Source organism: Pongo pygmaeus, chromosome 5, assembly GCF_028885625.2.
Source record: "Pongo pygmaeus isolate AG05252 chromosome 5, NHGRI_mPonPyg2-v2.0_pri, whole genome shotgun sequence".
NCBI classification, from domain to species: Eukaryota; Metazoa; Chordata; class Mammalia; order Primates; family Hominidae; genus Pongo; species Pongo pygmaeus.
This window is the reverse complement of record NC_072378.2, coordinates 141202808-141346986: the sequence shown is the minus strand read 5'-3', so window position 1 is coordinate 141346986 and position 144179 is coordinate 141202808. Positions and strand designations below refer to the sequence as shown.

The following is a 144179-nucleotide window of genomic DNA, read 5'->3' as shown; positions in this document are numbered from 1 at the left end:
GAGACTAAATGATGGTACTTCATGATATATTTATTTGGTACAGTTTCTTGCACTTTCAAATTTAATTTAAACCATAATGCTGACATATTTTGCATTCTATATTTAATAACTGGAATCCTGGGAGCTGTGAAAAATTAATCTGTCTCAGAAGTTAAGAATAACCACGGTTGAAATGATGTCCTTCTGTTCCCAGCAGTATCATGACCTGACTAAACATTTCACAATATAAGGTACATTTGATAATTTATTTTCACTGGTTCAATGAAGATGAATAGTAAAGGATGTTTCTTGAAGTTGGACATGATTTTGAATCACTATTCCTTCTTTATTAATTGAATAGTTTTAGTTAACTGATAGATGAAGAATTGACCTCTTACATATGTAAGACTCAATTCCTCATCTATAAATTACAGGTATAAAAATTAAAAAAATAGGCCAGGTGCGGTGGCTCACGCCTGTAATCCCAGCACTTTGGGAGGCCAAGGTGGGTGGATCACCTGAAGTCAGGAGCTTGAGACCAGCCTGGCCAACAGGGTGACACCCCGTCTCTACTAAAAATAATGTAAATGGACTAAATGCTCCAATTAAAAGACACAGACTGGCAAATTGGATAAAGACTCAAGACCCATCAGTGTGCTGTATTCAGGAAACCCATCTCATGTGCAGAGACACACATAGGCTCAAAATAAAAGGATGGAGGAAGATCTACCAAGCAAATGGAAAACAAAAAAAGGCAGGGGTTGCAATCCTAGTCTCTGACAAAACAGACTTTAAACCAACAAAGATCAAAAGAGACAAAGAAGGCCATTACATAATGGTAAAGGGATTAATTCAACAAGAAGATCTAACTATCCTAAATATGTATGCACCCAATACAGGAGCACCCAGATTCATAAAGCAAGTCCTGAGTGACCTACAAAGAGACTTAGACTCCCACACATTAATAATGGGAGACTTTAACACCCCACTGTCAACATTAGACAGATCAACGAAACAGAAAATCAACAAGGATACCCAGGAATTGAACTCAGCTCTGCACCAAGCAGACCGAATAGACATCTACAGAACTCTCCACCCCAAATCAACAGAATATACATTTTTTTCAGCACCACACCACACCTGTTCCAAAATTGACCATATACTTGGAAGTAAAGCTCTCCTCAATAAATGTAAAAGAACAGAAATTATAACAAACTATCTCTCAGATCACAGTGCAATCAAGCTAGAACTCAGGATTAGGAATCTCACTCAAAACCGCTCAACTACATGGAAACTGAACAACCTGCTCCTGAATGACTACTGGGTACATAACGAAATGAAGGCAGAAATAAAGATGTTCTTTGAAACCAACGAGAACCAAGACACAACATACCAGAATCTCTGGGATGCATTCAAAGCAGTGTGTAGAGGGAAATTTATAGCACTAAATGCCCACAAGAGAAAGCAGCAAAGATCCAAAATTGACACCCTAACATCACAATTAAAAGAACTAGAAAAGCAAGAGCAAACACATTCAAAAGCTAGCAGAAGGCAAGAAATAACTGAAATCAGAGCAGAACTGAAGGAAATAGAGACACAAAAAACCCTTCAAAAAATTAATGAATCCAGGAGCTGGTTTTTTGAAAGGATCAACAAAATTGATAGACCGCTAGCAAGATTAAAAAGAAAAAAAGAGAGAAGAATCAAATAGATGCAATAAAAAATGATAAAGGGGATATCACCACCAATCCCACAGAAATACAAACTACCATCAGAGAATATTACAAACACCTCTACACAAATAAACTAGAAAATCTAGAAGAAATGGATAAATTCCTCAACACATACACCCTCCCAAGACTAAACCAGGAAGAAGTTGAATCTCTGAATAGACCAATAACAGGCTCTGAAATTGTGGCAATAATCAATAGCTTACCAACCAAAAAAAGTCCAGGACCAGATGGGTTCACAGCCGAATTCTACCAGAGGTACAAGGAGGAGCTGGTACCATTCCTTCTGAAACTATTCCAATCAATAGAAAAAGAGGGAATCCTCCCTAACTCATTTTATGAGGCCAGCATCATCCTGATACCAAAGGCTGGCAGAGACACAACCAAAAAAGAGAATTTTAGACCAATATCCTTGATGAACATTGATGCAAAAATCCTCAATAAAATACTGGCAAACAGAATCCAGCAGCACATCAGAAAGCTTATCCACCATGATCAAGTGGGCTTCATCCCTGGGATGCAAGCCTGGTTCAATATACGCAAATCAATAAATGTAATCCAGCATATAAACAGAACCAAAGTCAAAAACCACATGATTATCTCAATAGATGCAGAAAAGGCCTTTGACAAAATTCAACAACCCTTCATGCTAAAAACTCTCAATAAATTAGGTATTGATGGGAAGTATCTCAAAATAATAAGAGCTATTTATGACAAACCTACAGCCAATATCATACTGAATGGGCAAAAACTGGAAGCATTCCCTTTGAAAACTGGCACAAGACAGGGATGCCCTCTCTCACCACTTCTATTCAACATAGTGTTGGAAGTTCTGGCCAGGGCAATTAGGCAAGAGAAGGAAATCAAGGGTATTCAATTAGGAAAAAAAGAAGTCAAATTGTCCCTGTTTGCAGATGACATGATAGTATATCTAGAAAACCCCATTGTCTCAGCCCAAAATCTCCTTAAGCTGATAAGCAACTTCAGCAAAGTCTCAGGATACAAAATCAATGTACAAAAATCACAAGCATTCTTATACATCAATAACAGACAAACAGAGAGCCAAATCATGAGTGAACACCCATTCACAATTGCTTCAAAGAGAATAAAATACCTAGGAATCCAACTTAGAAGGGATGTGAAGGACCTCTTCAAGGAGAACTACAAACCACTGCTCAAGGAAATAAAAGAGGATACAAACAAATGGAAGAACATTCCATGCTCATGGGTAGGAAGAATCAATATCGTGAAAATGGCCATCCTTCCCAAGGTAATTTACAGATTCAATGCCATCCCCATCAAGATACCAATGACTTTCTTCACAGAATTGGAAAAAACTACTTTAAAGTTCATATGGAACCAAAAAAGAGCCCGCATCACCAAGTCAATCCTAAGCCAAAAGAACAAAGCTGGAGGCATCATGCTACCTGACTTCAAACTATACTACAAGACTACAGTAACCAAAACAGCATGGTACTGGTACCAAAACAGAGATATAGATCAACGGAACAGAACAGAGCCATCAGAGATAATGCCACATATCTACAACCATCTGATCTTTGACAAACCTGATAAAAACAAGAAATGGGGAAAGGATTCCCTATTTAATAAATGGTGCTGGGAAAACTGGCTAGCCATATGTAGAAAGCTGAAACTGGATCCCTTCCTTACACCTTATACAAAAATCAATTCAAGATGGATTAAAGACTTAAATGTTAGACCTAAAACCATAAAAACCCTAGAAGAAAACCTAGGCAATACCATTCAGGACATAGGCATGGGCAAGGACTTCATGTCTAAAACACCAAAAGCAATGGCAACAAAAGCCAAAATTGACAAATGGGATCTAATTAAACTCAAGAGCTTCTGCACAGCAAAGGAAACTACCATCAGAGTGAACAGGCAACCTACAAAATGGGAGAAAATTTTCGCAACCTACTCATCTGACAAAGGGCTAATATCCAGAATCTACAATGAACTCCAACAAATTTACAAGAAAAAAACAAACAACCCCATCAAAAAGTGGGCGAAGGACATGAACAGACACTTCTCAAAAGAAGATATTTATGCAGCCAAAAAACACATGAAAAAATGCTCACCATCACTGGCCATCAGAGAAATGCAAATCAAAACCACAATGAGATGCCATCTCACACCAGTTAGAATGGCAATCATTAAAAAGTCAGGAAACAACAGGTGCTGGAGAGGATGTGGAGAAATAGGAACACTTTTACACTGTTGGTGGGACTGTAAACTAGTTCAACCCTTGTGGAAGTCAGTGTGGCGATTCCTCAGGGATCTAGAACTAGAAATTCCATTTGACCCAGCCATCCCATTACTGGGTATATACCCAAAGGACTATAAATCATGCTGCTATAAAGACACATGCACACGTATGTTTATCGCGGCATTATTCACAATAGCAAAGACTTGGAACCAACCCAAATGTCCAACAATGATAGACTGGATTAAGAAAATGTGGCACATATACACCATGGAATACTATGCAGCCATAAAAAATGATGAGTTCACGTCCTTTGTAGGGACATGGATGAAATTGGAAATCATCATTCTCAGTAAACTATCGCAAGAACAAAAAACCAAACACCGCATATTCTCACTCATAGGTGGCAATTGAACAATGAGAACACATGGACACAGGAAGGGGAATATCACACTTCGGGGACTGTTGTGGGGTGGGGGGAGGGGGGAGGGATAGCATTGGGAGATATACCTAATGCTAGATGATGAGTTGGTGGGTGCAGCGCACCAGCATGGCACATGTATACATATGTAACTAACCTGCACGTTGCGCCCATGTACCATAGAGTCTAAAGTATAATAATAATAATAATAATAATAATAATAATAATACAAAAATCAGCTGGGCATGGCAGCGGGTGCCTGTAATCTCAGCTACTCAGAAGGCTGAGGCAGGAGAATTGCTAGAACCCGGGAGGCAGGGGTTGCAGTGAGCCAAGATCACGCCATGGCACTCCAGCCCGGGCTACAACAGCGAGACTCCATCTCAAAAAATAATAATAATAAATAAATAAATAAACAAAAACCCTTATAGGGTAATTGTGTAAAACACTTATCCATAGAAACTTTATTCATAAAAGCTCCAAACTGGAGACAACGCAAAATGACTATCTATGAATTTAAGACAAAACCAAACCGAATTGTAGTATATCCTCACATTTAGGACACTACTCAGCAATAGAATTAAATAACTGTTGATACAGGCTACGACATGGATGACTATCAGAATAATGATCCAGAATTGAAGTTAGACCCCCAAAAGAATACTTACTGCGTAATTCTATTTACTTAAAATTCCATGAAATACAAACAAATCTGTATTGACAGAAAACAGATCAATACTTGCAGAAAGAATCTAGGAAAGAGATGCAAGAAAGAATTACAAAATGACAGCAGAAACTTGTGGTGAGATAAATTTGCTCAATATCTTGATTATAGTGACTATTTCAGGGTATAAACAAATGTCACAATTTATTAAATTGTATGATTTAAGCCGTTGTGGTTTATTGCATGTCACTTCAATAAGGTTGTTAAAAATGATAAGGGGGAATTTCTCTTCGTGTTCTCTGAAGCATCTTGTGTACAATTCAGAAGAAATATCTTAAAGGTCTAGTAATGCTAACCTGAAACACATCTATCTTGTTCAGAAATCTTTGAGGTAAGGAGAAGAAGGAAGTGGGCATTTGGATTAGCAATTCATTTATTTTCAGGGATGTTGATTTATTATTCTATTTCAGCATTGGTTCAATTTTGCATACAATATTTTTATAGATAAATACTAATTTCCTATGTGTTGAAATTATTGCCTTAAATTTTTCAAACAGATGGACTAATATTTTAAGTAATATATTTTTGAAAAAATTACTTATGTAATATTACTTAGAAGACAGCTTTAACTCTGAGTCATTCTTTTATGGAAAGCATGGGACATCTTTCTTCCTTTCTTTTGGAGTTATGCGTCAAAAGGAAATAAAATATACAGAATTCAGTTGAGTGCTCTGTAAATGTAAAGAGAAAATGTTTTTCCTTGGTTTGAAGGAGAATTAAGCCTACAGTATTTCAGATCTTAGTCTTAATAAGGACTATCGTGGGTGGAAGAGCTATTATAAGAAAGCTGTAGCGGAACAGCTCAAGTTAATATATATACTCTAAGAAGAAGAAATCTCTAGGGTTATGATTTTTATGTTGTACAAGTATTCTAGAAAATTTCAAGAGCTGAATTGAGTTATAATTGATTTTACTCTGTTTACTACATTCTTTCTTTCTCCTGGTAAAATCTTAATGAATACAATCCATGATACAAAAAAAGAGAGAAAAAAAATCTTGTGATCAAAATGTCATCCTAGCTAATCAAGAGATAAAACACTCTACTTTAAATAGATGTACTTCTGAACTTGGAAATAAGATAAATCTGGCATATAACATGTTAGGACATACCAAGTAATAAGAATTGACATATACACTACAAAAATATAGAGTACATTTCTCTTCAGTGAACATTTGAGCAAATGTAAATTTTGATTAACATGCTTCAAATAAACTTACTTTATCTACTGGTACTTAGAGAAACATTACACAGTGAATCACCTTGACATTAAAGCTGATCCACAGTATGATCCTACCCTACAATTTTAACTTTATTCCTTACTCCTTTCCAACCAATGCTCCAGCCAAACTCTAAATATTTCACAAATGTATTGTGCTTTCCTACTTCTGAAATTTTTCTTATCATATTCTTTACTTTGTTGTCTTTTCTCACATTAACACTCTGAAATCTTTCTTTCAACATTCAGATAACATACCATCTCCTTTATCACTTTGACTAAAAAATGTTATCATGTTTTTCATAACATTTATCATATTCTTCCTAGTATTACAATCACTGTGGACTAAGTTTGTCTCTCAATTAGAAAGTAAGCTGGTTGGGATAATGGCTATCAATGCTATTTCTGTTCCCTATTTGCTGTCACAATGCCTTCTCTTGATCAAAATACAATTAAATATGTATGGAACTGGAATTAATACCTATGAACTTGTGTAAGATAATGTATGCAAGCTGTAAAATGCCTCTTAAGATTTAGAGTTGATATAATCAGCAATGTAATTGTATGTTGTATAATAGGATTAAAATTATATACTTATATATATGTGTGTATATGTATTTATATCAAATATATACCTTGATCCCTCAGTTTTTATGGGAGATTGATTTTAGGACTCCTTGTAGGTACCCAGATTCTCAGATGCTGAAGTCCCTGATATGAAAATGGTGTGATATTTGCATATAACCTATGGACAATCTCATGTACACTTTAAGTCTTCTATAGATTACATGTAACTAATACAATGCTAATGCCATGTTTAGTTGTTGAATCCAAGATGCAGAACTCATGAATACAGAAGATCAACTATATATATATATGTGTGTGTGTGTGTATGTGTATATACATATATATATATGTGATACATAATTATCTAAGAAAGCATGTTAAAATATGGTAGGAGGCAGTGTAAACATTGTAGGCGAGTCTTGAAGTCCTGTAGTAATGCCATCAAAGTTTGAATCTTCTGTAAATATAGCATATATCACACAGAATCCTACATTTTTGGTGTGATCTACTGATCCCCAGATTGTCTCATTTCTTAGAGATTTTTCTTCCTTTCTTTTTCTTTTGCTGTAGCTCACTATCACCTGGTGCCACAACACTCCTCCTTTAGATTTTTGTTAGTTACAACATACCAGTAAGTGATACTCCTAATAATTCAGTTTATCATTTTCTGGAATTCTTCTTTTCTAGTGAGCTCTTCCCACACCCTACCTCAAACACTCACGCTGTAATCATATGTGAGACAGGTACTCAAAGCTAGAATCCATCTAACCTCCTAGAAGACTTCTGGAATTTCTAGACTTTCAGATTACATTTTCTGGTACCCTGACCTGAACAATAATTTAATTCCACTGGGAAGGCAACTTCAAAGTTGCGCAAGCACAGTAGTGTATCAGTCCATTCTCATGCTGATATAAAGACAACTGAGACTGGGTAATTTAAAAAGAAAAGTAATTTAATTGATTCACAATTCTGCATGGCTGGGGAGGCCTCAGGAGACTTATAATCTTGGCAGAAGGTGAAGAGTCATGGCTTACATGATAGCAGGTAAGAGGGAGTGAGCAAGAACCCTATAAAACCATCAGATCTTGTGAGAACTTATTGTTATGAAAACAGTAAGGCAGAAAACGCCCCAATGATCCAATCACTTCCCACCTGCTCCCTCCCTTGAAAAGTGGGGATTATGAAAATTACATTGTAGATGAGATTTGGATGGAGACACAGAGTCAAACTGTAGAATTATGCATCTGGCCCCTGCCAAATCTCATGTCCTCACATTTTGAAACAAAATCATGCATTCCCAACAGTCCCCTAAAGTCTTAACTCATTTCAGCATTAACTCAAAAGTCTGACGTCCAAAGTCTCATCTGAGACAAGACAAGTCCCTTCTGGCTATGAGCCTGTAAAATCAAAAGCCAGTTAGTTACTTGCAAGATATAACAGAGGTATAGGTATCAGATAAATACACCCATTCCAAATAAGAGAGATTGGCCAAAACAAAGAGGATTCAGACCCCATGCAAGTCCAAAATCCAGTGGGGCAATCAAATCTTAAAGCTCCAAAATGATCTCCTTTGACTCTATGTCTCACATCCACATCACAATGATGTAAGAAGTGGTTTCTTATGGTCTTGGGCAGCTCCACCCCTGTGACTTTACAGGATACAGCTTTCTTCCTGCTGCTTTCACAGGCTAATGTTGAGTGTCTGTAGCTTTTCTAGGGACACAGTTCGAGCTGTTGGTGGATCTACAATTCTGCGGTCTGGAAGACAGTGGACCTCTTCTTACAGCTCCACTAAGCAGTGCCCCACTGGGAACTCTTGGTGGGAGCTCTGACCCCACATATCCCTTCTGCACTGCCTTAGCAGATGTATTCAATGAGGGCTCTGCTCTGGCAGCAGAATTTTGCCTGGACATCCAGGCATTTCCATTCAACCTCTGAAATCTAGGCTGAGCCTTCCAAACCTCAATTCTTGACTTCTGGGCACCCACAGGCCCAACACTATGTGTAAGCCACCAAGGCTTGGGTCCTGCACCCCCTGAAGCAATGTTTAGATAAAAAAGAAAATAAAAATACTTTTTATTATAAATAGTTTTTCTAAAATTATTTACTTTTATTTGAGCAAAGTCAATTATGATGTTGATTCAATCAAGACTTTTTACATAGTTTTTCTCCTGACAGTGGTGTAAAAAACTAAAATGTAAAATGCACTTGCACTTAAAGTACATAAAATTGGAGGGCTGGGTACAGTGTTTCATGCCTGTAATCCTGGTATTTTGGGAGTCCAAGAGAGAAGGATAACTTTAGCCCAGGATTTCAAGACCAACCAGAGCAACACAGTGAGATCCCATATCTACAAAAAATTAAAAATTAGCTGAGCCTGGTGGTGCACAACTATAGTCCCAAATACTTGGGAGGGTGCGGTAGTAGGATCACTTGAGCCCAGAAGGTCAAGGCTGCAATGAGCCATGATTGTTCTGCTCAGACCCTAGCCTGGGCAACATAGAGAGACCCTGCCTCAAAGTATAAAATAAAATAAAGTATATAAAATTGGAAATATTTTACTAAAAATATAAACAATATAAAAATTAAAAATCACCATAGCTTTTAACATAGTATTTTTCTAATACATTTTAAATTATTAATTTATTTAGAAAAACAAAGTTTTTTCATCCTGCCTTTTCCATACACTGACCAATTATTCTGTAGTATCTTACAAGAAAAATTCCAGCGTCTTGCCCGTACTTAACTATATCCTATTCATCCCTCTTTGTCCATTCTCTCATAACTTTTCTCTATTATGGTTTTCAAATCTACCCTACAACTGAAACTGTCAGAGTCACCAATGAGCTCCATGTAGCTCAATACAATGGCTCTTCCTTGGTCTTTATATTATTCACTATGTTGATGACATTTGAAATATTGACCACATCTCACTCTTTGATCTATTTTTCTCTTGGCTTCCAGGACACCCTACTATCTTGTTTTGCTGTAAGCTTCTTGCTGGTTCCTTTTGGTGGAAAAACAAATTTTAAGTTACACTGCTAACTCTAGATGTGGAAATATTTTATATATTAATATAATTCATTACTTAATTATATTTTATTTCTAGCATATCAACAACTGGTTCATAAGGTTTTACACACACATAAGAAATCTACACAGATTTTTTAAAAGGTTCATTAAGTTCATTAAGAATAAGTGTTTACACTTTTATCTTAATACATATAAAAGTAATAAACTGAATTGATGAGAATATTTGTTATGTACACTCATTAATGTTTATTTATTGAGAGCTTGTAATGTCTTAATTGAAATTATACAAAATGGATTTATATCACTGGGATTTAAAATGCCTTAAACACACTAATGAGATTATTTTATTTTTCAGGATTTTAGGAAATGCATCATAACTTGTTTACCATGAATGACACCAGGTAATGTTTTCTCTATACTTTGCTAATCAGTTGATTAGAATTGATTGCATAAAACAGCTTGCTTTACTATAAAAACTTTAGGATTTTATTGGAAAAGGATAATTTAATTTGCTTATTTAAGACTCTCCTATGAGACATATACCTACTCATAGATGAAAAGGCATATATTCTGAAATAAGATGATTCTGGATTCAAATATGAGTTCCACCACTGATTAATTAAGGGTCTTTGACAAATTTCTAAATTTTACAAAACTTTTCTTTTATCTGAAGGAAAGAGGGCTGTAACAACTATTATACAATACTGTTATGAGCACAAAACCTAGCAGAATGAAAAGAGCACAGTACTTGACTTGTGGTGATCAACTACATGAGAAAAGAACATGGAAACACTCACACAATACACGGTGCAATCCCCTACTTTAATATACATGGATAGGATTGAAGGATCTGAAATATTCAATAGATGATATAACTTATCCAATATTTTCTTTAAACCTCATCTAGAATAGAATGAGACAGGAAATGAAAAGAAAATTGTCTTACTCCATGATCTACGATTTTTTTTCTGCAGGAAATAAACTGATTTATCAATTTCAGTTTAATGCCTATTTTTTCCACGTATGTGTAAAGTTTTTTTGACACAATTCTGAAGAAAAATAAAACACAAATGGAGTGGATTGTGTGTTGCATGTGTTTGTGAGGAGCAGAAAGAGACAGATAAATAAACACCTATCTTTGGAAATTCAGGAGGTATATACATTTTAGCCACATGTATTCTAAAATAGAATGATTTTGTCAATAAATTTGTTTTAATATTTAGTTAGTCTGGATTCACATTTCCCATTATTTTCAAATATCTTTTAACTAAACTATTTTCTTCTATCTGATATCATTTGATTATAATGTCTGTAACTACTACTGACAGTATTGATATGGAGTTATATCATTATAAGGTCTCTAGACATTAACCTCATAGCATGCTAAGTAAAATTAACTTATGATTGTCTTTCCTTTTTATCTGTCATTGAGTTTCTTTATGAGATTTTTTTATGGTGAATATTTCTGTTCTCATTTGTAGAAACAGAATCAATACAGGGTCACGGTGAAAAACTATATACCTTGGGTACCACAGTCTGAAGAACAAGTAATTTTTCTGGCCTTATTGAATATTCCACACAGTTTAAGTAACCACATCACTGAAATGTGACTGTCTTTAAAAAAAAATGTAAATGTGTAATGGCTTATATTTGTTTTGCTGCTATGACAGATTACCACACATTTAGTGACTTAAGACAATCTGCATTCATTTTTCTCATAGCTCTGTAGGTCAGAAGTTGAGATGTGTTCAGCTAGTTTCTCTATTTTGGGTCTCATAAGGCCAAAATCAGTGTCAGCGGGGCGGGGCTCTTATCTAAAGGCTCTGGGAGAGTCTGCTTCCAAGCTGCTTAGGTTGTTGGCAGTATTCATTTTCTTCGAGTTGCAGGGCTGAGGTCCCGCTGTCCACCAGGAGCCTTTGTCAGCAAATTAATGCCACTTGTGTTCTTCATCATGCTGTCCCTGCATCTTCAAAATAGCAAGTCTTTCTCATGGTTTGAATCTCTCTGAATTCTAATGCCATTCCTCTCTTATAACAGCCAGGGAATGTTCTCTCCTTTTTAGGGCTTATGTGGTTATATGGTGCCCCCAGAACAATCCAGGATCATCTCCCTATTTAAGGTTCATAAACTTAATTATATTTGCACATCCCTTTTGTCATGTAACCTAATATATTCACAGATTCAAGGGATCATGGTGCGGACAGTTTGGGGAAGGCATTCAGTTTACCACATGACTTGTTAAACATCCTTCAAAATGGACAGAAGTGTCCATATATTCCTGATATTTTAAATAATGTTCCATAAAACATATATATATTTAATGATAGAATGTATTTTAATGAAAGTGAATAAATGGTCTAGTGAATGAGTCTAGACCATTCTCCAGCATCATTCTTTTTGTCAAGTTATGTTCTTTCTTCTTGATCTTTAAATGCCGAAACAAAAGTAAAAAGCATTGAACATGAAACATATAGGAACTTTTCTTAGTTCCTATCATGAGAGACATAAGAACTGAATGCAAGTCAAAAACAACATCCCCATATACTTAGATTCTCATAGCACATTTGACTCAAAAAATATATGATTCTCAAGAATTAGAGGAATATGTAAGCTATTTAATTCAAATTTGGAGATTTATATGTCATTTTCCTGGAAATATCAAATTTTTCTAAAATTTTCTACATGACGAGTTAGAGTTATTAAGGTAATTTATTTCTGCTTGATTACAAGGTAAGATGTTAATGTATGCTATGGCAGAGTGTGAAATTATTTCCTTAAATTTTAAATTACAAATGTTGCTGTGCATTTGTAATTCTGTATCAGTGCTTTTTCTTTGTTCTCATCCTTCATGTCTGTTTTTCAGTTATGGCTCTTCATTGCTGGCTGTTGTTAGAACGCATGCTTCTAGCGAAAAGCCAGCTACCTCTACTTTTCTAAGTTGTTTCATCTGTTGCAATTATAAACTCAATCCTGAAAAAGAAAAAGAAGTATGAGGTCGATGTTTTAAATGTAAGTCAGTAAAATTCATATACTAAGGACTCTTCTAAAAGTCAAGGTCTTTGTGCCAGACATTTCAGTTCAGAGTTCATTGGTGTGTTAAAAGCTGAGGCTTCTGGAGTATTTATAATATGGAGAACTCTTTCAGTATAATTTTCACTAAAACTTCAGCAGAGAAAGCTTATGATAACTCATTTTCATTTTGTATTTCTGTTATTTCAAAAACTGAATACCAACATTACTACATGATGAAAAATATTGTCTATTTCCCATAATTTTTAGCATTATTCAAAAATACCGATAGGTTCTATGCGCCAAATATTCTGTTTTCTGTTAATATTTTGGCAGCAGTACCAAGTTTGACACTAGAACATTTTAACTTGGAATCATAATTGTGTTTATGTATTCATGGGCTTAAAATTATGCAGAATACTTTAGATAAACCATATCTTAGCACAATTTCATTAAATTTTGTTCTAAAAACATAATTCACATGATTTTCTCTAAATTACTAGCAGGAACCACTTTCTCTGTCTACTCTTTTTTTATATATAAACTTCTTCATGAACCTGTACTCAATTACTTTTTAAATCTTTGCTGAAGGTAAATTATATAAAATGCATGAAAACATGTGTCTTTTTTTCCAAAAAGCTGCAGGCAGTGTCTGAAACAGACTGAATTCACTGAGTTTAATAAAAGACATGAAAAAAATAGTGCAACAGTTCTATCCATGATGCCAATTTACTGTTTCTAACAAGCCTTTTTTGTAACATTATATGAATATCAAGTGAGTCTTGCTTTATTTAAATAAAATTAGGAAAAGACAAATGAATATATAACATCTTTGAAAAAAAAAATTTATTAGAAGACCAAATAGAAGACCATGATTCAGCAAAATAAACATAATTCTAAGTATACACACATAATTCTAGGTGCACATACTCACGTGTGCAAGAAGTGATACATTTTCTTTCTTTCTCCCTCTCTCTTATTTCTTTCGAGACAGGGTCTCACTCTATCCCCAGGTATGAGCAGCTCACTTTAACCTCAAGCTCCTGGGTTCAAGGGATCCTCCTGTCTACAGCCTCCCAAGTAGCTGGGACTATAACTTGTGTTAGCATGCTTGGCTTATTTTTAAATTTTTTATAGAGACAGGGTCTCTCTTTGTTGTCCAGGCTGGTTTGAAACCCTGGCCTCAAGTGATCCTCCCCACTCTACCTCCAAAAGTGTTGAGATTACAGGAGTAAGCCACTGTGCCCAGCCCATTATATTTCAAAAATAGTATTCAACTTGAATTAAAGACACTATTTTCCCATTAGTTTGGCAGGAATGTCGATTTTACTCCCACACTACCCAAGAGTTTGATGTACAGAGTGGGCAAGGCTCCAAATCAAAGGAGGGTATTCCAGGAGGCTTGGTCTTTGGCCCAGGTGGGTAACTGCAAATAGGCATGCTAACCTAACTCAGCTTGGCCCAGGAAGGCAGGAAAAGCTTAGCCTTTGTAATCTTTTCCCTGATTGGAAGTCTTGGTGCCCAAGAGCCTGTTTTCCTATTTGATAGTGTTATCTAATCATTCTCATCTGAAATCTTGTCTCCAATTCCAGTGATCAGGCAGGGGATGGAGCATGGATCACAGTCTTTATTTAATTTGAAACCAAAACTTCCTTGCTGGTTTTGTGGAAATCTCAATTACTGCTTTAAAACCCCAACACCAAAGTCACTAATCTACGTGTACCTCTATTTCTTAGCCAACTCTGCCCCATAAATCTCATGTATCTAAAACAAAAGCCAGAAGGGGGGTTGTCCTCTGGAAACTTCTACTTTCAACTAACTTAATGGGGAGGGGGTGGTTAAATATTTAAAAAAAACACAAATTAATTGCTTGGAATATTATCGTGACACAAGTTTTTGATTTGGCTCTTTACATGCAGCCTGTATAAGTTTAGTTTCTGTGATTTATGTATTTATATTTTGCTCTCTCTGAAAGGAATTATGAAAGCATACATTGTTTCTAAAAGATATTCTTACACTAAAACACAGTCTGGAAAGCTTTCACATTTTCAAATGTGCAAACTAATAAAGAAGCACACAGGAGAATTTAAATTTATGAGAGTAAAATTGAATCTAAAATTTGAATACCAATCATAATTTTTGTTACATTACCTTTTTCTTTTACTAAAATAGAAACAATAATTCGAATAAAAGCTTTACCAAATGAAATAGAAACATAATACAGGGGATAAAGAAATAAAGACTACTATGAGGGAACAAAAAGCATTGTGTTTCTGTCTGGCTCTTACATAACACAGAACCAAAAGAAAAGTTCACAAACCAGAAGCTTATGAATAAACATTTTTCATAATCTAATTCTAATTATATTACTCACTTTCTAGATATCTCTGATTAGAGAAAAGGTTTCTCAGTGTCAAACTCAGCTTTCCTCGGTGTCAAATTATAACCTCATCCTGGAAAATGAGTATTCCCGTCTCACCCTCCTAGAACTTGAGATAACTAGTTGTCCCTTTCTCTGTGGTAGTAATAAATGAGCATACTAAACATGTTTACTCTGTTAGAAATGATAGCAAAAATGATGTGCAGCTTCCATTCAAAATATTATTTCTTCTGTAGTATATAGAAAAAAACGTAAAATCACAAATGTTATTATGGTGTCCAAATCGTACCTTCAGTTTTACTCCCCAAAATCCCCATTACTTCCTTATAAGCTTTTTATGCTTTGTAACAAAACATCTTGCTTCATTCTTAAAAACAAAGTTTTGTTCTAAAATATTTAATACTATGCATAATACTCATGTATTCTTCTAATAATCATAATCATTTTCGTCATCATCATACACCAGTGGATGTACCAGCGAGCTTATGAAATGTAATTTCAAAGACTTGTGTGTCCCTTTCTTCAGTGGTAGCCATCTGCCTTGCTGTGATGAGTAACAACTATCTCAGGTGTCGTGTTTGTTATCCCTTTGCATTATCTTTCTTGTATTAATTGTGAAGAATAAAGCATACATATAACAATATAAAGCATAAATGCAAATTTTATCAATGTTGGAAAAGAAGCATTCGTGTACCCCAATTAGAGTCCAGTGTGCTCTTGCCTGATAGCATTCTCCTCCCCAGCTCCCAGAGATAACCATTATAAAGGCAATTTGAGGGCTACACCACGTAAGAGTGTGCAGTAGGAGCAAACCTCCAACCAATATATGGTTCAGATTTTGAGACTGATGATCCCACATGGTAAAAAGAGGGGTTTGTTACTCATAGTGAGGCTTTCCTGGGAGAGCAGAGGAGGCTCTCAAACAGGTCTGTAAAGTTAGAGAGAGTAAGGACAAGTACTGCTTTGTCTTTTATTGTAGTTAGGTGATGGGGCTAGGATGAGAGTCCTCACACTGTACAGAGCTTCAGCCTTGTGTGGTTGGAACTTCCCTGGCACTAAGGGAGTGAGCATGTGAATTTTATTATTGGCTTGCTCAGATACAGGGCAAGATGGAAAGACAGAGAGGCGGGAGTTTCAATGCTCTCAGCAATCAAACCTGAAAAATGGAATCAGGATTTATTACAAAGGTTTGTGTTATCATTACTTTCTTGTATTTCTTTGTAGTTTTATTAAATGATTATCCCTTGTTAAAAATTAAGTGTGCACATTTATGTAGATTGGCTTCTTTTGCTCAATGTTATCATTGAAAAATATATTAGACATCTTGCCTGTTTTTCATTTTAGTGACTGTATGATAATCTATATTTGAATATGCCATGCTTTTTCACTTTTTTCAGTTTTGACTCTTTCAAACAATGCAGCCATTTAAAAATATTGTAAATTTTATCCTCTATACAAATATATGATTTTTTTTCTGTGTGTATATATATACATACAGGGTGGACACACATATATATCCTGTGTGTATATACATATACACAGAGTAGATGCTACATGTATAGCTTTCTTCTTATGTGTTGTTTAATAAATCCTTACTATGTGCTCATTAACATTTGGTCTTATTTTAATGTGTATATTGTATTAGGGTTCTTTGGAGGGGCAAAACTAATAGGATAGATGTATATATGAAAGGGAGTTTATTAAGGAGTATTGATTCACATGATCACAAAGTGAAGTCCCACAATAAGCTGTCTGCAAGTTGTGCAGCAAGAAAGCCAGCACGAGTCCCAAAACCTCAAAAGTAGGGAAGCTGACAGTGCAGCCTTCAGTCTGTGGTTGAAGGCCCGAAAGCCCCTGGCAAATCACTGGTGTATGTCCAAGAGTCCAGAAGCTGAAGAAGTTGGAGTTCCATATTCAGGGGCAGGAAGCATCCAGCACAAGAGAAAGATGATGATCGGAAGACTCAGCAAGTTGGCTTTAACCTAGCCACACTGGCTGTCGATTCGAGGGTGCCCACCCACACTGAGGGTGGGTCTGCCTCTCCCAGTCCACTGACTCCAATATTTATCTCCTTTGGCAACACCTCACAGACACACCCAGGAAAAATACTTTGCATCCTTCAATCCAATCAGGTTGATACTTAATATTAATCATCACATATAACATTGATTGCTTTGCCTTTTACATTTGAATCTGTACTTCATCTGTGATTTTGTGTGTAATGTATGGTAAAGGACTTGGTCTTTTCTTTTTCCAATATGTAGCCATTTTTTTTTCCACATTAGTAGCCATTTTCTTCCCAGCAACATTTATTGAAAGCACTGTCTTTCTCTCCATTCATATTCAGTCTCATTTTGTGTTCTTATATCTCTTTTTATATTCCATTCATGTATTTGTCTATTCCTGTACCTGTATAAACCATCTTAATTATTATAGATATTTAGTAAATATTGGCATCCAGTAGAGTAAATTTTTCCATTTTCTTTTTATTATTATTATTATTATACTTTAAGTTTTAGGGTACACGTGCACAACATGCAGGTTTGTTACATATGTATACATGTGCCATGTTGGTGTGCTGTGCCCATTAACTCATCATTTAGCATCAGGTATATCTCCTAATGCTATCCTTCCCCACTCCTCCCACCCCATGACAGGCCCTGGTGTGTGATGTTCCCCTTCCTGTGTCCGTGTGTTCTCATTGTTCAGTTCCCACCTATGAGTGAGAACATGTGGTGTTTGATTTTTTGTCCTTGCGACAGTTTGCTGAGAATGATGGTTTCCAGCTTCATCCATGTCCCTACAAAGGACATGAACTCATCATTTTTTACGGCTGCATAGTATTCCATGGTGTATATGTGCTACATTTTCTTAATCCAGTCTATCATTGTTGGACATTTGGATTGGTTCCAAGTCTTTGCTATTGTGAATAGTGCCGCAATAAACATACGTGTGCATGTGTCTTTACAGCAGCATGATTTATAATCCTTTGGGCATATACCCAGTAATGGGATGGCTGGGTCAAATGGTATTTCTAGTTCTAGATTCCTGAAGAATCGCATTCAGGACATAGGCATGGGCAAGGACTTCATGTCTAAAACACCAAAAGCAATGGCAACAAAAGCCAAAATTGACAAATGGGATCTAATTAAACTAAAGAGCTCTGCACAGCAAAAGAAACCACCATCAGAGTGAACAGGCAACCTACAGAATGGGAGAACAGTTTTGCAACCTACGCATCTGACAAAGGGCTAATACCCAGAATCTACAATGAACTCAAACAAATTTACAAGAAAAAAACAAACAACCCCATCAAAAAATGGGCAAAGGATATGAACAGACACTTCTCAAAAGAAGACATTTATGCAGCCAACAGACACATGAAAAAATGTTCATCATCACTGGCCATCAGAGAAATGCAAATCAAAACCACAATGAGATACCATCTCACACCGGTTAGAATGGTGATCATTAACAAGTCAGGAAACAACAGGTGCTGGAGAGGATGTGGAGAACTGGGAACACTTTTACACTGTTGGTGGGACTGTAAACTAATTTTTCCATTTTCTTCTCCTTTGAGTCTGTTGGCAATTCTTGGAGATTTGCATTTCTTAACTTTCAAAGCAGCTTTATAAAAATGACATCAGACATACCTATTTGTTAGAATTTTAACTGGATTTATATTGACTCTACAAAGGCCTTGGAGAGAATTCACGTACATAAACACACACACACTCACACACACAAAACTGGTTCTTCAATACAAACACACACACACACACACATATATATATATATGCATTATGGTCTAAATGTTTTTGTTACCTCAAAATTCATATGTTGAAATTCTAATCCCCAAGGTGATGGTAGTAGAATGTAAGGCTTTGGGGCAGTGATTAGACTATGAGGCCACAACACTCCTGAGTGAGATTAACGTTTTTATGAAAGAAGACCCAGAGAGACCCTCATCCCTACCACCATGAGGACATGTCCACGAAGTCACCGTGTATGAGGAACTAAGCCCTCAGCAGACACTGAATCCACTGGTGCCTTGAGCTTGGACTTCTTAGCCTCCAGATCTGTTAAGAAGCAAATTTCTGCCAGGCGCGGTGGCTCACGCCTGTAATCCCAGCAGTTTGGGAGGTCGAGGTGGGCGGATCACCTGAGGTCAGGAGTCTGAGACCAGCCTGGCCAACATGGTGAAACCCCATCTCTACTAAAAATACACACAGACACACACACACACACACACACACACACACACACAATTAGCCAGGCATGGTGGTGCACGTCTGTAATCCAAGCTACTCAGGAGGCTGAGGGAGGAGAATTGCTTGGACCTGGGAGGTGGAGGTTGCACTGAGTCAAGATGGCGCCCACTACACTCCAGCCTGGGTGACAGAGCCAGACCTCATCTCATGAAAAACAAACAAACAAAAAAAAAGAAGTACATTTCTGTTGTTTACAAGCCATCTAGTTTATGGTGTTTTGTTAGACAAACTACATTTATTTTAATCTTTTATTCCCTATATGTATTGTTGTTGATTTATTAGAATGTCTAATATTCTCAGTACAATACTGAACAAGCATAGTTTGTCTGTCTTCTGCTCAGCTCAATGCTCATGATATCTGTCCATATCATTGCGTATATCACTAAGTAATAGGCATCTTTGTTTTGTTTCTGTTTTAAGAATTTATCAATTGGGGTAAATTAGTAACACTACTAATTGTTGCTTTTAACATTCTATAACCTTTCTGATTTTTTATGTTTTTCAGTTCCTGTGGTATTTTTCTTAATTTTTCCATTATTGTAGCAAACTTGTTCTCTTTTTAGGTCCTTCAGCTTGTGCTTTATCTAGTTTGAGGTTATGTTATTAAGAGTATGTGGGCCAGGAACAGTGGCTAATGGCTGTAATCCCAGCACTTTGGGAGGCCAAGCTGGGAGGATCACTTGAGCCCAGGAGTTCATGACCAAGTCTGGCAACATAGCAAGACTCCATCTCTACAAAAAGTCAAAAAATTAGCCAGGCGAGATTGCACATGCCTGTGGTTCCAGCTACTTGGGAGGCTAAGGTGGGGAGGATCACTTGAGCCTGGGAAGTCAAAGCTGCAGTCAACCGTGGTCATGCCACTGACTTCAATCTGGGCAACAGAGCAAGACCCTATCTGAAAACAAAAAGGAGTTTATAAGTCTACATTTCTCCTTGATGGACTGAAAAAAAATCTTATTACAAAGGGTTTTTTAAATTAATAATGATTTGTGATTTTAAGTATAATTACAATAGATTTATTTAGATGACTATTTACTTACATATCTTCCTCCATCATCTACTTTAATGTTATTGCTAATCTTATATTTTATATTGTCTCTTGCTGAAAGAATATCATTGTCATTTGTTCTGCTTTCTTTTGCCTTTTAATTGGATTAGTTAATAACTTCATATTTGTTGAACTTATTGATAATCTTTGAATTTGTTTCAAAAATTATTCTGCTTTTTCTATTTGCTTCTGTATTCTTTTTTCATTTTACTCTTTTTTGTTGTAATATTTTGAATTAAGTGTATACTATTTAATCATTCCACTTTTTTCTATCAGTTATATACTCTATTTTAGTTATTTTATTGGTTAGCCTAGAACTTATAACTTCTGACATCAAGTGATAAAAAAGCTATTGTTCAGTCACTGTACCAAAGAAGGCATATGGGGTAAATAAGCACGTGAAGATACTCAACATCATTGTCACTAGAAAATTTAAAATTAAAACAATGAGATATCACTACCTACCTATTAGAATGGCCAAAATTCAAAACACTCAAAAGATCAAATGCTGCTGAAGATGTGAAGCAACAGGATATCTCCTTCATTGCTAGTGGGATTGAAAAATGGCACAGCTACTTTGGAAAACAGTTTGCAGTTTCTTACAAAACTAAACATACTTTTATTATATAATCAAGCAATCGTTCTCCTCAATATTAACCCAAATGAATTGAATATTATGTCTTCACAAAAACCTGCACATAACAGGGAATAGCAGTTTCATTCATAATTGTCAAAATTTGAAGCCATCAAGATATCTTCCAACAGGTGAGTGAATAAAAAAAAGTGGCACACCAACGCAATGGAATATAGTTTAGCACTAAAAAGAAATGAGTTAATAAGCTATAAAGTCATGAAGATATATGGAGAAGCTTCTAATGCATATTTTTAAATACAAGAAGCCAATCTGAAAAGTACCTGCTGTATAATTCTAACTTTGTGACATTCTGGAGAAGGCCAAATTTTAGAGACCTGTGGTTGCCAGAGATTTGCAGGAAGGGACAGAGGAAAACATTAGCAGAGTACAGGTAAATTTTAGGGTAGTGAAACTATCCTGTATACTACTGTAACCATAGACACATGACATTGTATGTTTGTCAAAACCCTTCGAACTGTACAACACAAAGAGTGAAACTCTCATGCAAACTATGACCTTTAGTTAATGTAATGGATCAACATTTGTTCACTGATTATACAAACACCCGCTAATGAGAGATATTAATAATCAGGAAAATTGTGGGGAAGGTGTAAGGAGAACTCCATACTTTCTATTCAATTTTTCTGTAAATTTAAAACTGCTCTAAAAATAAAATCCATTAATCAAAACCAAATAAAAACTACTGTGAAGCAATAACTTTCTTCCAGAATAATAAGGACCTTAGCACACGTCTACCCTATGACAACCCTTACAGAATTTTAAAGTCAACTATACTGAGGTAGAATTTACATGCAATACATGTTTCCATTTTACACGTACACTTCAATGAATTTTGCCCAATGTTATGTCCATGAAACCACCAAAAGAGTAAAGATATCAAAAACTTCCTTCACCCTACATGTTTTCTTGTTCCTCTTCCTAGTAAATCCTCACCTTCCACTCCTAGTTCCAGGTAATTGCTGATCTGTTTCTCACTGCAGATTAGATTTAAAAAAAAAAAAAAAAAAAAGCTTTACATAAAAATAGTTACCCAGAACGTACTCTATAGTATCTGTCTTCTGCTCAGCTCAATGTTCATGATATCTATCCATACCATTGTGTATATCACTGATTTATTGCTTTTTATTTCTGGGTATTCCATCATACAGATATGTCATAATTTGCTTATACATTCACCTGTGTTGGCATTTGGTTTGTTAGAAGTTTTTGGCCATTTTGAACATAGCTGCTGTGAACATTTATTCAGAAGTCCTTGTAGAACACAAGTGTTCATTTATTTTGGAAAAACAGCTATGAATAGAATTCTTGAGTTATATGATTATTGGGTTTTTAACACTCATCTTTATTAATTTCATCCTCAATGGGCACACAAAGTGTTCTGAATCAGAAAAACATCTCTTATTAATTTCTTCACAGTGATTAATAAGTATATTGTCCTTCCTTGCCTTTCTATAGGCTTATCCCTGAGGCAACACAAGAGCCCATGGAAATTTTTCCTACACAAGTGGCTAGATGCTTCATAGGTGTGGAATAAGAATAAAATGACTTTTCTCTGTTTACACAGGAGAAGGTTATCCCTCTGGTCTCTGCAAAAGTCTTCTCATTACTCCAGTGCTTTAGTATGTAAATGCAGTCTCTCTTAGGGCCAGATAGACCAAAACATCTTAACTTTCAAGAACTAGAAATGTGTTCAATGTCTGAAGCCAAATTCCTTCTTGAAATACAAATATCTAGGAAGATTACTTACCAGTCTCTGTGGTGTGCTAACAGTTAAGCTAGGGGCCTATCCCTGGATGTAAACATTTGACTTTAAGGAAAATATGTCTTTATCTTTTTGAATCAGACAAACTATCTCTGTCATAAGGGGAACAAATAAATCTAATCCTTACAGTATGTAAAAAATGTTTCTAGGGGAAGCCAAAGCAAACGATCTTAACTTTCTACCATGTAAGTTTCTGTTTCTATGTCTCAGGAGGCTAGGTTTCTTTTCAGAAACACTGAGAAATCCAAGTAAGTTTTATGTACAAGAAATTATATATAAGTTTAACTTTACAAGAAACTGTTAAACTGTTTTCTAAGTACCATTTTACATTCCCATGAACTGTGTATGAGAGTTCTAGTTCCTTTATATCCTCACTGATATTTGATTCCTTCTGTCTTTTAAAATTTAGTTATGTAATGGATAGGTAGTGATATCTCATTATGTTTTGTGATTATTTTCTGCCCCAGTTGAAAACATTATTTCCCGGTCTTTGGCTTCCATTGTTGCTGTCAAGAAGTTAACTATTGGACTAACTGCTCTTTACAAAATATGTTTTTCTTTCACTATAGCTACATTAAGATTTTTTGTGTGTGTCTGCTATGCAGTGTAGTAGTGTACAATAATTTTTGTCCTATTTTGGATTTGACAGCTTCCTTGAATCTGATGTCCTATTGGTTTTAGAAAAATCTTAGCTACTATTCCTAATATAGTGTCTTTGGTTTCCTCTCTCCTTTCACTCCTACTGTGATTTGTATTAAATTGTATGCCAGTCTTTCTCCCTGTATCTTAAAGATATTATATACTTTCTTCTGTATTTTCATCTATTTTTTCATTTAATATTTCATTTTAGATAATTCTTTCTGTCTGTCCTTCCAGGTACCAATTACTTATTTAATTTTGTTTAATCTACTCTTAAATATGTTCATTGTGTTCTAAATTATTTTTCAGTTCTAACATGTTTTTCCAAATATATTGTCTCCCTTTTCATTATAAAATTTTTACATTGGGCTTTTGTGTGTTTAAAAATAGTAAGCGTATTTGTTCTCAGGTATCCCTGTAGATATGCTTTTGCAGTCTTTTTATTTTTCAAACTAGTTCTCATTTATCCCCTACTGCACCTTGTCTTTGTATTTACAAAGTTATTTGTTGCAGTAATGTCAGATATAGAATTATGTTTTCTTCTACCAGAGAGAATGTTGTGTGTCTCTATTTGGTTCCTGGGTTATAATGGTTTGAGACACTTCCATGCTAGTGCTACTGTGGCATCCAGAGGGTGCAACCCAGATGTAGTGCTTGCAGGGTTATTCTTGGTTTTATTCTTTCTTACCTTATGTGAGGGCACCTTTTGGGAGCCTCAACCCAAGGCAGAGGATGATTTCCAAAATCTCCATCACCAGTGGATCCCTAGCCCTAGGAAGCTGTTGAAAGTACTCAGTATTTTGCCCCCAAAACAGCCAACTTCTTCAGTAAAAAGATGCTCCCAAATAATAGCCTATCTCTCTGGAATTTCTCTTTGTCCTATATTTCAAACCAAAGAAAATTCACCATTTTGGTATGTCTTAGATGCTAAGGCAATAGCTATTTAAAACAATAATATCTAGCTTTATAATTATGATTATCAAGAAGTCTTGCACCGGGTATTGGGCAAGCAATTAACAAATATGAAATTCACCTCAATTCTAGTAAAAATAACATACATATTTTCTTTACATACTACATATTTTTACAAAGATTAAAAATAGCAAGAAAACATACATATTACCTGTCCATCTATATTATCTCTAAAAAATATATGAATAACCTTTTTTAAATTATACATATGAAATCACAGCATGAATACTTCTCTGGACATGTTTTTTCACCCATTCTTTTTTTGAAGTGTTATCTATGGTGATATATGTAACCGAAGTTCATTTATTTTCATATATAATATACCACTGTATATATATCAACACGTTTGTCTATTATACTGTGGATATTCAGATTGTCTTAAGTACGCAGTTAAAAATAAAATTATTTTGTCTTACTATATACATGTATTCCACTTTATTATATATTGTCAAATGGTTTTACAGAGTATTTATAATAATTTTTAAAATCACCAGCAATTTATTAAAGTTCCTGCTATTTTGTATCCATGACAATATTTGTATTATTAGTTTATTTTAATTTTTGCCAGCCCAGTCCTTTACAATGACATCTCATTATAGGTTTAATTTATATTTTCCTATGAAGAAATAAGATAAAAATATGTCCGTGTTTCCTCTTTCCATTTACATATTTGCCAATTGTTTTTTCTATGTGGTTTCTATATGTTTTTTCTTATTGGCATGAAGGAATTATTTATGTAGTTTGAATAATAATTCTTTTCCTGTGCTATATGTTGCAAACATCTTCTGCTAGGGTGTAGCTTGTCTTTTACTTTGTAGTTATTTTGATGACTATGTCTTATTTTTGTTATACTTGAAAAATTCATTAAACTTCTCCTTTGAAGACATGATTTTTGTGCTTTGTTTAAGAAATTAATTCCTATCTTAGAGAATAAGAATTTTGTTCTAAAATTCTTCTGGGTTTGATTTTAGGCATAGGTATAATATTTCATTTTTTTCATGTGGATAACTAATATTCAGAGCTTATTTGTTGAGGTGTTCCAAATATTCTGACTAATAAACATTATCACATCAGTAATCTATCAGAATTCTGTATGAGGGTGAATAGACAACCTACAGAATGGGAGAAAATATTTGCAAACTATGCATCTGACAAAGATCTAATATCCAGCAATTATGAAGAACTTAAACACATTTATAAGAAAAAAAATTAAACAAACAATCCCCTGAAAAAGTGATCAAAGGACATGAACAGACATTTTCCTAAAGAAGATATATATGCAATCAAAAAGCTCAATATCACTGATAATTAGAGAAATGCAAATCAAAATCACAATGACATACCATCTCACACCAGTCAGGATAACTATTAATAAGAAGTCAAAAAATAACAGATCCTGGCGATGTTGGGGAGAAAAGGAAACACTTATACACTGTTGGTGGGAGTGTAAATTAGTTCAACCATTGTGGAAAGCAGTGTGACAATTCCTCAAAGAGCTAAAAACAGAAATACCATTTAACCCAGCAATCCCATTACTGGGTATATACCCAAAGGAATAGAAATCATTCTACCTTGAAGACACATGCACAGGCATGTTTATTGCAGCACTATTCTCAATAACAAAGACATGGAATCTACCTAAATGTCCATCAACGGCAGCTTGAATAATGCAAATGTGGTACGTATACACCATGGAATACTATGCAGCCATTACAAAGAATAAGATCATGTCCTTTACAGAAACATGGATGGAGCTGGACTTCATTTTCCTTAACAAACTAATTCAGGAACAGAAAACCACATGTTCTCACCTCTAAGTGGGAGATAAGTGATGAGAAAATATGGACACATAGAGGGGAACAACACACACTGGGGCCGATCAGAGGTTGGAGGGTGGGAGGAGAGAGAGCATCAGAAAAAAAAGAACTGTTAGGTGCTACACTTAGTACCTACTTGATGAAATAATCGGTACAACAAACCCCTGTAACACAAGTTTACCTATATGACAAAACCACACATGTCCCCCTGAATCTAAAAGTTTTAGTTTTCAATCTCTGTATGGTTAGGTCTGTTTCTCCTCTCTCCATCCTTTTCATTGCTGTGTTTGTTTATTGCTGAGGCAAAACAGATACTCTTAACTATTAAGATTTTGTAATATATCTTCCCACATAGAAAATGCTCCCCTCCCCAGCCAATCTTATTCTTTTTAAGTATGCCTTAACTATTCTTGTAGCTTCTCTCCTCCATTTTGTAATGTGTGTCCTTGTTTGTACAAGTTTTTTGCTTTTTTTATTGGAATTCCGTTGACTCTGTAAAGTAGTTTAGGACAATATATACCTTTATGGGAGATGACTGTCTATGAGCATAGCATTTTCTTTCACATATTTGGAACTTTCTAAATATCTTTCAACATTTTTAAATATTTTTCATAAAACTTACATGTATCATTTTTTCTTTTTTTCTTTCTTTCTTACTTTTACTCATAACTATCTCATAATATTATTTCCATCATAAATGAAACTTCCAAAAATAGATGTTCTTGTTGTTGAACAGAAATCCTGGTGACTATTTGTATTGAACTTAATAATCACATTACATATTATTTGTGAATAATAATAGCTGTTTTGCTTCCTTTCCAACTCTTACACCTCTTTTTTCTTGTTCTTTATTCCCTTCTTCTTTTTGTACAGATGGGGTCCCACTATGTGCCCAGGCTGGTCTTGAACTCTTGGCCTCAAGTGATCCTCCCACCTCACCCTCCCAAACTGCTAGGATTATAGGCATGAGCCATTATGCCCTGCCTGCGCCTCTCTCTTTTCTTTGTGAAAATAAAAATGCTAAGACCTCTCATAATACGTAGAGCAAATGTTATAAAACTGAACATTAGGGCTGGGCATGGTGGCTCACACCTGCAATCCCAGCACTTTGGGAGGCCAAGGTGGGCAGATCACAAGGTCAGGAGATAAGAGACCATCCTGGCTAACACAGTGAAACCCCATCTCTACTAAAAATACAAAAAATTAGCCAGGCATGGTGGTGAGCGCCTGTAGTCCCAGCTACTTGGGAGGCTGAGGCAGGAGAATGGCATGAACCTGGGAGGCAGAGCTTTCAGTGAGCCGAGATTGGGCCACTGCACTCCAGCCTGGGCGACAGAGCGAGACTCCGTCTCAAAAAAAAAAAAAAAAACCTGAACAATAATGTATTGTTTCTGATTTAACATCAAATAAGTTATTTACTGGGAGATTTTTGTAGCTACTTTTATCTGATGATTGAAGAAGTTCCTTTTTATTCAAAGTTTGGTATAGCTTTCTATCACTAATAGTGTTAAATTTTTCTCATCAATATATTTTTGTTCTCTCTAATCTCTAACGTAGTATTACATGTTAAATTTTTTTATTCTCTGACACAGTGGTAAGCCTTTCCACTTCATTAACATTTCACCTAAAATATATTTAAATGGTAATATAACATGATCATAACTTAGAAATATGTATGCGTAACAATTATTTCACTAAAATTTGAGTGCAGATATAGACCTTTTTGATGAACCAAAGACAGAAGATGATAACTAAAAAGCAATCAAAATCCAATTAGCCAGAGGCAGAAGTTTGATATATTTTGTTCAATAATATTTAACTAAATTAAAATTCTATCTCTTGAAATAAATATTGTATGAATTATGTTTTCCTTGAAAGTCAAATTTGAATCCTAATATGGCAAAAGTTTAGTCTTCAGTATTATTTGATTTGTTACTATAACATTCTTTCTTACAATAAATATTCATCAATCTAAATATGATTAATATTCATTAATCATCCAGAGCTCTTTCATAGCATCTGTAAACATTTTCTGTAATTCAAACCACAGCAGAAGTAGCAAAGACTATCATTAATATACTACCTCTCCCTTCTTGTAAAGGGATTTAAAAAAGAAAAATGAAGAAATTCTAAACTGTGCCCTTAATGACTGCTGAAGAACAACAAATTCACCTTCTTCTTTCAACTAAGAAAAATTAATCATCTCTTGAGAACTATGATATTTATGAGGCACATAAAGAGATCTATATAATGCTCTAAAAAGACACTCAGAAATATTTTTGTTCCTCTTGAATTTGAAATTATTGGGAGCACCTATCCTTATCCTGCATTACTTTTCTAGTCCAACCAAAAGAACTTTCTGTGATGATGGAAAGTTTCTGTAATCCATACTGTGCAATATAGTAGACTTCTGGGCTCTTGAAAGTTGGCTAGTGTGCCTGAGGAACTGAAGTTTTTAAATTGAATTTACAACTAAATTTTATTTAAATTTAAATAGCTATATGTGTCCAGTGGCTACCATAAAGGACCAAATGGCCAGACATATCACTTACATATTTGTTGTTTGTTTATATGTACATTTTCTCTTTCTCACCACTAAAAGTAAAATTTGATGAGAGCAGGATCTTTGCCCTTTTTTGCTCACTATTATAACTCAAGTGGTTAGAAAAGTAGTTGGCACATGGTAATTTTTTGTGTATTTTAATACTCTGAAAACAATAGAAATATGAAAACTTTTTTTTCAAATTTAAATATGCTATGTACTCTGTAAAGCAAGTGTTAAATAAATGATAAAAGTTCTAAAATTTTTTTTTTAATGGCCCCTTCGGTCAAGTTGCCATAATAAAAATCAAAATTTTCTATCCCAAATGCATCAGTGGTTGTCTCTACTTAACTCACAGTTAGACTTCTGGGATCAAGAGGTCAGTTTACATGTACAAGAGTCAGCCTTTGGCATATACAGAAAGTGTAAAACATAACACAAATTTTAAGTCTGGGTTTAACCTGGAATGAATAATTAAGCAGATACTCTAAGCAAAGTATCCATTGAAAGAGATCAGCCAGGCATTACAAACCATGTATGAGCCAACTGAAGGAACTCCAAAATTTGAAGGGTGGATAGAAAACAGTTAATAGGGAGATTTCCCCCAAGTTGTTTAAGAATGAAGGTGTACACTTTGAGTATGCAGTTATTAATGACTGCTGTAAAATATAACACACTGAAATCTAAGTTTTGTATGGAACAGCAATCGTTTTCTTATTTTTTCAATTTTTGGCTCAGAAATTTGAGTTGGGCTCAGCAAAGATATTTCATCTCTGATCCACAAAAACATCCCAACCGGGATACTGCAATGACTTGCATGTCTGGAGTAAACAGAAAGAGCTGAGAGCTAGCAAGGTATCTCTCTCTGTCTCTCTCTCTCTCTCTCTCTCTCCCTCCCTCCTCCCCACCCCCCTCCCTCTCTCTGTCTCTCTCCCTCTCTCTTCCCCTTGTTCTATATGACCTTAATATTAGCTAGGGCTTCCTCGCAGCATGGAGGACTCAGGTCAGTCAGACCTTGACATGGTTGGTCAATGCACCAAAAGGAATGAAGCTGCTCATCCTCTTAAAATCTGCAGTCAAAACCGCTATAGCATCATTTTCACTATACTACATTATTTAAAACAGTCAGAGCCTAGCCCCAACTCAAGGGAGGACTCACAGACCTCATCTCTCATTAGAAGAAGCGTCAAAATATTTGTGGCTATTTTTATGCTATCACAGATTAAAGCAGCCTTCAGCTATGGATGAATAAATATCTAACCATGAAGGATACAGAATTATTTTTATCTAAAATGTGCATGGAAATAATTGAGTTACACTTATTAGAAATGTCCTTGGCAATGTGCTAGAAATCAACGACTAGTTTTAAAAGTCATATGTTTAGAAGGATTCCATTTTACTGTATTACTTGTTTGTCCACTACCACTGTCTGCACTGCCACATCTACAGGCAACTCTTTCTCTGTTTAGTCACTCCAAACAAATTCACCAAGCTGTCTTTAAGCAATGACTCTATGAAGTTGTCTAATTTATTAGGATGTCACAGAATGAGTAAGGCAGAAAACCAATAACGTAATATTGAGACCTTGAAACTCTCAAGAAACTCTGTTTGGAAATTTTATGATTTTGCCACATAAACTCACCTGCTTTTGCTTGGTCCATATTGCAATGTTAGGAGAGGGGGGTGTAGCTAATAAACAAACGCAGTCATAAATTTATGCTATTTGCCTTCTCACAGCATTTTATCACCAAAAGTTATCGTACATTATTAGAATTTATCTTTTTATATCTGAACAGCAAATGAATGATAAAAATTCATGGAGGGGTAGTGAGTTACATTTAAATGCATTCTCAGAGTTAAGTCTCATACCCAAAACCCACATGCTTCATGGCTCAAAACTGATTTTTTTTAACTTTTTACTTGCTCTTTGTTACTACAGTGTATGGTAATCAGAATAATGATACTCCAAAGATTTCCACACCCTGATACCTCAAACCTGTAAATATCTTACCTTGCATGAGTGCCACAGCCAATAGAAGGGAGAAAATGCAAGCGAATGGGTTCTCCACAGAGTCTCCTGATGTCCTGCATATATCAGGATTTCAGCCTGTTAAACCTGACTTTTACCTTCTGATCTCCAAACTGTACAATAAAAAAAAAACTGTGTTCTGTCATTGTGTTTGTGACAATTTGTTACAGCAGCAGTAGGAAATGAATCCATGATGAAACGTAGTATATAACCTACAACATTTTTAAGTTAAGAGCAGAGGCTATTAAAAATGACAATGGGACAACAGCTAGAATTTGAAAATGTCCCTGTCAAATTGGGTTGAATGTGCATCCTATCAGTAAAGCCACTTTATCTTTGTAGGGTATTGGGTTAACTTTCTTGGTGATTGTCCTTCCATATACATATTATTAAATAGCCTCCTAGGAACTAGGAACAAATACAATATTTATGTGGGTCCAGAAACTTCCTGAAAATGTACATGTTCTAAAGCACGCTTGAGCACTTAGAAACTCTGAACTTCCTGATCACCTTTTGCTAAACATATTCTACTTGAAGACCATCGCTTGGGAAACTTGGCCATGAGCCAGGAACTCTGACGTGATTACTATGCTGAGGCCAAATAAAACTCTATAGTACTGCCCAGAACATCTAGTGTATTCTAACCACAAGAGAGCGTTCAGACAAATCTCTGCTAAGGGATATTCTACCAAATATCCAAATATCTGAGCAGTAACCCTGAAAACTGTTAGTCATCAAAAACAAGGAACATCTGAGAAACTATCACAAACAAGACATAGGACACAGGACAACTAATTGTAATGTGGTATGCTAGATGGGATTTTAGGACAGAAACAGGACGTTAAGGAAAATTTAGCTATTCCACAGGTGGCCTCCACACCTCCACTTGTGTTTCTGCCATATCCATAGTGATCCTTGAGAAGTTCCAGCATATTTTGCGAGTACTCAACACTAACATCAATGGGCGGTGGAAAATAGCCTTTGTCATCACTGCCATTAAGGGTGTGGGTTGAAGATATGCTCACATGGTGTTGAGGAAAGCAGACATTGACATCACCAAGAGGGCAGGAGAACTCACTGAGGATGAGGTGGAACCTGTGATCACCATTATACAAAATCTACACCAGTACAAGATCCCAGACTGGTCCTTAAACAGACAGATGTAAAGGATGGAAAATATAGCCAGGTCCTGGCCAATGGTCTGGAAAACAAGGTCCGTGAAGATCTGGAGTGACTGAAGAAGATTCAGTCCCATAGAGGGCTGTGCCACTTCTGGGGCCTTCATGTCTGAGGCAAGCACGCCAAGACCACTGGCTGCGGTGGCCCTGCTGTGGGTGTGTCCAAGAAGAAATTGGCATGTGGGCCTTGTCTGTTAATAAATAATTTATATGAAAAAAAAACCAGGAAAACCAAGGGAATCTAAAAAAGTAATCTAAAATGAACTTTAGTTAATAACATTGTATCAATATTGGTTCAATAACTATGACAAATGTACTATTTTAATTTCAGTTGTTAATAGGAGAAACTGAGCATGAGATATACTGGAACTCTCTATACTGTCTTTGTAAGAATTCTTTAAATCTTAATTTATTTATTAAATATCTCTGTCATAAGTTCTAGTTAAGAAACTTCAATTTAAAATTTTTCGCCACTGAAAATGCAAAGGTGGAACATTGTGCTTGGGGGATATATGTCCAAGATTTCAAAAATTCTGATAGCCAATAGATTTCAAATGATTGTTATTATTTTTCTTACTTATAAAGTGGCACAGTTGATCAAGATGACTTTTATTTACTGTGACTTTCTTACAGACCCCAAATGTTTGAAGACACAACTTCTGAAGACAAAATTTTTACACACATAGAAAAAAAATTTGGTTTCCTATATAGACATCTATACTAACAGAGCATATGCACACTTGACATTGTATTTAGCTTCTTAAAACAATTGTAACTTCATATACTGGGAGATGCATTCCCTAACCTCTAGGAGGAGCTCCTTGCCAGCAATCTCCCTATAAAACACACACACAAACACTCACTCACTCACTCACTTACTCATTCTCTCCAGCCTTCACTCAAAGGTAGATGGTCACAGAGTTAACATGAGTCAAAGCTAAGGAAACAAATCACCTTTTTTACTATGGGAAGAAGCTTCCAGTGAGGGAGTAGATAGGTTCATAGTTGTTAGGTACTCTTCAAAAAGAAGTGGCAAGTTTTGTAAGTGAAACACATGTAAAGGAGCCAGAACCATCTAATTTATGAACGTATGTCTGAGTAGAGGCCACAAAGAGTTTGCAACACAGGTCCTGTTGTAATGCATAGCGTGTATGTGCTTGTGATGGGACAACTTTATATTTCTCTCAGAACGTTTTGATGACAACAGGTAGTTCATCAAATATTTGGAGTCTTAGTCATCTCTATTTTCTTTCCATAATAGTCAAGGCTGATGTTTTCTATCCAGGTATAATTGTAATACAGAATACACCTTTACATTTAAAAAAAAAAGTTAATGTAGGTGTATGAACAGAAAAGGAGTTGTTATTCATCTGTCATTTTTATAAAACTTTCCATAGCCACATTCAACACCTGTGTATAGCATATAGTCTTATTATGCATTAATTTACTTAATATTTTTCAAAATGTAGTATGTTTACATGTAATACATTTATTATTTTTGTTTTAAATGTGAACAAATATTTTCAAAGTTTCTTAGTTTTCATATCTAATATGATCAATATTCAGAGATATTGCCCACAAAAATAAAAGTATTTTGGTCCTGAATAACAAGAATATAAAGGGATTTGAAGCAAATGTTTGAGAAACACTGTTTGAGAAATACAAGATCTTGGTAACCTGGAGGCTTTAGGGGACAATCTGGAAAGCCTTGGAGCAGAGTCTGAATTGAGTCTGCTGATTGTTTACTCTTCAGAGATCCTAGGGTTAATGGACACCTTGGAGAAAGATTTATATTGGCCCCATAAATGTGTTCCATCTTGGTATGGCCCCAAGGATCTGAGGAGAAGCTGTATATTTGAACTGAGTCTTTTCAATCATCATTCGAAGACTTACTGTTGATTTTTTTAAAGGTAATATGCAGAAAAGAGTGTTTCGAGTTATCAATTGCTCTATTTTATACACTTATGCAGGTGTGTGAGTGAAAGAGGGAAAAAAACGTATGGAAGATTATGTGAAAAAAGAAAAGATTTATATACCTGAGGGTTTTGTTTTGTTTTGTTTGGCACAAGCTGCCTGAGAGAAGAGAGGGAAGGAAACGGGTGCACCCATGAAAAAAAACCTAATTTAAATAAAATTGTATTTGTCTATATGTATCTGTATTTATAGACAATTGTTTTGGAAAGCTGTTAAATCTTTCTCTTCCAACTGATGGGGAGTCACTTTTTCAGGGGAAAAGAAAGTTGCAAAAGTGTGTGTATATCATATGATTCTACTTTAATAACAAAGAAAATGGTGGACATAATATATGTAAATATATATGCTTGTATATATATATATATTCATGAACAACAAAAAAGGATTGAAAGTGAGCATTTTAGGCTATTAGCATTGGTTATCTCAATGAGATGAGAAAGAGAAGTAGAGAACAATAACTAGCATGGCTTTTATGCATTTTGCAATACAGATGGTCCCTGACTTACTATGGTTCGACATACAATTGTTTAACTTTATGATGATGTGAAAGCAGTACGTATTTAGTAGAAATCACACTTTGAATGCTGCTCTCTTCTCTCACTATCTGCAGGATACAGTCCCAGGATGCCGGGCAGCAGCAGTGAGCTACAGCTCCCAGTCAGCTGTGCAATCACAAGGGTAAACAACTGAAACGACCATTCTGTTTATAACTTCCAGTACAGTATTCAATAAATTACAAGAGATATTATAAAAGGGATTTTGTGTTAGATGACTTTGCCCACCTGTAGGCTAATGTAAGTGTTCTGGGCACATTTAAGGTAGGCTAGGCTGCCCTATGATGTTTTAAAGGTTAGGTGCATTAAATGCATTTTTGACTTAACAATATTTTCAACATACAACCGGTTTATCTAGATATAACCTCATTGTAAATCAAGGAATATTTGTATGTCATTTCAATTGTTAAGAGAAGTATGTGTTATCATTGTAATGTAGAAAAGATGAAAGTTTTATTAATGTTGCTCAATATAGAACAATGTTATGATATAATACATGTTAAAAATAGTTACAAAGAATTTGTATAGTAAGTCCCATTTTTATAAAAAATTAAGGCTGTGTTTGTGTATGTACAGCTTTGCAAAACTTGTCCTATTGTTTCAGAATTGTGCCTGAAGCACACAGCTAGGTTCAAAAATTGCTAAGTACCATGTATTCTAAATCCACATAGCCAACAATGAACTGACATTTGGGACCTGACACCTTTATCACTCCATGGTGACAAACCCTGAGGAACAAATAGAAAAGGAAAAATTAAGAAGCTTTTCAGTACAAGACTGACCTTTCTCTACACTAAGGGACTGGAGTCATTGATCTGCCTATGTTGAAAGACAAATACCAAAGCTTTGGATCAATATTGAATTCAAATAATTATTTCTCAGTTATAACAGTCTAGTAACTAAAGGTACCTGAAAAGTATAAAATCAGTCCAAAATGCTAATGTTGGAAGTGCTATTCAGCAAGAAAGAAGTATGTGAGTTGTGTGTAAGTAGGGATGAGAGTTGGGTTTGTTTAAATTATCTACTTATTGCATTATTGCGGAAAAATATAAAATGTTATGGATCCCAATAATTTGAGATTCCAGCAACATATGTTCAGAAAAAAGACTGGAAGGATATATGCTACTGTGATAATAAGGGTTATATCTGGTTGGTAGAATCATGGAAGGTTCTTATAATTCTTATTTTTGTATGACTATGTTACATTAGCTACTAGAATAAAATTTATAATGTAAAAACATTTTTAAACATTTCTGCACACAACGTAAGCATCACTTCTAAAAACATACAGTATCTGTTATCAATTTGCTACCTAATGTTATCTAATTCTGAGCTTAATCTTTCACAGCATTTCTGGAAGTTTGAAAGCAATATAAACATTGACTTCACATGCTAATTATTGGCTTAGCAGAGGGAGGTGTTACTTTTTTATTTTCTAAAAATGTGGTACATAGCTTCTTCGTTCTGTGTTCATTTAAGAGATTCACTGGGGACTACTTTGTACTAAGTCATTAAAAAAGGTTTCTCCCTACAGTACATAACTGCCATCTATTATCTCCACCTTCTTGGGCTCATCTTGTTAGGACAGAAAAGTATTCAATATTGGAAACACTTTCCTCATGACACCTTGTATTGTCTTCCAGGAAGGATATAATAAATAAGTCAATAGCTTTCTAGCACAAACCACACTATCCACTCTGGTAATAGGTAGTCCTTCACAATGAAGAATTTGTTTCTTTGCTTTAGAGGGCTTGCCAATCCTTTCCCAAGCTACTTATTGACACAGACATTTAATTTGTAGGATGAATTGAACTTATCTCTTTCACCTCAAAACTTTAAGTTTCTTCATAACCCAGATATACTTTATTGTCTATGAAGTAATATATACAAGCTATAATTACTCAATGTGTTTAAAGTCCAGCTTCTTCTATAACCCACATAAATGATACAACATATTTTTCCATTACAAAAAAGGTGAACTGATAAACATTAACAAAGTAGAGATTAGAACTATTGATTCCTTACTGTATTCTTTTATGACATTTAAAGGAAATGTGAGTGAAAAATAAAAACTCGGGGCCCCAATTCCTTCTGCCAAAAGAAAATAATTAAGCTGAAAGCTGAGTCATGCAAGAAACTGCCTTTTCTTTTGTTTCTAGGCAGATAGGTACAAATAAAAGGTTAAACATCTCCAAAGGTAGCTACTCTATGTTCACCTTATCTTATCTAAAATGTGTGAGATGAATACATAACTGACTATTCCCCTACCTGCTCCTTTTCCCTTGAAATATGTGGATTACCATATCCTCCCTCTGTAACCTCCCAACTGGTTTTCCTTGCCGGCTGCCTAGACAGAGTAGATTTATCAAGACAGGGGGATTGCAATAGAGAAAGAGTTTAATTCATGCAGAGCTGGCTGTACAGCAGACTAGAATTTTATTATTACTCAAATCAGTTGCCCCAAAAACTCAGGGATGCAGATTTTTAAGGATAATTTGGTGGGGAGGGGGTTGGAAAGTGGTGAGTGCTGATAGGTTGGGTCTAAGATGAACTTCCAGGATGTCAAAGATGTCTTGCATTGAGTCAGTTCCCCGGGTGGAGAAGGGGGCACAACACCAGCTGACCCAGTTTATCCATCTGGGTGGTGCCAGCTGATTCATCAAGTACAGTGTCTACAAAACATCTCAAGCTCTGATCTCAAGTTTTACAATAATGAGTTTATCCCCAGGAACAATTTGGGGACGTTCAGAATCTTGTAGCCTCCAGTTGCATGACTTCTAAACCATAATTTCTCAACTTGTGGCTAATTTATTACTTCTGCAAAGGCAGTCTAGTCCCCAAGCAGGAAGGGGGTTCATTTTGGGAACAGGTTGTTATTGTCTTTGTTTCAAAGTTAAACTGTAAACTATTAGGTTGGTGCAAAGGTAATTGCAGTTTTTGCCAATACTTTCAATGGCAAAATAAGTTCCTCCCACAGTTAGTTTGGCCTACTCTCAGGAATGAACCAGGACAGCCTGGAAGTTAGAATCAACAGGGAGTCAGGTAGGTCAGGTCTCTTTTCCTGTCATAATTTTCTCTTATAATTTTTGCAAAGATAGTTTCACCTCTTTCCCTCCAGTCCACTTTTCATCTTTAAATATTCAAACCCTGAAGTTCTTCTTTGGAGAAAAGCACAGACCACAGACTGTTTCTGTGATTCTGTGTTCTTTTCTTCCAGGCATATCCTAAAGCTTGGCAAAATAAACTTCTAAATTGACAGAGACCTATCTTAGATACTTTCTGGTTTACAATAACTAAGTAATGAACATACGTAGAAAGGAAAATACTGTTTCGTGTACATCAACATGGTTTTGTTTATGTATATTTGTGCATAAAATATGTACAATATGTGGGGGTCATGGGCTCTTGGCCCCTTAAAGGTTTTCTGAAAATCACTGACACAAGGCAGATTGATTAATAGGAAAAAAAGGCATACAAATTTATTTAACAAGCATACACAGGAGCCGTCAGAATGAAAACCCAACTTCCCAATGAATTACAGGAACTTATGTATCATCCTGAGGCCACAGTAAAAAATGCAGACTCAGAGTATGGCCAGAAAAAGGTAAATCGGGTTTAGTGGCAAGACAGGTTGAGAGAGAAAGAGAGAAGCTTGGCTAGCAAAGGTGGCTTTGTTACTTGGATGAAACCTCCCTCAGAGAGACTAGATGGTAAATGTTTCTTTTCAGACTTTAAAAAGTGTGATACTCTCAATCTCTCCTGGGTCTGAGGAAAGAGATAGAAAGGGGAGGGGGTATGGATGGATTAATGGAGAATCTTTATAGGTACACAATTTTCCCACTTAAGACACCTTTCCAAAGCTACTTCTGTCAGGATGACTAAGAGGGAGCCATTTTAAAATATTTCAAAAAAATATATTTTGGTGTAAAATATTTTTATTTCCTTCAAAGATAATGAAAAATATGCTGAATATTCTATGTCAGATAATTTAAAATATCTATTAAAAATGGTAAATATTATGGTATCACCTGCTCTTTTATAGACTCTCATCTCTAAAGTAAACTACTGGATAGCCCAATTGGTTCTGTGTTTTTTATACATCATTTCCTACTCTATCTTCATTAGAAAACAAATATGAAATACGCCTTTTTCATTTTAAAATTGAATGTCGGCCAAAAGCCCTTTTTATTGACTATTAAATAGGTTTCTGTTTGGGAGCAAAAATGTTTTGAGCCATTGTAGCGGTAATGAAAATGTTTGTTATGGTATTGCTTAGTAAAGCATATAACCAAATCATCAGCTAAATATAGCCTCATAAGCTCAGAAATTATCTTAAGTATAACATAAGTGTTTGTCTTTCTGTCGGGGAAGAAGTAGAATAGCAGTAGGACCACACAAACTAATTATGTTTCCCTTAGTGTTGATTCTAAAGAAGGCAAAGTGTTACTCCTACTTAAATTATTGAAATCTTTGTTTATATTTTACTGTTTCTTCTTCAAATGCCATTAATAATTTGATTGTATTGCCTTTAGTTGTTAATTCTCTAAAATATATAATATGGTTTCACTAAATACAATGTGATAAATTCCTCTAAATTTTGTTTTTCACAGTGGTTCTGCCCTTTCCTCAGCTCAGAGGGCATGTTTTCTGCAAGATAGGGAATGATGTCATTTTATACAGAGAATAATCTACCACCTGCTGGAAGGAGGAGGCATATTGTGGCAGCTGCATCACTGATTTGAAAAAGCAGCAAAATATAAATGTATAGATGAGTATGTCAGTGTAATGGGTGGGGAAGTATAACATGCTTTCCTCAACAACAGCTGGAAAATTATACTAAGCCTAAAATAGTATCTTTTGGCTTCAAACCAAGTGTTTCTATCACTAGTACTACACAGAACAAAAACACTACTCACAAAAGAATTCCATATTCTGTTTACAGAAGTAGCATCTTCACTTCAAGGCATATTAGATATTGAGGGAGAAATGCTAAAAAGTGAGGACAAAGATATGGTTTATGACTCCATTCATTTTCAAAAAAGTCCTGGAGTCTTTAGACAAACAAGAGAGAAATAATAACTCTTGAACCCTTACTGTTTTCCTCTAAAGACTGAACTGGCATAAAGAAGTATAGATTTTTTTTTAAAGAAATGTGAAAGCTCATATAGAGCTTTATGAAACGCCAGTAATAATTTCAGAAATAATCTGTCTCTACATAACAAATTTAATCAATTATGAATGAAAAGAAAGCTCTGTGTGTTCATAGAGCATTTAATAAACAGATGAACTTGTATGGCAAATACAATGAAATTACATGAATCTGTAAGTAATTTTTTTCTTTTATAGTTTGTAAACAATGACTAATAGAAATTGTCACCTAGAATCAATCCAAGGTGTTTTCCTTTTTTTATTTTTTCAGAATAGAGGAAATAACAGCACTAAAGAGCATGCTGTCCTCTTTTGCAATGCATCGGGTAGCAGGGAGGTATCCCTCGGCATTTCCTTTGGGATAGCAGATATTTTACGTCAACCTCTATTATTTAACTAATAACATTCTAAATGTCACATTTAAAAAGTAACACATATTGAATTTTTATTTAATATGTAGTATTTCTTCCATTGTTTATCATTGCCTTGGATATAAAAACTTTCCATAATTACTACTATAATTGAAGATATTTTCATACGGATAATTGATTTTTACACACTGACTAATTAGATTTATTTTCCTATTGGGGTACGTTGACCTTTTAAGCAAAAATTAACAATCATTTAAAGCTGAGTCTACATAGCAGGTAATTACATGATTAATTTTCTATAAATGTTTAAACTTCATATTTTAGGTAGGAAAACATGAAACTTTAGTATAGACATTTTTTCTGGTGTTCCCTGAATCAAATAAAAATTTCTCTTGATTTCATACCTATTTTATAGTGTGGCAAAAAGTATAATTAAAAGCAAATGTGGTCTTTGGCTATTAGACATTTTCATATTAATAGTGGAATATTCACTCATTTAACACCTCTATATTTCATTTTAAGAATTAAGTCTGTAGACATTGCATTTAGAATAATCTTTATTGCCAAATAAGGTATTAGTCATGTTGAAAGTTTTAAAACATGTCTAAAAATCAAATATCTACACATCTCCTACCATTAAGAAGTGGGTTTTTTTGTTTGTTTGTTTTCCTCCTTGAATCTGGTGGACCTGTGACTGCTTTGACCCATAAATGATGATGGAAGTGACACTATGTGACTTCTGAAAGTAGGTTATAAAGAGTGATGCAGCGTTCTCCTGGTTCTCTGGGACACCTATTTTTGGTGAGGCCACCACCATGTAACAATTCTTACTGTTCTGGTACTACCACCCTGAAGAAGCCACATGTAGAAATATCAGCCAACACACCTAGCCAATAACCAGCATCAACTGCCAACCCTGAGAATAGGCCCAATTGGATACAAAACCAAATCACCCTTTAGATAATTTGATCATAATCAACATCAGACTGAAACTCCATGAAAGAATTCAAGAATACTTAGCTGAACTGTTTCAAAATCCCTGACCCAGAAAATTCTGAGCAAAATAAAATTGTTGTCTTAAACTGCTAATTTTGGGGTTAAGTTGTTATGTGGCTGTAATAATTGGCACAGTTATTACTTCTTTACTCATTACCTCTCTAGGAAAAAAGGTCTTATTTCTTTAATAACTATTTAGTGAATACTACACTTTATTTTGCATGGTGCCTTACAACGTAGATACTCTTACTGAAAATTCTTATTTCCTTTATCCTTTAATGCTGGAGCCACCAATTGAAAAGTGAAAAAGGTACTTTTGCCTGACACCAGTGGAGATCTAAGAACAAGAGCCTCTCCGCACATATGCTGCAGGACTGCTGCACCTTTGGCTTGCACTAAATCAAGAAGGAGTTATTTCATTGATTGCCATGAAACTTGAAAGCACAGCAAAATTGTAGGGCAAATTAATAATAGATAAAAATGTTCGTTGAATTTAGTGTTCTCCTTTTTTTCTCTTTGCTATTGCTTATAAAGAAGAGTGAATATGCCTCAGTGCGCACTGATTCTTTCTTCTTCCTTGTGTAAATCTACCTTTTGTGACTGCAGGATAGATATTGCATCACTGATGTAGCCTTGGCCTTTGCTTTTCCTCACTTGTCACATGTGAGTCTACTGAGGGTTTTGCACTATGAGGAATACTCTGATTCCCAGATCAATTCAGAGGACACATTTTCACTCTTTGAAATTTGATACCTGTTGACTCCTGTTCTCTAGCAAGTCTCCACAAGTGATTTTGCAGCTAATGAGACCCAGGATTCAGAGCCTCTCGAGAACAGAAGGGTCTGGAATACTGAGATTACCATGTGGCTGTGATTCCCGGAACCCGCTTTCTTATGTGGGAACCAGTGTGCAAGGTTTATCCTATGCCTAGATTCTGTAACATGATTTTTGATCATTTCTTGTGTTTCCTTCACCCAAGACAGAGATTTTGCCCTAAACAGAAGCCCATTTACGAGGGACTGGTATTCTCCTTATAACTTGCCATTGTCCAAAAACGGAGTCTGACTCTCATCGCTCTCTTCCATGGGTTAACCCCTCTTTTACCTATTTCTCATGTATTCAGTGTTATGTTTTGTAGTTTTTCGATAGAGTTTTTAGTAGTAGTTTGATTATTAATTTCTGAGTTCCCATATGTGGTTAGAAAACATGAAATTGATTCTTTGGAACTTACTGATGATTCTCTTGGAAGCTAGAATATGATGTGTTTTAGGGGGCAAATATTACACATATGCTTAAAAATAATGTAGATTCTATGATGTATAAAGTTGTATATATCAAGATTGTTAATTACTTTATTCATATCTCATTTTGTTTTCTGTAAATTTAATTTATCAATTTTCAATGACATAAAAATTTATAACTTCAATTGTTGATTTATCTATTTCTTCCTTTTTTACTTCTTGTCTTTGTCTATTTCAAGGCTGTATTAAGCTTTTCTTATAATGTCATTGTTATAAGAATTGATCTACTGTTACATTTGCAGTATGCAAATTCAATTTGTATTGATAGTTTTTACTTTAAATTGATTTTATCTCATGTTATTTTGCTATTCTAGTACTTGCCAGTTAATACATACATGGTATAACTTTTTCCATTATTTTATTTTCAACATTCCTGCCTCATTATTTTTAAGTATGCCATATAGAAAATATATTGCTGAATTTTTTCAGGGAGGGGCTGCCAATTTGCACATATCTGTCTTTCGACTAATGAGGCTAACCCATTTAAAATAACTGCAATCAGCTTGATATTAAGACATAGTTCTCCTAACTTAAAACTATTGTCTTTCACTTTTTTCTTGAGTTTATCCTTTGCTAATTTCCAGTGGCAGATCAAATTTTCTCCTGTTGATTTAAAAGTTATTCTGTACTTTTTTAAAAAAAAGTTGTGATCTCTACTTATCCTTAATATTCTTATTGTTTTCTAAAACTGAACAATAGCTTATTTTATGACCAGGCCAGTGTGTACCTTCACAAAATTTCAAATAACAGTTTATTTTTCTTCATCCTCTTTCATTCTAATCTATATTGATGTAAACTAGAATTTCATTTCCAAATTGGGTGTCTGTGGATTGGGGATGATAATAATGCTGATCTCATAGGGTTGTGGTGAGGTTTAAATATGTAATATATATGAAAGTGTTCTGCCTGTCCTTTGCACATAATAAATAATAAATGTTAGGAAAATATCATTATGGATATGTTTATGTATTGTTTTTTGCATAATTGTATGAGAAATCTCACTGTTTAATGCTCTATGTAATAGAGTCAAACATTCAAACCTTTTCATGAAATTTTCCATGTGTGGTATCACAACTAAAAATATTTCTATTTTACACTTAAATGTTATTCTTTCTGGATACAAAATTTATAATTTACTCCATGCAATATAAAATTGGTAAATCTATGCTTTCTTGCAGTTATTGTTGCAACTGAGAATTCTGATTTTTAAATCACATTTCCCATTGAAGTTATTCTGTTTTGATCTCTCTAGAAATTTAGAAATTTCTCTTTGTCTTTGATGTTCTTACATTTCACTATGCTGTCTATATGTGTCAACCCTTGCACAATCTTCTCTATTTAGTATGTTATGGGTCTTTACAATTTGAAGATTAATAGGTTTATTCAATTTTTATAAATTCTCCGTCATTATTTCTTTGAGTATTCTCTACCTTCCATTTCTCCTCTTCTCTTCTTCTTGAACTTTATATATATATATATATATATAATACTTAATATTATGTGTGTGTGTGTTTGTGTGTATGCAGTAATCATAGCAAATATATTAACAGAGCAACAAAAGATTTTCAGGGAGTAATGTTTAGTCACTGACAATATTTGGAATTGTCAGTGCATGAGGTTAATATAATGCAGACCAATTTTAGTCAGTTTTATTGCTGTTTTAAATTTTGTTCCTAAAACACACTCCCTTATTTCCCACGAGCAGAGTAAAACTGTTCTGTTGGTCCTGCCCCTCCACCCTTGGTTTGACACTGCTTAGGACAATTTGTTTCTGAAAATCTGTGGTGTCATTTTCAGTTAATTTAACAAGCCTCTTCACTATATGTAAAATAGAATTTCACAAATAATATTCACAATAACATTTGAATTTAAAGTAAAATAGAACCTAGGATTGTTTAAGAATAGTGAATGTAACTTCCAAATAAGTGTTATAATTTCTTGAAATTTTAAATATAACAGCATCCCTTGTTAAAAAGGAGATTGTTTATATTATAAATGCATTTTATTTTTAATAAGCAGCAGCTCATCGAAATGAATGAGACCTTTGCACCATTTTACCCAAAGCAATTTTGTGTAATAAGACTAATTCCTTTGAGGTCATCTGTTATGGAATTTAACTTCAGCTCAGTAAATTGTTTCCCCATTTCTTCGAAATGAGAATTTAAAGAAAGTGAACAAATGAAGGAATAATAAGTAAAAAATGGGAGCCTATTGTTAATGATCAGTAATTTTTAAAGAGCAAGAAAACTGTAGTTATGTTCACATCGAGTCATTTGCAAAAATATACCAAACTCTCTGACTCAATTATTTTAAAGCTATGGCTAATGTTTATTTTTCAACCATACCAGTTATAAGAATTAAAAGAGAAAACGTATTTTTGTAGGAGGTCACAATCTGTGTCTGCAACGTCATCTCTCATTGGTGCTGTTACCACTCCCTGCCTCTAAACTTTCATTCCATCTACTCCAGATGCCTTGATACTTCTGAAAGGTGCCATCTGTATCATATCTCTTGGCATTGATTCATCATTTTCCCTATGATATATTCTTCTCAATTTCTAACCCTTTTTCAAGGCCTAGATGGAATTTTTGAAACATGTCTCTTAGGAAGAGTTCATTTTTCTCTCCTCTGTGATGGAAAGAACATTTTTCCTTGCTTTTACAGCACTGCATTATACAATTAATATATGTAAATTGTATGGCCTAAAAATAAAGATAAGCTTGACTTTTAATTTTTCTATTGCTCCAAGTTATGGAGTAATCTTCCAGGTATGCGTGGCTTTCCAGTGGGTCCACAATAAGACCAAGAACTGAATGTGAAACATAAGAGGTCATCCATGAATAGCTCTGCTGTGCATGATGATGTAATGCTCTCCCCTCCCTGGCCAAGGCAACTGTGCTGACTTTGAGATTTTGATTAAATTAGACCAAATTTCTCTTCCATCCAATAGATTTAGATTTCATTAGTTTTGGGTTTTGTTTTGTTTTGTTTTGTCAATGTTCTCAGAGGGTCTGTGTGTCTAAGTGAATGTGTGTGCATATTTGTGTCTGCTTGTATGTGGATAGTTATTGTTATTGTCGCTGTTGTGGTAGATGCAAATGTCACTTCTCAGCCAACCAACAATAATACTTAAATTTATCTTCTCACTCCTTACAGAAAATATTGGAAGGAACCAGGACTTAGAGCAGCAAAGCACACTTTTGATTAGGCCATACTATTATTGTAGACTAAATAACACAGAGATAGCCTCTCACACAAGAAGGTCTGTTGTCCAAAAGAATGCAAAAGTAATGATATATCCCTCCCTTGAACAAAGCTGAGAGATAATATGAAGAGTAATTGTGATATTGATGGCAGCAGTGGCCCACTGCAACTGCTGCAATGACACCGGCTGCAGCAGGGAAGGGGTGGCCAGGGCTCCAGGGAGTCCAGGGGACCTGGGAACAGGCAGGAGCCCCACCCCATTTCAAGTTGGCAGGGCAGGAGCCACACAGTCCCAGGCACAGCTGCACCCACTCAGCCATGGCTATGGACCAGGGCAACCCACACTCTTGGGGACCCAGGAGGCCCCCCCGCCCCTTCAGCCTCAGAAGTGCTTGCTCCTGCTGCTTGGCCTCTCCCTGCTCCCAGTGCCTGCTCTGATTTTGGAGCAAAGTTGAGGTTAAACCCATGCTTGTCATCACCTGGCTGGGTATGTGAGCACTCAGTGCAGTACTGACAAGCCAGCCCCCTGTCACTTCTCCCCCCTCCAGACTTTGGGCACTGAGCACAAGAGGGAGGCTGAGTGGTGGCTGATGGCAGCTCAGCATGGGCCTGCAGGAGTCCTTCAAAATGAATAGCCTGGGCACCATGGACTACCTGCTGATGGGCATGAGGCAGACAGACTCCTGGGCAGGAAGGGGCAGGTGTCTGGTGAAGCCTCACCTTCAAGCCAGGGATGGCCTGAAGCCTGGGGCTTGGGCTATCAGTTTCCAGTGGAGTCCACAGCAGGAGTGAGAACTTATGATGCTTTTTCTGGTCCCACTCATGGCCACCCACAGACCAATGAGCATGGAGTTCCTCCCCTCTGAGCCCATAAAAACCCCAGACCTAGCCAGACTAACACAGATGTAGGGATGATCTGCCTGGAGAAAGGAGTTACCCACTGTGGGTCTCCTCTCCACTGAGAGCTGGCCACTCCTTGGAATGACCTGCCTACGGAAAGGAGCTACCCATTGCAGGCCTCCTCTCCACTGAGAACTGGACAGACGTCAGAATGACCTGCCTGTGGTAGGAAGTTAGTTACTGTGAGTATCCTCTCCACTGAGGGCTGAACACTTGTCAGGATGACCTGCCTGAGGAAAGGAGCTACCCACTTTGGGTCTCCTGAGAGCTGTTCTGTCACTCAGTGAGGCTCCTCTCCACCTTGCTCACCCTCCAGTTGTCCGCATACCTCATTCTTCTTGGATATGGGATGAGAACTTGGGACCTGCCAAATGGCGGGACTGAAAGAGCTGTAACACAAACAGGGCTGAAACATGTCCTTCTTCTACTCAGTTGTTATGGGTGATGAGAAGGAGAGAAGAGCTGCGGCCCTTCAGGGATCCCAGACCTAGGGGATCCTCGAGCCAGGGCTGTGACACCCTCTTTGGGACTCTGTGGTTACTGTCATCTCCAAGCTTCTGGGTGCCACCATGGTCCTTGGTGCCTGCAGTGGAAGCCACTTGTGGTATGCCTGGCCCAGCCACAGCCTCGCATGGAGCCAGCTCCTGTGCTGGCGCCTGGAACTGTCTGCCCCGCTGCAGCTCGCACACCAGGCTGAGCACTGGGGTTGGGCCTCGTGGTCACTCACACACCCCTCACTGCTCTGTGCCTGGCTCACCTTTGGCAGGCATGGGATTCAGGCTGGTGGTGCTCCTCACCACAATGCCAGGCCAAGTTGGCAGAACAAGCCCAGCAGGCCCAAGCAAAACTCAGGTAAATGTGCCATCGGCCGCAGAGGTTTCCAGCTGGAAAAGTGACAGCCTACGGATCCTGTGACAATATGGATGACTGAAGAGCACACATATGATAACTCCCTCTTTCCAAAGTACATTAAAGAAAATTGACTCTTAGATTTCAAAGTATGTAAAAGCTCAGGCTTAGAATAAATGAAGAAGAGTGGACATAGAAAATTATCTATATTTTTCTGCTCTTCAGGAGTTCCAAACCTGCCTAGGAAACATAGGGAGGCCCCATCTCCACGATAGATTTTTTTTTCCTTTTTTTTTTTTTTTTTTTTTGAGATGGAGTCTGGCTCTGTCGCCCAGACTGGAGTGCAGTGGCACGATCTCCACTCACTGCAAGGTCCGCCTCCCGGGTTCACACCATTCTCCTGCCTCAGCCTCCCAAGTAGCTGGGACCACAGGTGCCCGCCACCACGCCTGGTTAATTTTTTGTATTTTTAGTAGAGACGGGGTTTCACCAAGTTAGACCAGGATGGTCTTGATCTCCTGACCTTGTGATCCGCTCGCCTCGACCTCCCAAAGTGCTGGGATTACAGGCGTGAGCCACGGCGCCCGGCCGATAGATTTTTTTTAATCAGCCAGGCACAGTGATACATGTCTGTAGTCCCAGCTGAGTGAGAAGGGCAGTAGAGCCTGGGAGGTCTAGGCTGTGGTAGCCGTGATTGTGCCATTGCCCTCCAGCCTGGCAGACAGAGTGAATCTGTTGAGAAAAAAAGAATGGTATTGATACAGCTTATTTCCTGCACTCTAAAGGACAAGTAGGCTTGTCTTTTTGTTTCTTTTGCATGGAAATGATGTTTCACTACTTTAGATTTCCCAAGTATCTTTGTTTACAACAGTTACAAGTGATTATTAATATTTCTCCTTGAAACCTAGTTAACTAATTTCCTATTTGCAGCATTGTCAATCCTATTAAAGATGGCTAATATTTTCCCCTGCTATTTTAAGCAGATGTAACTATGATATATTGCAGTGAAAACAATAATAACATTAATAACAATGCTGCATTTCTTCAACTCCCACTGTTTAGTTGTCAGGGTAGTTAGCTATAGACCAACAGAACTGATTCAATCTATATTTTAATTGCTGATCAATGAGTTGGATGATGTGTTGGAATCTGTTATTCTAGTCCTGGAAGTTCAGGGGAAAAAAAACTATGACCCAAATCTGAAGTATCTGCTCAGCACTCCCTGGAGGCTTTCTCATCAGCACTACATATTTTAGGAAATCATAACATTTGGGAAAGGGCCATAGTAGCTGCTTGTCACAGACATGCATGCTAAAGAGATATCCATACATTGCTTACATGCATTTGTTTCAATGTTTACTATTGAAAAATCTATTCAAATAATTTATAAAAATTTATATTTATTTGTACCAAAATAAATGCTTTGCATGTAGCATTATATTGAGATTTTTTAAAGTACAAAGATTTTCCTTGTATTCCATTCGCATAATTGAGACAAATCCTCTCTTTCTCTCTTTCAGATTCAGCTGTCTGTATTTTCTTTTTATCCAGAGATAGATTTTCAATAATTCTCTGTGATTTCCCAATTACCCAAACTCCAGCCATGATATTGCCACCCACATATTTTACTCATCTGAAAACTCTACTATCATTTCTATGGAAAATGCCATTGAAATTACATCCCCTCACTATATGTAGGCTAGAAATAGCAGTTAATATTTTTTGTGTCACTTAGTGAAGTATATCCTGCAGATGCATGTTCACTCTCCATGAAGTAAGAAACCTGACTGGATTCAGGAGAAGAAAAAGATTCTTTGTGCCTCCTTCTCAATTTTATTCAACATTCATTTACCTTTATCTCCATTTAGGAGTTTCAAGAAAAAATCAGCACTGTGTTGGCAAGAAAAATAATTAATATTGAATTTTCATCTGAAAAAATACAATGAGAGCCTGAAGCACCAATGTATCACCATTAACAAATCCAGAAATGTTGGGATCTAGCAGTAATGGAGGAGGTATATTCAGGGACATGGTAACATACATGGATTATTTTGTAAATTGAAACTGCGTCTTCACTTCAGACAAAGATGCCGTATGCAGGAATTTTTACATTCCTCCTTAAAAGTTATTGTTTTGTACTTTTTGTGTTTTCTTTTTTAAAGCAAGAGTGTAGGTTAAAAAATAAGTTTAATTTCCTTGGAGACAAAATGTTATATACATAAATGTATTACAACTATAATAATATTAATGTACTTGGATTTCTGTTTGTGATTGAAAAATATCAATAGTTAAGATGAAGGCTGAATGTATTCTTGAAGTAGAGGAAAAGATGAATAAATTTGATGTTAAATATTATTTACTTTTTTTTTTTTTGAGACAGAGTCTCTCTCTGTCACCCAGGCCGGAGTGCAGTGGCACAGTCATAACTCACTGAAGCCTCAAACTCCTGGGTTCAACTGATCCCCTTAACTCAGCCTCCTAAGTATTAACAGTTGGGATTATAAGGGGCTCTATATGTTGCCCAGGCTGGCCTGAATTCCTGGGCTCAAGAGATCCTCCTGTCTTGGCCTACTAAAGTGCTGGATACAGGTGTTAGCTACCGCATCCAGCTCTTATTTACTTTCATAATGTAGAAAAACCTTGTTCCCCTTTCCTTATTTTTTTTATCTAATAACAGTTATACTTTCTTTACTTTTTCTTTTTTCTTTTTTTTTGAGACGGAGTCTTGCTCTGTCACCAGGCTGGAGTACAGAGGCGCGATCTCGGCTTACTGTACCCTCTGCCTCCCGGGTTCAAGCAATTCTCCTGCCTCAGCCTCCCAAGTAGCTGGGACTGCAGGTGTGTGCCTCCATGCCCAGCTAATTTTTGTATTTTTAGTACAGAAGGGGTTTCACCATGTTGGCCAGGATGGTCTCCAAGTCTTGACCTCGTGATCTGCCTGCCTTGGCCTTCCAAAGTGTTGGGATTATAGGCATGAGCCACAGCGCCCAACCAATTATACTTTCAATGGACCATAAATGCTCATTAATGTCCAGAGCACTCATGCAACTAACTGATCTAATGAGTTTTCCCTAGAGAATTCTCAATCTCTGATGAGAAATAAGGTCAGAAATAGATTACTTATTATATTGAAAATTGTCATGTAGTCATTTTTTTACATACTATGCCTGCTAATCTTGTATAATACAATGTGGTAATTTAATGTGATTTTCTTATCATTAGAAATGACATATTATTAAAATAAATATTTTTCCAATTGCCTGCAAGTTAACGTTCTACATCTACATATTTTTGTCAACTGCTAAGCAAAATATGCTCTTTAAAGAATTAATTGTAATAACTTTATTCCCTTCTGAACAATTCTCTAATAATTAAAAATAAAAGCTTAAACTTTAAAAAAAAACCATTGAAATGTAACATTTCCACAGATTTTACTGTTGTGATTTTCATGCAAAACATTTCACCTCAAAAAGATAGTCAATTCTTATCTCATTTTTGGGTATATACTATGTAATTCTGATGTTAATTTAAGTCAGTTGACATTGCATAAAAACAATTACCAACTGCAAACTTGGATTTAAAATGCTCTGCCATTAAACAACAACAGTTGAGTACAATTAACATTTTTGTTTACATAAGCTATATCTCGACATTATTTTTATAGGATCATATTAAAACAAAAATGCCATTTCTCCTACTTTGTGACTTCTTTATATGTTTTGTCAGTGTCCAAATACTAAAAATGTATATAAAAAGAATATTTTATCCTGAGATTTTAAAACTTTCTCTTATTTCTGATAAATATTATATAGTGTGTGTGTGTTTTCACTGTAAGACTAATGTCTACCTTAGAATGACTTAAAAGTTGTTGTGATAGAAAACAATGTGAAAAATTTAGAAAATTGTTGTAATTGTAAAGTTTTATCAGTTATTTTTTAAAACCCTTTGATAAATGTTTCACTTATTTGGAATATATTCTTTGAGATACTTTGATACATCCATAATGAATGATGTGATTGAAATCCAGTTTGTTTTATGTATGAGAGATGATTTTCTGGAATTTAAATTGCTGTAGCTTTTATCCTATATCTGTTATATTATTATTTTTCATGTGTTTTATTCTTAAACATTTTATTTGAAAGCTCATACATCAAAGAATATTTACTCTATATACATTTCAGAGAATTGTAATGAAATGAAGACTCACTTGGTCACCACTTGAGAACTAGAACATTATCAACTCTCTGTGCTCACCTTCAATTACATTCCTTTCCTTCTCACTAGAGATATCAATATTCTGAATTTTATCTTACTCTATCCATTGCTTTTTCTGATGGTTTTATCTCCTAGGTGTCTATTAGTAAATAATATATTACTTAGTGTTGCCTGCTTTAACATTTATATAAATGGCCCTATACTACAGGGATTCTTTTGGAAAAAAAATTGTTCAAAATTGTTTCTTTATTCATATATGTTGATATCTGTACCTATGATTTATTTATTTTATTTCCATTGCGTTTCAGTTTTGTGTTATCACACAATTCATTTATCCAACACAATTCATTTATACATTTTATAATTGATATACATTTGAGTCACTTTCCATTCCCCCTTTTGGTTTTTGGCTCTTGTTTGTTTGTTCGTTTTTTGTTTGTTTTTGTTTTTTGAGACTGAGTCTCACTCTGTCGACCAGGCTGGAGTGTAGTGGCGCAATCTCAGCTCACTACAAGTTCCGCCTCCCAGGTTCACGCCATTCTCCTGCCTCAGCCTCCTGAATAGCTGGGACTACAGGTGCCTGCCACCATGCCTGGCTAATTTTTTGTATTTTTAGTACAGACAGGGTTTCACCGTGTTAGCCAGGATGGTCTCGATCTCCTGACCTCGTGATCTGCCCACTTCGGCCTCCGAAAGTGCTGGGATTACAGGTGTCAGCCACCATGCCCAGCCTGTTTTGGTTTTTATTTTCACTTTTTGCCATGAACATTCTTCTGATTTCTCTAAAGAAATAACACAATATGAGACTGACAAGTCATAGGATGGTATACATTCATTTAACATTAATAAACAATGATATCTATTTTCCAGTATGGGTTAACTAATTCATAGTGGTATGCAGTAGTTTATAGAAAGTTGTTAATTTGGGGGGACACCCAAGATGGTCGAATAGGAAGAGCTCCGGTCTACTGCACTCAGTGTGAGTGACGCAGAAGATAGGTGATTTCTGCATTTCCATCTGAGGTACCGGGTTCATCTCACTAGGGAGTGCCAGACAGTGGGCGCAAGACAGTGGGTGCAGCGCACCGTGCACGAACCAAAGCAGGGTGAGGCATTGCCTCACTCAGGAAGTGCAAGGGGTCAGGGAGTTCCCTTTTCTAGTCAAAGAAAGGGGTGACAGATGGCACCTGGAAAATCAGGTCACTCCCACCCTAATACTGCGCTTTTCTGACAGGCTTAAAAAACGGCACACCAGGAGATTATATCCTGCACCTGGCTCGGAGGGTCCTACCCCCACAGAGTCTCGCTGATTGCTAGCACAGCAGTTGAGATCAAACTGCAAGGTGGCAGCGAGGCTGGGGGAGGGGCGCCTGCCATTGCCCAGGCTTGCTTAGGTAGACAAAGCAGCCAGGAAGCTAGAACTTGGTGGAGGCCACTACAGCTCAAGGAGGCTTGCCTGCGTCTGTAGGCTCCACCTCTGGGGGCATGGCACAGACAAACAAAAAAACAGCAGTAACCTCTGCAGACTTAAACGTCCCTGTATGACAGCTTTGAAGAGAGCAGTGGTTCTCCCAACACACAGCTGGAGATCTGAGAATGGGCAAACTGCCTCCTCAAGTGGGTCCCTGACCCCTGACCCCCGAGCAGCCTAACTGGGAGGCACCCCCCACTAGGGGCAGACTGACTCACATGGCCAGGTACTCCTCTGAGACAAAACTTCCAGAGGAATGATCAGACAGCAGCATTCGTGGTTCATGAAAATCTGCTGTTCTGCAGCCACCGCTGCTGTTACCCAGGCAAACAGGGTCTGGAGTGGACCTCTAGCAAACTCCAACAGACCTGCAGCTGAGGGTCCTGTCTGTTAGAAGGAAAACTAACAAACAGAAAGGACATCTACACCAAAAACCCATCCGTACATCATCATCATCAAAGACCAAAAGTAGATAAAACCACAAAGATGGGGAAAAAACAGAGCAGAAAAACTGGAAACTCTAAAAAGCAGAGGACCTCTCCTCTTCCAAAGGAACGCAGTTCCTCAGCAGCAACAGAACAAAGCTGGACAGAGAATGACTTTGACAAGTTGAGAGAGGAAGGCTTCAGATGATCAAACTATTCCGAGCTACAGGAGGAAATTCAAACCAAAGGCAAAGAAGTTAAGAACTTTGAAAAAAATTTAGACAAATGTATAACTAGAAGAACCAATACAGAGAAGTGCTTAAAGGAGCTGATGGAGCTGAAAGCCAAGGCTTGAGAACTACGTGAAGAATGCAGAAGCCTCAGGAGCCAATGTGATCAACTGGAAGAAAGGGTATCAGTGATGGAAGATGAAATGAATGAAATGAAGCGAGAAGGGAAGTTTAAAGAAAAAAGAATAAAAAGAAATGAACAAAGCCTCCAAGAAATATGGGACTATGTGAAAAGACCAAATCTACGTCTGATTGGTGTACCTGAAAGTGATGGGGAGAATGGAACCAAGTTGGAAAACACTCTGCAGGATATTATCCAGGACAACTTCCCCAACCTAGCGAGGCAGGCCAACATTCAAATTCAGGAAATACAGAGAACCCCACAAAGATAGTCCTCGAGAAGAGCAACTCCAAGACACATAATTGTCAGATTCAACAAAGTTGAAATGAAGGAAAAAATGTTAAGGGCAGCCAGAGAGAAAGGTCGGGTTACCCACAAAGGGAAGCCCATCAGACTAACAGCGGATCTCTCGGCAGAAACTCCACAAGCCAGAAGAGAGTGGGGGCCGATATTCAACATTCTTAAAGAAAAGAATTTTCAACCCAGAATTTCATATCCAGCCAAACTAAGCTTCATAAGTGAAGGAGAAATAAAATCCTTTACAGACGAGTGAATGCTGAGAGATTTTGTCACCACCTAGCCTGCCCTACAAGAGCTCCTGAAGGAAGCACTAAACATGGAAAGGAACAACCAGTACCAGCCACTGCAAAATCATGCCAAATTGTAAAGACCATCGAGGCTAGGAAGAAACTGCATCAACTAACAAGCAAAATAACCAGCTAACATCATAATGACAGGATCAAATTCACACATAACAATATTAACTTTAAATGTAAATGGACGAAATGCTCCAATTAAAAGACACAGACTGGCAAATTGGATAAAGACTCAAGACCCATCAGTGTGCTGTATTCAGGAAACCCATCTCACGTGCAGAGACACACATAGGCTCAAAATAAAAGGATGCAGGAAGATCTACCAAGCAAATGGAAAACAAAAAAAGGCAGGGGTTGCAATCCTAGTCTCTGATAAAACAGACTTTAAACCAACAAAGATCAAAACAGACAAAGAAGGCCATTACATAATGGTAAAGGGATCAATTCAATAAGAAGAGCTAACTATCCTAAATATATATGCACCCAACACAAGAGCACCCCGATTCATAAAGCAAGTCCTGAGTGACCTACAAAGAGACTTAGACTCCCACACAATAATAGTGGGAGACTTAAACACCCCACTGTCAACATTAGACAGATCAACAAGACAGAAAGTTAGCAAGGATACCCAGGAATTGAACTCAGCTCTGCACCAAGCAGACCGAATAGACATCTACAGAACTCTCCACCCCAAATCAACAGAATATACATTTTTTTCAGCACCACACCACTCCTATTCCAAAATTGAACACATAGTTGGAAGTAAAGCTCTCCTCAGCAAATGCAAAAGAACAGAAATTATAACAAACTGTCTCTCAGACCACAGTGCAATCAAACTAGAACTCAGGATTAAGAAACTCACTCAAAACCACTCAACTACATGACAACTGAACAACCTGCTCCTGAATGACTACTGGGTACATAATGAAATGAAGGCAGAAATAAAGATGTTCTTTGAAACCAATGAGAACAAAGACAAAACATACTAGAATCTCTGGGACACATTCAAAGCAGTGTGTAGAGGGAAATTTATAGCACTAAATGCCCACAAAAGAAAGCAGGAAACATCTAAAATTGACACCCTAACATCACAATTAAAAGAACTAGAGAAGCAAGAGCAAACACATTCAAAAGCTAGCAGAAGGCAAGAAATAACTAAAATCAGAGCAGAACTGAAGGAAATAGAGACACAAAAAAACGCTTCAAAAAATTAATGAATCCAGGAGCTGGTTTTTTGAAAGGATCAGCAAAATTGATAGACCGCTAGCAAGACTAATACAGAAGAAAAGAGAGAAGAATCAAATAGACGCAATAAAAAATGATAAAGGGGATATCACCACTGATGCCACAGAAATACAAACTACCATCAGAGAATACTACAAATACCTCTACACAAATAAACTAGAAAATCTAGAAGAAATGGATAAATTCCTCGACACATAAACCCTCCCAATACTAAACCAGGAAGAAGTTGAATCTTTGAATAGACCAATAACAGGCTCTGAAAATGTGGCAATAATCAATAGCTTACCAACCAAAAAGAGTCCAGGACCAGATGGATTCACAGGCGAATCCTACCAGAGGTATAAGAAGGAAATGGTACCATTCCTTCTGAAACTATTCCAATCAATAGAAAAAGAGGGAATCCTCCCTAACTCATTTTATGAAGCCAGCATCATCCTGATACCAAAGCCGGGCAGAGACACAACCAAAAAAGAGAATTTTAGACCAATATCCTTGATGAACATTGATGCAAAAATCCTCAATAAAATACTGGCAAACAGAATCCAGCAGCACATCAAAAAGCTTATCCACCATGATCAAGTGGGCTTCATCCCTGGGATGCAAGGCTGGTTCAATATACCCAAAACAATAAATGTAATCCAGCATATAAACAGAACCAAAGACAAAAACCACATGATTATCTCAATAGATGCAGAAAAGGCCTTTGACAAAATTCAACAACCCTTCATGCTAAAAACTCTCAATAAATTAGGTATTGATGGGAAGTATCTCAAAATAATAAGAGCTATCTATGACAAACCCACAGCCAATATCATACTGAATGGGCAAAAACTGGAAGCATTCCATTTGAAAACTGGCACAAGACAGGGGGACCCTCTCTCACCACTCCTATTCAACATAGTGTTGGAAGTTCTGGCCAGGGCAGTTAGGCAGGAGAAGGAAATAAAGGGTATTCAATTAGGAAAAGAGGAAGTCAAGTTGTCCCTGTTTGCAGATGACATGACTGTATATATAGAAAACCCCATTGTCTCAGCCCAAAATCTCCTTAAGCTGATAAGCAACTTCAGCAAAGTCTCAGGATACAAAATCAATGTATAAAAATCACAAGCATTCTTATTCACCAATAACAGACAAACAGAGAGCCAAATCATGAGTGAACTCCCATTCACAATTGCTTCCAAAAGAATAAAATACCTAGGAATCCAACTTACAAGGGATGTGAAGGACCTCTTCAAGGAGAACTACAAACCACTGCTCAATGAAATAAAAGAGGATACAAACAAATGGAAGAACATTCCATGCTCATGGGTAGGAAGAATCAATATCATGAAAATGGCCATACTGCCCAAGGTAATTTATAGATTCAATGCCATCCCCATCAAGCTACCAATGACTTTCTTCACAGAATTGGAAAAAACTACTTTAAAGTTCACATGGAACCAAAAAAGAGCCCACATCGCCAAGTCAATCCTAAGCCAAAAGAACAAAGCTGGAGGCATCATGCTACCTGACTTCAAACTATACTACAAGGCTACAGTAACCAAAACAGCATGGTACTGGTAACAAAACAGAGATATAGATCGATGGAACAGAACAGAGCCCTCAGAAATAATGCCGCATATCTACAACTATCTGAAAGGATTCACTATTTAATAAATGGTGCTGGGAAAACTGGCTAGCCATATGTAGAAAGCTGAAACTGGATCCCTTCCTTACACCTTATACAAAAATTAATTCAAGATGGATTAAAGACTTAAACGTTAGACCGAAAACCATAAAAACCCTAGAAGAAAACCTAGGCATTACCATTCAGGACATAGGCATGGGCAAGGACTTCATGTCTAAACCACCAAAAGCCATGGCAACAAAAGCCAAAATTGACAAATGGGACCAAATTAAACTAAGGAGCTTCTGCACAGCAAAAGAAACCATCAGAGTGAACAGGCAACCTACAAAATGGGAGAAAATTTTCGCAACCTACTCATCTGACAAAGGGCTAATATCCAGACTCTACAATGAACTCCAACAAATTTACAAGAAAAAAACAAACAACCCCATCAAAAAGTGGGCGAAGGACATGAACAGACACTTCTCAAAAGAAGACATCTATGCAGCCAAAAGATGGTGAGAAAAAAATGCTCACCATCACTGGCTATCAGAGGAATGCAAATCAAAACCACAATGAGATACCATCTCACACCAGTTAGGATGGCAATCATTAAAAAGTCAGGAAACAACAGGTGCTGGAGAGGATGTGGAGAAATAGGAACACTTTTACACTGTTGGTGGGACTGTAAACTAGTTCAACCATTGTGGAAGTCAGTGTGGCGATTCCTGAGGGATCTGGAACTAGAAATACCATTTGACCCAGCCATCCCATTACTGGGTATATACCCAAAGGACTATAAATAATGCTGCTATAAAGACACATGCACACATTTGTTTATTGCGGCACTATTCACAATAGCAAAGACTTGGAACCAACCCAAATGTCCAACAATGATAGACTAGATTAAGAAAATGTAGCACATATACACCATGGAATACTATGCAGCCATAAAAAATGATGAGTTCATGTCCTTTGTAGGGACATGGATGAAATTGGAAATCATCATTCTCAGTAAATTATCGCACGGACAAAAAACCAAACACCGCTTGTTCTCATTCATAGGTGGGAATTGAACAATGAGAACACATGGACACGGAAGGGGAACATCACACTCTGGGGACTGTTGTGGGGTGGGGGGAGGATGGAGGGATAGCATTAGGAGATATACCTAATGCTAAATGACGAGTTAATGGGTGCAGCACGCCAGCATGGCACATGTATACATATGTAACTAACCTGCACATCGTTCACTTGTACCCTAAAACTTAAAGTGTAATAAAAAAAAAAACCAGGAAACTGGCAAAGCCTTGAACAACAACAAAAATTAGAATTCACAGCAATAGCAATTAGATATGTAGTGCCTAGCCTATCCAAAACAGGTAAGGCAATCAACTACAGAATAAATTTAACAAAAAGAATACCTAAGGCAGATGGCCTTAGGTTGCCAGGTTGCTCATTTACTCACACATTCATTCATTCATTTGTTCCTAGAGATGTAGTAGACAATCAATAAATGTTTACTCAATGAAAAAAAAAAAAAGAAAGTTCTTAATTCTTCCCAGTACTTAGCATTGTCAGACTTTTTATTTGTGTAAATCACATAATTTAAATACCTTTGGTTACTAATGAGAACCATTGACTTTTTGTTAACCCAATATGATTTTCTTTTTTACGTAGTATTATTTTCCTTTTATTTTTGCACCAACATTTTATATTCATGCATTCTTCACATTAATTTTTTATTTGCTTAAAAAAAAGAAAGTTCTTAATTCTTCCCAGTACTTAGTATTGTCAGACTTTTTATTTGTGTAAATCACATAATTTAAATACCTTTGGTTACTAATGAGAACCATTGACTTTTTGTTAACTCAATATTGTTTTCTCTTTTTTACATAGTATTATTTTCCTTTTATTTTTGCACCAACATTTTATATTCATGCATTCTTCACATTAATTTTTTATTTGCTTTACAAGGGAAAAAATCTTCTTCATGACTGTAATTTCTCTTTTCACTTTCTCAAAACATAATTTGATAGAGTTATTCTTAATTTTAACTTAGTGACATTTAACCATATTTACCACATGCAATGGCTTTTAAATTCACTTTAGAGGAGTTTAATCTATAGGTTTGGCTGAGGTCTCTATCTGAATGATTTATAATATACCTGTGTTAATATCTGTTCACATATATAAGAAGTCATGTATGTTAAAAGTACGTTTTAAAAATGACAAAATTAGTAGGACATTATGGATGGAGAAATAAATTGTATTATTTAATGTCAAATTTGGTGAAGTGAATTAGCATAGTTGATAGGGGCAGGAGGCAGTCAAATGCCTAGGTAGATAAGGGTGAAACTCCCCAGTGAAACTCCACCTCCAAGCCAAGGACAGTTTAAAGCCTAAAAGCCAAGCTATAAGTCAAATCCATGGACCTGATTGAGAAACCTTCTTCCCATTTAGCTTGCTTTCCTCTGGTTAATTCTCACCCCTCACCTATTTTACATATACCTACGCTTCCCTAACTGGTTTTTTACACTGTCGTGCCCACCTTTGAGTGGTGCCTTTGTTTTAACCTTTTTTGCATACTCACAAACCAGTCAGCACACACTCCTTCTGAGCCCATAAAAGCCCTGGACTCAGCCACACTGGGAGATAAACCACCTGACTCTGGGTGGTTGATCACCCTCATGTCCCTTCTCTGCTGAGATGTGTTTTGTTACTTAATAAAATTCTTCTCTGTCCTCCTAACCCTTCAATTGGCAATGTAGCCTCATTCTTCTTGGATGTGGGACAAGAACTTGGGAACTGCCAAATATGGTTATGACCTGTAACATGGGCAGGCTGGGGTGCACCTGGCAAGCCACGGGCTGAGCCAGTGTGCAAGCCAGGCACAGGCAAAGTGGGCTGAGTAGGTGGGCTATCTCTTAGGCAGGTAGTGTGGCTGAGTGAGGCCTGGGCAGGGACATCACTGGCCAGAGGTCCCCAACTTGTAAAGTGACTGAGAAAAATCCTGTGTCAAAGTTATCCATTTTTTTCCTATTCTAAATGGTAAAACATAAAACTTTTTTTTTAATCTGTAGATATATAATGAAATGTGGATTTTAGGATTGAAATTATTTTTAATGAGGATTATAATTGTTTAGACTTGATAAGAGAAAATATGTTTAGAAATGAAGGAAACCAAAATATTTTACCCAATTGTGTCTCTTTAATGTAAATCTTTTTAGCCAAAGGCAATTAAGAAGCAATAAAGAAAGAAAGAAAACACAACCTCTCTCTATCCTATCCCCTTTCTGCTTTAAAGGCAGGATGTAAATTTTACTTTTACTGAAGAGGGTGTAGGGATTTTATCAGCTCAGAAATGGTGCCAACCAAGCCAGAGTAATAATGAAGCAAACTTTAGTACCCTCTCATAATTTTCCTTTCTTTGGGAGCTTGAAGCTGTTCTCATCTTTCTCTTTTCTCTGCTATAAAATGTACTGCTGTTTTTTAAAATAATTAAACAAAGCTCCTAAACCACCGGTTTGAGAGAGTTACTTTTAGAGACAGTTACTTTTCTCCAGTGTGATGGGAAGCACACATATTTATATCCTTCTGCTTGCTTTTCTCTTATTGATCTTTCTTTTGTGTCAGGGAGAGTGTTACACCTATGAACTTGTAAGTGTTAATGAAAGATTATATTTCTCTCTTCTAAATGTGGAAAATATTGCTGGAAGAAATAGGCAATGAGTGGCATAAAGTCTGGAAACCCATAAGTTAATAATTACTGTTTTTTTTTCCAGCTAGGTCTTCTAGTTTCTTCAAGTAATTTTGTATGTGTCATGACCGAAATAGCACCACATCTGCATAGTAACCAGACTGACGCATAGAAAGCTCAGGTAGAAACCTAGAAGACCATTCACTAGCCACAATGACAAGAAGGCAAGATATCTCAAAGCTCGAAAAAGTCTAGAGAATTTTGTTAAAGGTAACATAGAAAAATAATGATAGAAGAAACCAAGTTCCTTTAACTTTTATTTTTATGCCATTTTATTGTGACACTACATATACTGAATTCTCATCAACCACTAAAATTTATAATACAGATCTTACATCTCACAAGAAAACAGAGAGTGAGCAACCTCCTAGAATGAAAAGAGCTTCATGTGCAAGGCTCTTGAACTCCTATAAAAAGAACTGATATAGTTATTACCATAATTAATATATATATTAGATCCAGGAAAGTCTTATGAGTAGTCAGGTATTGGGATTAATAAATAAGGCAAGATTGTGTCCTTAGGTGTCATCAAGAACTGCAGGATACTTCTTCAATTCTTAAAATCTGGAAATTACAGTGAATCATTTATCTGAAGCTCAAGAAGAAGTTAATTCTGCTTTATCTTAGTGGTTACTACTTTTAGTCAGAATTTTAGACAAGAAAACTATAATTACAAGGAGGGAAGATGTCACAAGATGAAGTCCAAACCTCAAAAGTGCTGTTAATAATGATTATTCTTTCACTTATAGTATAATCACTCTCAGCAGATATAATCTTGAAAGTAAAATATTAATGTAAAATAATGGTATTAAAACCTTGTCTGAAATTAGTAGAATTATCCCAGTGGCAAAGCCAAAGTTCACCTATTTCATGTATATATTACAACTGTATCAATATAATCAATGAAAGTAAGTGGTCACTGACTAGAGTTCTGAAGGAGTTTCAGGACAGAGGATCAGAACTCACTGAAAGGAAATGGGTCTTTGTAAATACTTGAGCACTTTCAATTGTATCGACACAAACTAATAAGGTTACATTTTTTCTTTACACTCTGATTCTTTTAATAAACTAAATGAATAGCCAAGAAAATTGGGTCAAAATGAAATTTAAAAGACTATTCTAGGTACTTTTCTATTCTATTTTCATTTATACTGAAATATTTCATATGTCAGTTAAGAAACTCTGTTCCTACTTGCTAATCATTTTCCACAGAAATTATGTGTCAATATTAGAGTTTATAATATTTGTAGAATTGTGTGTTTAATATATTTATTTCAATATCCCCAAACTTAAATTTCTTAGTAACTCAGAAGAAAAAAATCCTTAGAAATGGATGATGACTGAAGATAATTCTAGAGAAGGATCTACAACTATTCATGAGTAAGCCTCCGAGATCTCTGTGCAAACAGTTAACTAGTTTTTACATTGTATACAGGGTGTTTGTGTGTGAATGGAAACCATCTATGAAGTTTCAAGTACTAGATATACTTAGGACTAGAAGGAGTGGAAATAAAGTAAAGCTTGGGTCAGTAAAAACAACAACAACAACAAAAACAACCATAGAGATCAGTCAAATTGAATCATGTAAAGTGACTCACTGTATGGAATAATTATGCCAGGGAAGACTAAGGTGAAAATAATGTTGATTTCATGGTGGAAGTCAGAATAAACATTTTAAGCCTAAGTTCCTGATAGAGCTGGAATACCTAGAACTATTAAAGGTAACCAAATAATGTGTAAGAAAAATTTTCTGTGACAAATTATTAGATATTTCTAAGAGATTTAAACATAAAACTAAATTAATCTTAAACTAAGTCAAGTTTAACACCTGAAATCTTCACTTTGCTAACTTTATTAACATTTAGAGATTAGGGAATTCTTTTATATTTTTCACTTTCTATTTTTTTCTGCCCATACCACTCCTCCTCCTGATTTTGAGATAGCCAAGTGGGAGAGGGGGCCTCAGAGAAACTTCAGCCAGCCTGCCCACTGAGGTGGAGCCTGGGGAAGTTCATGCCCTTTGCAGGGAGGAGGAGCCTGGCCCCTCCTCTTCCTGTGTGGAAGCTGGGATTCCAATGGCAGGCAGGAAATCCTCTAGGAAGGGATCGTGACCTTCCTTGGGATCCCTGTTTCCCCTTTTTATTCCCTTTTCACCCAGTAAAACCCTGCTTTGCTCACCCTTTAAAGCATCCGTGAGCGTAAATTTTTGTGGCCATGGGACGGACAAGAACCACATGTTTAGCTGAAGTCCTGTGACATTTTGGTGTGCAGCGTGGGAGCTCCAAAAGTGGTGAGTGAAATGGGGGCTCAAAATCTCTCACTGTTGTTTCTAAGTCTTTACATCCTCGGACTTCTGAGGGTGGGGGAAACCATGCCCCCACCCCCGTGGCTCCCGGGTCTTTTCATGGCCTTTTGCTTCCTTTTTTGGGACCCATTTCTAAGCAGCAGTTCCCTGCCCTGCTGTGGCTGGGACGCATGGCCCAAGGGTCCCACACAGCTGGCTGGCTGGTTCCCAACCACAAGCCACCGAAGCCTTCGCCTTCCCTGGCCAAAGGGTTTAGCTTTATCAGATAGCAATTAAGCTTTACCTCTGGTGGAGGAACCAGTTGCATAAGAATAAGACGTTCTTCCCCAGGCATTTTTAAAGTTTTTTTTCTTCCCCTTTCCTACCCCAACAGCAGTTAACCTTTAAAGTTTTTTTTCCCCCCTTTTAGAAGATGTTTTTACTGAACCAGGCCCCCCCAACTATCCAACTATCACTGTTTGTACACTTCGTAAAGTTTTGGTTGTGAAAAAGGATTTGTGGGGCTAGTCTTGGGCTGTGGCCAATCTGGTGTGCTTTGCCTGTCTGTATGGTTAGGTTGCAAGCCTGCATCTTGCTTTACATCCTGGGGGCATGGCCAGTAACTGCTTGGCAAGGCTTTGTTTGGCAATCCCGCTTGAGGGAATGAGCCTTCTCAGATTAGATATCTGCATGTTTTCCTAGCCCTATCTCTTATAGGGCCCCACCCAGCGACTGGGTTTCCTTCTGGCTGGCTGTGTATGTACTATGTGTGATGTTTGTTAAAAAAAGCTCTAATAATTTGGCCTAAAGGAAGAAGTGTTTGGATCAAGTATTTTTTCAAGGGAAGTTAAAAGCTGTGGTACCTTTCAGTTCACATGACTTTAATCTTTCAGAAATAAAAACAGCCCTAAAGACTACTGGGAAAATGCAGGTCAGATGCAAGTTTGCTAAGCGTTTTGAGGTTACAAACTGCTTCATGGGTTTTGAGAACTGTCTGTCTTGCCTGCTTCACAATCGGTAAGGCCTGGAGATGTATGAAACTAAACGTGCCCTTAACTAAGAAGGCAAACACTGACTCCAGTTAGCACAATTAAAGCAACTTACCAGGATTTACCTTAAAGTTAACAATTGTTAAGGGTTACCATTATAACATGTGACTGAAACTACTGAAAATAGATTTACATGCGAGGTGTGTAAGAACAGTAAAATGTGTTTTTTAGTAAAAGGTTATAAGAAGGGATGGAAATAAAAATCTTTGCCTAGGGTCGAAGGATTGTTTTGAGTTAATTTAGGAAAAAGTTGAAAGTTCAAAGAAGTGGTAGAAGAATTGTGGAAAATAATCTTGCAGAAGAGATTCTCTGTGTGAACATATTGACTAAATTTTAAAAAGGGTATTATATGGTTTTTCTGTAAATTGAGCATTGAAATAAAAGCATAACAAGGTTTTCCTAAGGTTCTAATCTGCTCTTTGGCAAAATTTGTAAAGGGTTATAAAAGGTCTTTGTTTCTTTAAAATTTCTGAGTCATCATTTTGGCAAAATAAATAACTTACGATAATCTGAAATTCTATTTTCTAATATCAAGTGTTTTAAACTTCAAGTATTTAGCAGCCTTCCCAAAATAAAACTTCAGTTTCAAAATTGTCTTCTGTGGCACCTGGCTTTTTGAATGCTTCAGAGGACCCTTGAAGTGTTCAGAAAAGGGAGGTTAAACAGGATTATTTAACACGTTTAGGTACGTGGAATTGCCAAAATGATGCTCAATCTTCTTTAGGTTATATCTTGGTGAATAATGCTAATATACCTGCCAAAATTGTATGGGATTTCTAAAATTCTAATGTCTGAGTATATGCTATGAATTATAATTAAGGTTTTTATGTTTAAGTTATTGTAAACCACTGAGATAACCAAACTTGTCAATCATGTTTCTAACTGTAACTACTGTGGATATTTTGCTATTCACAGACAATTGTTGTCATGTTGTAATCCTTTTCAAAAGATGGTTTATAATGAGCTATAGGACATTGACAGGTGCTCTTAAGCATAATTTCTGATTGCACTTGAGACAATCAGATTTCTGATAACTTTAGAAATTTTAACATTGAAATAAAGGAAAATGTATAGGATTCATGAAGAGCTGAAATGTTCATGAATATCCAGTAAAACAAGAGTTAACTAAATGAACTGAACTTAGAAAGCTGAAGCAACCTTTTGAACCTTTGCTTGGAATATTTCTGATCCTCGTTTTGTTTTTTCAGAGTCAAGTGAACTTATTTTGAATGATTTATGGCCTTTAATAATTACGTAAGGTATATACTTCTGTGATCAAAATTTGGAACATGTTTGTTTCTCTCTGCCTGGTTCCTCCAGAATTTAGAACCTATCTGTGAGTACTCTTAACTTATGGCAATATAGCTGTTTGCATCAGTGCAATAAGAATTTATTTTTCTTTTGCAACAGGACACAATTGGAAAAAATGGTTACCAAGGCTTTGACTGGAAGGGTATGCTTCCCTTTAAGGAGTCAAACTCTACTTACAGAGCCAATAAAAGCCCCATGGGAGACTGGCCTCATACCTTCGTCTGCACAATCCCTGTACAGAGTTCCTGACCTGTGGTCAGTAAAGAATGTCACTTTCTAACAGGTCTAGAAGCTCCAAGTTTATCTTGTGACCTTAAGAGGAGAGGATTGCTCAACGCACAAGTATTTAAGGATACAAACCCATGCTTGGCTTTAAACGGTTTTATCTGAGATTCCTTGTGGAACAGAATTCCATGAAAGCCAATCTAAAAGGCCTATGTAGAAATGATTATTCTTGCTGCACTTTATGCAGATAATCAGGCCAGGTATAAAACTAAATGCAAACCACTCAGTCCTATGATGATTTCTTTTATTAACAAACATGAGGACTAGAAAGAGAGAAATCATGTATCAAAATTTATCATACATTATCATTAAATTCTAAACTCACCAGTTGTTTTTCAGTTTTTACCTACATTTTTAGACTAACCCTGCTTGTTCCTGTGAACCAACCAGCAATCTCTGGCTGCAGCTCAGAATGAACAAGAGGGTGGGAAATGTGAAAATGAGGATCAATATTCTAATTCTGAGCAATTATCCTGCAAATCCTTCCAGGTGATGGAATAAATAGGGTGCCCATCACCCAGAGGTTTCCTTTTTGGGAAAGTAAGACCAAGGGAACTAACCAAAGCAAAGCACCATGCCCCCAAATCCTAGCAAGCATAACTATAGCTACCAGTTATCTAGGTTATGTCACAAGGTATCCCTTTGTCTCCCTTGTTGGAGGAGGACTCAGTTCCACAGTTTCAGCTTAGCATTCGGCTTATGATAAGGAGTCCATGCAACTGCCCCAAGACACATTTTTGTCCCAAACTCAATTCTGAGCTTTAGGTCAAAGCCCTAGGAAAGAAAACTGGATCTAAAAGATCCAGAGGCAGATGACAACAGAGGTTACAAGGCACAGCGCAGGTGAGCATGGCTGATTCCTGCCAATTAAGCCAACCCCAAGCTTCCTGTTTCATGGATAAAGGCCACGTTAATATCCATGGCATAAATGAAGTCTAAGGAACTCCAAGGCTACTGACAGTAGGTGGGAAAGAGACATAGGTGAGAGCAGATACTTCCTATTCGCTAGGACCTCCCTGCTTCATGGGTGCAAGCCACTATGGCACTCATGATGAGACCTGCCAAGGTCACTGGAACTCGGGGATGCAAAGATGGAAGATGGAAAGACGACACTCTTCTCTGTCTCCCTCACGTACCCTGTGTATCTGCTAGGAAGAGAGGGGAACCAGGGATGCTGCTCCCCTCTTTCTAGATGGGTAGCCATTCATCTTCAGTCTGTACCCCTTTCAAATGCACCCTGAACCCCTAGGACTCCTTTGAAAAAACGCCTTCTTTTTCCTTTCTCCTCCTCAGTTCTCTTTTCACTAATGGGTAATTATGTTTCCGTACTATGAGACACTCCCCTCTGATGCATTCTCCAAACTAGAAAGAGTTAATTTCCCAAAACTTAAACTGGTTGGCTTAGGATTGAGGTCAGGGGACTGGAACCCAAAAGCCCAACATGACAGCAAAAGAGTAAGTTTTTGTTTTGTTTTGTTTTGTTTTACCAGTTGTGCTTTTGGCCTCTCTCTCCCTGTGTAAACTGGTAAAATACCTCAGAATTTTAGAGCTGTCATTAGCCCTCCCCTTGTTTCGTTGTGATACGTTTTCTAATAACCCAGTTTGTCTGTCCTTGCCTTCAGGCCATCAGACTCCAAACAGTCATGCAACCAGAGGCTCTGACAATGGCCTCTCCTGCTGGGAACCCTTAAATAGGCCTCTAGGAAAGCTCTGACTGCCATTTCCCCAAAACAGTGGCCCCTGTCAGCAGGAAGCAGTTAAGATTGGTCTTAATCCTTATCCTTAATCTAAGGGCAGTTAGATATACTTCTTTAGAGGGGGGAATGAGACAGCCAAGTGGGAGGGGGTCCTCAGAGAAACTTCACGTCCTCGGAAAAACTCCAGCCAGCCTGCCCACTGAGGTGGAGCCTCGGGAAGCTCATGCCCTTTGCAGCATGGCCTGCCTGGCCCCTCCTCTTCCTGTGTAGAACCTGGGATTCCAACAGCAAGTGGGAAATTCTCTAGCAGGGGACTCTGGCCTTGCTGAGGATCCCTGTTTCCCCCACCCTTTTTTTCCCCTTTTCACCCAGTAAGACCCTGCTTTGCTCACCCTTTAAACCATCTGCGAGCCTAAATTTTCATGGCTGTGGAATGGAGAAGAAACCTGTCTTTAGCCGAACTAAGGAAATTCCTGTAACAGTTTCATGAGTGTTTTCTTCTTGTCATTTAGATCAAACTCATCAGTTACTAGAAGAATCTTGTTCATTCCCTAGTTCAAGCTGCTTCTCATTTGTTGAGTCTCTCTCTAACACATTATCCTATTTGTGCCTGTCATGGTACACTGTACCTAAAATGATTGAATAGTTTCTTTGATAATTTAGTTTCCTGCCATTAGAATACAAGTTTATTAAAGACAAGTTTACTGTTTGTCTCGTTCATTCCTATATCCCCATAACCCACAACACAACCCAATCCCCATCTCGCATACCACTGCCATTTAGTTTATTTGGTTGACAGTTGCTGTGATCTCTGTATTCAGTTCAGGATATACATCCTTTGGATTTATAGTGGCATTCTGATCAGGAGTATCAGCATCATTCTTTTCTGTGGATTATTCATCTGTGAGGCTCTAAATGGTTTTGTTTATGTGTTTGTTTTTGTTCAAAGGTCAGCTTAATCTTATATTTAATCCTGAAAAATATGACATGACAAATGTTTATTATAATTATTATTCACTTGTGCTTGACAAATACTGCTTTTTTAAAACCCCAAAATGTAACCAATGGACTTCTCTCTAGTATACTATACTAGGACTTCAATACTTCTAAGCTATTGTTTTCATTTTTTATTACTCAAACTGTTTATATATGGAAACTATTTATCAGATAAATTAATTCTGGGCTTTTTGCAATTATACTTCAACTAGCATTCTTACCTTAAAAAGCTAATAGTATTGTGTTTTAATAAAGTTGAATAAAACTCAAATATACCCAGTTTTCACAATCTTTTTAAAAGATTCTATTGACAGTAAGCAATTTTTAGTTGGAATTTTTATCAAAAATATCCTCCAAACCAAAAACTTTGGACAAAATATTTAGTTTGATTTATTTTGTCATTGTGGCTGTAAATGTTTATGTTTATGTAAACTATTTTTGTCTACATGGTATTGAAACATGAATTTTTTTGTCTCAACTAAAAACAATTGTATTCCAAGATATCTTGAAGTGTCTTCATATGTGTAAAATAGTACTTCAGCATTACTGTATTTACAATGATATTAATTAGAGGTAGATCCATGCTATGTGGTAAAATGAAAGGGACTCTATAGAGACTGCATGTCCAAATATTTCTGGTCTTAAACTGTTATGCAGTTTCAACAATGAAAGTTTATTATTTGGGGCTAATTGTTTTTTAATTCCAGGGCTTAAAGTATATGTGATTATTATTAATTATGATTATAAAGACAATTTTATTATTTAAATGTATCTAGGAAAATGAAGGAATTGAAAACAAACTTCAACTTGGCCAAAATTTAGCCTAGAGCTATTGCCTGAAAAATAATTAGAACCCATAGCAAACAAGCATTGTGTGAATCACGTAGTGTTTTGTTTTGCATTGCCATACCTGTCAATCAGCCTAAACTGTTGATTGTCCATGTAAACACATAACATAATAATGTTAAACATTTTTTTAAAGGCAGTCCAAAATATAGGGCATAGTGTGTTATTGGTGGAAGTTACTGGTGATGAAGGAGAATGTAAAATTGTTTTAATTCTCTTTACATTTTTCATTGCTCCATTTTAAATACATTTTAATAGACATTCATTATATTTAAAAATTAAATGTTTGGGATATCTAAATAAACATTAGTTCAGTTATTTTTCCCTTTTGTCTTTTACATCTGAAATCTTTTAGGCTTTGACCTAGATTCAGATTCAGTGGCACTAATCACTAATACTTAACAGAAAACAATTAAAATGTGAAGTATGCTAATGTCTTACTTCTTTGAATATTTTACCCCTGAGGATTATTTGTTTTTAATTCCCATCACTTTTTAACAGCACTCCTAGGAAACGTTTAACAATAGTTCTTAAATAAAGATAATTTTTTGAAAGAATAATAAACCTTGCAAGATAATTTGCATATTCAAGGATATAGTCAAATGCATTTTCTAAAAGATATTTTATTTATTAAGCAAAATCAGATTTTTACAACTGACATAATGGTATAGGCTATTATTCTACTACAGTTTAATAAAATATTGGCTAATTTAGGTATATAAAGAAGGTTTTGCTTTGTGCATTATAGACTAATTGACTTAAATTATTTTAAAATATTTTCTTCCATTTAAATATTTTCCTTTAGGGCATGAATCATAAGCATTCAAATTACCTACTAGAAAATTGTGTAATGTCATAAATAAAGTATAACAGTTAAATTTTTGGTGGACCTATTTTATCTGAATACAATAACTTAGTATGATTGTTTCAGATATCTCAGGATAAGTACAAAATCTACATTGTGAACACCCGCAAAGGTACTCACTCAGAAACACATTTTTTACACTTACAAAGAAAACATCCTTCACAAAAGAAAAGAAAGCAGTTTGCATAAAACTTACTAATTTGAAATAAATCACATTATATACAACAGGAATTGAAATGAAATTATATGATTAAGTAAATTACCTTTAGCCTGTGTTCTACTCAGAATACACATAACAACAACAAACTTTAAACTCAGCCCAATTCCTGAAAGGTTAATGCAAACAAGTATAATAAAGGTTTAGCAGAAGAAGTATGCTTTAAACATCAAATGCTCAGTCTCTAAATTCCCATACAAGACATGTGACTGTCAACTAAAAATTTAGAGGCATATGACAAAAATGTTGGAACAATCAGAAGGAGAATGTAATGTAACTGTGATTAACATATTAAAAGCTTTAATGAAAGTGGAATAAAGTATGAAAGACCAGAAGGATACTTTCAGCAATCAGTTAACTGTAAGAAAGAAGCAAATGAAGATTCTAGAAGTCAAAGCACAGTAACAGGGATGAAGAATGGCTTTGAAGCACTCATTAGTAGATTCAACACAATCAAGAGAAAAGTGAGTAAACCCGAGGATAACTGTAATAGAAATTGCTGAAAATAAAACACAAAGAGTGAAAAGAGAGAAGGAAAAAGAAAAAAGCGAAGAGGAAAAGTTGTAGGACAGTATTATATATACTAACATACACATAGTTGACACCCAGAAAGAGAAGAAAGACAGAAAGGGCTGAAAACAATTACACTTTGAGAAGTTTGCAAAATCAGTGCCAGACACCAAACAACAGATTCAAGAAGCTCAGGACACCAAGCAGAATAAAAACAAACAAATAAAACAACAGCAACAAGACAAACAAAAACCTCGCCTAGTTGTGCTATGTTGAAACTGCCAAAAGTCAAAGACAAATAGAACATTTCTTAGGCATTCAGAAAAATACATATTTCCTACATAAAAGCAGTGTTAAAAATAACAGCAGACTTCTCAAACATTCCACACAACCAAGAAGACAATGAAGTGTCCTTTTAGACGTGCTAAATGAACACACACACACACACACATGCTCAGACCTAACTTCTGTGTCCAGCAAAATGTGTTTTTCAAAATGGGGGAGAAATAAATATTGTCCTAGACAAACAAAAACTGAGAAAAAAACAAATGATGTACTCTATGTTTATAGCAGAAGTAAAATTTAAATATTTGACAATGACATCACAAAGATAGGGGAGGGTGATTGAAAAAGCTTAGTGTAAGGTCTTTAAATCATACATAAAATAGTGCAATGTTATAGAAACATAGAATCAGATTAATTTAAAATGTATATTATAAACCCTAATAAGTTTAATAAAGTACTGTAAGCCAACAGAGCAAAGCAAGCTAGAATTTCTTAATGCTCAGTTAATCTGTAAACATGAGAAAAGAAGAAAAAACTAACAATGAACAAATGGAACAAATAAAAAGTAGCTACCAGATTAGTATATTTTAATCCAACTATATCAGATTTACTGTAAATACAAATGTTCTAAACACACCAGTTTAAATTAAAAGATTGTCAAATGGGATAAAAATGTATATGCTCTCAGCAGGAAAACCATAGTAAGTATAAATATGTAAAAATATGAAAAGCAAATTGATTAGAAAAGGTACACAATGCACAAAATAATAAAAAATAGAATTATAGCTGGGTGTAGTGGCTCATGCCTGTAGTCTCAGCACTTTAGGATGCTGAGACAGGAAGATCACTTGGGCCCAGGAGTTCAAGACCAACCTGGGCACCATAGTGAGACCCAATCTCTACAAAAAAATTTTTTTAAAAATAGCTAGATGTGGTGGCACATGTTTGTAGTTCCACCTATTTAGGAAGCTGAGATGGAAGGATAGCTTGAGCCTGGGAAGTAGGGGCTGCAGTGTTCCATGATCACACTACTGCAGGCCCTGTCTCAAAAAAAAAGAAGAAGAAGAAGGAGAAGGAGAAGAAGAAAATTAGAGTGTCTATGTTAATATCAAACAAAGTAAACATCAAAACAAGAAACATTATCAGAGGTAACAAGGAACATTATGATAAAAAGGTCAATTCTCCAACAAGACATAACAATTTTAATTTTTAAAGAGTTTTAAAAATATGAGATAAGAATGGAACTGAAAGATGAAATAGAGAAATTCAAAAGTGTAGGTAGAAAATGCAATATGTCTATCTCAGTATTTAATAAAGAAGTAGGCTGAAAATTAGGGCATGATGACCTCAAAACACTGTTAACCAACATTTCATCGTTGATATTTACAAAACACTTCACCCATCAAACACCAAAAAATCACATTAATTTGAAGCTCACAGGGAACATGCACAGGACAGATAACATTCTAACTTCTAAAACAAACTAAAAATTTTAAAATACAAAAAAATCTGCAAACTATGTTCTCTAATCATAATTGAATAAAATTATAAATCAGTAACTGAAAGATGGGTAGAACACTGCAAAATATTTTGTAATTAAAGAACACACTTAACTCATGGGTTGAAGAAGTGTCAAGATCATTAAAAATATTTTTAACTAAATGAAAATGAAAATGTAACAATGTGTGAGATGCAGTAAAAGCAGTGTTTAGAAGGAAATTTATATCATTAAATGCATATATTAGAAAAGAATAAACATTTGAAAATCAGTAAATATAATACTCTTTTTCAGAAAACTAAAGAAAAAAAAAGCACCATTCAACCCTAAAGCAAATAGAAAATGAATGTAGTACACATAAACCTAAGAAATTGAACACAGAAAAATAATACAGAAAATAAATGAAAACAAACATTGGTTGTTTGAAATGATCAATAAAATTGATAAGCCTACCAGTTTAGCCAAGAAAAAGGAAAAGGAAGAGGATACAATATCATGAATAAAACAAGTATCATCTCTGCTCATTACAAAGGGAATATTAAGAACAACACTATGCCCAGACATTTGACAATTTAGGTGAAAAGAAAATTCCTTGAAAGGCACAACTATCAAAACATACTCAAGGATAAATAAATAGCCTGAATAACTTTATGTATATGCTTTAAATACATTGAATTATTCATTAAAATCCTTCCAAAAGAGAAAACGTAGGTGGTTATATTGGTGAGTTCTACCAAACATGTAATGGAGAAACAATACTAATTCTACATAATCTCTTCTAATATAACAGGCGAGGAGAAGATGCTCCCTCACTCCTTTTACCAGGTCACCATTACCATATTACCAAAACCAGAAAAAGACATTTCAAAATGAGAAAACTACATACCAATATCTGTAATGACTGTAGACAAAACCTTCAATGAAATTTTATTAGACCAAGTCAAAAAATGTGGGCCAGGTGTGATGGCTCATGCCTGTAATCCTAGCACTTTGAGAGGCTGAGGTGGGTGGATCGCCTGAGGTCAGGATTCCAAGACCAGCCTGGCCAACATGTGAGACCCCATCTCTACGAAAAAATACAAAAATTTGCCGGGCATGGTGGCAGGTCCCTCTAATTCCAGCTACTTGGGAGGCTGAGGCAGAAGAATTGCTTGAGCCTGGGAGGTGGAGGTTGCAGTGAGCAGAGATCCCGCCATTGCCCTCCAGCCTGTGGGATAGAGTGAGATTCTGTCTCAAAAAATAAAAATAAAAAAATAAAAAATAAATAATGAACAACTGGGTTCATCTAGGAATACAAATTTGCTTCAATATTTGGCAATTATTAATTGTATTCACCATGTTAATAGATGAATGAAGATAAACCAAATGCTAATCTTAATAGGTGCAGAAAATATTTGACAAAATTTGATATCCATTCATAATAGAAACTATTAATCAAGAAAAGAAAATGATATTAAGCTAATAAAATTTTCAAAAAACCTATAGTGAGCATAGTACTTAATGTTAACATAATGAATGTCCCCCACCCCAAGTTTGAGAACAAAGCAATATTTTCCTTTCTTACCATTCCTATAAACATTTTACTGAAAGTCCTAGAAAATGCAATAAGGAAAGAAAAAATAAAATACACTTTTCTATGTTACAACGTGAATATAAATGTCTATTATATTCTCACATATTAGCAATGAATAATCAAACTTTGAAATAAAGAATACCTTTTTAGTATAACACCAAAATAGAAAAGTTATCAGTTTAACAAAAAATACAGTATCTGTGTTAACTATGAGACACTAGTTAACAAAATTAAACAAATAAATTAAGAGATGTAAATTGTTCATTAGAGGATTAAAAATGTGGTGATGTCAATTCTCCTTAATTTTACTTATGGATTTAATACTATTCCAATTAACATCCTAGTAACAAAATTGTAAATATAACAACATGACACTAACATTTATGTTAGTTATAATATATTTATATTAAGGCAGAGCCAAAACAGTACTAAAAAAGAAAAATAAAATTGGAGGTTTGTCATCTCTAATCTTAAGACTTCCATAAAGCTACAGTAATCAAGACAGTTTGGTACATATCAGCACAAGGATAGACACATACATTATTAGAAAGAACATAGAGTACAGAAATAGAGTTACACAAATAAAAATGCACTTGTTTTTGATAAAGTTCTAAAGGTAATTCAGTGGAGAACAACAAAAACCTTAAAAACCTTATCTCACATCTTGTACAATATTAATTTCAAATGAAAGATAGGTCTAAATGTAAACCTACAAACATTTTAGAAGATAGCATAGGGGGAATCTTTATGTCCTTGAATTCAGCAAAGACATTTTAGATATGAAAGTAAAAGAAGAATCCTTAAAAATGATAAGCCAGATTGTATAAAAATTAAAAACTTTTTCTCTGTGAAAGATATTGTTATGAACATGAAAAGACAAGCCAAAACCTGGGGTGAAATATTTGCAACCCTTATGCCTGATGAAGGAATTCTCTCTAGAATAGGCTAAAAGAATATAAAGAATTGTTAAACTTACCATTATAAAACAAACAATTCCTATGACATTATTTGCAAGAATCTGAACAGACTCTTCACAAAACAACATATATGGATGGCAAATAAACATATGAAAAGATGATCCAAGTCATTAATCTTCAAGGAAATCCAAATTAAAACCATATTGAAATATTACTATTCATATATTATAATGTCTAAAACCAAAAGAACAAAAACGAACCTGAAAATAAGAGTTTTTCAAGGTGCTGAGAATTGGAACTCTCATATATTGTCACAAGGGATGGAGAAATGGTATGGCCACCTTGGAATAAAGACTGGTGGTTTTTATAGTTGTTATAAAGTTATACACTTAACCATAGACTTAGTAATTTCACCACAAGTTATTTAACTGATGTGGTTTGGCTGTGTCCCCACCCAAATCTCATCTTGAATTGTAGCTCCCATAATTCCCACATGTTGTGGGAGGGACCTGGTGGGAGATAATTGAATCGAGGGGGTGGTTTCCCTCATACTGTTCTGGTAGTGAATAAGCCTCATGAGATCTGATGGTTTTATAACAGGTTCCCCCATTCACTTTGCTCTCATTTTCTCTTGTCTACTGCCATGTAAGACATGTCTTTTGCCTTCTGTCATGATTGTGAGGCCTCCCCAGCCACATGGAACTGTGAGTCCATTAAACCTCTTTTTCTTTATAAATTACCCAGTCTTGGGTATATTTTTATCAGCAGTGTGAAAATGGACTAATACATTAACCTAGTGAGTATGTTCACCCAAAAGTCTGTATGCAATAATTTATAGGAGTTTTATTCATAACTGAAACTGGGAACAACCCAAATGACTTTCAAAACATGAATGATTAACACACGTAGATACATCCATGCAGTGGAATGTTACTCAGCTATGAAAAATAATTAACATGGATTTACACAACATAGATGCATTTTCAATGCATTTTACCATGAAAGGAACAAGCCCCAATTGTATGATTTCAATTATATGACATTCTGAAAAGGCAAACTATAGGGACAGAAAACAAGTCAGTGATTGCTAAGAATTGAGTGTGGGAAGATGAGTTGACTACAGAGAAGCAACACAAGAGCCTTTTGGAGATAATAAAGTTATTCCGTATGATATTGTGATGGTAGACACATATATCAATGCGTTTGTCAAACATAACGGGACTATCCACCCAAAAGAGTGAATTTTACTGTATGCAAAGTTTTGAGAAATAAGCACAATTGACAGGAGAAACCTAATATGAAATACAGACTTTGGCCAATATATCTAACTATATTGCTAATGTGGGATATAATCACAATGAAGCAAGAGGAGAATAAAAGAGCTACCTCAAGTAACTCATAAAATGGTGTTTTTTTTTGTTTTGTTTTGTTTTTTACTAGATACCGTAAGACAAAAGGCAAGTATAATTGCATCCAAATACTGTGCCTTTGTGGAAAAAAAAAAGCCTGAAGGGTATAGATTAGCAATTCTGAACTACTATACTTAACATATTATTGTTGAACAAATGTTTAAATATAATATAGATAATGTGAGCCACATTTATTTTACTGTAGGAGAAAGAGGTTGTAAATAAACAAAGGGGAACGATAGATGTTAGTGTTGGGCTGAACTTGGAGATATCAGTATGAACACATTTATTATAATATATGCATAGATACAGAAATAGGCACAGATATGTGTATATACATGACTTAGTATACATATATACATTTCTTAGTCCTATACACAGAGAGCCTAGAAGCAGGCTCCCCACCAGCAAAGAAAACACCTAGAACCCATATTATAGTTTCTAAATATAATTCTCTAATTAATTGAACCAGGGTTTCTTGGAGAAATTATTGGTGCTAGGGTTGTGGCAGGGAAAGACAAGACAAACCCAAAACAAGTTGCCAAGCCAGAAGGTAAGGTAGAGTCTTAAAAATATACTAATTCACAAGAGGAGAGAAAAAGGAGAAAGACAGGGGAGAGAGAAGGGGAAGGAGAAGGAGAATGGGAGGAGGAAGAAAGGGGAGGAGGAGAAGGACGTGGAGAAGGAGAAGGAGGCGGAGAAGGAGAAGGAGGCGGAGGAGCAGGAGGACCACCACACAGAAGTCAACTGGAAAAAGTTCCCACAGATTAACTCAGGAACAATTTGAGCCATAAAGTACATAATGACAGTCTTGGATTATAACTCAAAGAATAACATTCTCTTGAATCTATAGCGATATAAGAAAATAAATCAATAAATAAGTCAGGAGAAAGGAGCAACTTTAACTTCCAGAAGAATTCTAATACATGTAGGAGTGAAGGAGTACAAAAATCACCCCAAAAACATCACAGTAAACAATGCTGCATGCAAGAGAGGACTACTAGAATTAGTGGAAGAAACTTAAGAAACTTTAAGAAGAAATAGGATATTTGCATGTCCTCAAAGCTTCTTCTCTAAAATATTTACTAATTATTATGGTGACTTTTATGGTTCCTTCAAGAGGTGAGCTTGATTTCCCTCTCTTTGGCTATGGGCTGTGTAGTTACTTTCTCACTTCTAATAAATAGAGTACAGCAGGTTTAAAGAAAGCAACTCTACAGTGGAGAGGAGAAACCTAATGGATGCTGCTTTTACTGAGATATCAAGGTTAACATTACCATTAGTAAGACAGAGTGATTATCATGTGTTCTCTGAAACAAAGCAAGAAGAAGGGAAGGAGAAGGCATATCATTTCTATGCTATGCTTCCCCAAAATGCATACCCTACATCTAATACGAGAAAACAGCAGCCAAAAATAAATTGAAGGACATTTAATTACACAACTGCAAGTATTCTTTAAAAAAAAAGCCAGGCCATGAAAAACAAAGAAAGATGGAGAAAATGTCACAAATTAGAGGAGACAATGAATACTTGTCAACTATACATAATATGATAGCTTAGATTTGATCCTAAACATAAAAATAGGAAACACATAAGTAGAAAAACTGAGAAAATCTGAATAATGTCTGTAGCTTAATCAGTAGCAGTATATCAATGCCAGTGTCTTAAGTGTGATTATTGTACCATGGTTATGAAGATGTTAGTATTAGGGAAAGCTAAGATGGGACCAGGTGATGGATATATGGGACTGTCTTTTCCCCTCTTTGCTATCTTCTCTAGGTCTTTATTACAAAATAAAAAGTTAAAAAAACAGATTTACACTTAAAAGTTTTCAGAATTATGCCACAGATAAAAAGTTACATGTATTTTCATGGTGCAGAATCATAGAACACATATAATTTATACATTTTGTTGCACTTTTTTTCAACTTTTCAAAAATTGATTACAATAAGCAAATTATACATGGAAGAAAAAATATAATAAGGAAAGAATATGACATTCAAACATTGGTCATTTTCACAATTTAATTTATTTGATTTATCTATTTGATCTTACAACAGTTTGTGAGAAATATACAATTAAACAAACTTATTTACCGTGTTTTGAAGAAGAAAAATTTATTAGTCTGCCTTTTCAGTACACAATTAATTGTCTGTGTGAGTCCTGGAATATTAAACAGGATTAATGCACCTACACTTTCCCACAAATGTTCAGTTTCCCTGTAGTGCAGAGAGAAAGATGTAGCTGTCTGTCCTAAAAATAGATAGATGCAAAGCTGCTAGTGCAAGTGTGTGCAAATTTTGTTTGCTTGGTATGTAGAGTACAAAAGGTAAGGCAAACAGCGAATATATTTCTGTGGGTTGTACGTCAATTTCTGTAGAAGCAGTGATATATTAGTTTAAAAAAAGCTTGTCCTTTTTATTTTTTAACAGTGTCAGGAAATACAGGTAGACAGGAACATAACAGATATCTATATTTTTAAGTTTAGGGGAATACGTAACTTTTGACAGCTTTAGCATTCATTATATATCAGATTCTACAGTGTATAGATAAAAAAAGGATTTTACGTGAACAGAGTATATTGTTCCCCATTGTAATAAATTGCATAATTCAAAATTGCTAACTTAATTGAAGTTATTTTTTAAATATATAATTTAAGTGAAATTTGTTTGATCATTTTTTATTCATTCAATAAAAAAATTATTAGTTGTTAGCTCTTTGCAACTGTAAGAGAGACTGAAAATGCATGTGTTATGGTCAAATTGAAGACACATTTTGATATGCATTTGTACATCACAAAGGGTGGTTTGAGGACCACCTAGAGATAAACATATCTCAGGTAAAAACATTTATCGAATACCTATACAGTAGAACTTCTTAAATTTCAGTGTGAACAAAAATTACCCTGGGATCTAGTTTAAATGTAGATTTGTATTCAGTAGATCTGTTGTGGGCCCTGAGGTTTGGCATCTCTAACAAAATGATGTCAGTGCTGGTGGTCTGTAGGTTACAATTTGAGTAGCAGGGCTCTAAAATACACATGTTTATAAATGACCCAGTGACCTTTCAGATCACCAACAGAAAGATATGCCAGCTTTTCATACAATGATAAGAGAATAGTAATGCATGAAAATAATCGATGACTCCACTAGAGAAGACACTGTATGAGGGGAGGTTTTTTGGTCTGTGTTTTCTCTGCTTTAGTTCTGGTGTTCATAACAGTGTCTAGCACAGGATAGACACTCAATATTACTTACTGAGTAAAAGGTCAACTAGTTGAAATGTTTGTTGTATGGAAGATGAGAAATAGTTCCTACCCAATGTTTTTATACTTTTATGCTTCAGAATTATGAAAGTCAAGTAGAAAAGTCAAATATTAACTAGAGTTAACAGGAAGTTAAAAGAAGAGGACAGTATCATTTAAAAATGCAAATTAATTAATAAACAAATTAGTATTCTGAGTTTATAGTTTTAAAACTTTACTTTTTAAAACATAGTAAAGTTGTTACACTAACTTTAAAAAATTATTAAATTTTCTTTACTACAAAAAGAAAAATAAAGTGATTCTGTTCATTTGTATTTGAGAAAGAATGTGGGCATATATTCCGCATGTAGACAATTGTTTCTATAACTTCTTATATTAGAGAGTATATTTTAAAAAATGGTGTCTACATCATCGGGTTGTTGTAAGGATTAAGCAAAATAACTTATTCAAAATATAAAGTAAAAATGCATGGCACAAAATAAAGTTTCAATAAAGTATTATTACCAATATCTATAATTAAGTAAAATAATATGGAATAATTCAGTACATAGCTTAATAGGTGACTGTGCAGGGTGATGAGAAAACCAAGGAATTTGGAGAAAGAACCTATTATTTTGAGCCCTGGCTTCTTTGCTAATGGATTTTCTGACCTTGAGCAACTCTGCAGGTAGGTCTGGATATATAAATTAAATAAGAAGGGAAAAGGTTTTATAAGCTCTGCAGTGCTAAACAAATATTAGTCCGTACAGGCCAGGAAAAATAGAGAAAGAATGTTTCTTAATCTTTTAAGTTTCATGACATTCATGTCAATCTATGAAGATTTACTGAAAATCATGAGTCCAAATATATTATGCTAAAACCCTTGTGCTCAGGCTTAGCAGGTCCAGAATTTCACCTCAAATAGTTGTAAAGCTAGAAAAATACTACAGAAAATTCACTGACGAATGTGAAATTACATGGAGGGCACATGAAGGAGTGTAGGGTGCACTTATGTGTGTGGTTTTATTAAGGTATAAATCTTCTGTTATTTTGCCTGCTAAAGGACAGATGGCTGCCTTAAAATGGAATCTGGATGCAGCATCCACATACTGAATGTCATTATACACAGCAACAGCTGTGTTTAGCATATCCTTCATTTGAATTCTAGTTCAGGGGAAAGACAAAAAAGCATAGGCTGTCTATTATCACCAGGCACTATGTCCAAATAATAAAAACAGATTTTCTAAGGAACTCATATTTAAGGGGAATGTAGTCATAGTTATTGAGAAATCCAAGATTGTGAAAATGACTAATCCTAGACCCGTGGCATAGCCTTTGTTAAATTTCACCCAGGAACTAATAAGTCAATGCCCAGGGAACATAAGGAAGGACATGCAATTTGAAGAGTCTAAAGAAAGCGCAAGTATAAAACTGAGAAATAAAGTGAAAGCATTTAATCTGTGTGAAATGTTCAAGTTTTTTTATCATAATTTATACAAATCCAGTTGATGCTTCTGAGGATGACAGTAAAGCTCTGTATTACCTCAGCCTGCCGTGGGAAGATACCATAGAATGGATGGTTTAAACAACAGAAGTTTATTTTCAGAAAGTTCTAGAGGCTAGAAGTCTCAGACCAAGGTCTGACAGGCTCTGTTTCTGGTGAGGACTCTCTTCATGGCTTGCAGGTGACAGTCTTCTCACCGTCCTCATATTGTGGGCAGCTGGTGGGAGTGCTTGCAAGAGAGAGACGAAAAGAGATGGAGAGAAAGAGAGCTCTCCGGTGTCTCTTCTTGTGGTGACGCCAGTCTTAGGAGATCAGAACCCAACCTTAAGACCAAATTGACCTTAATTACCTCAAAAGGCCTTGTGTCCAGATGCATCACATTAGGGGTTAGGGCTTCAGCAGTTCCATCCATAGCAAATTCCTAAATTAACATTATTGCTATATGCATGGCTGTACATTTTTATAATTCTGTACTTTTACTTTTGGAATTACCCTGTGGTATGTTGTAAGCAACTTGATGGGAAAGGGTTCTAACGACTGAAAGTAGCGAGCCTGCCTCTAGTTTTAGCTGCCGCTTACTAATCTGTATGACCTTAGGCCAGTTACTTTACCTCTCAAAGCCTGTTTTTTATTTGCAAAATGAGGTTAATAATATTATACATACTACACAATTTCAGATAGGCGTGTACAATAAGCACAGAATAATTAATATCTTCTAAAATAAGATTTCCCTTAAAATAGAGAATTGTTTTTCTTTAGATGACAGCACTTTTAAATTGCTAATTTACCCCAATTTTTTACTACTATTTTGGTTCCTTCTAAACTTTAAAAAATATTTATAAAAAGGCATTTAAAATATGGCAATGATAATTGATAAATATTTGTATCAGGAAATAATTCACATAAAAGCAAAATATTAAAAGGTTTTTTATTTGACTTGGCTTAAATGAATCATGAAGGGTGGAAGTGATGGGTGCCACAGATATAAAAGAATAACAGTGATAAGGCTGGGCTTGGTGGCTCACGCCTGTAATCCCAGCACTTTGGGAGGCCAAGGCGGGAAGATCACGAGCTCAGGAGATCGAGACCATCCTGGCTAACACGATGAAACCACGTATCTACTAAAAATACAAAAAATTAGCCGGGAGTGGTGGTGGGCACCTGTAGTCCCAGCTACTCAGGAGGCTGAGGCAGGAGAATGGCGTGAACCCAGGAGGTGGAGCTTGCAGTGAGCCAAGATCATGCCACTGCACTCCAGCCTGGGCGACAGTGTGAGACTCTGCCTCAAAAAAAAAAAAATAGTGATTATAACTGACAATTTTATGAAGTAACCTTTATTAATAATTTGATAAATGGGCAAAATAAGACACACAGCTCATAAGCCAAAGAGAACAGGATTATAACTCAGGGGTTGTGGCTCCGGTGACTAGCATTAAAGCAGTATGATTGGTTATTTGGAAGGGTAAACTGGCCACTTTAGCAGAACTGTTACAGTATAGAAGTGCTTTGATGAAGATACCAAGGCAGTTCTAGAAATGTGATAATTGTCAGTATATCCAAAAGTGATTCCTTCCTCAGAGCCTTACACACTCATTAAACACACCAAGCATATTCATGCAAGGACAACACTGAAGTAGTCATTTCAACAAAAATTAACTATGGAGGGTACATAAATTCTTATGTCCGCTAATGAGCAAATTCTCTTTCTCTCTCTCTCTCTGTCTGTCTGTCTCATAGTTTTTTGGCTGATCTAGAGTATTGCCATTTAGAGAGGATATCATAATGTCTATTCTGGGGCTATTCTTGTCAAGTATGCGCTTTTACTCATTTTTACTCTTTAGGGCTGTGTCCCATCTGCTTGGTGTAGACGAACGGACTTAATTTCTTTTTCATTATTGAATACAACTTACCTCCTCTGGTTGTTTAACATATGTTTTCTTTGAACATAATACTCTACATTCTATTCAGTCTTGTTAGTTACAATTAAAATCAAATTATATATTTTAGAGGTTAAAATATGTTATTTTTTCATTGTGAGGGCTCCCTAAGTTTCTCAGCCAAATGTTTATGTATAAGCTGTTGAGTTTCTTGCCCATTATCATCCTAGTCAATTATCTAAGGATTTTATTGGTTTCTTGATCAGAAGGAAATACAACATTATTTGAGAGCTATTCAGTTTGGCTAGTGACTGAGTACTGACCAATATATGTTGCCAAGATTGTTACATACTTTCACCTAAATTAAATATGCTATTATTTTTAAAACCCCAATACAGTATGAGTTCTATTGAGACATGATCCTAATCTTTCAAAATATGCAGGAGTTTGAGTAACTGGACAAATTACGATCCTTTAATATAGTAATAGCAAAAAGGGTATAATAAACTAATCAAGATGTCCTTTTGAAAATAATTGTGCATAGATGTGGCTGCATTTTCTCTATTTAATTAAAGCACTGATTGAATAGCTAAAAGTTCCATATACTAGGATAAGCCTTGATGTTATAATAATAAATATGTGGCTTTTGTCCTTGTGAAGCTCTTATTCTAACTGGAGCCACGGATAGGACAATAAAGACTAAGTTTTGATTCTGGTTCAAAAAACATGATCAGCTCAATTACCTATCAGCTACATGGCTTTCCTTGGACTATTCTTATGCTTAGAGAAATAATCAAGTGGAAAGAAATGCCAAGGCCAGAAAAATGTAGGGTGACAAGTGTGACTTAAGGCCCATGTTGAAGGAGATGAAGCTTTTGTGTGTGGAAACTTTCACACATACAAAGAAGACAACGGTAAAATGAAACCCTGTGAAGTCATTACCCAGCTGTAATAATCATCACCACTTTTGTTTTATACATTTATACCCCTATTCACTTTCACCATTATTCTCTATTATCTTGAGGCAAATTCCAAACATAACATAATTGAACTCAAAAATATTTCAATAAGTTTCTCTAAAAGATAGGCACACCCTTAAAAAAGGTAGTCACAATAAATTTTTCATCCCTAAAAGCTCAACAATAATAATCACCTTAAAGTTATCCAATAGACAATATTCAATTTTTCCTGATTAATCTTTTTTTTCTCAAGACAGAGTCTTGCTCTGTCGCCCAGGCTGGAATTCAGTGGAATGATCTTGGCTCACTGCAACCTCTGCCTCCCGAGTTCAAGCAATTCTCTGCCTCAACTTCCCAAGTAGCTGGGATTACAGGCACCCGCCACCACGCCCAATTAATTTTTAATATAAGTTGTTTATATTCAGATCCAAACATTGTGTTTAGTAAATACGTCTTTAAATTTCTTTTACTCTGTAACTTCCTCTTATTTTCTTTTTCTTTCAAAAGACTGCTTTGAAGAAATTGTGCCACAGGTTCTATAGTGGTTTTGTAATTTCTCAGTTTCTGTTTTTTTGCTCATTGGGTCCTCCCAGAACCTAAGGGAAAACAGCAAAAAAAACAAAACAAAACAAAAAAAAACATGCTTCTGTGTCCCTAACACTGGTAGAACTGGTAGATAGATCTAGAGGTTATGATCCGATTCACGGTAGAGGTCTTAGAAAGGGTTTTTTTATATATGGTGGTTTGTAAACCCACCAAGAGCCATATGATATCTGTTAGATTGGTGTAACAGTAATTGCAGGTTTTGCCATTGAAAGTAATGATAAAACCTGCAATTACTGTTGCACCAGCCTAATTGTTTCTATTTTTTGGAGGTTACACTGGTCATTGAGAATACTTGCTGAAATCCATTTTTTTCAGTACATGTTTATAACATGGTGATATTTTAGTTTTTTTTTTTTCAGTACATGTCTATAAAATGGTGATATTTTAGTTTTATCATTTCTCTCTTCTTTTTTTTTTTTTTTTTTTTTTATTGCAACGGAGTCTCGCTTTGTCGCCCTGGCTGGAGTGCGGTGGCATGATCTCAGCTGACTGTTACCTCCGCCTCCTGGGTTGAAGCAATTCTCCTGCCTCAGCCTCCCAAGTAGCTGGGACTACAGGCACAGGCTGCCATGCCCGGCTAATTTTTTTTTTTTTTTGTATTTTCGTAGAGAGGGGGTTTCACCCTTCTGCCCAGGCTGGTCAAGAACTCCTGAGCTCAGGCAATCTGCCCAACTTGGCCTTCCAAAGTGCTAGGATTACAGGCGTGAGCCACTGTGCCCGGCCCATTTCTCTTTTTATTAGTTGAATTGCTTCTATATAAAGAAACCTTCTTTTCTCAATTATTTGGTATCCTGAGGTGCAGTTCATACAGAGAAGGCAGGGAAATGTTTAGTTATTTCCCTGCATTTACCAGTTCTCAGGACAATAACTTTGTTCTGTAGTGTCTTCTAAATATGTCTAAAGAAGTTTTTGTTTTTATTCCTTAGTATCATTTTTGAATTTACAATTTGTAAACTTCAATCCAATTTAAAGTACATTAAATATGCTACAATTTTATCAAAGTCCAAACTATATTTTATAAATGTGAGCCCCTTCAGGTTGATTGAGTCTCTTTGGTGAGATTAAAATAGTTCTTGGTGGCTTCCTCAACTTATGATGTGACATTTTTTCCACTTCCTGCCCCAGAACTGAAATTAGCCATATCGCCAAAGAACGTGAGTTCTTGTGGTGCATAGAGACACAGAGACACAGAGCTTGTTCTGTGCTCTTCATGGCTACTAATTTGTTCCATTTTTTGTTCTCTGTAACTGGCTTTCTTTCTAGTGAGAAAATGTTTCTTTAACAGAATGTACATCATAGATTCATACATATATTTATGAATCACATGTGCTATTTTCATTTTTTACCTAACTTCATCCATTTTATATTAATTTCTCTTTCATCTTTGGTTAAAACATCTAGTTTCTTGATGGCTTTACATAATGACTTGGTTTATGTGTTATATACAGTAATTTACCTGCATCCATGGGGGATTGGTTCTGGGACCCCAGAGGATACCAAAATCCCAGGATGCTCAAGTCTGTCATATAAAACGAAGTGGTACAATTGGCCCTCCTCATCTGCAGGTTTTGATCCACAGTTGGTTGCATTTGTGAAAGCCAAACCTATGAACAAGGAAGGCTGGTTGTAGACATAATAGTTTCTGAATAACAATACAAACAGTATTACCAAAAATTTGTTTTCTGAACATAGCTGTAGAATATTTTGCAGTTATTTTTGCTCTTAGTTTACGTATCCCTACTAGATATTACAATTTATTATGTTTTTTGGTCACTTGGAATAATGCCTTTCTGTCTCTTTAGCCATAAACTTGATGCAAATTTTTCACTTGCTTACATATATTTTCATGCTGATTTAAAGTTGTTTTGTAGTTGTGTAAAATATGTACCTGGTTGTAGTATGAAATCTAAAAAATAAGATCAAATGCAAAAAGTCTCGCTGTTAAAAACAACCCCATTAAAAAGAGAGCAAAAGACATGAACAGACACTTTTCAAAAGAAGACATATATGCAGCCAACAAGCATATGAAAAAATGCTCAACACCAGTAATCATTAGAAAAATGAAGTCAAAACCACAATGGTATACCACTTCATACTAGTCAGAATGACTATTACTAGAAAGTCAAGAAATAACATGCTGATGAGGCTCCAGAGAAAAGGGAACACCTATACACTGCTGATGGGAATGTAAATTCATTCAATCACTGTGGAAAGCAGTTTGGCAATATCTCAAAAAACTTAAACTACAATTCAACCCAGCAATCCCAATAATGGGTATATATATATTTTTTTCTTTTTTTTATTATACTTTAAGTTCTAGGGTACATGTGCACAAAGTGCAGGTTTGTTACATACGTATACATGTGCCATGTTGGTGTGCTGCACCCATTAACTCATCATTTACATTAGGTATTACTCCTAATGCTTTCCCTCCCCCCTCCCCCCACCCCACGACTGGCCCCAGTGTGTGATGTTCCCCTTCCTGTGTCCAAGTGTTCTCATTGTTCAATTGCCACATATGAGTGAGAACATGCGGTGTTTGGTTTTTTGTTCTTGCGATAGTTTGCTGAGAATGATGGTTTCTAGCATCATCCATGTCCCTACAAAGGACATGAACTCATCCTTTTTTATGGCTGCATAGTATTCCATGGTATATATGTGCCACGTTTTCTTAATCCAGTCTATCATTGTTGGACCTTTGGGTTGGTTCCAAGTCTTTGCTATTGTGAATAGTGCTGCAATTAACATACGTGTGCATGTGCCTTTATAGCAACATGATTTATCATCCTTTGGGTATATACCCCGATATGGGATCTCTGGGTCAAATGGTATTTCTAGTTCTAGATCCTTGACTAATGACCACACTGTCTTCCACAATGGTTGAACTAGTTTACAGTCCCACCAACAGTCTAAAAGTGTTCCTATTTCTCCACATCCTCTCCAGCACCTGGTGTTTCCTGACTTTTTAATGATTGCCATTCTAACTGGTGTGAGATGGTATCTCATTGTGGTTTTGATTTGCATTTCTCTGATGGCCAGTGATGGTGAGTATTTTTTCCTGTGTCTTTTGGCTGCATAAATGTCTTCTTTTGAGAAGTGTCTGTTCATATCCTTTGCCCACTTTTTGATGGGGTTGTTTGTTTTTTTCTTGTAAATTTGTTGGAGTTCATTGTAGATTCTGGATATTAGCCGTTTGTCAGATGAGTAGGTTGCGAAAATTTTCTCCCATTTTGTAGGTTGCCTGTTCACTCTGATGGTAGTTTCTTTTGCTGTGCAGAAGCTCTTTAGTTTAATTAGATCCCATTTGTCTATTTTGGCTTTTGTTGCCATTGCTTTTGGTGTTTTAGACATGAAGTCCTTGCCCATGCCTATGTCCGGAACGGTAATGCCTAGGTTTTCTTCTGGGATTTTTATGGTTTTAGGTCTAACGTTTAAGTCTTTAATCCATCTTGAATTAATTTTTGTATAAGATGTAAGGAAGGGATCCAGTTTCAGCTTTCTACATATGGCTAGCCAGTTTTCCCAGCACCATTTATTAAATAGGGAATCCTTTCCCCATTGCTTGTTTTTGTCAGGTTTGTCAAAGGTCGGGTGGTTGTAGATGTGTGGTATTATTTCTGAGGGCTCTGTTCTGTTCCATTGGTCTATATATCTGTTTTGGTACCAGTACCATGCTGTTTTGGTTACTGTAGCCTTGCATTATAGTTTGAAGTCAGGTAGCGTGATGCCTCCAGCTTTGTTCTTTTGGCTTAGGATTGTCTTGGTGATGCGGGCTCTTTTTTGGTTCCATATGAACTTTAAAGTAGGTTTTTCCAAATCTGTGAGGAAAGTCATTGGTAGCTTGATGGGGATGGCATTGAATCTATAAATTACCTTGGGCAGTATGGCCATTTTCACAATATTGATTCTTCCTATCCATGAACATGGAATGTTCTTCCATTTGTTTGTATCCTCTTTTATTTTGTTGAGCAGTGGTTTGTGGTTCTCCTTGAAGAAGTCCTTCACGTCCCTTGTAAGTTGGATTCCTAGGTATTTCATTCTCTGTGAAGCTATTGTGAATGGGAATTCACTCATGATTTGGCTCTCTGTTTGTCTGTTATTGGTATATAAGAATGCTTGTGATTTTTGCACATTGATTTTGTATCCTGAGACTTTGCTGAAGTTGCTTATCAGCTTAAGGAGATTTGGGGCTGAGATGATGGGGTTTTCTAAATATACAATCATGTCATCTGCAAACAGGGACAACTTGACTTCCTCTTTTCCTAATTGAATACTCTTTATTTCTTTCGCCTGCATGATTGCCCTGGCCAGAACTTCCAACACTATGTTGAATAGGAGTGGTGAGAGAGGGCATCCCTGTCTTGTGCCAGTTCTTTCAAAGGGAATGCTTCCAGTTTTTTCCCATTCAGTATGATATTGGCTGTGGGTTTGTCATAAATAGTTCTTATTATTTTGAGATACGTCCCATCAATATCTAATTTATTGAGTTTTTAGCATGAAGGGCTGTTGAATTTTGTCAAAGGCCTTTTCTGCATCTATTGAAATAATCATGTGGTTTTTGTCTTTGGTTCTGTTTATATGCTGGATTACGTTTATTGATTTGCATATGTTGAATCAGCCTTGCATCCCAGGGATGAAGACCACTTGATCATGGTGGATAAGCTTTTTGATGTGCTGTTGGATTTGGTTTGCCAGTATTTTATTGAGGATTTTTGCATTGATGTTCATCAGGGATATTGGTCTAAAATTCTCTTTTTTTTGTTGTGTTTCTGCCAGGCTTTGGTATCAGGATGATGCTGGCCTCATCAAATGAGTTAGGGAAGATTCCCTCTTTTTCTATTGGTTGGGATAGTTTCAGAAGGAATAGTACCAGCTCCTCCTTGTACCTCTGGTAGAATTCTGCTGTGAATCCGTCTGGTCCTGGAGTTTTTTTGGTTGGTAGGCTATTAATTATTGCCTCAATTTCAGAGCCTGTTATTGGTCTATTCAGGAATTCAACTTCCTGGTTTAGACTTGGGAGGGTGTATACGTTGAGGAATTTATCCATTTCTTCTAGATTTTCTAGTTTATTTGTATAGAGGTGTTTATAGTATTCTCTGATGGTAGTTCATATTTCTGTGGGATTGGTGGTGATATCCCCTTTATTATTTTTTACCGTGTCTATTTGATTCTTCTCTCTTTTCTTCTGTATTAGTCTTGCTAGCGGTCTGTCAATTTTGTTGATCTTTTCAAAAAACCAGCTCCTGGATTCATTTGATTTTTTGAAGGTTTTTTTGTGTCTCTATCTCCTTCAGTTCTGCTCTGATCTTAGTTATTTTTTGCCTTCTGCTAGCTTTTGAATGTGTTTGCTCTTGCTTCTCTAGTTCTAAATTGTGGTGTTATGGTGTCAATTTTAGATCTTTCCTGCTTTCTCTTGTGCGCATTTAGTGCTGTAAATTTCCCTCTATACACGGCTTTAAATGTGTCCCAGAGATTCTGGTATGTTGTGTCTTTGTTCTCATTGGTTTCAAAGAACATCTTTACTTCTGCCTTTATTTCATTATGTACCCAGTAGTCATTCAGGAGCAGGTTGTTCAGTTTCCATGTAGTTGAGCGGTTTTGAGTAAGTTTCTTAATCCTGAGTTCTAGTTTGATTGCACTGTGTTCTGAGAGACCTTTTGTTATAATTTCTGCTCATTTACATTTGCTGAGGAGTGCTTTACTTCCAACTATTTGGTCAATTTTGGAATAAGTGTGACGTGGTGCTGAGAAGAATGTATATTCTGTTGATTTGGGATGGAGAGTTACGTGGATGTCTATTAGGTCTTCTTGGTGCAGAGCTGAGTTCAATTCCTGGATATCCTGTCTCATTGATCTGTCTTATGTTGACAGTGGGGTGTTAAAGTCTCCCATTATTATTGTGTGGGAGTCTAAGTCTCTTTGTAGGTCTCTAAGGACTTGCTTTATGAATCTGAGTGCTCCTGTATTGGGTGCATATATATTTAGGATAGTTAGCTCTTCTTGATGAATTGATCCTTTTACCATTATGTAATGGCCTTCTTTGTCTCTTTTGATCTTTGTTGGTTTAAAGTCTGTTTTATCAGAGACTAGGATTGCAACCCCTGCCTTTTTTTTGTTTTCTATTTGCTTATCTTCCTCTATCACTTTATTTTGAGCCTATATGTGTCTCTGCACCTGAGATGGGTTTCCTGAATACAGCACACTGATGGGTCTTGACTCTTTATCCAATTTGCCAGTCTGTGTCTTTTAATTGGCACATTTAGCCCATTTACATTTAAGGTTAATATTGTTATGTGTGAGTTTGATCCTGTCATTGTGATGTTAGCTGGTTATTTTGCTCGTTAGTTGATGCAGTTTCTTCCTAGCATCAATGGTCTTTACAATTTGTCATGTTTTTGCAGTGGCTGGTACTGGTTGTTCCTTTCTATGTTTAGTGCTTCCTTCAGGAGCTCTTGTAGGGCAGGCCAGGTGGTGACAAAATCTTTCAGCGTTCACTTGTCTGTAAAGGATTTTATTTCTCCTTCACTTATGAAGCTTAGTTTGGCTGGATATGAAATTCTGTGTTGAAAATTCTTTTCTTTAAGAATGTTGAATATTGGCCCCCACTCTCTTCTGGCTTGTAGAGTTTCTGCCAAGAGATCTGCTGTTAGTCTGATGGGCTTCCCTTTGTGAGTAACCCGACCTTTCTCTCTGGCTGTCCTTAACATTTTTTCTTTCATTTCAACTTTGTTGAATCTGACAATTATGTGTCTTGGAGTTGCTCTTCTTGAGGACTATCTTTGTGGGGTTCTCTGTATTTCCTGAATTTGAATGTTGGCCTGCCTCGCTAGGTTGGGGAAGTTCTCCTGGATAATATCCTGCAGAGTGTTTTCCAACTTGGTTCCATTCTCTGCTTCACTTTCAGGTACACCAATCAGATGTAGATTTGGTCTTTTCACATAGTCCCATATTTCTTGGAGGCTTTGTTCATTTATTTTTACTCTTTTTTCTCTAAACTTTCCTTCTTGTTTCATTTCATTCATTTGATCTTCAGTCACTGATACCCTTTCTTCCAGTTGATTTAATCAGCTACTGCGGCTTGTGCATTCATCACTTAGTTCTTGTGCCATGGTTTTCAGCTCCATCAGGTCATTTAAGGACTTCTCTACACTGGTTATTCTAGTTAGCCATTCGTCTAATCTTTTTTCAAGGTTTTTAGCTTATTTGCATTGGGTTTGAACTTCCTCCTTTAGCTCGGAGAAGTTTGATCATCTGAAGCCTTCTCTCAACTCGTCAAAGTGATTCTCCATCCAGCTTTGTTCCTTTGCTGGTGAGGAGCTGTGTTCCTTTGGAGGGGGAGAGGTACTCTGATTTTTAGAATTTTCAGCTTTTCTGCTCTGTTTTTTCCCCATCTTTGTGGTTTTATCTACCTTTGGTCTTTCATGATGGTGATGTACAGATAGTGTTTTGGTGTGGATGTCCCTTCTGTTTGTTAGTTTTCCTTCTAACAGTCAGGACCATCAGCTGCAGGTCTGTTGGAGTTTGCTGGAGGTCCACTCCAGATCCTGTTTGCCTGGGTATCAGCATCGGGGGCTGCAGAACAGCAAATATTGCTGAACAGCAAATGTTGCTGCTTGATCGTTCCTCTGGAAGCTTCGTCTCAGAGGGGTACCCGGCCGTGTGAGGTGTCAGTCTGCCCCTACTAGGGGTGCCTCCCAGTTAGGCTACTCAGTTGTCCAGGACCCACTTGAGGAGGCAATCTGTCCGTTGTCATATCTCAAACTCTGTGCGGGGAGAACCACTATTCTCTTCAAAGCTGTCATACAGGGACATTTAAGTCTGCAGAGGTTTCTGCTGCCTTTTGTTTGGCTATGCCCTACCCCCAGAGGTGGAGTCTACAGAGGCAGGCAGGCCTCCTTGAGCTGCGGTGGGCTCCACCCAGTTCGAGCTTCCCGGTTGCTTTGTTTACCTACTCAAGCCTCAGCAATGGCGGGCACCCCTCCCCCAGCCTCACTGCCACCTTGCAGTTCCATCTCAGACTGCTGTGCTAGCAATGAGTGAGGCTTCATGGGCATGGGACCCTCTGAGCCAGGTGCAGGATATAATCTCCTGGTGTGCCGTTTGCTAAGACTGTTGTAAAAGCGCAGTATTAGGGTGGGGGTGATCTGATTTTCCAGGGGCCGTCTGTCACCCCTTCCCTTGGCTAGGAAAGGAAATTCCCTGACCCCTTGTGCTTCCTGGTTGAGGCGATGCCTCGCCCTGCTTTGGCTCACACTCTGTAGGCTGTACCCACTGTCCTGCCCCCTACTGTCCAATGAGCCCCAGTGAGATGAACCCATTGTAAATGCAGAAATCACCTGTCTTCTGCATAGCTCACGCTGGGAGCTGTAGACCAGAGCTGTTCCTATTCGGCCATCTTGGACCAATAATGGGTATATACCCAAAGGATTAGAAATCATTCCACCATAATGACACATGAAAGTGTATGTTTATTGCAGCACTATTCACAATAGCAAAGACATGAACTCAACCTAGATGCCCATCAACGGTGGACTGGATAAGGAAAATGTGGTACACATACACCACAAAATACTACACAGCCATAAAATATAATGAGATCATGTCCTTTGCAGCAACATGGTTGGAACTAGAGGCCGTTATCCTAAGCAAACTAATGCAGGAAACAGAAAACGAAACACTACGTTTTCACACTTACAAGTGGGAGCTGAACATTGAGTACATGGAGAGAAGGAAGGGAACAACAGACACAGGCCTAGCTGAGGGTGAATGTTGGGAGGAGAAGAGGATAGAAAAACTACTTATTTGCTACTATGCTTGTTACCTGTGTGACAAAATAATATGTAAACCAAACTTCTGTGCCATGCAATTTATCTCTAGAACCAATCTCCACACATACCTCTGAAAATAAAATAAAAGTTAAAAAAAGTCTAGCTGTTATTCCTGATCTTCTTCATCCTGTACTCTCTCTCCTCTACATAGGTAGCAATATCAGTTTATGACTTAGACTTTTATTAAAAAATATAAGAATATAAAAATGTATTTGTAACCACTCACCATTTATGTAGATAAATAACACCAAACAGTATACATTTTCTTTGCTTGTTTTTTCACATTATTTTGTATCCTGAAGATTTGATAGTAGTTTATGTAGTTTTTCCTTATTTCATTGTATAGCTGTGTATTCTTCCATTACGTAAATGAGCCACACTTTATTCAGCCAGTGCCTACTAGTGGATTTTTGGGTTGTCTCCAGTTTTGTCAGTTTAGCTTCTGCCCTAAGGGATTGACCACAGTGTAGGGTTTTTTCTGAAAGGAAATTTCATTTTGGTTAATATCAATTCATAGGGCCCAGACATCTCAGTAACATGAGGTTTACTTATATTCACTCACATTTCCTTCTTGCACATAAATGCAATGTAAATCTAGCAAATCTCATTTCAACTGATTCTTAAATTGTCTTTCTAAATCATCTGTTGACTGTCTTAGAGTGATTTATGGGTTTTAGCTTTCAAGGCACAAGAAACCACTTTAACTTCCCCTTATGTTTTCTTGCAAAGAAGATGATACCACAGAGGTCTTGGTGATGGTTTTTTTTTTTCCCTGCCTATTTCTTCATATATATCTATTGTTGTATGTGAACATTTTGGTTTTATTATTGTAGTTGCTTAGTGTTTTGTGGGAGAATCTGTAGAAACTAAAAACTATCACTATCTCTCCAGAATTCTATATTCTATTATATTATAATATGATAATTATTTTATTATCATATAACATATCTTCTGTGATAAGATATATTATGTCATATAATTATTATATCATCAAAGATTTTACATATACAAAGTAAGTATTTTATACAGAAAATACATAATTTTGACCACATTTTAAGGTTAAATATGATTTAAAACATATTCTTCATGTTAGTGTTTTGCCTAGTTTCATCTTATGATTAAGGTCAGCTAACTTTAGTGTCTTCTTTCTTCTCTATAAAATGAGCCATAAAAATGACAAATATATGTTTTTGATGGCAAAAATATGTTTTCTAATTATTTGCTTTTCATTCAAAAGTTGCCATAACCAAGTGGGATTATGATACATAATTAAATAAGGCTACTCAGTATATATGGGAAAATCGAAGAGCTTCATTATATATTAAACTGTCTTTATGTTTTTTAAACATACATTACTTTTTTTTTTAAACCAAAGTACTACTTAGGCCATAAATTATACTAGAAATTCTGGCATCTTAAAGTAAATTCAGTCAATCAGAATAAGAACTTATGTTCAGGGTAAGAACTTTTTCTTATTCCCAGGTGATAGCTCCATCATCACATAAATCTTCACATAAATCCATCTCACAGTATGAAATTCAAGTTAATTGACTGAGTGACAAATTGGTTTAGTCTGTAGTTATTAAGTAGTATTTAATAAGTCCCATTGTGTCAGTGACATAGGCTAAACATTCAAAGTGTGTTTTCTGTGTAAGCATTCCTTACCATTTTACTTCCTTTGAAACTCTTTACAAGCATCCTCACATAACTATTTTTTTTTTTAGGTGAAGTTAGGTAGAAGTGTTAGGGAAAGAAAGAAACAATATAAAAGCATTATAAAAACTAAATTGATTACCCATGATGACATAAGCAAGACACTTGCAAGTTATCTTAAAATTAAATGCAGAGGACTTTAATTATCTGCAATGTACCAAAATAAATACCCTGAAAAAATGTCAAAAAACAACACCTAGAAATCATGGGTATAATATAATAAATAACCTTTTAACACACAAGGTAATCCTAGGGGTGGAAAAACGAAGAGGGAGCAGAAAATATAATGGGTAATCAGACACTATTGCCAATCTTGGAAACAGAGACCATTTGAGTATTAAGGGGTTTATAGAAAAAGACCAACCAGGCAAGTTGAAGAGCTGTAGCTTAGACTCCTGTATAAAATAGCAGTATTCATAGTGCAATTCCCTTAATTCAGTGGTGGAATACAAAAAAGTCCAAAGTAAAAGTACGACAACAAAGTATTATTACTTATGGTCTGAAATCAGAGTGGGTTAAAAATGATCATATCTCATCTTTTTAGCCAAAAAAGCGTATCTTCATGTAAATCTGGGATTTGAATTTATACAATATATGTTCCTAGGAATTTCTAAAACAGTAAATTATTATTATTATCATTATTATTTTTGAAACAGAGTTTCGCTCTTGTTGCCCAGGCTGGAGTGCAATGGCATGATCTCAGCTCACCATAACCTCCGCCTCCTGGATTCAAGCAATTCTCCTGCCTCAGCCTCCTGAGTAGCTAGGATTACAGGCATGTGCCACCACGCTTGGCTAATTTTGTAGTTTTAGTAGAGATGGGGTTTCTCCATGTTGGTCAGGCTGGTCTTCTCGACTCTGGACCTCAGGTGATCCACCTGCCTTGGCCTCCCAAAGTAATGGGATTACAGGCATGAGCCACCACGCCTGGCCAACAGTAAATAAATTTTTAAAACTTCTACATTTAGATAAATCATTGTAAAACTTCAAAATTCACAAAGACAAAAACAACATTTAAATACAGCCAGAAAAGTACTCTTCCCTTAAATATTTTAGACTGATAGCATGCTCCTAAAACAACAATAATAATATCCAGAAATGTAAAATTATATCCTGAAATTGATGACACAGAAATATCTGTCAACATAGAATTCTTATAATAATGTAGAAAATAATTTAAGAAGGTAGACAAAACAAAGACCTTATCCGGTCAGAAAAACAAAACCAGAGATTTATTACTAAAAAACCCTTATGTAGGAACTTCCAAAGTATGTACTTTGGATGGAGGAAATTAAATCCAGAAGGAAGGTGGAAAGACTAAGATGTAACAGAGACAATTAACTGAAAAAGGAATAAGTAAACACATTGGTAAAACTAAACAAAATTTGACTAAATAAAATAAGAATCAAAACTGTCAATCTTGCAGGTGAAAATAGGGTAGGACTAAAACACTGGGTTGTAATAATATGCAGGTTGCATAAGAGTAAATTGAAGTTAAAGATTTCTAACGGTCTAGTATTGTTCAAGAGAAAAGACATAGAAATATAGAAACTGTAAAATGCTAAAATATTAAAGATTTGATGTTGGGCCGGGCGCGGTGGCTCACACCTGTAATCCCACCACTTTGGGAGGCCAAAACAGGTGGATCACAAGGTCAGCAGATCAAGACCATCCTGGCTAACATGGTGAAACCCCGTCTCTACCAAAAAATACAAAAAATTAGCCGGGCGTGGTGACGGGCACCTGTAGTCCCAGCTAATTGGGAGGCTTGAGGCATGAGAATGGTGTGAACCTAGGAGGCGGAGCTTGCAGTAAGCTGAGATCGCACCACTGCACACCAGACTGGATGAGAGAGCAAGACTCTGTCTCAAAAAAAATAAAAATTAAAAAATAAAAATAAAAAAGATTTGTTTACAATCGAAATAATTAAAATGTAACGTGTGATGTCCAAAACACTAGATGGAGAAGAATGATTAATACCAAAAGGAAGAAATAGAATGAAGTAAGGAAAGAAAATGGAAAATGCAGAATAAATAGCAAGAACAAAACAATGTATTAACATAAATTCAAATATATTAGTAGTTACAGGAAGTGCAAATGAACTTAATTCAGTAAAGTTTTAGATAGAATTACAAAAATCCGTCCAAATGCTTTTTGCTTGAAAAACATGGATATAAAATTTTAAGCTAAAGAAATTGATTTTAATCAATAAGTGAAAATAACATTAAACTTAAAAAGATCAGATAAAGTAGATTACAAGGTAAAACTATTACTAAAGTAATTGCATACATAAAAATATAATTATTTGGGAAAGAATAGCAATTCTAAATTGATCACCACAAAAATAAGAGACTTTTATATATATAAAGCAAAAATTAATTGCTTTATTTGAAGTTTCAAATTCACCAATATTGTGGGAATTTCCCAATGGCAGGTTGATCGTTACTTTTGTGGATACAGATCCCTTAAATAACGTTAGTAATGAGCTTGACTAGAGAATACATGGGATCCCAGATCTAATTTAGAAATCCACGCTCTTCTCAGCACACATGGAATTTTAAAGAAAATACACCACATGGTTGCACGTAAGACAAGTTTCAGAATTCAAAGAATAGTCGTCATAAAGAGAGCTTTGTTGACCGGGTGCAGTGCTCACACCTGTAATCCCAGCACTTTGGGAGGCCCAGGCAGGTGGATCACGAGGTCAGGACCTCACGACCTGCCTGACCAACAGGGTGAAACCCCATCTCTACTAAAAATACAAAAATTAGCCACACGTGGTGTTGCATGTCTGTAATCCCAGCCTCTTAGGAGGCTGAGGCAGGAGAATGGCTTGAACCCAGGAGGCGGAGGTTGCCGTAAGTGGAGATCGTGCCATTGCACTCCAGCCTGGGCAACAGAGTGAGACTCTGTCTCAAAAAAGAAAAAAAAAATGCTTTGTCTGACAACAGCATAATTGAGGTAGAAGTAAATATAAATGATACTTAATGAAAATGTAAAGATATGCTCTTTTTTTGTAGTTTTTGAAATTATTTTTTATTTTATTTTATTTTATTATTATTATACTTTAAGTTTTAGGGTACATGTGCACAATGTGCAGGTTAGTTACGTATGTATACATGTGCCATGCTGGTGTGCTGCACGCATTAACTCATCATTTAGCATTAGGTGTATCTCCTAAAGCTATCCCTCCCCCCTCACCCCACCCCACAACAGTCCCCAGAGTGTGATGTTCCCCTTCCTGTGTCCATGTGTTCTCATTGTTCAATTCCCATCTACGAGTGAGAAGATGCGGTGTTTGGTTTTTTGTTCTTGCGATAGTTTACTGAGAATGATCAACCATTGTGGAAGTCAGTGTGGCGATTCCTCAGGGATCTAGAACTAGAAATACCATTTGACCCAGCCATCCCATTACTGGGTATATAGCCAAAGGACTATAAATCATGCTGCTATAAAGACACATGCACACATATGTTTATTGCGGCACTATTCACAATAGCAAAGACTTGGAATCAACCCAAATGCCCAACAATGATAGACTGGATTAAGAAAATGTGGCACATATACACCATGGAATACTATGCAGCCATAAAAAATGATGAGTTCATGTCCTTTTTAGGGATATGGATGAAAAGATATGCTCTTAAGTCATGAAACAAATGAGCAATTATCATGGAAATAATAAAACATTTAGAAATAAATATTGATGAAAATGATACAGAGTAAACAAGTAGTATCCAGTGGAAATAAATGGTAAATAATATTTATGGAATTGAATATTAAAATTTAAGAAGAAAGAAAAATGAAGTAAATAGCTAATTTTAAAAGTTTGAAAAGAAAGGTTATAGAATAAGCCACAAAACTATTACAACAGCTTTTGAAGAGAGCAGAAATTGAATAAAGACAAAGAAAGATACAACAAAGGTAAAAAAATACAGCCTTCGAATCATTGATAAGGCACATAAAGTTGATAAAACTCTGTTGAGATAGATCAAGAAAATAAGAGTGTATAAACGACAAAAACTATTAAAAATAAAAATTAAGAGAAACCTCTAAATATAGTAAAAAATTAAAAAGTGAATAAATGCTTTTTGACAATTATTCAGAAATATGATAAAATGGGCTATTTTCTAGAAAAACATAACTAAGGAAACCTAACTTAAGAAGAATTAACAAACATCTATATAATAAAAATATATTGAAGAAATTCAATCAGTAGACAAATCTAAACTTAAAAAAGAGAGAGAAAGAGACAGAAAAAAACATTTTCCTCCAGATAGTTTAGTACATGAATTTCACACAAAATATTTAACAAAAAGATAGTGCTGATTTATTGTATTTCTGACAAGACAATAGGAAAAAGATTATAGAATCATCTTACTCATTAAAATAGAATGCAGTGCAGAAATTCTAAACAAAATATAAGTAAGCCAAATCCAGCAAAATATAAGCAAACATAGAAAGCAAAGATTGCTTACCTTTAGAAATATATATATATGTTTATCACATTGAGAAATGAAAGAAAATAAAGCATACAGTTATCTCAAAAGATTCAGAATAATTACACAATGAAATTCAAAACCAACTTTATAATTTAAAAAACAAAAATCATTACAAAATAGCATACATAGGCCGGTCATGGTGGCTCATGCCTGTAATCCCAGCACACTTTGGGAGGCCAAGGCAGGTGGATCACTTGAAGTCAGGCATTTGAGACCAGCCTGGCCCACATGCCGAAAACCTGTCTCTACTAAAAATGCAAAAATTAACCAGGCGTGGTGCTGTGTGCCTGTAATACCAGCTACTCGGGAGGCCAAGGCATGAGAATCACTTGAACGTGGGAGGTGGAAGTTGCAGTGAGCCGAGATTGCGCCACTGCACTGCAGCCTGGTTGACAGAGCGAGATTCTATCTCAGAAAACAAACAAACAAACAAAACAAGATAACATACTTAAAAATTTTCTTACTTTGGTAAAGGATACAAACAAAAGCCTACACTGAACATTTTAATATAGTTAAAATGTCAAAAAGTTTTTTTTTTCTTTTCTCTCTCTGTCTTTTTTTTGGTACGTGTGTGTGTGTGTGTGTGTGTGTGTGTGTGTGTGTGTGTGTAAGGTTCTTACTCTGTTACCCAGGCTCAAGTGCAGTGGCATGATCACAGCTTATTACAGTCTCAACCTCCTGAGTGGAAATGATCCTCCCACTTCAGCCTCCTTCCTGAGTGGCTGGGACTACAGGAATGTGCTGCACACTCAGCTAATTAAGAAAAAAAAAAAATTAGGGATGGGGTCTCATTATATTGACCTGGCTAGTCTCAAACTCTTGGGCTCAAGTGACCTTCCCATCTTGGCCTCCCAAAGTGCTAAGATCACAGTTGTGAACCAATATGTCCAGCTCTTAAAAAATAAGAATCAGACAAGGATACCCAGTGTCATTGCATCTATTAAACCTTGTACCAGATACCTTTGTAAAATCGTAAAATAAGAAAATAAAACAAACACAGGTAAACGATATTTTTAAATTTTATATAAGATATATAATCTCCATAGTTTACTATGGATTATATATAGACAGTTTATTGTACTTAATATATGTTTATGATCAATTTATAATGTCATTATATGATTGTTGTTTATGATCAATGTATAAATGTCAATTCCTTTTCTATAACTCAGCAACATATGGATAATATATCTAAAACTTTAGAATATACAATAAAAATATATACAAGGTATTCAGAAATGGATTATATAAAATAAATGAATGACCTTGATGGTGAAAATTCAATAAAATTTTTAAAGGATTTTAGAGATTAAAGAAAATGAAGAGGCATATAATGTTCATGGATAAGAGAAGCAATATATTAAAGTCATTTATATTTTTGAATATTATTAATATTTTAAATATTATTAAAGTCATATATATTTTTCAAGTTGATCTTTAAGTTTAGAAATTTTTCCAATCATTAATTTGACCAGTTATTTCTAACATTTATATGGGAAGATTATGTACTTGTAATAAGAATATTCTGAAGACTATAAAAGTCAACAGTATGGATATTAAGAAATCATAAATTTATGCAACTAGGATATTGTACAGTTGGTTCAGGGATACATAATAGATAATGAGATCACCAGAATTAGATAAAGCCAAAAAAACAGGCATTTCATATATAAAAATATGACATAAGACAAACATGAGGAAATAACGGACTGAAATGAAAGGCCTAAACAATTGGTTGTATATGAAAAAATAAAATAAAATAGCATTCTTGATTTACACAAGGTGTAGGTAAAAGATAATTTTTTTGTCCTTGAGTAGAGAAAGATTTTTTTTAATTAAAAACTGCTCGACTACCTTAAAAGTTAAAATGCTTGTGCAAAAAAAGAAAAATATTAAAATATGAGTTAGAAGGTAGGATAGGATATTTGCAATGTATGCAACTCTCAACAGATGGTATAGATTATATCAGGAATACTTCAAAATCATTAAGAAAACTGTCCGCTGTATAAATGGCAAGATAAACAAATAATATTGAGATAATTTATAGAAGTACAGCCTCAATAGTCAAAAAATAAGAAATAGAATTTCACTAATAATCAGAAAAACCCAAATTACAATAACCATGAGGTAGTTTTTGTGTCCATGAAATTGACAATATCTAATTCTGCCAAAAAGGCTGTGTTATACCATGAGAATGTTAATTGCTACAATCAGGTGGAAAGACAAATTTAGAAACTCTCTAGTGCATTTGAGGATGGTAATACCCCTCCATTCTAGCTGGATAGCCTGTAGATTTCTTGTATATTGAGATGTAGAAAATGTTCAAAGCAGCAATGTTTGTAAAACAAGAAATATTAAAAGTTTTAAATGTTGACTCAAGAAAAAATATATTTTAAATCCACAAATATAACAGATAAGTGAATCAACTTATCCTGTATCAACATGGATACACCTCAAAAACAAATATGAGTGAAAAAGGTGGAAGGATATGTGGAATATAATGTCATTCCTACGAAGTTTAAAATTATATAATCTGGCTAAACAGCTGTATATCTTGTTTAAGAAAACAAATATCTGCAGTAAGGTAAAAAATAGATGCATAGAAATAATAAATATCAAGTTCAATGTAATGGTTACCTTGTGAGGAGGAACTAGGTCTATGGAATGGCGAATACCATGGTTTTCATTACCATTTGTAATGTTTTATTTTATAAGCTGGGCAAGGTACGGTTACACAGGTGTATTTTATTCTATATGCCTTTGGGTACAGTTGAAGTAGTTTGTAGTTTTCTTAGAAAGTCACCTTCAGATTTTCCACTTTGGGCAATGAAGGGAATACTCTTGAACTCTCTCTTTTGGTTCACTTTCGTGAACCCAAGTATGTATTAATGACTTTCTAAAAATATCTTCCTGCAGCCCAGCTGAATCTTCTCTGTAGTACTTAAAGAGAGTACTTAGATAACAGAAAGAAATATAGTAGAGCTAGATAGTATTTATAACAGATAACAGAAAGAAATATCATATAACAAGATAATGTGACTAAAACTATTTATTCCAGTTTAATGTTCCCTACAAGATCCCTTCCTACGTAGCTGCTACCATCTCTCAACTAACTGTGAGTATTCTCAGAATTCAGAATCAAGAACACAAAGTTCCAGTCTGTATATCCTCTTAGTTATAGATTTTTAAAACCTCCAAAGGCATGCATCATTTCTGATAATTAACATAGAAAGACCTATCTATTCAGGGTCACTAGCCTCCATACCTCTGGGGATAGATCAGAAGATAATATCAAAATGCTCTATGTTAACCAGTATCTTTACTGGAATATACACAAATATAAATGGGTTCTCATGTTATTCCATGAAGCTCAATAGCTCAATAGCTTCACAGAAAAGACTGAGTTAATAAACAGCCTCAGTGCCTGCCCCGAGGTGCCTGTAGTGTATCAGAGAGAAAAGTCAAGTCCTCAATTTTGATTAAACATTTTTCTTTCTATCACAAAGCAATATTGTTCGGTAGGCTGGTTCTAATTTTGATTCCTTCACCTACTCCTTGTGAAAACCTGAAAAACAGCCTTGAACTATTGGTCATCAGTTTTTTCATTTGTGAAATTAGAATCATAACCCCTAATTTAAATGTTACTGTAAGGGTTAAATATGTAAATTCCTCCAAAATATTTATTAATAATTCATAATTATGAAATATATAATTATAAAAATTATAAACATTCAAATTTAAGCTTGCTCCTACAGATTTTTTATTGTTTCTTTTTAAAATTCAAATTTGCTTATCCTCTCAAAGATTTCAGAATAAAATAATGGGGGCTACCAGTTTTTTTAAAAAAGAGAATACCAAGGTGATACATTTTCAGATCCTACTTGTTGTCGAAAAGAGTGAAACTCTGTAAAATATTTTAAGAAATTTATTCTGAGACAAATATGAGTGCCCATGGCCCGTGACACAGCCCTCAGGACGTCCTGAGAACATGTGCCCAAGGTGGTCGGGGTACAGCTTGGTTTTATGTATTTTAGGGAGGCATGAAACATCAATCAAATACATTTAAGAAATACATTGGTTTTGGCATGGCACAGTGGCTCAAGCCTGTAATCCCAGCACTTTGGGAGGCCGAGGCAGGCAGATCACGAGGTCAGGAGATCGAGACCATCCTGGCTAACATGGTGAAACCCTGTCTCTACTAAAAATACAAAAATTAGCCGGGCGTGGTGGCGGGTGCCTGTAGTCTCAGCTACTAGGGAGGCTGAGGCAGGAGAATGGCGTGAACCCAGGAGGTGGAGCTTGCAGTGAGCCGAGATTGCGCCACTGCACTCCAGCCTGGGCAACAGAGCGAGACTCCGTCTCAAAAAAAAAAAAAAAAATACATTGGTTTCATTCAGAAAGGAGGGAAAATTTAAATCTTTTCTGATTGACAATTGGTTGAGTTTATCTGAAGACCTGGGATCAAAGGAAATGTTCAGGTTAAGATAAAGGATTGTGGAGACCAAGTTTTATAGTGCAGAGGAATCTCTCAGATAGCTGACTTCAGAGAGAGAGCAGGTTGTAAATTGTTTCTTATCAGACCTAAAAGGGTGCCTGGCTCTTAGTTGATTATCTTCTGGATCTAAAAAGAGAGGAAGGAAAACAAGGGGGAAAAGGGATTTTCTATACAATGTGGATTTTTCCCACAAGAGACTTTGCAGGTCAATTTCAAGGTAAGGCAAGGAAATATATTTGGGGGTTAAATATTTTTTGCTTGTCTTATAAAGTTATGCCAGAGTCAGATTGAAAAGTAAGTCACGATATATAAGGTCAAATAAAACCCATCTGATGAGAATTTATGGTTTGTAAGGCATGACTCCCCAGACTCCCTAGAAAAGAATCTGGACAAGATTAAAAAAAAATCAGAACTTAGTCCTCATACACCATCAACTTGCTGTTACTTAGATATGATGCAGTATTTAGCATTATATCCTTGTTCTTCTCAGGGTTCTTTTTAAAAAATTAGTTGCAGATCTTTGTTAAAAGGAGGCTTATTTTTCAAATTCTTGTATATTGGGAAAAGAGGCGAGACAAATGTTCCTGAGATCTTAGAATGCATAAAAAATTTTACAAAAATCACAGTCTGTGTGCACTATAGGCTTGTGGTGCAACAGTACATATACAAAGACCTAATTAAAAAGAAAATCAGGCCAGGTGCAGTGGCTCACGCCTGTAATCCTAGCACTCTGGGAGGCTGAGGGGTGGATCACTTGAGCCCAGCTCAGGACCAGCCTGGATAACATGGTGAAACCTCCTCTCTACTAAAAATACAAAAATTAGTCAGGCATGGTGGCCGTTGCCTGTAATCCCAGCTACTCGGGAGGCTGAGGCAGGAGAACTGCTTGAACCCGGGAGGTGGAAGTTGCAGTGAGCCGAGATTGGATCACTGCACTCTAGCCTGTGTGACAGAGCAAGCCTCTGTCTCAAAAATAATGAAAGAAACGAAGGAAGGGAGGCAGGGAGGGAGGGAGGGACAGACAGGGCAAGTGCAGCAGCGGCTCATGCATATGTAATCCCAGCACTTTGGGAGGCCAAGACTGGCAGATCACTTGAGCTGAGGAGTTGGAGACCAGCCTGGACACCACGGTGAAACCCAGTCTCTACAAAAAATACAGAAATTTGCTGAGTGTGCTGGTGCATGCCTGTAGTCCTGGCTACTCAGTAGGCTGAGGTGGGAGAATCACTTGGCTTGAGGTCGAGGCTGCAGTGAGCTGAGATCGCACCACTGCACTCCAGCCTAGATGATAGAGTGAGAGCCTGTCTCAAAAAAAAAGAAAAGAAAGAAAGTACGAAAGAGAAGAAAATACAGGTATTACGGCCTAGGTAAGTATGTACCCGTATGCTAAATCCTTTAAAAGATTGTCAGGTGAGTCACACCTTAGCTTTGTCCTATGGAGCAGGTATCATTATTAGTCATGTCACGTTTTACAGTTGAGTAAACTAATGCAGTTATAATTTGTAGATATATGGAATCAACTGAGCGACCAAACTAGGATTTGAAACCAGCTCCTTGCCTTCTTAGCCCACGTTCTTATACTCTAACTAGCACCCAGCCACCAGGACTATTTTCCCCTGACCATGAAAGGCAAACAACTTTCCATTCAAAGAATACTTTATAATGACAAATGATGGGGAGTCAGTACCGCCCTACGGTCTCCAAGCTGCATCAATAGCTATCAGTCACACATCGGATAAATAGATTTCAGAAGTTTTGTGTACAGTATGTTCTTGAATTTGGGCTTAAGCTCAGACTGACATATAGTATTTCATCGCTAACGTGATCTCTTTCTTGCAGAGGGAACATTCTTTTTTTAAATTGTATTGCATAACTTGTTTGCTTCCTAGCAAAACAATTTTTGAATTTCTGTATAATTTCTGTTAAATCTATTTTTAAAGTTGAGGCTTAGGTCAAATGCAAATATGAATATAGATTTATCCAGCATGCATAATTTGTAGTCTGCGTGGAACTGACTCATCTGTCTTCAGTATCTGGCAGTCACATGACTAGCTCTCCTGCTAAGAGTGACCTATTCATCCTTCAAATAAACATCCACAAGGGGAAGAAAAACAATATGTGCAGTTCCAGAGAAGGAACAACATATTGTGCATGAGCTGATGTACTTGAGTCAGTTCTGCCAACAATCCTTCAAATTAAGAGTTCCTCATTCAGAAAGCAGTTAGAAATGAAAAGAAATTCTAAATGTTAAGCAATCTAAAAACTTAAGATTATATTCTTTTTTAAAATACAAGTGAATGACCAAATTAGTAAACAAGTTTCTTGAACATCTGCAGGATGATTTTGGCATATACGTGTTTCAAATAAATATAAAGTTCTATATTATAATTATATACAGACATATGTTTTTCTGTACTTACCCTAGTTTAATCTGGAAAAAAAATGTACTTCTGTATTATCTGTGTTCTGCTCAACCCAATCTGTAGTTGAGAAGACAGGAGATCTGTAGATGTATGCACAGGGCAAAATGTTTTAGATACTCCATGGTTTTTTCTATGAGAGGGGAAAACATCCCCACCATGTGAATGATTCTGTCAATAATGTACATCCCTACCATTTAACAGATTTTTAAAATGCATATGTCATTTTCAGTAAAAAGAAATGTATACAGTAATACCAACTGCAGACTAAAATTGACTTTCTGGAAAAGTTTCACATATTTTCAATATAAACTGACTAAAATCAGAAAGATGAACTAACATTCTGAAATAGTCATCTAGCTTTAAAATGATGAATTATTGACTATTTGCCTTTATATACTTTAAATATATATACAATCATTTTAGGATAGAACTTGAAGAAATGGTTTAAGAACATTAGGGAGTGAAATTGCACTATCTCTATATGTGAAAACCTCGTCTATATAATGTGAAATGAGTTCTCATATTTATGTGCGTTTTCTTCAATGAACTAAAGAATTATATTACATTACTGATAGAAAAGTGTGAAGAAAATGCTTTGGATGGAATAACCTTATAGTAATGTTTAGGATTTAAAATATATGGATTTAACAGCCCGTACACCTTTGAAAAATCATTTCTAAATTTTTATCATTGCAATTGAACACATTTATTTTAAGATTACATTAAACATTTTTTTATAAATGTAAAAAAAATTTAAAATGAAATTCCATACTGTATTAAAGCAAGGTTGCCTCCAAATTCAGATCTCCTTCTGACCCAAGATTTCAGGAATAATATATTATTTTTTTTCCTAACATTCAGTTTTAGAAGTGGCCAGGACAGTTAATAAAAGATGGCATTACAGAATTATTGACATTTTCTTAGGTGTGATGATGGCACTGTACCTTTGGAAAAAGATTGACCTCATTTTTTAGAAATGGATGCCAAGTGTTTTATGTGTCATGATATCTGCAACTTATTTTTATATTTACATAAAAATGATGCATAGGTTTATTTATAGACAATTATAAGACAAGTAAGCAAGATCTTAACAATTGTTAAATAAAAGTTGAATGCACCTGGGTACTAATCTACTTTCAGCTTTTTTGTATTTAAAATAATTTTTAAAACAAGAACATGAAGGGAAAAATAAATTCAATTATAGCCTCCGCCTTCTGATGCTCATATTCCTTACTCTCATTTCCACTTAATTTTTCCCATATGAATTATCTACCACTTTTTACCATACGTGGTATCAGTGCTTTTTAACTGGTCTATAGTGATGGACCCAATTTTTTTATTTTTCTTCAATTTATCGTAGATTGATATTTTTGCAAAATACAATGAGGTGCAATAAAAATGAAATAAAATGTTATGCCAAATTCAAGCTCTTCCTTATCTCTGCTAACGAGAAACTATTAGAATATTCCAAGTGGTAGATGATAGTGTTTTGGACCAGCGTAGTGGTCCAGCAAAAGTAATAAGAATGGGTGAGATTCTAAATATATTTTGAAGGCAAATCTGGTTGGATTTACTCATGGATTGGCTGTAGCATTTAAAAGAAAGAGAAAAAAATGACTCCAAGTTTTTGAGTGTGAACAACTGAAAGGCTGCAGTTGCAATTAATTAAGAAAGATTAAGATAGCAACAGGTTTAGCAGGGAAATGTATGAGTTCAATTATAAACTTACTATGTTTGAGATGCCCTTTAGACACTCAAATGGAAATGTTGATCCTGAAATTTCATATGTGAGTCTGGAGTTGGAGAGAGGTCTGAGTTAGAGATAGAAATTTGGTAGTGGTCAATCTATAAAAGATGTTTTAAGCCTGGAGCTTGGGTGACTGATGAGTCAGTAATAATAACAGCAGAACCTATGTATGACTCATAGTGAACCAGAATCTATTCTAAACATTTTTCTAAGTATGTGTTAATTTCATTATTTCACACAATTAAATAAAATTGGTACAGTTACCTCCATTTTACAGATGGAAAACCAAGGCCCAAAATGTTGGCAAGCTGGCTCAGGATTATATGGAGAATATCAAGAGAATGAGTATAAATAGAAAAGAGGATAATTCTGAGTACTGGGTACTAGGGTACATAAAAATTAAAAGAACAGGTGTCTAAAAGAAAAAAAAGACAGGTAAGTGTCATGACCTGGAAGTTAAGTGAGGAATATTTGTCCGTGTGGAAGAAGTAAATACTTCAGGATGAAAAGAAGAAAGGAAAAAATGGATAACAAATAGTGTAAGAGAGAATTGCTTTAGTGATGTTCCTGAGTATGCAAAAAGGAAACAACAAATGACCTTAAATATTGTAAACTACAAATGCAAATTTAATGTATTTGACTGTTACAAGCAGCTAAATTTTTGACATGGCATATATACAATTCTCATACTAAAATTATATATATTTAGTAAATTAAGTATTGTTAAATATTGTGCACTTCTGCATGAAGGAAGGAGTAAGAACTAAACTAAATCATATTCTCATATATTTCAAATAGAAAATCTCATATATTTCAAGTTAAATTCTCTAAACTTAATTATAAATTTCTGACAAGCACACTGGATCCGTAAATTTAATGTGCTTAATATTTTTATAAATGAGAGGCATTTAAAATGTCAAAAGCGTTTAAAATATTAAACACTCATATTTATCTAATAATTATGCAACTTGTTCCTAAACACAACATAGTATAATTAATTCTGTATAATTATGTAGTTATTATGTAAATATGTAATAGACATACGTGTTTGTGTGTTATACTTCATGTTTCCTATTATATATTATCTATTTATGTATTAGGTACTTTAATATATATCTTCCTTTGGTATAGTCATTTATATCAAATTGAGGAAAGTGAAAGTCAAAAGACAAGGCGTGGATATGATGACTGAATATGAATAAGATGAATTTCTGCCTCAAAATTGGAAGCTGAATGCTAAATACTTGCAGAAATATCCTCAAGACACTGCGGAACATGTTGAACTGCTTCTTAAACTTCAGCTTTGTCTGCTGTATTCATGTTGGACCATATCCTGAGCCTTTCATTTACTTTAAAAATCCAGTGTCCCACATTCCATGGGCATCTTCCAAGTTTTAACCTTAGCCAATTATTTTATAATCTTTTTCATAATGCTTGATCTGAATAGATGATATTCCCTACTGTAATCCAGCTTGCAAATATTTTCCTTCACTTCTGGATTTTATTCAATTTATTATGGCTTGTTTGGCTTCTGAAGTTTTTCCTCTATTTTTTTTCCTATGTCTGACTTCTCATGACAAATTTAGAGTTGTTTTATTGTGTGAGGACAAGCTTTTTTAAGTAGAAAAGCACAGAAAAAAGGAAGTAGACAGTGAGGAAAGAAGAAAGAATATTGTATAGAAAGAGAATAGCTATACAATTTAAGGATTATGTTAGCAAAGAGTTTAAAATATAGGTGAATAGGAAAATAAAGTCGTATTTCATCACAAGATAGAGGGATATTCCTTGAAAAAAATCATTTTTCTGTTTCACCAAAGTTTGGTCATTTGGTCTTTAATCTTTGTCCCTCTTCAAAGTCATGTGGCAACACTTCTCTCCCTTCTGCTGTAGCTGATGCTTGTCTAGCCTTCTCTGAGCAGAGACAAGGTCCTGTTTTCCCCCCTCTATTTTCTTTCTAATTTTTGATCGGGCATGAACTTGTTGCTTTTTTCCTTTTGTGGTGGACCCTTTTGACTGTCAGAAGCTCATGTCAGAACTCAAGTTTTGAAGCATAAAGAGAGAGAGCTTTTTTTTTGAAGCCCTGCTACAGTAGGTGAATACTTGTAGAGGAAAATAGATGCCTAATGGAAAAGATGAATTTCTGAGCAGAAAACATGCAAAATATTAATTTCAAGATATAACCTCGGTACTTTAACAAAAATAAGAAGTAGACACTGGGAAATAGGATCGTTCAATTTTCCTAATTTCTTTTAGGGAAAAATCAAGCTATTACACTTTTGTTTTACACTTTAATAATTATAGAAATGTTGTTTTCATTTGTAGTCCTAAAGTGTTAAGACAGCTATTAATAAAACTAAATTTTACGTCAAAGATAGTGTTAAAAAGGAGACAACAATGTACAAAAATAATACCTTAAAAAGAGAAAGAGAAATAAATTATTTGAAATATACCAATATGCAACAGATGCACATTAGTTAGGATGTATGGTTAAACTTAAGGCTGTAGATTAGGTTAAAACCAAAGTCCAACAATATGTTTCTTAAAAGAAGTGTGCAAATAATTTAAAAAGAGATTTAATAATAAAAAAAACTAAGATAAATTAGGATAAAGTAAAATAAATGATGGCAATTTATTTCTCTAAAATTAAATTTTGAGACATCAATCTCTTTGATAAAAGGAACAACTAATGGAACAATTCATAGTCACAAACTTCTATGCCATTTGTTAACAAAGCACCAAATATACAAAACAAAATCTGTTCAAATGTATAGAGAATTTGTGAGGGGTACAATTTTTCAGTGTTTTAACATTCATAATTGATTATGCAAGTGAAATAAATTATTCAAAATATAATAATGAAGTTGATGTAAAAATATGTATTTATTCATTCTGAAAACATTTAGTGAGGGCTTACTATGTGTCAAACATTCTTTCAGATGCCAGAGGATGCTATAGAAAAATGCGTGCCCTCTTGTAATATTTTGTTCAAGTTCTGATCAGAAGGATGAATGATGGAGCCCAAGAAGCCAGGTACAAATTCAAGCTTCTTCCATTCATAAGCTAGGCAGTCCTTACTCAAATTTCTTATCGTATCTTTTCTTTAGTTTCCTCATCTGAAATGTAGGTGAGGCTAATTGTATATGCCAACTTGACTGGTTTCAAGATGCTTACATATTTGGTTAGACATTATTTCCGAGTGTGTCGATAAGGGTGTTTCTGGAAGGATTGGGCATTTGACTTGGTGGACTGAGTAAAGCAGCTGGCCATCCCCAGTGTGAGTGGGCATCATCCAACTTGCTGAGGGTTTGAATAGAGCAAAAAGGCAAAGGAAGGGTGAATTATGTCTCTCTGCCAGACTGTTTGAGCTGAGACGTTAGTCTTCTCCTACCCTTAAGCTAGAACTTATACCATCAGAATTCCTGGTTCTCAGGCCTTCAGATCCAGGCTGTAATTTATTCCATGACCTTTCCTGGGTCTCCAGCTTGCAGAGGGTGGACTGTAGGAATTTTCTGCCTCCATAATCACATAAGCCAATTCCTTATAATAAATCTCATTCTAGATATACATATCTGTATATCTCCTGGTTGTTCTTGCTCTCTGGAGAACCCTGACTAATATAGTTATTTTGAGGATTAGTGTTGTTTTGAAAACTGAATATTTCAGTGTGTGTGAAGTACTCAGAACAATGTCTGGCACAGGCAGATCCTGCACAAAGGTGGCTAATATCATTATTACCCCTTCTTTTCACCACACCTCTAGTATTTCTGTAAGTTGCCCATATACTAGCCCAACAAATGAACCTTGATATTTCCATGACATATAATTACCTAGTTCATATTGTTGCTACAATTCAACTAGAGATTATTACAAAATAATTTGAAAAAGATCTTTATAATTGCTCACTGATTAAAGATTTTAAGATGCTTCTCTTTCAAATATTTTTATTTCTCAGAGCACCTACAATGCTTAGTGTAGGTCTTCACTTTCTGTCACTCATAATTACATTCTAATATTTTCATTATTTTAATATTTATCTATTTTCTCTACCTTACATTACTGACAGGATTTTTGGCCATGTCTATGTTTTAATTTTCTGCTCTCCACATACAATTTAAACAAAATATTATATTTTAAATTCTTTACAATCTTTCTGTTATTCCACATTTCTCATTTAAACTTAACCAGTTGTCTTTTCACCTAATTCCGATTTCTCTTTAGGGGTCTCTTCTTTTATTTCACAGTCTAGGTATATTTTTTTTTATTTATGATGCTAGTCCATCAGTTTTTTTGATTCTTTAACAAAATAACCCACAGAACTACTTATTTTCTTCTGAGTCATTAGGATATTTTAATATATTTTTTATTCTGTAGTATTTTTCATGCCAACTATTGGTACTTATAAGTTCTTGGGTGAGTTTGCTACACAACTACCTCTTTAAATTGACTTTGTTGGCATGATATTAACTTCCAATGACATAGCTATATGATCAGTTCACATTGAAGGCAAAACCCTGTAATAGACAAAATTACCTTTGTCAGATTGACTCTGGTGACAAAAAAGGCTTTTGTTTTCTTCAAACTATTATAAAATTATTTACATTCTATTAGAGGAAGAGGATCTAGGTAATTTAGCAGGCCAAGTGTTTTGCAGGTGCACTGTCACAGTTATAGTGACTTGTAATTTGGGTACCCTAATAGCACTAGAAGCTGAACTGCTCCATGAATACTCTGCAGTGCAATAAGTGGTTTCCGTAACAGTGCTGTGAAAAATCAACTTACCCAAACTTACAGAGAAAATTAGCAAGTTCACTTGGGGGAAAGATATATGGCCTGAGCAGATTTTTTTTTCCTCTCTGTTCAAGAGAAATAATTTAATCCATTATTTTGGGAATTAAGATTGATAGTTATCTGAAACTGGATATTTGAAAAAAAAAACAAGGAAAAAAGAAATATTAATCAATTTAGGACAAAATAAAATAGAACTATACTAATAGATATTGAGTATTATTTATACACTAGGTACTTTTCTAATCACTGCAAAGTAGGATCTATCACCCACAATTTGCAGATAAAGAGAATGAGATAGAAACATGTAAATAAACTGGTCTGAGATAACCATAAAGTAAAAGTCAGGAGTGGTTTTTAAATGCATGCAGTCTGACTCAGGTTCTCTGCTATTAATCTGATAGAAGGCTCTTAGGAAATTTATCATCCTGGTCAGATAGAAAAAACAGCCCAAGTAAAATAACCAGAATAAGCAGCTCAAACCCAGAGCCTGAGATTCCCATGTCCTGTCAGAAATATGTTTTGTCTATTCTTTAAGCTCCATAGTTTGTCTTTAGAAGTACATGCTAGACACTTCTACAGTAAAAGTAGTGAACAAACACCACTGATGTAGGCTACAAAAGACATTTGCCAATTGTGCATTCTAAAAATTTGAGCATATTTGAAATACTTAAAAAACCCTGACAGTATCTTCAGATTTGACCATTCTTGTAAGCATTTTGACACAATAAGCAGAGAACTTCTTACAGAGATTCTTCTAGTCTCTTTCCATTCATCATAAAAGATTTTAGTGATTTCTTTATATATTGAAAATCTATTTTTATAAAACTGACCATACTAATAAAATCATGTAATACTTTGTACATTTCTGGCTTTGACCTATAAAAGAAAATATTTTTAAAAAATCATATGTAATACTATATTGCTAACCATACATCAGTTTTATTAAAGACAAATAGACATTGCAAAAGGGGTTGCATGTCACATTTTTTGCTCTAGTAAGAAATAAACTATTTTCTTGTCATTCACTTGGAATTCCAGTATTGACATTATATGCACTAATGATTTCTTTGTAGGAATCTTTTTAATTGAATTGTTGATGTTTCCAAGGTAAAATCATAATATAATTTAATTACAATAATATAAGAGGGCACTTAATTATGTACCCTCTTATATACCTGATTATGAGAACTTCAGTCTGTGTTTCAACCCTTTAAACTGAGAACTGTTATAAAGTCCATAGTGTTAGGATATTTAGAAATAGAAATGTTAATGCGTCCAGGAGAGATTAAAGCCTCTTGAGTTCATATGGCATATTAATTTTGGCTTTTCTTCAGCTTTGAATTCCCACTATTTAGTAACTTTGAAATTTCATTTCCTTTTTGGACTATTTCTCAGCACCACCATGAGTCTAATATAGTAAAATTGGGCTACCATCCAAGTGACACAAGCCCCATGCACTGGGGAAACGTAGGGAGGGTGGATTCTGCTCCAAGACTGAGATAGAATAGCTCTTTATTTTGCAGACCTTTCCTTTATTTTTACTTAACTTTCCTATATTTGACATGAGAGCAACACAATCTCATGAGAGGTGTGAAACTAAAGGAACAGGGCCAAAGAGGCCCATGCAGTCTCTTTTGAGCCAAAGTCCTGTAGATTTACAAGGTCTTCCTGATCTATACTTGATCTAATCCAGTGGTTTTCAAAATATAGTTCCTGAATATCACTGTCACCTGGCTAGTACAAATTTTCAAGCCCTAGGCTAGGCCTGGGAAGAGGGTGTCACAGTCCGTGTTTTAATAAGGCCTTTGGATGAAATCTGATGCATGCTAAAGTTTGAAAACCTGAGTTTTCAAATCACCTTGGCTAAGCTCTACATAGGGGTTTAAGTCTATGCAAGTAGAGCAATACATAGAGTGATTTTTGTTTTTCTGCATTGTTGCTGAACTGTAAATAATCTATTTGTAAATCTTTGTTAGTAGTAATGAGTTTGAATTTAAAAATTTGGAGGTTAAAAATTATGACCATTTTTTTTTCTGCCTCCCTTTTATGTACAGGTTAATCCTCATTACTTACAAATTCCCTACTTGTGAAGTTGTCTACTTGGTAAAACTTTTTGTAATACAAAAATCAATTTTGTGGATATAAACAGATAAGTCCAGTGAATTGTCCAACAAACACATTTCCAGCTGAGTTCAAAGTGATGTCTTGCCTTTTTCAGCTCACAAACAATAAACAAGTGTCCTTTTGTGATCTATTTAGTGCCATACTTTAGGCATTTATTTTTGCTTTTTATTGGTGATTTCACAGCTTAAAATGTCCCCCAAGGATATTGCTAAACGGTGGCCCTTTTTTTCTAAACACAGGAAGACAAAAGAATGTGCCTTATGGAGAAAATACATGTGTTAGCTTAACTTCTTTCTAGAATGAGCTCCAGGGCTGTAGACATAAGGTCAATGTTTATAAATCAGCAATATATACTAAATAAGTTGTCTTTAGACAAAGAGACACACAAAAAAATAAGGTCATGTATTGCATTAATCAGTTGATAAAAATATTGTAACCAGAGGCTTGAGGGACCATAACCTGTATTTCCCGTAGGAACAATGGTTCAATATTGACTGATTCTGTGTTTGCGGCAAATTTATAGAATGTATCAGCCACTAATAATAAAAATCAGTTGTATATAATTTATATTTCTCAGTTCTCTGCCAACTTGCCAATATAACAACTCCAACTAGTGCTATAGTTTTTTTTTAAATTGACCTAATCTTGCACTTCCCAACTCATTTTAAGATTGAGTTAATGTCTGACTTCCAAACCCTTCTAGGACAATTCGTAATGGCTTGTTGAAATCCTGTTTTTCTATAGTGTAGTTGTAAATCATGACAAATTTTAAGTTCACTAAATATTTGACTTCAGTAGCATCCAAATATGTTTCTACTATTTGATAAAGAGTTCTAATTCTCATCATTGAGGTACATGGAACAAAGTTAATATACTCTATTAAAACATGCCTTTCACTAAACTGGAAATTTAGAAACTGAAAATGTTAAGGAAATAGAATGGTGGGAAAGTAGATTTCATGAATTGACTCACGCATAAGAAAAATTTTCACTCTCCTGTGTTTTAGATGCAGGCCGCTCACCATCTTCTGGCCATGTTAACACCTTTGGACCTATAGCTGTTTATCTCCATTAGATTACATAAAATGGTATAAAGCACACTATACTACAGTGTTCTATACAAATTACATGCTTTTGGAATGCTTTTTTCTTATTAACTATTAATATACAAATGTATTTTACAATTTGATCCTTGGGACTTTTTTTCTGGTTTATTTATTTTATTCAGATGTATTCATTTAAAGCATTAGGAAAGATTTTCAAGAGATGGTTACAGAGGTGAACAGCAGAACTTAAATAGCCAAAATATTTACTCATGTGAAATTATGAATTGTTAATTAACAGAAGCAACCGTCAAAATCATGAAACACTATTTCTACCATTTATTTATATTGCTAGCGTACAGGAAAAACTCATGTCTGTTAATCATTCAGCTTTAGATGATAACCAAGCTTTCATATACTGTGTTCGATGATGAATCTACTAATGCCAACTTCCTTTTTCTCTTACAAACTTCCTAAAAGAAGCAAAGCAGTTTAGATAGCAAGTCGATTAAATTGATTAAATTAAAAATTGATATTTTTATTTTATTTAAACATAAACTTTTTTGTGACCTATAAAATGAAATATATTTAATAGTAAAAAGTAGGCATTAAATGGTTTTGGCTATTTTTAAATGACTCGTAGGTTAAATTTCTATCAGAATTTTAGATAACTGACATTTTAATCTCAGAATTTACTTTGGCTTTTATGATTTTATGAGTCAAAGTGCAGATGCTCAGTTTATTTATTGGAATATTTGCTGCATTTGTAATATGAAAGGTCATTAGGAATGACTCAACATCACAAAGCACAGTTAAAATTCTAAAACTGGGAAATGACAACTTATTATTTTTACACCAGCATTAAAGCCAATTCTCTTTTTATTTCACAATAGAAGTAAAATCCAATAATGAAGTCAATAGAAACAATGGTGGTCAGGGTTGATATTTATATTTTTATTCTAATGTGTGTTTTATCAGTTAATAACTTTTTCAAACAAGAACTCAAAAAATAAATTCCCAGCCTAAAGTTCAAAGATTTCTTATTTTAATAGCACATATTTTATTTAACTCATCAATGTCCATGTAACCTCAGACAAGAAGAATGTGGACAACATAATAATTGTAAACCATTTGCTACTGCATGATCAGAAACAGACACATAAACAAATTCTGGCCAAATGCATGAACGGAAGTGAGAGGGTTTCTCTAAAATTATCTCTTCATGTCTAAGTAAGAACCATAGCAAAATTAAGCTCTTCACAGCCTCTGAATCAGTTTTGCATTTTATGGACTAGCTGAAATGGCTGTAGCCAAATTGCCACCATCTTTTAAGAAAAACCAATGTCAAGGCTGGAGCAGGAGAGAAGGGGACCTGCTGTTAATGACAATGCTGAGCCATTGACTCCACCCATGCTGAAGACTGCTCAAAGGCTAGATGTTGTGCATTATAAATACAAGATTCTTATTGTCTAGGTATTTAGGTAGGTGTTTGTAAGTTTGATCAAAATCATTCCAATAATTTTTTTTTTTTTTTTGAGACAGTCTCATTGTGTTGCTCAGGCTGGAGTCCAGTGGCACGATCTCGGCTCAGTGCAACCTCCGCCTCCTGGGTTCAAGCAGTTCTACATCAGCGTCCCGAGTAGCTGGGATTACAGGCACCCACTACCACGCCTGGGGCTAATGTTGGTCAGGCTGGCTCGAACTCCTGACCTCAAGAGATCCACCTGCTTTCGCCTCCCAAAGTTCTGGGATTACAGGCATAAGCTGCCACACCCAGCCTCCAAATACTTTTTTTTAAAATCAAAATAATGATTTCAATGACTGAGATCTCTTATGTATTTCAACGAAATCATGTTTCATAAAGATTTAGTCTTCTGAAAGCCAGTGTGAATTGTTTTTTTTTTCTACAAGTTTAATCAAAACCAAACAAAATCAACAAACCTCTACCCCCAAATGTGGTACTGTTTCCTAAAAGAATGCATTTCCTTTTTACTTCCATCACCATACAACGGTTAATGACTTCTGCACTTAAAATTCCTAACACATCTCACTTAGCTCTTTTGTGCAGTAACACTTTTCTTCTCTCCAAATATGTGGTTCAATGGAAGTTACATTTTTACAATTATATTTTCCTCCTCACAACTTATTGGTTCTAAGATTTATACCCTTTGCAATGTGTATAAGACTACTGTGATTTTGGGACATGGGACCAAGTGTAGCATGTCTGATCCTATCTTTGATGGCAAATACTTCTGCTGTGAGATATGGGAGCTGCTGAGTGAAAATCTTTTACTGATAATAAAGCCAGTTGTCAGAGGGAAGCAAAAGTGAGAGAAGAAGAGACTTGAGGTGACTTTAATGAAAACTCCTACCTGCCAAAACTAGGCAAAAATATGACATACATAAATATAAATTTCCACAAGGAAATTTCTTTCCCACCTTTCTATATCTTTCTTACTCTCTATCATCACATTTACTAATAGAGATATCTAATGTTCTTGATACTCAAAGTGGATTTGATATACTATCTCTTACTCATCTCTTCCCCACCCCTGTTGCATACGGAGAGCTCCAGGCAACCGAGTGGGATGGGAATTGGGGACTGAAAGTGAAGAAGTGTAGCAATAGCATTAGCACAGTATTGGGGAAAGAGAGAGGAAACTGACAACATTCCTTCTTCTCACTACGGTTGTAGCTTGAGGAAGGCCTTTGCTTGGGGAGGTGAAAATGAAGGCTCAACTACAAAACGCAATTTAATTAACAAGATGGGAATTTTCCTCAGATAAGGGTGACTGTTAGACTTATTGTGCCAGAATAATGGCATAATAATAATGTTATGAAGACTATCTAAGATTTCTCTCAGAGAAAAGAGGAAGAACATATTATGGTGGATTTCCAGGCCACAGTGAAAAAGAATAGTTTTTTTGAATAGTTGCGTCCTAATGAGTTATGTTTGTTCAATGTAGCAGTTAGAATTGTATAATATGGGCATGAACACACTACAATTGTTGGCCCCAAAGATTAATAAAAATGGACATAAAACATGGAATAAGATACATAAATATTTATATTGTCTAAATTTATGACAATAGGAATACTGTAAAAACTGATACAAAGCAAGTAATTCAAATAATGATAATTATAACTTTAAATCAAGAAACAGAACAAATTGCTTAAATTACATGCCAGAAAAGATAGCTAAAAGGTTTCAGTGTCAATAATTATAACAGGAAATCTTCCTTTAAATCATTTTTACAAGAACAATGATTTTAAGCGTCTCAAACACATGCACACTTACATACCACATACGTGCACTCTCTCATTCTTTGGGCCATCATAAGTAATATAATATTATGATGCTTTCATTTATTTGTTGCACATACACTCAATTCCTTCTATATTTATGGCTTGTTGCTGGGATCTAGGGAAAAATGCTGTACAAATATGCAATGAACTCACTCTCCAGGGGTATATTTCCTACTTTGGAGACAGTTAACTAACAAGGCAGACATGAGGCAGTTTGGCTGTATCCTGTAAGAGGTGAAGTTTTAGGACAGCAAGTAGACAGAAGGGGTTGAGGAATGAGGAAGCAGAGCTTCTGGATAAGGGTTTCTGCTAAAAAAAATGTGCTGCAGAAACACATGGAGGTTATGTAGGAGTACACTAAAAAATAAAAAAAAAAGAAGAACAAAGGAATGGAACCCATGTTTTAAGAAGCCTAGAAAGCTGGAATAGTATGAGTACGTTGAAGGGGAAGGAGAAAATAGACAAGAGAGGCAGGCAGAGGCCAAATCACAGCTGATCTGGTAATGCACGTAAAGGAGTTTAGACTTTAAGAGTAATATCATCAACAATAGTTTCAAGCTATGGAACTCAAGTGGAAACGACACTAAAATACTTGCTTTATAGAAAGATCTTTTTGAATTTTTATTCCTAAAAATATGATGGAAATTCCTATGGATTGAAATAACAGATATGCTGAAACCGAAACAAACTGCTGTGTTCTAAATGTGTCCTCCAAACTTCGTATGTTGTAACTTCATTGCATTGTGATAGTATTAAAGGTAGTGCCTTTAGGAGGTGATTAAGTCAGAAGGGCAGAGTCCTCATGAATGAAATTAGAGACCTTATAAAAGAGGCTGAAGGAAGTCTCTTGCCCTTCTGACCATTCAGCCATGTGAGGACAAGTATTTGCCTACTTAGGAGGGTACAGCAACAAAGTGTCGTTATTGAAAGCGAGAATGGCCTGCACCACACACGAAACTTGCCAGTGCCTTGATCTTGGACTTCCCAGCCTCACGAACTGTGAGAAATACATTTCGACTATTTATAAAGTAACCAGGCTATGGTATTTTGTTGTAGCAGCACAGATGGACAAAGACACAAACATATACAAGTTTTTAAAGCATCACTGGGATGATAAGAAATTCACCAATGCCAAAAAATTATTTTAATTTAAAAAAGATGAAAAGAACCTTTTTAGCCCTGATATAATTTGGATATTTGTCCCTGCCTAATTCTCATACTGAAGTGTAATCCCCAACATTGGAGGTGGGACCTGGTAGGAGGTATTTGGATTATGGGAGCCGATCCCTCATGAATGGCTCAGAACATCCCCTTGGTTATAAGGGAGCTCTCATTTTGAGTTCACATGAGATCTGGTCATTTAAATATGTGTGGCATCTCTCCCTATTCTGTCTTTCTCTTGCTCCTATCTGGCCATGTGACTTGCTGGCTCCTTGACCTTCCACTATGATTGTAAGCTTCCTTTGGCCTCCCCAGAAGCCAAGAAGATCCCAGCACCATGTTTCCTGTAAAGCCTGCAGAACCTTGAGCCAATTAAACCTCTTTTCTTTATATAATACACAGTCTGAGGTATTTCTTTATAGCAATGCAAGAACAACCTAATGCAAGCCCCAACAATTTCTGTGGAAAAATGGAAGTTCAACTCTTCCTCTTTGCAGACTGCATACAATATAGCATATGACACACTGTGGGGAAACATCAAATAAGAGACTTCTTCATAAGATTAGTCCTCAAAAACAGTGATTAAATAGATATTAAGCCCCTACTCCTCAGAAGTGACAGCAAAGAAATTTGGCTTTCTCATTCTTGGCATTGGGTAAAAGGAACAAAATGATGTGATGATAAACATTAGCTAGTTATTACAGAAGATTGCATTCTGAATATGTGGCTGTGTTTAAAAAGTACAATCTGCCACATGTAACAGAGTTAACTGGAACACTGCTTATGTGTTAAGAAAAGTTTTAAGGCAAGAAATTAAGTTCAGTTGGTCTCAGGTAATCAAATGCAAGTTCTCTCCTGAAAAACATTACAAAACTTGGATTATAGGCTAGAGGTAAATCATATTGTGATTTTTTTCAGTATTTCTCATTTCATTTTATATTATACCCTTCTATTTTGTATCTTATTAGCCCTTGGATTTATGAATGTGTCTGATGATTCAATGTGACAATTTGTTAAGATAAGGTATGAAATGGAAGAGGAGTATGTTAGGCTGGTACCAATGGATAATTCTGATAACGTTAGTGATGAAGGCTTACATTCTGCTGAGCCATGTAGTGGTGTGGAAAGGGACACATAAAATCTCCTTTTCCAACAAAAGCTATCTCTCAGTGAATTTTACTTGAGCTGATAGTCCAACCTGGCATATGCCTTTCTGTCTTCTCTGACAAACTCAAAATGCAACATTATTTCCAGGAAAATTAAAGACACTAATTTCAAATCACAGTCATTGGATAAATGATGGTACTGATTGTTCTATATAACTATTAGAATCTAAAATATAATGTTTGTTGAAAAGTACATCCTGTGAAAAGGATGTAAGTTATGTATCAGCAGAAAATGTTGTCTGGAAAAGTCACACAAATGGTCAAAACCTAATAATGCCAGCATGTGAAAATACACTGAGATAATTGCTGAGAAAAGATGCTGAAGAAAAATTTGAAAAGATTCTGCTTTTAAGGAGTATGATCATCAAGGCATTGATGATATGTTACAATATATTGAAGAGGTTTTGTGTCGTAAACTGAAAAACCAGAACCCTAATATCCAAGTTGATGAATAGATTTCACCAATAAATGGCATTCTGTAGTATTTGTAATATTTGTAATTTATAATAAAATTCACAGTAACATTCCCTGTGCAAAGAGTGGTCTGAAACAAGCAAAGGACTAGATATATTTAATGTTTTATCTTTATATCTGAAACAGAAGTTCTATCTTCAATGGGTTGTATTAGCATTTGCACTAGGTACTCCATCAATAGTTGGCTCCTTGAAGATTTTACCTCTTGTAGTAAGCCCAAGTCCAAATACTGTCATCAAACAATACTTTGTTCACAAACTGGTGCTAGTGTAAAGAAAGTCATGGAAAGGAAATAATAAAAGTTCAGGAATACCACAAAAAATGGTCAATTTTATTAAACCCAAACCAGCTTGCTTAAGAATCTTTTAAAAAATGTATAATAATAAAAGTTCAGGAATACCACAAAAAATGGTCAATTTTATTAAACCCAAACCAGCTTGCTTAAGAATCTTTTAAAAATGTATAAAAACCTGGGCAAACATCACACACACACACACACACACACACACACACACACACACACACACACACACACACACCTGGGCAAACATCACACACACACACACACACACACACACACACACACACACACACACACACACACACCCCCTCCTGCTGCAAAAAGGAATTCAGTGGCTTAATGGAGGGAGAAAGTTCCTGATAGGATGTTTCAGCTGAACAAGAATTAGAGAAGCACTGTCAAAAAGAAATGTAGGCCGAATTTTGCTGAGCACTTTAAAGACAAAAAATCGCTGCAGAAACCAACTTAATTGGCAGACATTTTCATCACATGATCTAGTTTAACAAGTCTTTGCAAGGATCTGGATATATATATTTTTTTACTTTAAATGCAAGATTTTTGTAGTTAAATGAGAAAAATCACATATTTAGAAATATCAGTTGCATTTAAAAAATCTTACAAAAGAGAATCTTGAAATATTTTTACCACTACCTGGGCTTAGACTGAGAAATGACACGAGCAAAGCCCAAACTTTTTTGAAAATCATCTAGAGAACTCCAGAGTAATACTGAACAGTACTTTTCTTCCCTCTCAACTCAAAGTATATAGCAGAATAATAAACACTTTCTCTGAAATTTCTTTTCAGCCTGAGACCTTAACTTTGAAAGAAGAGGAAGAGGCTGGGAGCCATAGTTCATGCCTGTAATCCCAACAATTTGGGAGGCCAAGACAGGCAGATTGCTTGAGCTCAGGAGTTGGAGACCAGCCTGGGTAACATGGCGAAACCCTGTCTCTATACAAAATACAAAAATTTGCCAGGTATGATGGTGTGTGCCTGTAGTCCTAGCTACTCTGGAGGCTGAGGTGGGAGGATCACTTGAGCCTGAGAAGTTGAGGCTATAGTAAGCCAAGACCATGTCACTGCACTCCTGTACTCCAGCCTGGATGACAAAGCGAAATCCTATCTCAAAAAAAAAAAAAAGAGGAATAACTTAACGAGGGGCAGTGTGACCACACAATCAAGATTAGAGTTACTATTCTGCCTCTAGACACCTTCTACATTTCTATAGAAGAAAAAGAATCTCCCTCCAGTCAGAAGGCACTGAATACTTTGATGCATTTTTTAACTTCTAACATGTGTATGCAGCCTTCTACTTGTTTAAAAAGGCATTGGGAGCAACTACAGAAATTGTCTCATTCAGTTTAAAATGAAACTAATGTGTGTTTATTGCAAGTTTGAACCAGCATTGAGTCACTATTTAGCAAAGAAATGTAAGCACAGTTTTCATATAAATTTAATTATTTATATTTGATTCCAAAATAACTTTTAGGCATATATAGAGTTATGAAAAAGTTTATGTAACCAACACATGTGCATAACAGTTTGATAACTGATATATTGAGTCTAAACATATCACTCAGAAAATATTTTTTCCAAAGATATGTTAAATTATATTTTAGGCCATAATTTTAATCATATGTCTTTGGTTTACAGTTTTAGTAGTTTTATCATTCAACCATATCAACCCATTTCATGTTGTAATAACATCAAATAATATCCAATTAGAATCACCATTTATATATTTTCTTTACACATTTTGAAAAGGAAGGAAAGAAATTAATGGGCAGAAAGGTAAATTAAGCTTAATACCAGATTTTATTCAAGAAAGTTTGGCTGACAGGTTAATTCTGGTTTTAATAAGGGGAAAAGAAAAAAGAAAACTTTTTCACATACTTTATAGTAATATCCTTATTAGAACTCTGTATAGTAAAACTCTATGTTAAGTCTTTCAGAAAAACCTGAATTGAGGTGAAAAAATAAGTAGGAGGTGAAATTTTTTTTAAAGGAAGAAAAATTTGAGTTTTTTTAATATATACTATTACCTTAGTAGATGGTAGAGAAAAATATACAAAAAATGATATGATAATAAGTTGTCCAACGTAAACAGATCTGCAGAAAATAGATTATTCTCTATTCAAAAAATAAGAGGCAACTATTATTGGACTAATGTATCTAAAATTTATTATTCATGCTAATATATTATGCAATGTAGATATAACAATTTTTTTTTGCAGAGATTCCCTGAGACATGTAAATATTTTCAAGGTTTTCTCCAAGGTAAAAAGTGATTGAGAATGAGTGCTGTAATATATGTAAATGTAAGCATATCACGTTAAATGAAAGCGAAATAAGTGAAATAACCTTCTTTCAAAAATGAAGTTGAGACTGTTGTAAATATGAAATATATGGATATACTGTTTTCAAGAGTCAAGCCTAAAATGTAAAGGAATGGAAAATTAAATTTCAAAAGTTAGAAATATATGTGTAAAGCATAAACTAAGTAGATGATGCTGTTGTAGTTAAATTAATATCAGATTAAAAACCACACAAAATTATGATAACTAAAGATAAAAAGGATTACTACATGAAGATTTAATTCACATCTAAGTTGAACAATTCTAAAATTGAATACAGCTATTAAATAACTTAATTTAATGAAAAATTTGCCAAAATTTTAAGAAAATGTGGCCAAATCTAAAAATTGAGTGGATGCTTTTAAATACACATTATAGAAATGGATGAAATTGACAAAAATAATCAGAACGAATACAGCAGACATTACCAGCATAATTAACAGGACAGAACTAATGTCACTCATCAAGTAGGAAATACACACAATTGAAGACTATTCAAAAAACATTCATGAAAACTGATAATGTAATAGTTCATAAAGCTAGCAGCAACAAATGACAAGGAATTTTTATGACATATAGAATAAATTATCTGATCACAATATATATTTACTCTCATTCTATATTCCAAAAGATCTGCAATTCAATTCCCAGTTCAGGTGGAATTCCACAATTCCATTTCATTTCCAAGAGAAAAGAGTGCATATTTACCAAATACATAAACAATGATGTTCATAGAAGATTAATACCTCAGAGCCAAAGAGCTGGAAATAATCTAATATTCATCAACAATAACACTGATCAATAAATTGTGCTACATTCATACAACGTGATACTCTGCAGCTGCAAGATTGAACTACTGGTACGTGAAACAACATGGACGAATCTCAACAGTGAGATAATAAATGAAAAAAGTTAGATACCAAAGAGTGTATACTGGTGTGGGGAGAGATTGAGGCATGAGATCAACTGGAAAGAGGCTTTAAGGAAACTTATGGGACACTGTAAATCATTTATCTATTGGTCTGAGTGGTAGTTACATGGATTAAATTAGTGGTATGTAGATAAATTTAAATTTGTGTCCATCCAGTTGAGCACCTTAGGAATATTATACTGTATTACAAATAAACTCATCAACTAAAGAAGAAATCATAATAAAATTTAGAAAATATTGAGAATTGAATCAAATAAAAATACTAGGTAAAAATGTATAGAATGCAGAAAAGCTCAGAATTAGTGAGTTAAGCAACAACATGAAGAGTTTAGAGGCCAGGCACGGTGGCTCACACTTGTAATCCCAACACGTTGGGAGGCCAAGGTGGGCGGATCCTGAGGTCAGGAGTTTGCGACCAGCCTGGCCAACACAGTGAAACTCCATCTCTACTAAAAATACAAAAATTAGCTGGGCGTGGTGGTAGGCACCTGTAATCCCAGCTACTCGGGAGGCTGAGGCAGGTGAATCACTTGAACCCGGGAGGTGGAGGTTGCAGTGAGCTGAGATTATGCCACTGCACTCCAGCCTGGGCAACAGAGCTAGACTCCATCTCAAAAAAAAAAAAAGAAAGAAAAAGAATTTAGAATAACTCAAAGTAGAATGTGATTAAGATAAGTGCAAATAACATAATAGAAAACTATATTAATCATAATATAAAACTATAACATATTAATCATAATAGAACAAATTCACCAAAATCTAATCAAAAAGAAATACAAAACTGAATAGTTCTATAATCATTTAAACAGTGCGATTGGTTATTGAAAATATTTCTAGATATAAGTGTCAGTCCCAGAAAGTTTCTTAGAGAACTTCTTTCAAACCTGGAAGGAAATAAAAATTATAATTTTACACAAATTCTCCCAGGAAAGAGAAGAGAAGGGACACCTTTTAATTCATTTTATTGGACAAACAGAATGGTAATATTAGACAAAGACAGTAAAGGAAAAATATTGATCAATCACTTTTATGAGTGTAGATGCAATACCATAAACAAATTAACAAGCTAATTCATCAATGCATTAAAAACAATGCATTTCAATCAAATTGAGTTCATAAAAGGAATTCCAGGTTGGTTCAACATCAGTGAAAAAACATTAATTTACTACATAAAATCATTAAAGTTGGAAATAATATTATCATCTCAAAATATACAGAAAATTTATTCAGCAGAAGTCACTATGTATAATGATTTTTTAAAGTGCTTGGATAACTAAGGCATGAAGAATGTCTTTAAGTTGATAAAGGGTTTCTATAAAATATCTATAGGAAGCACCATTTTTATAGATCTTTTTTTTTCTATCAGATAGCGACAGTGGCATTTTAAATTCTCCCAGTATGACAATTGATTTATCTAGTTCTCCTAGTTAAAAATTCTATCAAGTTTGGCTTTATATATCCTAGGAGAATGTAAATAAGTCCATGAAAATTTAGAATTAAAATTTTTTATCATTTTGAAATATCCCTTTTAAAAAAATTGAAACTGTCAGCTTTATTTTAGATAATATTTGTTTGTTCTGTTTTTTTACTCTTTCTTTAATTTTTGTAAAATTCTGTATCTTAGTTTGTGCAGTAATTAGTATGAAATTGGGTTTGATTTTACTTTAAACCAATGTGATGATATGTGTATTTTATTTGGAGTTTCAAAATTCATTTACCATTAATATAATAATTATTGTATCTAGCTTATATTTAACATCCTGTCAATGTTTGATTTTTTGTTTCATATGTTTGCCTGTTTTCCACTACTTTATCAGCTATTTCTGTAATGACCAGCATTGTTATTATTAGTACCATTATTATTCAGTATTTCTTCTCCATTAGTGTTTTAATTATACTTAGATATACTATAGTTTTAGGGCTTATCTTCACTATTACATTATTCATCTTGACATTAAAATCTAATGCAATTAGTACTTTAACTTTTTCCTGGAAAATGCAAGAATATAAGAATCATTTGACTGAATTAATTCTCCTACCCTTTGTGATATTATTGCCATGCATTTTATTTCGTTACATATTATAAACTTCAGAAGACATGACGATGCAGTCATAAGTTTTCATATTTATATTTACTTTTACCTTTGTTTCTCATTTATTTCTTGATTCGTGTGTTCCATTATGGAATCTTTTTATTTCTGCCTGAGAAAATCTTTTAGTATTTGTTTTAGTCAGGATGCAGTTAGGGAATAGAAAATATATTAGTAATTAAAGCAGGAAAAATTCAGTATACATATTTGTTAACTATGGAAAGGGGTAAAAAAGAATACTGAACGGTTTTAAAGTCACAAATGCAGGAAACAACTACCACTTCTAGAGCTAAGAGAGTGTGAATCAGGAAGGAACTAAGAACTTAGATGAGGTCCCCTGCTAATAGAGATTCAGGTATTTTTGGCAAGGGCAAGAAAATGCAGACTGCTAGTGGTAAAGAAATATGCTGAAGTAAGTGGACGTGGTAGTGAAGATCTTTCCAGAGACCATGGTCATAGGTGTTGTACAGCAGTAGCCTGCTAGGTGATGAGAAAACATCCTGAATGTTGACCGCAGCTTGTCCATATGAACCACTGGTGTGAGTGCCACCAGGCTTGCCACATGCTTCTGGATTGGCTGTCACGTTGAAAAGCAGCACAGCAGATAGAAGAAGAAAGCTCTTTTCTACTTGTCTCATTTCACAGTGTCCTTCCAGGAATGTCTTAAACCAGCTAGCAAAGGAAGAATGTCTATTAGATTCAGTTCTAGTATCACAAAGAAAGGTAAAGAAGAGAGAATGATGAGATGAGAGGCATTTTTCAGAATGGGCATAATCTATCCCTTCACCTCTTCATCTTCCAGATACATCCTTCATGTAGTGTGAGTTTCCATACAGCAAGCAAACAACTCTATAATTCCATTTAATAAAAAGTTGTTATCCTTTATGTAAGTGCAAAGTCCTTTTTCTTTCACCAGAATGATAAGGCCCATGGTCCTAACAGCCCATCATTTGCTATATTCATCACTAATCAAATTCAGTCACAATCCCACTGAATATTGTTATCTAAAGACTACATTATAAAGTTATCCACCAATACATTGTATATAAAATAAAAAGAAAAATGGGAAAGAAGAGAATATAATTAATGTAATCTAATACATATACATGTAACAAGGAGAAACTGTAAAATTAACTATAGTTCACATTTTAATAACTGGTCATGACTGTTATTAATATTTATGACTTTTCTTCTACAAGCTTTGCCATAGTCCCTTGTTCTCAGAAAAATACTGCAGCTGGCCAAGATTTTGTTAGGTAGGGTAACCCAAACTGTTATTCTGAAAGGGCTATTTTCAAAAGTCCTACGTTCTTTGCTTGTTTATTCTATCATTAATCTTTACTTTTGGATATGAAAGTACCAAGAGGTATCCCTAGAGACTCCCAGGAGTTCCACATGGATTCCTCTTTGCCTCCATTGTAAAACTGCAAATCTATTTCAGCTTCATAATCATTATCATTATGAATATAATATATAATCATATTCATATAATTATGAATATAATATATAATCATTCATATAATTATGAATATAATATATAATCATATTCATATAATTATGAATATAATAAACCGGAAGAATAACCACTTTTTGTATTTGTTAAGTCGATGACATAGGGAGCACAAAATGTCCAGGAAGCATTCTCATGTGTCGATTCAATGGAAACAATGTGTATCTGAGTAGTAGCAGTCTTCCTTTAGGAAAAAAAAGAATTCCACACTAGCAGAACTCAAAGTTCTTGATACAAGAACCAAAATTTTCACAAATAGACTATTAGGTACACTAGCGAGGAGTCTTTCCCACTTCCTCTCCTTAATTCTCAGACCCATGTATTCCGGCAATAAAGGAGACAGGAACATAAAATGGTTTCTGATTGAGTTTAGCATTTTCTTCCAACTGTCACTATAACTGAGTCCTCAGGAAGCCAATTCTATCTTTCTATTAAGCCAGTGACTTCTCAGGTATGTGCAAATACAAGTAAACTATATGAGCATAAGCCAATTGCTTCACTTCTTTTTCTATAAAATAAATTTCTTGATAAGAAGCAATTTTATGCAGCATATAATGATGGTAGATAGGTAGTCCGTAAGTCAGCTGATGGCAGAGCTGGCAGAAGCATTACTGGGAGATAAAGCAAATCTGTGTCTGTATGCAGAATAAGTGCATAACTCAGAGAGGTGGAATCTCTGCTCCCTTTGTGAAGAAGAAGTCCAATGTAATCAACCTGTCATCAGGTGCCTGATGGTACTCCTGGGGTATGGTGTCATAACTGGGTCTCAGCACTGGTTACTGCTAGAGACATTTTAGGTACTTAGCATTAGTAGTAGCAACGTCAGCTTTGGTAAGAGGAAAAAGGTATTTTTAAACTCATTAGTAGCCTTACTCCTGACAGTATAGACACTTTGTTTATAGTCCCATTGGGCAAATACTGTGGTTGCCTGAGAAAGAAGTTTACTGATATTCACAGTGTCATTGTCCACTTGATTATTGACAGCCTTCTCTACAATGGATGTTCCTTAGTGTTTATTCATATGAGATATAAATATCTTCAAATCTGGGCTCATTCTGAAAGCTCTATCCTCATACCTCTTCCCTAGATTTCCAATTTTCCAATATTATTCTTTCCAAGTCTCTGACCTTTCAGCCAAAGTCTTAGCAACTGCCTGTGAATCAGAGCACATTTTTATTCCTGGCCAAATAGAGTGGCCAATGAAAGTAAAATAAAATTGTACCGTTCAAAATTCTGCCCACTGGAAGGATTTTCCTTTATGACTCTGCTTCAGAATCACCCCTGGGGAGGGTTGTAATTTCTCAGCCATCTACTTCTGGATGGGATCATATCATGTAGATCCATCTTTTAACTAGGCTCAAGTTTTAATTTCTCATTCAACTAATTGTAAAGAACACGAAGGCTTAGACAATGGTGAAAGGAGAGGTTAGTGTAGCAGGAGTCAGTATCAAGAAAGTATGATCTACCTGCTCAATTTACTTGTACCTTTCAGACATGCCTGAGCCTAGTCTCTTATATGTAAATATTTTTAGTTGATAATATATTCCTGCTGTGCCTGAACAACTTTTTGGCTGTGGGTCAGATAATACCCAGTTAGTGATAGGTATCTCGGGCTGAAGGGTCATCTGACACTACCATGGTTAGGACCTCTGTCTCTTCTAAGAGCCAGTAGCAAACATGATGCTCTTTCTCCATTTTACATCTCTATAATTTTCATTTGTTTTTCCATACATTCTCATTCTTTCTTGAAATGTTTCAGCTAGTTCTGTGTATTTTTAAACATTTTAAACATGATCATTTAAATTTTGGTGTCTATTACTCAGCTTTGGACATTTAGAATTTGAGGACCATGGATTATCAAAGTACAAATATTTAAAGGTTATTATATATATATCTTTAGTTTTGTAAATAGAAATGAATAGGAGATAAAGATTATTGAGTTATTAATGCAGAGACAGTAATTGAGGCCACTGGAAGGAATTAGCTCTCAAAGAAAAAGTAGGTGGAATAAGAAAAGAGAACATAGGATGTAATTTTGAGAAATACCCACATTTAATGTTCAGGGAGAAAAAACATTAAGAGAATAACCAAAGGAAGAAAAAAGTAATCAGAAGAACATCTCACCAAAAGTTAGGAAGTAGAATATTTTTTGAAGGAAGAAATATTCAATCAATAATGTTAGACTGGGAAAGAAGTCCCAGAATTGTTTAATAACTTTTGGTGACAGTCTCTGGAGTCTAGCAGTTATAAAGTGTGGGTTTTGAAGCCTACTGACTGGACACAAATACTGACTCTACCACTAATAATTGTGTTATCTAGTTAAGCTGTGTGTATTTCAGTGTCAGTTCTTATGGAGTATTAAATTAAAACATGTAACTAATTAGAACAATGCCTGGTACATGGGAAACCATAACATGTTGTTATTATCATCATCACTTTTGTTACTATTCATTTTATTTTGGCAAAAGTGACACATTGTAGTGATAATGGGCAGCAGATTGAGGAATACATAAAACATTGGTGGAAACAGAGTAGATTGTATTTTTCATGAACTGTTAACATATTTGACTGGGAATGGTAAGAGATGAAGTGATGATGGAGTTAAAATAAGATATTTCTTTTTTTTGGATAAACTTGAGAATTTTTACTTTCTGAAGGGAAATAATCAGTGGAGGGAAGGTTGAAAATAAAGAAGGGAAGAACAATCTGTAGCAAAAAATTTCCTGAGAACATGGAAAGATACCAGAATGCAATAGGTAAAGGGATTTGTTTAGGTATAAGGAGGGAAGCTTCTTTATTGAGGCTACAGATGTGCAAAAAGGTTAGATAGGATGCAGATAGATTATTAATGGCAAATTGGTATTATTAAACATTATTTTATACCTTTTATTCTACTGATCAGTGTATATTTAATTTATTCTTAAATTATATATTTATTTAAATGATCATTTGTTTGTTCTTCAATTCATTATTTAGCAAATGTTTCCTGAGTACTTAGTATTTGCCCAAGATAATGTTAGCAAATGAGGATATAAAAATCTTGAGAATTATAGTCTGTGAATTAACGGAGAGGCCAAACTGGCTGGAAAGAAGCATATAAAGAGTAAAGTCTGAAATATGTCGAGAGCTGTGAGAGATAAATACAGACTGTTGTAGAAGCCTAGAATGGATTGGGTGGGTTGGTGAGTGGTTTGAGGCACAGGAGTGGAAAGCAAAGCTCCTTTTCTTGGTTTATAAGCCAAGGAAATGCAAAATGCTTTTAAGTTTGGCAACTGACTCTGATTTTCCAACAGTGTTTTGTGGAAACTTGGGTTAATTTTGGATCTCCACAAGTTGCTGCAGAGGCAAGTAGAAAATTATGTAGCAGAACACAGCCCTCTGACCCATTCAGTTCAAGTCTATTTGGATCTTTTTCATAAATGGGGTCCCGTGTAAGATTTTGGTGTAACAGACATTTCTGCTATTTAAATAAAAACACATTTAACACGTTTGCCTTAACAATTTTTTGAAAAGGAAAATCTGATGGAGAATCACTAGTTAATAGACTCCACAGATAAATTTTTAAAGATATTTGATGATTATTTCTGGTTTCAAAAAATGCATATGATTATTTCTTATGACACAGGCAATAAAGCTTATCTTTCTTTACAAAGAATCTAAGTTTTAGGAAAACTGAGACATAGAGAACAAGATATGCTCTTTAATATGCTTAGTATTTTGATAATGTCCATTTAAAATAAATTATACATGCATATGAAAAATTTGAGGAAATACAATTCCTGAAACATTTTTAGTGCATGAAATGTTGAGAGTTTTAGCATTCTTTCTAAAAACATTTCTGAGCAAAGAATGCAAAATACAGCTGGAAAATTATTATGCTGAAATGTTGATTGCATGTTTTTAAAAGAGACAAAAATAAAGTAAATGTGCTAACCAGGAAATAGTGTTAGCAACAATCCCAAGAAGAAAGAATGTGAAATGCAGAAAAGAAGTAATAATTAGGATTGTGAGTCATTATAATGTTAAAATTGAAAATTGAATCATATTAAAGTTATTAAAGTCAATAGTTATGGTTTCTTAGTAGCATTATCCAAGTCATATTACCCATATGTACTATTTTCTCTTCCTGTTTGGTTTATTTTGCCTCTGGTCTTCAGCCATTAACGCAAAATGAATTAAAATTATATTGTTCTGTTTTTCAAAGATTGCTTTTTTGCTTCTTCATTAAAAAATGAGATTATAAAAATGTCTGTCAGACCATTCACCTTTCAGTTTCTTGACGTAAGTGTGTTTAAGAACTATATTTTGAAGACTAGTTTTTTCAATCGGTACTTCAGTTTTTTACTTATATTTACAATGTGCAAAATTTCAGGAATGGCAGGTAAGAGAGATAAGTGAGTAAAATAAGATGGATTTGATCACCCTTTCCACATTAAGAAACACATTGAAATTGCTTCATTTGGGCATGTAAACAGACAAAAAAGCAAACAGGGAAACAAACAACTTTTTTTCATTGTCCTCCCTGGACTCCTTTCTGTTTCGGCACAATACATTTTTTTTCTTCTTTAATGTTTTTGAGGAGAAGAATCATTATAATCTTAATAGTTCAGTAAATACTTGTTTACTTCCTCAGTTGCTAGCCTCTTAGGAGAAAAAGTGATTTTGACAATGCTTAGGAATAAAATAACCCAATACTACTTAAGTGTCTCTGTGGTGCTTTATGGGCAGGCGAATGGTCAGTTACACACAATGACAAAGCTTTCTTCTGACATAAGCTTTTCATTATTCTCCCTTACTGTGTGTCTCTTTTTTTTTTTTTTTTTTTTTTTGAGACGGAGTCTCGTTCTGTCACCCAGACTGGAGTGCAGTGGCATGATCTCGGCTCACTGCAAGCTCTGCCTCTTGGGTTCACATCATTCTCCTGCCTCAGCCTCCTGAGTAGCTGGGACTAAAGGCACCCGCCACCATGCCTGGCTAATTTTTTGTATTTTTAGTAGAGATGGGTTGTCACCGTGTTAGCCAGGATGGTCTCGATCTCCTGACCTCGTGATCCGCCCTCCTTGGCCTCCCAAGGTGGTGGGATTACAGGCGTGAGCCACCGCTCCAGGCCTTGCTGTGTGTCTCATCCAGCATCCTTGGCAGGGGTTCACAATAGCGCATCTGATTTTATGTATAGCTTACTATCTTTCAACATGCTGAAGCAGCAGGAGGAGAAAAAAAAAAGGAGAGTGTTAATGGAATGTAGGAAAAAGAAGGAGGAATCAGCAGAAAGAAAAAGAGAAAGGTACCACTGACCATTCTTTTAGGGCCCCTGGTTCCTTTAATTTTCCTTTTTGTTTCTCAGTGATCTGACATCAAAGACCCAGGCTAGATGTAGGTCTGGCTAAATTTATCTGATGACGTGATCAGTTCCAGCATCCTTTAAATTTTGTGGAATAAAAAGTAAATAAAAAGATTTGAATCAATCAGATACTTGCTGAAATTAACCACTCAATTTATTTAAATGGTTCATTGAGCGGTCCAGTGATGTGACAATCACACAACTAGTGGGAAAATGAAAGAAAAAGAGCGGTCGGCTGGCTAGTTTTTATATATGATGACAATCATTCAACTTGAAGTCTCATTTGTTCTTCCCTTCACAGTTTGCCAGACCTGACTGATTATTTTCTTAACAGAAAGACATAGACATAGTCTCTGCCAAATCTGCTTCACGATCAAGTTTAGTGAGTCAAGCAAGACTATTCATTGAGCATTCGTAAGTGCTATGACAAGGAGCTACAGATTTTAGGAAATATGATTATTCAATAAATTAGACATAGCCACACTCCTCAATCATCATTCCAAAGGAGGATATAAGACAACTGCACATAAATAATTACCAAGAACACTGCAAGGAAGAAATTATAATAGAAGAGAAATTTAGTTGAAATGTTAGTGATCTTATAATCAATTTACAGCTAAATTCAAGAATTCCTCTTAAACTACGTCAATAATCCTCAAGTGTGTGCATATTTGCAAATCATAAATTTGTGAAGATATTTCTAAATCTAAACATTAAGAGAAACAAGGGGGGGATAAAACATTTTGGATATGAAAGATATCCTACCATTGATAAAATCTTTGATCTTGTGACATGAACAATACCCACAATACAAAATATGCAAGAAATTTTTATTATCCAATAAAATGACAACTGGGTGATGTCAGAAAAAGATAAATTGATATAGAAATATTTGTGGATTGATAACTCAAAAATTCTCAATTGGAAAAATTCTACTATAATACTTGGTTCTAGGAAATGTGGCCATTCAATTAATTAATCACTGGAAGAATTACTTTTTGCAAATTATTACTAAGTGATTCATTTTTGCTTCACTTGCCCCCATACCAGGAGCATACTACATTCTGGGGTATTCAGTTTTTCTTATACTGAAAATTTCCTCTCTTTCAATTCTACTTTAAGGTCTCAGTTCTATTCCTAATAAGTTGGTAGTGACTACCTCTGTATGTTTACTCATATACCATATTGTATCTAATCTATAGCATACCATATAACCAATGTTTTTATGAGGAGTGGAGCCACATCAAATGATGCTTTAGAAATGTATATGGATTTTTTGGTTGTAAAAGTGTATTGGGAGCAACCACACACATTTCACTGGGGGATGGTTGGGGTACCAGATGTCCTGCAGTGCATAAGTTCATCATATAACATGAAGAAAAACTTTTCAGCCTCTGCAAGACCTTTTGAACTCTTTTGACCTCTTGTCAGTTATTCATGCAAAGTCGAGTGAGAAGACTCTGTATTATTTGAACCAAGAACCAAATTGTCTTTTACTTATAAACAAAATACTTTGTACTGTTTTAATTTAAATTTTCCAGAAAACAACTATAAAGTAAATTTTAAAAAGAGCATACTTTGTTGTTTGAAATTTTACCAAAATAAAATTGCATCATCAATAAGAATGTCACTTTAGTGTTTGAGGGAATAATTCCAAACTGTACTTTTCTTTATTTGTAGTTACTAGGTTCGTATTTATTTTATGTATCACTGTGATCTTCTGACCACTCAACTGTACCTCATATACTTTTATGCTTTTTAAATCTGTAAATGTATCAAGAGATTTTAAAAACTGAAAATGCAGATGGAAACCTGCATTTTATTTCTATTCTCCTAGTTGGGAATGTTTTCTTATAATAGTTCCTAAAAATAACTACTATGGCTTTAATCATTTATAAAATAAGATAATGATCATTTTATATACCCCCCGTAGATATTGAGTTAATAATGTCTGTAAGACTTAGATTTAAAGCAATGCAAAGAAAGATTCAAATGAAGGAAGTATGGGCATGGTGGTTCTACATTTTTTTGAGTGGAACTTCATTCATTAAATATTTAATTTCATTAACTTTAAGAATTTATGAGAATTAGATTCTAGTTATGAAATGTGAATCAGCTATCGTAGTTTTCAATTTGGAGGCTTTACCATCAACCCATTAAGATCATTGATCCTTTTGTACTCACAGTAAAAAGAGCAGTATCTGACTTAAATTAGCCTTCCCTTTTCTTTGAAAAGTAACAAAAACAAGAGTGTAGTGTTCAAATAAAATTAACCCCATGAAAATCTCATAAGGTTTGTCCGGAAACATTTTTAGCCACTTTCAACAGTATTCAACTGCCCCTCTTACAGGTCCTTTTACATAATAATCAATATATGCATAGAGAATTGGTACCAATTCTCTTATTTCAAGCTAGCAAGAAAAACAGATCAATAAATCATGAACTTTCTTTGCTTCTTCTTTCAACTTTAAAGAAACAATTTTTCCAACCACTAAGCCAGCAGCCAATATTGTGATAAAGCTGTTTCTAAGTTCAGAATGTTCTGAGATTGATACAGACCCCAGAGTACACTTATTTATTTCTAAATACTAAAAAAAATTATAACTGGTATTCTTGAACTCCCTCCTAACATCAGGAAATAATGCATTTATTTCATTAACAAACATAATAATTAGCAGGTGAAAATAAAGTATTTGCATCATTTCTTCTTTTAAAGAGACTGTGATAGTAATAAAAACTTGATTAGCTGCAGCCTATAATCTAGAAAAGTTAGTTGAATTTAATAACCACAATTAATTACTGTAGTTCACAAATCTGGTTTATAAATATGGGAAAATATTCCCTGATATAGAGAGTACTACAAATAAATATGTTATAGCTCACTTTCCACAAATGCTTAAATATATAAAGAAAGCCATTTCATTTATCTGAGACTAATTTTCTCTAGCCTTCAAAGATGGTATTTGATTAAATGGTCTCTAAATTTCTTTCCCCTTTAATAATCTGTTACAGTCTCTGTTTAGACTGAAATTCAGCTTAGATTATAGGACAATTAGGTTGATTCTTAATCAGTGGATCAAAACTTCCAGATTAAATGGATATCGTTGTGTCTTTTGGAGGAAGACATACAAAGAATAATCATCAAAAAGTCAAGAGACACACAACTTTAACAGACAGTGAACATAGTACATATGAAAAATGGAAGTCTATGTGACCTCTTCATTAAAACTATAATTGAAAAGTATAACATGCTCAATCAATGATAAATTTCTAAGTATGGTGATATGGTTTGGCTATGTGTCTTCACCCAAATCTCATGTCGAATTGTAATGCTCAATATTGGAGGAGGAGGCCTACTGGGAGGTGATTAGATTATGGCAGCAGACATCCCCCTGGCTGTTCTCATGACAGTGAGTGAGTTCTCACAAGATTTGGTGTTTAGAAGTGTGCAGTACTTCCCTCTTTACTCTCTCTTCCTCCTGCTCCAGCCATGTAGGATGTGCAGGCTTCCCCTTTGCCTTGTGACATGATTGTGATTTTCCTGAGGCCTCCCCAGCTATCCTTCCTGTACATCCTGTGGAACCGTGAGCCAGTTAAACCTCTTTTCTTTATAAATTACCCAGTCTCAGATAGTTCTTTACAGCAGTGTGAGAATGGACTAATACGTATAGTAAAGGAAGACCTAGAAAAGAAAAACTGCCTTAAAAAGGCCTAGAGATTTTAGAAGACCACAAGACCAATACCTACAAACAATGTGATGTGTTTAAAAGAGCAAACAAAGATCTTGGGTACAGTTGTGAAAATACAGTATCTTGGTTTATGAAAACAATAGAGCCTGTATTCTCTCTGCTAAGGAGATCATTTCTAAAAATGTTTATTTTAGGGTGTCGGAGCTATAAAGGAACTTAGAAAAACTGGAATAGTGGGTAGTCAATGTTATGAGAAATGTAGACATATTGATGAATTTTAGCTCAATGTTTTAATTTTTTAATATTTTCTTGTAATTAAATATATTACCTTGTGTAGTTAATAATAATCTTCAGTATGAGAGACAATAACACTCTGTTAGTAATGCTGAGAAAAAAAAGTTCTCATGTAAACAAAAAGGTGAATTAGAGGGCCAATGAAATTCTTCAAAATATGATCTGTAGAAGTGGAGGCTAAAGATGAATGTGTACAGAATCTGGATAATGAAAGTAAAATTGCCCCCCGTATGAGCCTTGTGTACTATAAAACATCCATTTCTTATCCATGATCCTGGCCACTTGGGAACATGGCTGAAGTTAGAAAACAATACTTTCATTGGACTCATAGTATAAGTGGCCTGATTTATCACCTCCCCACTTTTCGCACCATAGAACATATTAGCTGAAGTGAAAATGAGTATAGTTCTCTTATTCATTTGTCAAGAATATCATTCTGTTCATGTTCTGGTGTAGGAAATTAATATCATTAGAGAAGAAGAAAAGATTCTGTTATTTTCCAATTCTAGGCATCATCCTAGTATTTCCCTGACTCAAAGTAATGTAGCAATTCCAACTACCTACTGGCTAGTATTGAGATGATTTTACTTACAACTCATGGAAATATTTTGTTTTGTTTATTTCCATTTTGGAATTGGAATTCTAGAGGATATTTATCTCCCTGTGTTTCTGCTTGACTACTTTCCTTGTGTAAAAATATCCAAATTATTTGTTTAAGTTCCCCACTGTCAGAAAAGGTTATGTAAATGAATATGTGGCCTATATATAGGAAGTAGTCCCTTATGGTTTAATCCCTCTTACAATCACTGACTTAATAAAACAAATCCTTGCAGGAAATGTGATGCTGACCTACCTTTCAAAATAATGTATTAAAAAACAAACAGCCGTGATTGTCTTTGTGTGGCAATAATATGTTGATAAAAATCTACTTGTATCCAAAAATGCAAGCCAATTTTGTGTGCCTGTATATATTTGTTTTGTGGAAGTGGCCCAGATTTATTTTTATTTTTCTGATTTTAGTTTTCTTGCTAACTTCACATTAAACAAATAAATTAGTTAAGTGCGAAGTAATATTATTAGAGGAACTGTTTCAAGAATGTCTGTGAAATTGCATTTTAATACCCATTAGACATGGTTCTTCTTCTCTATAAACCTCTCTCCAACATTGAAAATGCAATTCTGCAGCATTAAGCAAAAGGCGTATTTGAAATAAAGTTTGATTTTCAATCACTGAGCTAAACCTATTTCAAATAAACACCAGAATTCAATTAAATAGGAGTAAACTCTTCAGCTTGACCCACTACCATTTCAATGCTTCGTATTCTGAAAGTTTTAATAGGGAACACAAGACTTGAGTTGAATCTGATTTGAGGAATCCGAATGATCTGGCTGACCAGAAAGTGATAAGAGATGGGGAGAATGATTGCTCTTTGGGAGATAAAAGTTTTTGAGAAACAAGTTAGTAGAGAAACGCTTTCGAAACGCTGATGCTGAGAAATGTGAAGCAAGTTCCCGGTGCGCTGATTACCAATTTGTCTGAGTCCAGTGAAACAGAATACTCACATACAGCACAAGTTATAGGAAGCAGATTTATCACTTACAGATAGGCAATGAGGGACAAAAGAAGCCTAGGATGCACCACAAGCCAGTCTCCCAAGGCTCAGGAAAGCTACCCAGGGTGGATCAAGTCTCTGCTGTGCATGCCCAATTACACCACAGTGGAGGGACTCTCAATGGCAGCCTACCCCAAGTTATACACCTCAGGGTCACGTTAACCACTGGACTAAATTGTTGAAGAACACCCTGTTCTGGGAAGATGAGGGAACTGCAACAGAGCCTATAGTATTCCAGCCACTTCCTCCTTACCTCCGGATTTTACATTCCCAGAACATTCTAGTTATTCTTGAAACCTACAAGCAAAACGGGGAACTGGGTTGGTCCAAGGCCACCCAAAGAACAGTTCTGTAAGAAGGAAGCAATCATTCTTGAGAAAGCAGAATGGCCCCAAATTGGCTTCAGGAAGACCCATGGGTCTTTTTATCAATTTTGTTTGAATACTCCCAGAGGCAGGTGGCATAACACCATTGCAATCCAGAAGGCAAATATCTATGAATAGATGCCCAGTTGTCTCCAGGAAGTAAGAAATTTACCTTGTCTACACCCATGGTTTTATATGCTGTCCATATATTATATAGGGGGAAGAGGGAGAGGGTCCTCAGTAATCAGTAATTGTAAATATCCATGCTCGTTGGAATGGCCTTCCCATGGCCCAGCACTTTCGGCTGCAAAAGAGCACCCTCACTGCGATGGACAAATTGCTAGTCAAATTGAGAAATTTGAGTAAAGTCAGAGACACTTTGTCAAAAAAATATATTCCTAGTGGCACAGAAACTCTGTAGAGAAGACACACTCTATATAGAACACAGAATTAAGATTTACCCAGTATAGTATGCCTACAATTAGATAAGTTGGAATTTCCTTGGGAAGTGATTTTGGTAAATGTTGGAGAGAAAATCAGCACCTATTTATAGAAACCAGAATTTAAAAAAAAAAAATCCTTTGAGTGGGGTGGTCTTTCTCAAACTTGAAGAGATAACCAAGCCAGATTTGATTAGATAATTTAAAAGTTTATCCATGTGCCCAGCTCTCTGCACAAACACCCCAAAGAAAGTAAATTCTTTGGGAGAAGCAACTGTATAATTTTTAAAGGTTAGGCTAAATATGATGTAGTACCGAAACTACAGATTTATTGAGAAGTTTAGATGCCTATCTAAAAAGTGTTTTAAAGTAGATTTGAAAAAAAATTCAGGATTATTTTAAGAATGGACATTGCTATGAGAAGGGTTAAGAGGAACGTTGAAAACATTGCCCTGCAAGGTTATCCAAGGCATGTATCAATGTCTCAGTGAGCAGCCACTTGCTTAGAAGCCTTTGGTAGTGAGGATCTGCACATTAAATTACTGGACACCTACCAGAAAGCAGGAGAAGCATCCAAGATATGCATATTGATTCTGGAAACGCTGAAATAGCAAGTTGAAGAGAGAAGGGGACTATCACTGGGAACACCATATCAGAATTCATCAGAGAAAATGCCAACAGGAGCTGTTTTTTACTTAATATAGTGAGAAAAGTGTGAGCTTCCAATGACAACAGGACCAGGCACAGCTCCTGTGGAGAGCACGCAGAAGACAGGAGCAAATCTTTAGGCCATCCTCTTCTCCTCTTCCAATGGATGGTTACACAGGGATGGGAGTTGGGTGGGGTAAAAAATGCAATGGGAAATATTATCCTACTTTGGGAGGTGAAGGATAATCAGATAATGATTTTCAAAACTGAAGGGAAGACAGAGGCAAGGAGAAAATAAGGCAAAGAGAATTACCTAGAATTTTTACTTTTATGTATAGCTTGGTTTTATGACCTGGCTGGGTTTGATTCCCATATATTAATAAGCGGGTTCATGGTCAGGACTTAACGGGCCAGGGCCAGAGTGATAACTTTTAATGTGAAAATTATTTGATTTAACTTCAGAATTTAATGTTACAGAAATTCTCAAAGATTATATCAAGCTACATTGTTCAGTGTCATAGTACACCTACTACTAGACATGAATCTTTCAGGGACATATGTCTGGTGTGTAAACTAACTTTCTTCCTCTGTTTGCTAGCTGCTCTGAGATTACTACAGCAGCCCCTGATTTATCTATGTGGACAATATTCACAGAATTTAAGCATTGTGGTCCTGTTGCTTTGTGATAATGAAAAAGCATCTAACTCTACATTACTAGATGTCAATTTTGCTACTAAACTTGGATTTTGACAATCACACTTCCATCTTATACACACTTAGGCAAGAAAGTTTCTATTAGAGCCCGGAGAAATACCACCTACAGACAAGATCCTTAGATTTCAGAGATTAAAGATGTTGTAAAGCAGGGACTCCCTATCACCCAGTGGAGCAGTGAACAAGTTGAAATTACATGCCCCTTCTGAATGAAGAATGTAGCCCGTGCATTCGTTAGCTCAGTGCTACTTGTGGTCACAGATAAACCCCACAATACCAGTGGTTTAAAACAGATAAAATTCATTTCTTATTCTTACGAAGTTGAAGATATAGTTATGTGCTTGAGCTGATTCACGTCAGATCACAAAAACTGACTAGTTAATTTTCAGTAATTGTGTGAGCCAATTGTTAGTCATAGTCATTATTTTAAAATAAACACATAATTAAATTATATTAAAAACAAATCTAATTAATAATCAAAATCCATCACATCCTAATAATGCTACTACTATCTCTGCTGTAGACGTTATTAACTTCTATTGTATTTGTATAATAGAAATTTTATGAAATGGCGTGATATGCACATCTCTTCCGAACTCTGTATTCAGTGCTGAGACCTTAGCATGAACACGGTCCAATTTAAAAGTCATCAAAGGCAACCTACTTCCTAAATATTTTGTCACATAACATAGGTCCCCATCTTCCCATACTCCAACATCAATTTCCTTGTAATCTGCACCCCAGTGCCTAGGTCAATATTATCATTTTTAGGTTTTGGCCGGCAATATCACATTCTAACTCATTTCCATATTAGTTAGGATAACAACATCTACAGCAACTCCGAGACATCAGTGAATTGATAAATTTGCACTTTATTTCTGGCTCACATAAATCCACAAATGAATGTTGCTATTCTCCTCCAAATGACTCTTTGCATCCGGAGGCTCAATCTTTGACACCTGAT

At 35.4% G+C, this 144179-nt stretch overlaps 1 long non-coding RNA gene and 1 pseudogene across 1 annotated transcript; both read left to right on the top strand.

The window, feature by feature from the left end:
* The first annotated feature begins 29980 nt into the window (after window positions 1-29980).
* LOC129039130 (small ribosomal subunit protein uS13-like) lies at window positions 29981-32442 on the top strand (annotated as a pseudogene).
* Window positions 32443-63281: 30839 nt separating this feature from the next.
* Window positions 63282-118599, top strand: LOC129039350 (uncharacterized). Its single transcript, XR_008503311.2, has 3 exons — window positions 63282-63513; window positions 111800-111893; window positions 118360-118599. It is a non-coding gene; the product is annotated as an uncharacterized LOC129039350 (long non-coding RNA).
* The last annotated feature ends 25580 nt before the right edge of the window (window positions 118600-144179 follow it).